Source organism: Bufo gargarizans, chromosome 9 (assembly GCF_014858855.1).
Source record: "Bufo gargarizans isolate SCDJY-AF-19 chromosome 9, ASM1485885v1, whole genome shotgun sequence".
NCBI classification, from domain to species: domain Eukaryota; kingdom Metazoa; phylum Chordata; class Amphibia; order Anura; family Bufonidae; genus Bufo; species Bufo gargarizans.
In genome coordinates this window covers 35,227,700-35,338,660 of record NC_058088.1, presented here as the reverse complement: position 1 = coordinate 35,338,660, position 110,961 = coordinate 35,227,700, and the positions used below count along the sequence as shown (strand labels likewise).

At 42.6% G+C, this 110,961-nt stretch overlaps 1 protein-coding gene across 1 annotated transcript; it reads left to right on the top strand.

Moving 5' to 3' along the window:
- Positions 1–8,422: 8,422 nt before the first annotated feature.
- On the top strand, positions 8,423–88,518 carry LOC122946167 (sodium- and chloride-dependent neutral and basic amino acid transporter B(0+)-like). The gene is made up of 14 exons (XM_044305573.1): positions 8,423–8,581; positions 13,690–13,834; positions 26,923–27,054; positions 32,292–32,453; positions 35,284–35,416; positions 37,482–37,614; positions 37,793–37,933; positions 51,482–51,710; positions 58,343–58,468; positions 63,030–63,148; positions 63,923–64,022; positions 70,884–70,993; positions 86,302–86,469; positions 87,313–88,518. The coding sequence occupies exons 1-14, from the start codon at positions 8,525–8,527 to the stop codon at positions 87,463–87,465; spliced, it is 1,908 nt and encodes a 635-aa protein (XP_044161508.1). The 5' UTR covers positions 8,423–8,524; the 3' UTR covers positions 87,466–88,518.
- Positions 88,519–110,961: the final 22,443 nt, after the last annotated feature.

Here is a 110,961-nt window from a genome sequence, read left to right as displayed (position 1 = left end):
CCTTCTGCTGTAAGATCTTCCGCTTGCGCACAGGGCTCTGTCTGATGCGCCCGTGCGGACTTCTCCATTTGGCTTCATACAGCGAAGTGCGCATGCGCCGGCACTTCGCTCAACCCCTGTATGCGTGAGATCTTACAGCAGGAGGAGGGGGGAGGGAGGGAGAGTGAGAGGCAGCACAGAGGATTAGGAGGCGGCGCAGAAGTCTGGAAAGGTGGCGCTGGGCACGAACGGTGGCGGGTGCGGCTGGCACCTTGCATCCATTAACATCCCCTTGGGCACCTTATTTGTTTGACTGACAGGTTAGTAATAGCTGTTTTTTTAGCTAAATAAGCCTACAGATGACATTTATAAGCCCACATTAGGAATCGTGAAGACGCCCTGAACATCAGCATATTTTTAGCTGACAGGGGTGAAACCTGGGGAAGAAAAATAAACGAACCAGCACCTCCATAATAAGTGAATATGAGAACGCAGGTGCACGCTACCTTGGCTGAAACACAATTGGATTAGTAGAACTACAGGTAACAGCACTCTGCTAGTCAATTGCACAAAGATATAAGCAAACACTGAAAGAATAAATACTTGGTGGTCATACTTACTGCAAATGCAGCTAGAAGCTCTTTGCGAATATAATTGATCAAAAATATTTCAAGCCCATCTACCAGTCGACAAGGTAGCTTCTAATCAGATGGGTCCTACTCTAACATGCCTCTCCTGGGCTTACAGCCTACAACTACAGCTGTAAGCCCAGGAGAGGCATGTTAGAGTAGGACCCATCTGATTAGAAGCTACCTTGTTGACTGGTAGATGGGCCCAAAATATTTTTGATCAATTATATTCGCAAAGAGCTTCTAGCTGCATTTGCAGTAAGTATGACCACCAAGTATTTATTCTTTCAGTGTTTGCTTATATCTTTGTGCAATTGACTAGCAGAGTGCTGTTACCTGTAGTTCTACTAATCCAGGGGTGAAACCTGGTGACAGAATCCCTTTAATTTCCGGTTAGGTCAGATATGAAGCAATTCCTGCCAGGACTAAAGATTCCACAAGTCTCAGTTTACTGATGGTTTTTGGATGCTCATGGCACTGGTGGTCTCGGGGATTCTACAGAAACAGTGTTTTAAATATAGTGTATTGTAAGATAATATTTGTATATAGCATAGTCACAAAGTGGGAGATTTATCAAACTGGTGTAAAGTAGAACTGGCTTAGTTGTCTATAGCAACCAATTAGATTCCACCTTTTATTTTGGACAGCTCCTTTGGAAAATGAAAGGAGGAATCTGATTGGTTACTATGGGCAACTAAGCCAGTTTTACTTTACACCAGTTTGATAACGCTCCCCCAAAATGTGTATGATGGGGGTCTTTTATCAAAGTGGTGTAAAGTAGAACTGGCTTAGTTGCCCATAGAAACCAATCAGATTCCACCATTCATTTTGGACAGCTCATTTGGTAAATGAAAGAAGGAATCTGATTGGTTGCTATGGGCAGCTAAGCCAGTTTTACTTTACACCAGTTTGATAAATAACCCCCAATGTGTTTACATTACTATATTTTCAGCGAGAAGTGCCTTGATGGAATGAATGCCTCATGCTTGTGAGTTGTGTGACATTTGTCTCTTGCTTCATGGAACTTGTAATATAAACAGTTTGGGTTATTGATTTTGATTCTCGTTAGTAAAAGTTTATTAAAATCTGACCACTGTATGGTTACTACATTGTAGTATGTATGACTATGATAAGTAAAAAAAAATCATAAGCATATTATGTGGATTAAAAAGTGAAGGTTCACCTTTACATACCTTCATGTCAGGATATTTGATGGGGTGGGAACACTTCCAAGAACAAAGTTCCTTCAGCTTGAAAATGTTTTCTTTCTGTGGCACAACCTAAGGAACCATCATAAATACAGTATCAGTTGATTCAGCAAGACTCCAAGGTTCTTTTATTCAGGTGATGAGAGAGGTTCCCATTGGACATGATTGGCATCTTCTCTGTCCAAGAGTCTCTACTGTTGCAGTATAATCCCGTAGGATGGCTTGACTCCCCATTCTGATGACCACCAAAACAACTTCTCCCCTACTAGATTTAGTAGCCTTCTCTCCCAGATAAGGCTACTTTCACATTATCGTTTTCAATTCCGCTATTGAGATCCGTCGAAGGATCTCAATAGTGGAAGAAAACGCTTCAGTTGTAGAATTTTAAGGAAATGTTATCATTAGGCCATTGACTATGCCTTACAAGTGTGTGGATCCATGTCATTTGAATCCCTGTGTTGTGTATGAAGGCAGTCTCTGTGTATGTGAATCTAACCCTTGAACTACACACTCCCCTCCTGGTATTATCATACATTTGAACTTCTGATCTTCTGATCTTCAATTTAAAAGAATCAGAAATAAAAATCAGAAACAGAAAATAGAAAAATATTCTATCAACCACCCAAACTTGCACAATGGGCACCAAAATTGATAGCTAGTCACTTTCAGGACCACTGACTTACTGTACAATATCATTTAGTCACCTATTTAATACAAGTCCTTCTTACAATCGTTAACTTGGAATGCATAAGTATACTTAAAAGGATTTTCCAATGGCATATTGCTAGGATACACCACCGATGTCAGATAGGTGCAAACATTGTCGAACTGGGGTGCCTAGTGCCCACTGGTAAAATTTACATTCAAATATTACCTGCTCACAAAGCAGCAGGCATGCTACCAGATGATTGAATATGGGGGTCCCTGCAGAAACTTTGAGAAGGTAGGTCCTGGGGAAAAGAGGACACTGGCAGCTTTCCTTTATACCTAGAAGTCATCTCCGCTCTGATCGTGTCTATAATAATAAACTGGGGAGTTTCTTTAATATTATGGGAGACTAGGGGCCCACCTTGCTAAGGGGCCCACTAAGGGCATTCACCTGTACCCCTGTGGGCCAATCTAAGCCTGGGTGCAAGTTCCAATGCTGGGACCAGCTCCTATCCCCAGAACAGGCCCCCCAAAATGAACCGTGCAAGCCCGACTATCTTCCATTCTCTATGGGAGTTCTCAAAAAAGAGCCACGGTAGTAGTAAATGGAGAGGAGGTGGTGCATGCACAGTGAGCTCTCCATTCACTTCTGTTGGACTTCCTAAAATAGCCAAGCACTCTCACTTTGTTATTTTCAGAACTCCTATAGAAGTGAAAGAATACATGCCACCATGCACGGTGAACACTTCATCACTTTGGTGAGGCCAATTGTAGAGATAGGAGAGGGTCCCAGCGGTGGGACCCTCACCTATCTGACTTTAATGGCATACCCTGGCGATATGCCATCAATGTATGAGATGGGTATAAGGCTACTTTCACACTAGCGTTCGTCGGTCCGCTCGTGAGCTCCGTTTGAAGGGGCTCACGAGCGGACCCGAACGCCTCCGTCCAGCCCTGATGCAGTCTGAATGGAGCGGATCCGCTCAGACTGCATCAGTCTGGCGGCGTTCAGCCTCCGCTCCGCTCGCCTCCGCACGGACAGGCGGACAGCTGAACGCTGCTTGCAGCGTTCGGGTGTCCGCCTGGCCGTGCGGAGGCGTGCGGATCCGTTCAGACTTACAATGTAAGTCAATGGGAACGGATCCGCTTGAAGATGTCACCATATGGCTCAATCTTCAAGCGGATCCGTCCCCCATTGACTTTACATTGAAAGTCTGAACGGATCCGCGCAGGCTACTTGCGCACTTGCGAAATTTTTTAAAGTTATTAATGCAGACGGATCCGTACTGAACGGAGCCTCCGTCTGCATTAATATGATCGGATCCGTTCAGAACGGATCCGATCAAGCGCAAGTGTGAAAGTAGCCTAACTCTTTTTTTTTAAATAAGATGTCCAGAATTAGAAAATCATGGCTACGTAATTCTATAAAAAGTGCTACCCCTGCCCATGGATTGTTTCTTGTTCTCAAGCTCAGTTGGTTCTATTGAAATAAATGGGGCTGAGCATCAATACTGCACCCAACCTGTGAACTGGCATGGTATTGTTCCTGGTCGCTAATAAACACATACACAAGTAAATAGATATTTTACAATATGTCCAAAAATTTTAAAAAAATTTGCTTTCCTTCCTTGTTCAGTCATGGATTGATTTGTAGATAGGAAATTGCAGACTTGCTCTACACAGTCCATTATAAGACACATGGAATATATCCAGAGCATTTAAAAAAATAGGTAGGTATCAGTGTTGGGCGCAAATATTAATCGCGAATATCAGCATTACGAGAATTCGCAAATATTTAGAATATAGTGATATATATTCGCAATTTCGAATATTGTAGATTTTTTTTCATCAGTAACCTCCCTTTTTGCTTGTGGGTCAATGAGAAGGCTGCAATGTCTTTGTCTGAGCTTAGCAACATCCCTAGCTATCAATATGAAAGTTGCCTACCCCTTACTATATAAGAACCTGCCCAGCAGCCATTTCCTACAGTTTTTTTTTAGTTCTGAGATAGACAGCAGTGACATTACTTTGCTCTATGCTTTCCTCTCATTACATTAGATAGTTAGATAGCTTATATATATAATACAGATAGTGGGAGATAGTCAGTGTAGGTTATATCCTGATATAGTGTAGCTGTTGCAGTGCAGGGTGTTAGGTAGTGTGATAGGTTCTGCTGTCCATACGTACATGCAGACCTGCTAAAATGTGAAGTTTCGCGTATTGAACCAAAATATTTGCATCATTAGTGCCGATTAGCGCAATCGCAAATTTATTGGAGCACTCGAACTGCATATAAAGCCATTTTTTATGTTCTGTCGTGCCAACCATTTTCTCCAGCCTCAGGAATCTTCTAGCAGTTTGGAAAATGTAGCAAAAGTGACCCACGCCTGTATTTCGCACGCATTACGCGAATATTACATTGCCGATTTTTCGCAATCAAGAAAATAATCTCAAATTCTCAAATTCGCGGATATATGACGAATATTCGCAAAATATTCGTGAAATATTGCGAATTCGAATGTAGCTCCTGCCGCTCACTAGTCGATATTGCAGAAAATTGGATATATTTTGAACAGAGCTCAAAAACGTGCTTAACTTCTCTGAAAGGAAAGCCACTTCAAGGGAAGGAGAGCTAGCTGTCACAATGAGGCATTTACTCTATAGGACCCCGATGCCTAAATAAAATTCTTGCACCAAATTGTACAAGTTTTGGTTGGTTTACACTTGAACTTTAGAAGTTTAACAAACATTGAAGTTTCCTAAAAGTGAAGTAACTACAAGGAAAATAGAGCTAGATACCACATTTAGGTGCTTACTCATCTGTTACCATATAACCCTAATGGTAGATAATGTAGGGTTACCATACGTGGAGTTATCATACATGGCAAGATGAGAAATTAAAAGAAGAATTCCTGCACATACTCTCTGACTGCACCTAAGTACCAATGACTAGAAGTGGGGTTCTACCATGTCTTCTGTCCCCTAAGTTATAAGTAGTATCAGTATGTGACACCATCACGCCCTACCTGTACTTCTAGAGGAGAGTCTGCGATGCTGATGTGTAGTGGTAAATATTTGATAGTCGTCTCGATCCTGCAATCCGGTGGAAGCGGTCAGACTGTATAGTTGGAAAATGTGCTGCCAGTCGGGGGAAAACAGCTTGACTGCTTGCGCCAGACTGGAGGATCAGGACAGCTATCAAGTATTTACCACTACACATCAACATCGCAGACACTCCTCTAGAAGTACAGGTAGGGCGTGACGGTGTCACATTTAGATACTACTTATAACTTAGAGGACAGCAGACGTGGTAGAATCCCATTTCTAGTCATTGGTACTTAGGTGCAGTCAGAGAGTATGCACAGGAATTCTTCCTTTACTTCTTTACTTTGTCATTGCGGCACTGACCTTCCTTGCAGAATACTCACAACGTTTTTAATTGAGAGCACCAGTAAACTTGTTTTATTTCAATACGGGGAATTGTCAGGTAATAGGTTCAAAAGGTCCTAAAAGGTAGATGGCAGTCCTATTTCTAGTAGCACAGATATTAAAGGTGGTCTCCTTTTCCCTCCGAGAAACTGTACCTCTTCTTTATGCTTGGTATATTTATTGCAGATTTTCCACATTTTATGGTGTTATCATGCTTCAATACAATACACAGCTCAAGGCCAGTGGGGAAGTTTCAGGAAAATAGTGCATTGCAAAGATCAACCAGGACCTTTTATCATGTCCAAGGCCACATTGTGTTCATCAGATACCATCCATCCTACTTTCCAAAAAGTTGGTGTTGCTCACTCCTGATCAGGATTTCCTTACACACTGCAGGGAAAGGATACCAGAATAGCTTGAAAGGATCACGGCCATTGAAAGCTTTCAATAATGTATTCAATTCCTTTTTTCGAAGAGTACTGATTACACAACACCAAATGCCATTGAAGGGAAAATTACAGCTCTCACTTTATGCATTATTGACTCATTGAATTGACTGGATTAGACAAAACTGGAAATCACCTACGGTATTGTTGCATTTTTTTTTTATTTTCTTACTTCCTGAATGTTTAATATTTTCCTTCTTGGAGGGACTCTGAGCACTTTTATAAACTACAGTCTATAGGACCGTCACAATTGCTAAAACTTTTTATTATTTTTTGACGTAAAATAGTCTAAGGCTACTTTCACACTAGCGTTTTTACTGGATCTTGCAGGGTCTATCAAAAACGCTTCCGTTACTGATAATACAACCATCTACATCCATTATGAATGGATCCGGTTGTATTATCTTTAACATACCCAAGACTAATTCGTCATGAACTCCATTAAAAGTCCATGAAGGACGGATCCGTTTTCTATTGTGGCAGATTTTGGCAGAGAAACGGATCCGTCCCCATTGACTTGCACTGGTGGTCCTGCTGTCTTGCTCCGTATCCCAGGACGGAAAGCAAACTACAACATGTTGCTGTTTGCTCTCCGGTATGGGAACGCAACTAAACGGAATGGAATGCATTTTGGAGCATTCCGTCCTGTTCAGTTCAGTTTTGTCCACATTGACAATGAATGGGGACAAAACTGAAGAGTTTTTTTCCCGGTATTAAGCCCCTATGACGGATCCCAATACCGGAAAGCTAAAACGCTAGTGTGAAAGTAGCCTTACAGTATGGCATATGCCATAATTGCACTATAATTTGTAACCAGATTTATTATTTCGCTCATCGCTAATGGCAACAATTGAAGAAACATAGCAAACTAGGAAATTTCCACCAACAACCGATGAAAAGCTAAATCCAAATCTATTCAATATACATATATAGTGAATAAAGGTGGCTTTTACTTCTCTTTAGTTAATGCTATAAGGTTCCCTCATGTAATTTGCTATACCTGGGACACAGCCCCATGCATCCAACACATCAGCGGACTTAAATATGGTAGTGAGCTGTGGTGCAGTGGTGTGCTCCTGTACTGGGACAATCTATTTAAAGTCATTCAATGAAATGACATACTTAGGCTACTTTCACACTACTGGCAAGGACCTCCGGCAGGCTGTTCAGTCGGATCTGTCCTGCCACTAGTGACCATGTGCCTCCAGACTGCAGCTCCATCCCCATTGACTATAATAAGTTCCGGCGAGTCACGGCAGCGCACGGCGAGAGGCTGCCGGAATAAATGTCGGACATGTCGTAGTTTTATTATGGCAGCCTCTCGCCGAGCGCTGTCGTGCATTGCCGAAGCAACCACCATAGTTGTCTGACACCTGTGGGTGAAACATTCAGCTGAGAGCTATTTAAAGTGTTTGACCACCTTAAGTGTTAATCATGATCATATGTCTTCTCTAAGTGGCAAGTCTTGTTCAGGAGTAGAAACAACGGCTGCTTTCATCCAAAACCGTGCCACACCTGTTTAAAGGTTGTGTCTGGTATTGTAGCTCAGCCCCATTGACTTAAAAGTGATTACATTGCAGCAAACTGGTCTCTTTTTGTGAAACTTGGTTATTGGTATTTAACAGTCTATCAGCATCCAATACATGAATTCTTCAGTTGATAATGTCAAAAACATCAGCTTTGAGGCATCTCTGGTGCTCCTTATTTTGAGTATTTTGGAGTGTATCAAATAGAATTGTCTATGGCACCCAAAGAAGCCTAATTTTCCATTATGAGTAGACACATGTTAAACAGCACCATGATACACATGAAGCCACCCGTGAGTTCTCCTGAAACAAACATCAACGGCAATATATTGTTTATGGGATACGGTTTTACAATTACATGTCATTTTTTTGTGCAAAGTCTACTTCAGGAACATGTTAATTATGGTATATCTGCATAATTGAATCTAAGTATTAACTTTTAACTTATGATGTCTTTCATGTGTCCTGCTGTATTAAGTAACAACCGAGGGAGGTGCCAGTTGCCAGTTACACACCTTAGTGAATAGGAAAAAAAAAAACATTGCCAGCTATGTAAGGCTTAAAAGCTCCTCAATTTTTTACATTTCACCAGCACAGCCCAAGAGTGAAAACCCAAGGAACATCTCTACTGGGCAAAGAAGCCTTGAAGTCTAATCATCATGGGTATGAAAGACATTCTGAAACTGAAGAATAAAACATCTTCTGGTGGAAATAAGGTGAGTAGACAAATAACTACTTAAGCTCCTAAAGAGTTTGCAACTTGCATGAAAGGTGTAAATGAATAACTCATGGAAACAAATTCTAGACTGAAAAGGAATAGCTAATTCACAGAAGTACAACAGGTACTCTGCCAAGTAGATACAGGTGAAACTCGAAAAATTAGAATATTGGGCAAAAGTCCATTTATTTCAGTAATGCAAATTAAAAGGAATTGCATTAATGCAGCTTAAAATTAGAATTTTGTGAAAAGGTTCAATTTTCTAGGCTCAAAGTGTCACACTCTAGTCAGCTAATTAATCCATATCCCCTGAGCAAAGGGGACCTCAAAATTGTGACTTTGGGGTTACATAAGCTGTAAGCCATAATCATCCAAATTATAATAAATAAAGGCTTGAAATATCTCGCTTTGCATGTAATGAGTCTGTCTCATATATTAGTTTCACTTTTTAAGTTGCGTTGCTGAAATAAATTAACTTTGCACAATATTCTAATTTTTCGTGTTTCACCTGTATGCCCACTGTTAGGAGAAAATTGTATTTACATCAGCTGAGATACCTTTTATAGGTGATACGAAATGTTGGATATAAATTGACTTCTTTGCCTTTCTGGGCTACTAAAAGATATTATAGAACAAGCTTTTCTAATACATAATCACTTAATATGGTTCTTTATGTAAAAATGTATAGCATTTCCTGCATTTGCAAAATATATGCTGTATAGCAAATTTGGTCCTCGAGTGTACAAAAATTAACTCTTATCATCCAAACCAGAGATACGCATCTGTAGACAGCACTGTGTCAGCATTCTAGCCCCTAATCAGTACTGAAAACAGTACTGATAACAGTACTGATTGACTGTATAAGAAATACTCTAGACACACTTGAGGAGATATTCTCATTGAAGAAACAAAGCAATATAGAGACTTATTTTTCTGGCAATGCAATACCCATCTATAGACAGCACAATTTTGGTGTTCATCTATAGAGAGAAAAAAAAAATGCCCACTTGTGCTTCATCTAAGGCATCCTATCCTACCAACCAGTAGTGATGAGCGGGAGGTGCCATATTCGATTTCGCGATATTTCGCGAATATTCGAATGAATATTCGTGTTATATTCGTCGAAATCGAATATTCGTAATTATTCCAATTATCGCGAATAATATACGAATTTATATGCTAATTGAATTTATAATTCCTATGCTAATTGACTATGGCTAGGCTAATATGTGTATTTTACGAAATTTCGTGATTTGCTCTAACTTCGTCTCTTAGAATATTACGAATATTCTAAAAGACGAAGTTAGAGCAATATTACGAAATCTCGTAAAATACACATATAGATTGTAATTTAGCTAATATAGTGCTATAATCCCTTTTTTTCCTCTAATTTTTTTTTGCCTCTTCTGAACTTAAGTTTTGTAAAATATGTACACTATTAAAAAATATTACTATAGCAGTATATTAGCTTAAATACAATCTATGTGTATTTTACGAAATTTCGTAATATTGCTCTAACTTCGTCTTTTAGAAATTTCGTAATATTCTAAAAGACGAAGTTAGAGCAATATTAAGAACATTTGCAAAAGCCGAAATTGCGATGCGAGTAATATAATACGAAATAAGCGCATGAAGATTTCAACTTAGCAATGCTATATTCCATATTCTAGCCTAGTATGGAATATAGCAGTGCTAAGTTAGCACAGCTATATTCCATATTAGGCTAGAATATGGAATATAGCAGTGCTAAGTTGAAATCTTCATGCGCTTATTTCGTATTATATTACTCGCATCGCAATTTCGGCTTTTGCAAATGTTCTTAATATTGCTCTAACTTCGTCTTTTAGAATATTACGAATATTCTAAAAGACGAAGTTAGAGCAATATTACGAAATTTCTAAAAGACGAAGTTAGAGCAATATTACGAAATTTCGTAAAGACGAAGTTAGAGCAATATTAAGAACATTTGCAAAAGCCGAAATTGCGATGCGAGTAATATAATACGAAATAAGCGCATGAAGATTTCAACTTAGCACTGCTATATTCCATATTCTAGCCTAGTATGGAATATAGCAGTGCTAACTTAGCACAGCTATATTCCATATTAGGCTAGAATATGGAATATAGCAGTGCTAAGTTGAAATCTTCATGCGATTATTTCGTGTTATATTACTCGCATCGCAATTTCAACTATTGCGAAATTTCGTAAAATACACATATAGATTAGATTGTAATTTAGCTAATATGGAATATAGCAGTAAGTTGAAAACGCCACTGACTGGAGCAGCCAGGAAGCCAGGAATCCAAAGGACAGGTAAGAACAACTTTAGAGAAGTGGGAAAGAAAAAAATATAATAATAAAAAAAAAAAGAATATTCGAATTCGCGAATATATAGAACGATATTCTAAATATTCGCGAAATCTCGAAATTGCGATATTCGAGAAAAAAATTCACAATTCGAATATTCGCGCTCAACACTACCAACCAGTACCTTGCTCTATACCTCCAAGTGCAAGAGCCCAAAAACAGTGTTGTCTACAGATCTCTGGTCTTGCTCCTATGAGCAACCTATAGTGTCTAAAGTTCCCATATTAATCTTCCACAGGAATCTGTTTTAGAATCCTTGGGGGAAGGCTGGCAAAGCATTTTCCATCACCTCCAAAATTAAGGAGATATTCTTTAGAAGCAGCGTAAATAAAAGCTAGCATGGCCATTAGGGACTCTGCCTTTTGCTGTTCTGAGTTGATTCACATCAGTTTGCATTTACATAGATCAGAACAGATTTGGATTATAGACCTACACAACAGCTTTAGGAATAATGCTTTCAGCGGTATATAATACAATGACACCTAGGGTCCATATATTGCCACCACATTTAAGTCAATATTATACCTGCAACACCTTGGTGTCCCACAACAAGGTTCCAGTTGAGTTGCAGGAAGTCCAAGTATGGTCATAATGTGAATGCTAACATTCACAAATTCAGCAAATTCAGAAAATGATAATACATTTTATATACACAGAACAGAAATATCCACTTTGTATGTGTTAGAAACAATGTAAATAACCTTAATGCCTTTCAAACTCCATTTACCATTTAGAAGGAATACTTGCTTTTTGTTCCTTGTCCAAGATGTATGTTAATATTTAACTTTGTGTACCATAATTGCTGCCATTAAGTATTATTCCTTACCGCCTCCATTTTCGCCTCCTCATTATATCCTTTAGAGAGTCATTGTTGATAACCTATTGATGGCTATGAGTTTCACAAGTACACCTACAAGTGGGTTAATATGAGCAGGCCGGCATAATGTCGTTTGGATGGAGGACTTTTTCTTGGATATAGCTAGGGGGGCATTGGATTAAGTGTATAGAGAAAGGAAGTGGGACACATATGCTCAGCATGCAAAGCAACTTTTTCAAGTTAGTTAATCCTTGGAAATGGTTTGAAGGTGGGTAGTTAAATCCCAGGTATGGTTTGTCGAGGTTACATTTGATAGTCTGGCTCTTTTTTTTAATTTTTGGTGCCCTACAAGGCAAGTATCAGGCATCCTCAGATGGTTGTAACTCAGTGGGTACGATTGAGGGGGTGCATAATAAGTGCAGGTGGATTTTCCCCAAATTTTTGCAGATCCAGGGATTTCTCCATTTAATTGATTTTACAGCTTGGTCATTTTAAGATGAGAGGTTAAGCCTGCTTTCACATGATCAATGTTTCCATCCAGCTGATGTCCAAGCTTGGAATGGACAGCATTTTAAATTGACTCATTCACAGGGATGATATTTTGCACTGGCCTTTAGTAGATCCAAAGAAAGTTGAAGCTATTTGAAGAGAAGGCAGCTCTCTTGCGAGTGCTGCCTTCTTTGCTCGGTTTACCTGCTTGCCACAGCAATTGCAGTGGGGAACAGATGTAATTACCAGTATGGCGCAACCATTTACTTTTATGGGACGGCTTAGTCTGTTCAAGTGAATACTACAGAACCATCCCATAGAAATGAATGGGGGTCCCATACTTGTAATTACACTGCACACTACTGCAATTGCTGCGGAGAGCAGGTAAACAGAGCAGAGAAGGCAGCACTAGTAAATGAGCGGCCTTCTCTTCAAACAGCTGGTCCAACTGCCGTCACCCCCTCCGATCTCATATTGATCACCTATTCTGAGGATAGGTCATTAATAGTAAAAAGCGTACAACCCCTAAAAATTATTTCTGTGGCCAAGTTTACACAACATATGGTGTTCTGTAGGGTAGTGGAGTGTGTACAGATGCAGTGCTTTGGATATGGCCCATAACAAATAGGGGAGAATCTATCATGAGGGGAATATTTAAAGTCAGTTTTTCTTCAGTCTGTGTTGGTGTACTTTATGCCACATTTATCAAATGTCTCATGTTGTTTGATAAATTTGTCTCATCCTTAAACCTAACACTTTTGTCTAGAAAACCTACTCCACCCTGCTGCTAGAGAGAGATGGCAAATTTTTTAGATACTTTCTCAAAGATAATTCTGAAATGACAATCATTGACAACCACACCCACTTTTTGGCAAGCGAGTTCAAAAAGTCGCAAAAGCCTTATTATTATTTTTGAAGGCAGAATTCTGGAGTCAAATCGTGATAAATCAGAGCCATAGAGTCCGGTGACTATTGGTCATGATAAGATGCAGTGTATAGTATGGTAATTAGTAATTTGAACAAACTAGAAGATAACGTCACCATTTCAGGCTTTGTCCACCTTATTCTATATGACTTGGTTATGCCAATAATACAGATATAGGGGGTCATTTATTATCAAGATATACACCTATATTAGGCTTATTGCTGGCGCAGATTGCAGTGCAGTGGTTAGTTTTGCCAGAATCTGCGCCTTTTCCCCGCTCATGCCAGCTCTAGGAAAATGGGCGTGAAGTATGTGGGAAGGGGACATGCCAGCAGGCTCATTCATCATATTCTACGCCTGTTTTAGGCGTAGAAAATGGTCTAAATGTAAGACAGCAAGGAAGCTGTCTTACATTTAGACGGGTGCTGCTCTGCTACAATCTTATCCTAAAAATGTTGTGCTTAAGACAATTATATGAAGCAATTAATTAGGATATTATTTCTCAAGGACTCTCATGTGGACTCCAATGATGAAAACAAGGAACGTGGAAACTGGTCCCGAAAATCAGACTATTTGTTGTCTATGATCGGCTATGCTGTTGGTTTGGGGAATGTCTGGAGATTTCCTTATCTTGCATACAAGAATGGAGGAGGTAAAGATTTTCCAAATTCTTTTTAAAGAAATGCAGATGTTAATTTGCTATAAAGAAAGACATTTCATACATCACAGAAGCTGGGTCGAATCTATTGTCACTAAGTCTTAGTTCACAGGCACTTGCGTCCATTAATAAATCCACAACAGACATCAACCTTGACCCATGGACTGACTGTATGATGGCGTCTGTTGAGGTTCTGTTACTGCATTCTGCTCTATTCTTCTCAACAAATATAACCAAATCTGCGATAGAGCCCCCGATGTAACATTTGACATAGATATGAAAATAGCCAATATACAGTATATTCAGTATATTGGGCAGACTAGATGGGCTAAATAGTTATCTGCCGACACATTCTATGTTTCTATACAAAACGTAGATGAATCAATCCTTACAAGTTTTGACATTATGTTGAGTACAACATAAATTAAAGTGTTAAAATGTAACTAAGAAAAACATACGTGACTAAAACGTAATATGGCAGACCCATTATTAGATTAACCATTTAACATAGTAACATAGTAACTAGAGATGAGCGAATCAAAGTTGACGAAGTGGAATTCAATCCGAATTTCAGGAAAAATTTGATTTGCACCGAATCTGAATTTCTTCACACTTTGTTGTAACAAATCACATTTTTGTGAGGACATGGAGAAAGAAACTCTGGGAAGGCGGGATCACCCATAATGCCATCCATGCAGCTAATCAACAGCCAGCCAGCCCTGTGATGTCACAGCCCTATAAATAGCATCAGCCATCTTGGATTCTGCCATTTTTTTTCTACCATGGAACTGTATGGTGAACGGACGCCACTGTACGGCATCTGTTAACATTTATGGTATGTATTAAATGGATGGCAGAAATAGGATGTGAACCCAGTGTCAGAATAAGAATGGAGGCCGCCATGTACTGACAGAGCTCTACCTGGTCCTGGTGGTCAGGGATGAGGATTGTGTTTCCCAAGGATCATTTTTCAACAGTGTATTATACAGGGCACCGTATAATACACTAGAATCTATATAATTTAAAGATATTAGCCCTAACCCCGAATAATAATACAATTAGGTGGTCATTTATTATATAGAAATACATCTATGTTAGGCGTATTTCTGACACAGATTATGGCGCAAAGGTTCTTAGCACCGCAATCTTTATATTTTTCCCGCTTATGCCAGGTCTAAAAAAGAATAGCATGGGCAGGGAAAGGGATACAGCTATGGTCATCCAGTTATTGAATACCACCGCCATATATTGATAACACCTCTGTACAGTGACTGGATAATACCGCCATACCGTGACCGGATAAAAGGGTACAAGAGAGCACAGTACAGGGTATAATGCAGGGTACAATGCAGGGTATAAGGGGGCACAGTACGGAATGAGGGGAACAGAACAGGGTGGGGGCCACAGTCACATGACCCTATGACATTAGAAGGTACTTATGGTGAATGCGGTTCATACAGCGGTCAACTGTTGGGCAAGAGGACAGGCCCCAAAAATTAGCCAATTGGCATTTACCTGACAGTAAAGAACTTTGGATTCTGTGGCTGGAGGTACATTAGGCAGTCACAGGATAAAAATGTAACTGTCGGCCAGTATAGGCCCCAAAAATTAGGCAATAGGCATTCACCGGACAGCAAAGAACTTTAGATTCTGTGGCTGGAGGTACATTAGGCGGTCACAGGATAAAAATGTAACTTTCAGCCAGTACAGGCCCAAAAAATTAGACAATAGGCATTCACCTGACAGGAAATAACTTTGGATTCTGTGGCTGGAGGTACATTAGGCAGTCACAGGATAAAAATGTAACTGTCGGCCAGTACAGGCCCCAAAAATTAGGCATTTACCCGACATAAAAGGCCTTTTATGCCGCTGTATATACATAAAGCAAGGACCATTCTTTGTTCTGGGTTGTGGCGGATATGTGTGGGCTGGCATGATGAAATTCAATTACATGTGGTCATCACAGGTGTTGACTTCCTCCGAGATCCATGCCTCATTCATTTTAAAAAATGTGAGGTAGTCCACACTGTCTTGAGCTAGGTGAGTGCGCTTATCGGTCACAATCCCCCCTGCTGCGCTGAACATCCTTTCGGACAGGATACTCAACGAGGGGCAAGCCAAAAGTTCCATGGCCAATTATGCCAGCTCTGCCACAGGTCAAGCCTGCACACACAGTAGTCAAGGGATTCCTCGATTCTCAGAGCGTCCACATCAGCCGTTAACCCGATGTAGTCGAACACCTGTCGGTCTAGGTTTTCCTGAGGCTGGATCCAGAGGGCGGCTGTCGATGAGTTGGCTGCAAGAATGATATCATATCCGAGATCATATCCCCCTTTTTGAAGGCGCAGTGGGATTGGTACCCGCACCTGTTTCGCTGTGGGTGGAAATTTCTCTGCCAGTGCCCGCAACAGCAGAATGCAGCATCTCTCGCAGCAAGGCCTGGAAATGCTGCATTATTCCAGCCCTCTGTGATGCTGGTAACATGTCTGCCATTTTGTGTTTGTACCAGGGGTCTAAGTACGTTGCCACCCAGTACAGGTCCTTTACATTTATGCTTTTTATACGGGGGGTCCCTCGTCAAACGGTGGAGCATGAAGGACCCATTTGCACTAAATTGGAAGCAGTAGAGTGCCCTGGCTCCTGCTCATCGCCCAGGAGAATGTCGTCCTCGGTTTCCTCCCCCCAGCCACGGACAACACCAGAGATTCCCGAAAAGTTTTAAGCTTGCTCTTATTTCTTCTCCTCCTCCCCCCAGCAACCATCCTCCTCTGACTCCTCTTCAGACTCCTGCTGACTTGTCTCAGATGGAGTAGCCCCCCTGGAAATTCATTCAGCATTGCGACTTCCTCATCTTCCAGCTCCTGCTCCTCGATGGCTTGATCAATGACGAGACGCAATGCACGCTCCAGAAAGAAGCCGTAAGGTATGATGTCACTGATTGCGCCTGGGCTGCGACTGACCATTTTAGTGATCTCATCAAATGGCCGCAGAAGTCTGCATGCGTCGCGCATTAGCAGCCACTGGCCTGGTAAAAAGAAACCAAGCTCCCCAGAACCTCTCCTGCCACAGAGTTCGTACAGGTAGTCGTTAACGGCACGGCAGCCTATCAAGCATATACAAGGTGGAGTTCCAGCGCGTCGGACAGTCACGAATCCGACATCTGATAGGCAAGTTGTGTCGCTGCTGAACGTCAGCAAGGCGAGCCATGGCCAGATATTTTCCTGGCCTGCCGCAAGACATCCTGGACCCCGGGGTATTTGGCAACGAATCGCTGCATGATTAAGTTCAGGACGTGTGCCATGCATGGCACGTGTATCATTTTGCCCTGTTTCAGTACACTCAGCAGATTGGCACCATTGTTGCACACCACTTTACCAACTGTCAAATTGAGTGGGGTTATCCACTGATCGGCCTGTGACCGCAGAGCTGAAAGGAGTGCAGGACTGGTGTGGCTCTTGGCTTCCAGGCACAACAGCCACAGCACGGCATGGCAATGTCTCAAAGGAGTCAGCCGAGTAGGAGATGGAGGATGGAGTAGGAGGAGGAGAAAAAGAGGCAGGCCTGCATGCAATCCCTGGCAGTAACACCAAATCCACATGGGTGCCACGTGTTACATGCTTGACGGCCGTCAGAAGGTTCACCCAGTGGGCAGTAAAAGTTATGTACCTTCCCTACCCTGTTTGCTAGACCGCGTGTTTGTGGTCAGATGTATCTTGGCATCGACACTGTCTGCCAGAGATATATTCACTTGCTGCTTAACGTGGCTATATAGTTCAGGGACGCCATTCTGGGAGAAATATTTCCTTCCGGGGGGCCTTCCATTGCGATGTGCCAATTGCCACAAATTTTCTAAAGGCCTCTGAGTCCACCAATTTATATGGCAGTAGTTGGCAGGCTAGCAGTTCCGAGAAGCCAGCGGTCAACTGTTGGGCAAGAGGATTATCTGGTGTCATAATTTTTTTAACGCGCGAACATTTGGGCCATGGAAGCCTGTCTTGTGCCAGATAAAAGCGATGAAAGCACAGTAGAAGGTGGAGTGGAGGACAAATGGGAAGAGAAGGAGAAGAGGCAGGACGTGGAGCCCCGGGAGTGTGGCTTTGTGGGTTCTGACGGTGTTGCTCCCACTGGGCTCGGTAATGGGAGGCCAGGTGCCTTCTTAAGGCGGTCATCCCTAGGTGAGTGTTGGGCTTGCCGCGACTTAAGCATTGACAGCACAGGCTGCAGGTGGCAACACTATTATCAGCAGCTGATACGTCAAAAAAAGCCCACACTGCGGAGCCATGTGCCGGCGTCCTGGGAACGCAAGATGTGACTGTGCATGGTAGATTGCTTGCTCCAGATACATTTGCAGTCTGCTTTTTACCTCCTGTGCACTGCGAGTTCTGCATGCTTCTCCTCCCTATCTGCTGCTCCGTCTCTCCCTCTGAACTCCCCTCCTCTTCCTCTCTTGTGGGCACCCACTAGACGTCAATCGACACGTTATCATCATCACCTTCACCACCACTTACATTAGAGATTTTGGAGTAGGCAGCAACAGCGGCGATCACCCTCCTTGGGCTGACCTGGGTACTGTCGACAGACCGCTGGGTGGCGGCTGTTTCTACCTTCTCTTCCTCATCCGATGCCAAGAATGGCTGCACATCAGTAAGGTCTGGGAATGGATGGGAAAATAATTCCTCTGATTAGAGTGGATGGGCTATGGAGGTGGTTGTGGTGTCTTTGGGAGTGCACACAGCATAGAGTGAGGAGGGTGCAGATACAGAGGATAAGGAGGGTGCAGAAGCGGAAGGCTGAGTGAGCCACTCAACCAATTCTGGTGCGCCCTTTGAAGTTATCTCACGTGCCTTCTACAAATTCCCACTTATGCTCCGACCTGGTGCACCTGCCCGACCCCTATCATCCTTGTGTAACGGTCTGCCTCTTCCTCTGCCTGTCATTTTATAAGAAGAGCAGTATTTGTGGAAGAAGGTATATTACAGCCCTCAATCAGTATTTGTTAGAAAAAGGTATATAGTAATAGCACCCCTCCATCAGTATTTGGTGGAAGTAGGTATATAGCAAGAGAACTCCTTAATCAGTATTTTGTGGTAGAAGGTATATGGCACCCCTCAATCAGTATTTGGCGGAAACAGGCATATAGCACCCCTCAATCAGTATTTGTCAGAAACTGGTATATAGCACCTCCCAATCAGTTTTTGGCAAAAAAAACAGGTATAAAGCACCCCTCAATCAGGATTTTGTGGAAGAAGGTATATATCGCAGCCCTCAAACAGTTTTTTTGGGGGGCATCAGGTATATCACACCCGTTGCAATTATTTACTCCAATAGCATTTGTCTTTCTATCTAGCTGCGGTATCGCAGCAGAACCGCACACAACTGCTGCACAATACAAATAAACTATAATATAATTTCTATGTTAGAAAATATATTATAAGTATATCACACCCCTCTATATCACACCTATCAATAGCACACCTATACCAGTCCTTAAAGGGACTTTTGTGGCCCTATTAGCTAGCATTTGGTGTCCCCAACTGTCCCTGCTGGCAAAACACATAATGTAAAATGGCTGCCAGATCGGGTTCTGTTATAGGGTTGGGGGGGTGTCCATGTGCTGAAACGTCTCAATTGGCTGTCCTGTCCCACCTGATGGATGTGTCATGGGTCAAAGTTTGGCGCTATGCAAAAGAAAATGGCCCGTGCGAATATCGCCATATGTTTGCATGTTTGGCAAACGAGCAAAGTTCACAGTGAAACGACCGCTGGGCAAACCGAAAGGCCATGTCTAGTGCCTGCGCCAGAAACATTTATGCCTCTGCCACTCCCCTGTGCAGAGCCTGGCACGTCTCTGTCTGACATACTGTTTGATCAAATAAATAAATAAAAAGGAAATTAAAACACCCCCAAAAAGTCTTTAATTTTCTCACGTCACCACAAAACGGCTAATAAGCCCATTTTTTACACTAATACACGTCAAAGAAGGCTGACATATAACTGCACCACTGAACGGCAAATAGGCCCTTACTTTTTTCCACTTACACGTATACACGCCACAAAATGCTTTAGAACATATAACTGCACCCCTGAATGGCAAATAGGTCCTTCCTTTTTTCCACCAATGCACGGCAAAATGAGCGTTAGAACATATAACTGCATCGCTGAACCACAAATAGGACTTTTTTTTTGCCACTTATCGTATATACGCCACAAAAGGCTTTAGAACATATAACTGCACAGCTGAATGGAAAATAATATATATTTTGTTGCCACTAATACAGGCCAAAAAGGGCTTTAGAACATATTACTGTACCGCTGAGCGGCAAATAGGCTCTTTCTTTTTTCCACGTATACATGCCACAAAAGGCTTTAGAACAAAAAAAATGCACCACGGAGAGGCAAATAATATATATTTTTTTGCCACTAATACATGCCAGAAAGGGCTTTAGAACATAAAACTGCACCACTGAACTGCAAATAATATATTTTTTTTTTTACCACTAATACACGCCAAAAAGGGTTTTAGGACATATAACTCCACCGCTGAACGGCAAATATATTTTCTTTTGCCACTAACACACGCCAAAATGGGCTGTCATTTTCTCACTTCAGAACACAACGGCAAATACTTTTTTTCGGGCCCTTGGCAAAAAGGGCTTTAGAACATATAACTGTCCCCCTGAACGGCAAATAGGCCCTTACTTTTTTCCACTTATACACTCCACAAAAGGCTTTATAACACATAACTGCACCACTGAACGGCAAATAATATATATTTTTGTGCACCTAATACATGCCAAAAAGGGCTTTAGAACATATAACTGCACCGCTGAACGGCAAATAATATATATTTTTTTGCCACTAATATATGGCAAAAAGTTTTTTCGAATATATAACTGCACTGCTGAACGGCAAATATATATTTTTTGCCACTAATACATGCCAAAAAGGGCTTTACAGCATATAACTGCACCGCTGAACGGAAAATAATATATATTTTTTTTGCCACTAATACATGCCAAAAAGTTTTTTTTAACATATAACTGCACCGCTGAACGGCAAATATATATTTTTTGCCACTAATACACGCCAAAATGGACTTTAGAACATATAAATGCACCACAGAACGGCAAATAATATATATATTTTTTTGCCACTAATACACGCCAAAAAGTGCTTTAGAACATATAACTGCACCGCTGAAAGGCAAATAATATATATTTTTTTGCCACTAATACATGCTAAAAAGGGCTGTAATTTTCTCACTTCATCACACAACGGCTAATAAGCCCCTTTTTACCACTAGCCAAAAAATGCTTTAGAACATATAACTGCACCGGGCAAGGGCAAATAAGACGTAGATATATTTCCTTGTAATAAAGCCTGTTAATGGCTGTATCAGTGAAAATAAAAGAAAAAATTGAGTATATGAGTGGGAAAAATGTTATGGGGAGGGAAAGGAGGGAGGGGACAGGTTTGAGCGCCAGAGGAGAACTAGATATTAGAAAACAGACACCAGGTCGTGGTAACCCGTTACAATGGAAGGTGAAACACAAGGACACTTATCAAGTGTACCGCATGCACAAGAGACAGACAATGGTATAGTGAGGCGCCAAGAACAGGTAACTGGTTACAGCAAGAGTATGTGTAAAGGGATGGAGCAGGTGTATAATGGCTCAGGTGGCGGATAAGCCAGCGGTCAAGTATAAAAAATACACATAAAACATCACAAATGTTAAAAAAGGAAGGTGGTATTACTAATAGAGTCAAGAGACTTACTGCACAGGGGATGGGGGTGAACAGGATAAACTCAAGACACCTAACCTCCTAAGCTCCCCCGCCGAGGTCGCCTGTAAGATGAATGCACATCCCGTCCTCATGATGGAGATGAACTGGAGGACTTCCAAATAAAGGAAGATTTTTTTATTCTTATAATAAAGTAAAAGCTCGACGTGTTTTGGGGATTACAGATAGGTCCCCTTCATCATACCCTTCCTGTAACCAGTGACCTGTTCTTGGCGCCTCACTATACCAATGACTGTATCAAACAGCACTTGCACCCCAATAACAAGAACGGTTGCAGAAATTACAGAGCTGTATAATGTTTATTTGGATCTTCAGTCAGTGCAGCAAGGTATAATAGGATTGTTCCTATTACCCAGGCTGTAACCTTCCCTACTGAACCTTGTTCAACATAAATGATGTGGAAATATTCCTTCCTATCCTTTCCCTGAACTTCTATACAACAAAATAAAAGTTTTAAAGTCTTTTCTACCACTGTCCCTAGCGCCTGCTGACATCTCTCCCTGCACTAAGTGCACTGGAAAATCGCTGAATCCAAGATGGCTGAGGTTATTTATAGAGCTGTGACATCACATGGCTGGCTTGCTGCTGATTGGCTGCATGCATGGCATTGTGGGTGATCCCTCATTCCCAGAGTTCCTTGCTCCATGTCCTAACATGTGCAGCAGCCATCTTAGGAAAAAATGTGATTCGTTACTACGAAGCGTGAGGAAATTCGCATTCGGTACAAATCAAATTTTTCCTGAAATTCGTATCGATTTCCACTTTGTCAACTTCGATTCGCTCATGTCTACTCTGCTCCTCCTTATGATGTGTTTCGCAAGCAATCGATCACCGAGGCAATTGCAAAGAGACAACAGTATACATACAGTATACTCATTCAATGGCGCAGAAGCTGAACGTGCATCTGGCCAAGTTCCTGGTACTACAGTCCCTCCCTTTCCATATTGTTGACTCTGAAGACTTCAGAGAACTTTTGGCTTGTGCCCAGCCAAAGTAGAGAGTCCCAAGCCACCATTACTTCTCTAAAAATGCTGTACCAGCCTTGAAAACGTATTTTGAGCAGATGGTCGGCCAGTACTTGAGCCTTTCGGCTTCTGGTTCAGGTCATGGTGGGTAAATGTGGTTCTAGCACAGCAGAAACGTGGCCAGGTGATGGCAATGCCGCTTCTGCGTTGTAATCATATGATTTCTGCACCAATGTACTCCTTTGCCTTCTCATGCTCCACCTTGTCCTCAGCCTCTAATATAGGACAGAGTGGTCCTTCAATATACCACCTATGCAAAACATGAGATTGTCATGTGGTTCTGCACCTGGTCAGCCTTAGTGCATGGAGTCACACCATTGAGGAACTGCTCCATGTCATTAACCAAGAAATCGAATCCTGGCTGTCTTCTTGCCAACATGGGTCACCGATAACAGGCAGAAAATTCTGTCTGTGCTGTGTCAGGGAGGGCTGAACCATGCACCCTGCATGGGGCACATCTTCAATCTGGTTGTCACCTGGTTCCTAAAGTCTTCCACCCAACTGCAAGAGGTTTGTGCATGCACTTCAGCCACTCTTACCGTGCAAAACCTGCCATCCTTGAGCTGCAAATGATGGTGAGGGAACAGAAGTCATGGCACCTAAATCTCATGTCCACCTGAGCCCTGTGGGGACTGAACTGCCACAGGAGGAGGATAAGGATGAGGAGGAGGACATCAATGCCCATGAATTTTATATAAAACAAGGTGCTTTATCTGCTCAAGTTACAGGAGAGGAGCAGGAGGAGCATGAGGAGCTAGAGGACAACGACAAAGATGACACAGATGACCCCGACAGACTGTGGCTGTATGCGGGTGAGATGGAGGCAGGAAGTCCCTGTAAATCTTGGGTCACTGCACAGTTCAGTCCAAGCCAATAAATTAGAACTGATGCTAACATTCACCTATAAGGTTGAGTTCACACTTATTCAGTTCAGTTGAGTTCACAGTTATTTGGTCAGTTATTTCCATCAGTTTTTGTGAGCCAAATTCAGGAATCAAGCCTACTCTCAGATTAGGTATCATAAATAGATCTACATCTGTTCTGTAGGTTTGACCTGCACCTGCTATTGGCTGACAATAAATGATATAGATAAATAAATTATGAGAATAACTGACCAAATAACTGAAGTGTGAACTGTGTGAATAATGACACACAGTCATTCTACAGCTGACAGAAGTATTTCAAAAGCATATGTTTGCACTGCCACAAGATGGATTAAAAGAACCTTTTTTTTATCCACTACTTTATTGGCGTTGCCTCCATGTCTTTATTTTGTTCCACTAAATAAAGGTGCACAGCTACTGCAGGGGCACATAGCATACATTTTTTTTGCTTTACTGAAGGCTGCTGTATGCTTTTCTTTTGGTTTAACAGAATGGATTCGCTAGGAATGTTGGTCCATATATGTGACCTATCTGTAATTTTAACTGTTTCTCTACCGGGAAGGATTAGCTATGCATGTTGGTGCAATACACACATATGTACACTGAGATACACTCTCCCGCAAATTAAACTGCAGGCCGGGATAGACCTGGTTTAGCATGCTTTGTGACAAATTAATTTGTGATTAACCAAATTTCTCGAAGAAATTTGGTAAAGCGTCCAAATAGAATTTTTAAAAGCGTCACTCACCTCTAATTATTATGCAGCTTGCAAAAAGACACTGAATTAAAATTAATTCACTTAAATGAAGATGTGTTGTAATTCTATTTATAATGGATGGATGTGAGGTGGACCCTCTGACAAAGAAAAATACACAGAGCAGTGATTGTGAACAAACCGTTCATTCCTGCTTATTGCCCACTCACTCAATAGCAGTTACAGGCAACACAGGTGATTTCTCCATGTGGATGAACAATCGTTACTACAATCATTTATCCCACATAGATTCTTTGTTAGTAAGCAGCACATCCCTATTTATAGGGCGATAGCTGCTCACAATAACATTTTTGTGATCAGCTGACACATTTTTTCTACAGACCAATTATCATATGGATGGGCTAATAATTGGCCCATTAATTTACCCATGTAAATTAGTCCCAAGCTGAAAGGACCTCATTCCCTTTAGTTTTGTAATCAGTGGCAGTCCCAGATGCATGTACTGATTGGCCGTTTACTAGCACCTCTCTAAGGTATGGCATTGAATTGTTCTGTTCTTTACCTGTTCCAAGATAAGGTGCTCCTTTAGAGATCAATGAGATCATCATAATTTTACTATTAATATACATTGGGTACATTGCATAGACCTTGAAGAAGTTCCTCTCCTTATCATAGAAAGCGGTTCCTCTATTTAAGAAAAATCTAATTCGGATTTACATGTATTAATTTTGTGCTTATTTTACTTTAATCACAATTCCTTATCATTCTCCATCTACTAAGAGCCATTTATAAAACCGGTATCCTCTCTGGCAGAAGTCCACTTGGGCCTCCTCAGTCACCAAGACCCTTCTGTGATTGCTTTTTTTGCACCCATTATAGACATGTGCCTGGTTAATATTGACACTCAGAACCCTTTTTACTTTTTTAGTGCTTATTCTTATTGGTTGGTTGACTTGAGGATCCACTCTACTTAGCTCTGACTTGATTACAGCTATGCATGGTAATGGGGCACCTATCTCAAGCAGGCATACTTAACTGTGACTACCAGATTTCTTTTATGAGTCACCAATGCATTTAAGATTCCTAAGAGATGTCCTCAATTTGGGCATTGGGTCCTCCGCTAAGGAAGTCTTGGGAGGAAGGTTGGCAGTCACATTAATGCTCTCATGAAGTCACATCTTCCTGTGTATGTTATTATATCTATTATACAGTACATTGACCTGCAATTGTCAATATTGAAGTAGTTATTGTGTGTCTCTTCCATGCATTGATTGATTGATGACATACTTCATTCTGACTGATGTGTCAAGCCCTGGTTAATAACGGATGAACTCCCTGTTTGTTCGGTGCTCAGTTAATCAGTGACGGACTTCACATGTTTACTTAAACTTTCACAACAGTACTACAATGCGCTAATAATAAAGTCTGGAACCAGTAATGCAGATTTATCATTCTGGGAATAATTAGTGCAACGGTCCATAAAGATTCAATATGGCCATTAATCCCTCAGAGGGCAAAGCAATTATAGGGTTATGTCATGCATTCTTGTAGCAGACAGAGGATTTCACAAATAGATACAATGGTTGTCATTGAGAAAAAAAATGTATAGCTAGATTACATTGTGCACATTTTGGGCTTTTGTTTAATATGCACTTACCACTTGGAGGAAACTGTGATGTTTTCTATATTTAAAGTACTGAAAGGAATCAGTAATGCTCATTACACTTGCAACATTACAGCTTTGATTTCGTATTTTTGATGTTTTGTTCACATCACTATCTATATTGAATCTTGAAATATTGCACTTTTTCACTCCAGCTAATCTCATAAAATGAGCAGCCTGTTTTGTATCGTTGACTTAATGGCTTCTGCTGTGCACACTGTGGATAGGGTCAACAATCCTCCCGTTTTCATCAGAGGATAGGATTACAATGAAAGGTAATACTTCTATTACAAAATCTGCCTTCCGAACTGGTTCATCCTCAGCTAACAACTCAGTGAAGGATCAGGTGTCCATAGAAGCCTATGTACAGTGGAGAGGGGTGGCATGAGTAGATGCTGTTCTTGTAAGACAGAGGTAAAGAAATACAAAGACATTGCTGCTGGCTCTAAAAAGTTGGCTGGATTCACGGCTACACTGCTCAGAACTGCTGTATAATGTCCTCCATTCTGCTGATGCATACAAGGGTGTACTAAAAAAAGATGGGAGAGTGTATGGGAGAGATCATAGAAGCTAGTCTCTACCCACTAGCTAAGGGATGACTGAAAATAAGAGATAGAGCATGCAGAGGGGAAATTGTTATGTAACAGTGTACAAACATGACTGCATATTCGCCAATGTAACCTGTGATGACAGGTACACTATAATGAGTGCCTTATATTGATAATCAAAAAAGGTATAGGTTTCCTTGGTAAGATCCAATATTAAAGGCATTTCCAAGTAGTTTTTTTTCCACTCACATCATTTAGCATAATATGTGAAATTGATTGCAATTGGGAAAAATATTATTTCTAGCTGCGTTTATCCAGAAAAATGCTAAATGAAGTTCCATCTGCATGTCTTATATTTTACGATAACACTGGAATATATGCATTTCTTATTACACAAATAAAATAATGTCATATATTAATCTTTTAAAAATGTATATTCTACAGGGGCATTTCTCATACCTTACACGATTATGCTTGCATTCTCTGGCCTCCCACTCTTCTTCTTGGAATGCTCCATGGGACAATTCTCCAGCTTGGGTCCAATTTCTGTTTGGCGGGTTGTGCCAATCTTACAAGGTACCTTAATATGCAATGCAGAATATTAATCCTAAAACTGAAGAATAAATCCACTGCTAGGATACTTGCAAAATGGAAAAAAATAAATCATATTCAGGTTTTTGGCTCCAGAGGCTTAGAGGCTAATCCCTACAGGCTGTAGTGACTGTCATACACTGCTAGAACAGCAATCATAGCACTATTTTTTCTTATGGTAGAAAATGATTGTGATATTGATTTGTTAGTACCATGTGAAAGCAGTGATGTACAATTTTCATTTATGAATATTAATGTTGCCCACACTGTGCAAATAAAATGCAAACTAGCTCTCTGAATAGGAAGAAAGCTGTCTCTGTCGTGTCACCTATTAGAGGTACTGAGACGTTAACAGGAATTGCAACATGACTAAGGATGTTGGCCAAACCAAGAGTTTTCTTTTTCTAATGCTTGGCCTATGAAACCACCAAGACCTACCGCGAATGATAAATTAAAAATATCCTGAGCATAGGTCATCAATATTATTTAATGCCTTTGTCATGCTTCGGTGTGGGAGGGAAATACCACACCGAGCATAGGAGGGAAGGGGGAAACAGGAAATCAGACCTTAGAACTAGGGAAGGAAGATGGACACCTCCTAGTGAAAACCCTAACCAAAATTCCAACTGACTACCAGTATGAACAGACCCCAAAGGTAGGGGAGTTCATACGCTGGAATACCTAGAGTCCTATCTTGCACTATAGGACCCTGGTACTAATGGCAGGGACAAGACTACCTGTTTCTCCAAAAGGAAGGACGCATAGGAGTCTCCTTCAGGCCTAATACAAACAATAGGGAAAGACAACACACAGAACCCAAACAAAATACAAAAGGGAAAAGAAAAGACTTAACTTCAAAAGAGACTATGGAAGCACCAGGAACTCAGCAGAGATCCAACCACAAACAATCCACAGGCACAGAAGCTGTAAACCGCACAGCATAGTGGGAGAAGCAACTATAAATAAGGAACATTAAATGACCACATAAGCAACACCTGGAGGTAAGAGGTGTGGCCATTACCAGAAACAACACAGACACCTATTAATTCCACAAGGAAAACCTGTCAGATCAAACCACGTGTTGCAAGTCTCACAGATCTCCTGTCACTCACTGTCGCCGGGACGTCCGTATGTCTCGGTACGTCCGTGACAGTCTTTTGTCTTAGAAAAAATGAATCAGTGTGTCAATGCTAGTACTTTCTTTTTGAAATCACTGTATAATGTGCTACCATAGGCATAGCACCATAAATATATTTCCGGTGGTGCCAGTACTGCAGCTTAGTCCCACTCACTTACAGTAAATGGGACTTTGCTAAAGTGAGCTGCAGTACAAAGCACAGTCACAGCCATATATACAAGCAGTTCTTGCCTTTACTTTAATTTAGCCCTTTTGTTCTCTGTTACGTACTATTATGGCACAGAGTGCAGGTAGTTAATGCTCAGTGCTGTAATAGTACATCAAAGGGATGGCACCGGCTTAAGAGATCAGCTGTGTGCCATAAATTGTGGGTGCCAATTGTATCAAACAGCTGGCACCATGCTACAGCCACTAGAGATTGAGATGACTCTGAACCTGGCAGATTAATGTCTTTGATGCTGAAGTCAGTAGTAACCACGGCATCTGAGAGGTTAGACAGAAAGAGGAACCTTCTTCTGTCCTCCGATTGGCACCCAGAGAATGCATAGGGGGGCCTTCTGAAGTACTCCAGACCTGCCATATTCCGGTCAGCCACCCCTCTCGCTGGATGTAATAGACTGCCTGTCATAATCACTATGCACTGTATACAGAAGTATCATAGTGTATAGTATAGAAGATCAAATGGTCACAGGTCCAAGATAAAAACACTTGAAAGACGCAAACTGTTGCTCTCTGCCTCACACTGAATCTGCCAGGCAACTGCTCCAACAGCTTGATTTGTAGCCCTTAAGGCAGCACTCCGACAATCTTCATAGAAAAAGTCTCTTTATTCACCCAAGTGGTTGCAACTTTTCAGCTTAACATTAGATCCTTTCTCTGACTTCAGAATGGCTCTAACTCCTTATCTCTGAACTCCCGACAACTCACAAACACTCATTATAGCTAAATTCTTAGGAGTTTGATAAGAATTTAACTTAAAAGTGTATTTATTAGCAGACAGGAATCCAGTGATAAGTTCTATGGAGCCAGCCATCAGAGCAGCTTGGTGATGTATTCACTGTAAAGGAGAATGCAATAGTCTATGGATGCAGAGAAACTAAAAGCTGTAGAGGAGAAGACCAATTGAAAAAAGGATTTTTGGCCCAAAATGAATACAATTCTATGACAAAAAGAAAATGCCTCTAACGGTGTTCATGGCTTTTAAGTACAAAAGTAGCCTGTATTCTTAAGGGGTTAATTCTCAAGTTACAAATCAAACACAGCAGCATGTGCCTCTATTATAACATCAATAGAACCTTTATGAAATTGTGTCAATATCTTGATATGAACAATGGCCGTTATTGACCTCCTCCTGTAAGTATTTGCTCTGTGAGTCTTGTCTCGCTTCCTTGCATTTTGTATTCAATAGAAACATGAGGAAGTTGGCAAAAACATGGTAGCACTGCCCATGGGTTTAATTTTTATAATTAAAGTAATCCACCCTGTATGCTCAAAGCCCTTTTATAGATTGAGAAATAGTCTTTGGATCAACTATTTTGCCACATACATATGGGAAATAAGGAAAGAGTTTATTTACTTCTCTGGTTCACCTCCTTGATTTGAGGTCATTTGGAGGGAAGAGCAGGAAGGAAGGAGTTAAAAGGGAAGCCCCCGCCTATACAATCCCTATTACTATCATATAAGCGAAATTACTATTTATAGAATGCAATGTCCAAATTACTCACATTATGTAATGGGGTATAAGCATATTGGGGGTAAAACTGTTAATTTTCCAGGGTTTCTGGTGGCCACCCGACGGCTTAGGGAGGGTGGACAGGGACTGGTGCCCCCCCCCCTGTTTTCCTCCCTCCCTTTAGTTATATCTCCTCTAGTGCCCGTTCCGTTCGGCATTCAGGGGTTAACATAGGGATCCGGTGGGGAGAGTGGGCGGTCAGCCAGGAGGGCATATATGCCGCTGTCCCGCCTTTCCTCTTCCTCTTTGAGCGGAAGCGCTTTGTCCCTCCCTCCCTCCCTGGTGTGTTGTTAGCGTGGGGCTTTGTTCGGATGGTGTACTCAGAAGTGTTTCTGGGGTACGGTTATGGGGGCAGAGTTCCACTCTGGAGTTGTTTTGAAGTCACAGCTGGCGGCTAGTTATTGCATCGTAAAGGTGCTGGAGGAAAAATGGGCGGATCCGCCCGCTGGGATACCAGCGGCTGGCGGAGAGCACGGCTCAAGGTTATGGTTTTGCCGTTTGAATAAAGCTGTGGCCGATTACCACCCAACAAAATAAAAGGTTAAAAGTTGAACGTTGTCAGTGTCGTTATTGCAGGGGTTAGTTGGGGTGGATATGCGGGGCTAGAGGAAGGCTTGGAGTTCCCCTTCCCATTCCCTATGGTGTCAACAGTCTTAGATTAGTATTACATGTAGAAAAATATATTGACTACTAATGGAGTAATCTTGGATATATTATTAACTAAATTGTTCTTGAACATAATTTGTTTGTAGATAATAATATTTACAAAAAAATGTATTCCACAGCTTTGAGGGAAGGTCCAACATTTCAAGTTCCAAAAGCTTTGCATACTGACTTTATAATCCACTGTTATAAGAGCTGGAGTTATTTTTTTCTGAATCAGTGCACCAAATTGCTTCTTCACACAACCCCTTAGTAAATCTCTTAGTAATGTCTGCAGGTAACCACAAATTTATAATTTAAACCTATGAGGGTATTTAGCCCTTGCATTATAAAAATGGAACCCCAAACACTTTAAAGATATATTTAGTAAATAAAGTTTTTTTAAAATATTTTATTACAAAATTCAAATTAGTGTCCAATGAAACAAATTTCTCTTTAAAGAAACTACCAAGGAAAGGACTCACTGTCAGTTGTACTTCTCCCAACTGCAAAACTGAAAATAAACAATAAAAATCACTAGTCATTGCGAAACTCCTGGTGATATACTGTATATTAATATACACTACCTCTATTACACTTGTAGGAATACAGTGGTGAGAAATATAGTCACTGTCCTGAACCACCACCAGCAAACTCAAAGTCTGCTAACTACAGTAATTTCCTTCCTTACTTTGATTAGTAGACCTAAGGCTACCACTAGGTGTGCACCACAGCATTCTACAAGGCAGTTGGAATTAGTTGCTAGGGACCTAGGTTATGTCTGCAGAGTAAGGCAGCAGAAAACAGGTGCAAATTCACAGGCATCAGACCTTCCAGATTTCAAGGAGAAGCAGGAGAGTAAAACAAGCCATAGTCTAAGCCAGGGGAGTCAGTAGAAGCTTAAACAAAAGTCAATGGGATAATCCAGAAACAAGCTGAAGAGTCAAAACCAGAATAATCAGTAGAAGCCCAATCAGGGGCTAATCTGGAAACAAATCAACGTTTCAAACTCCGGAAAACCAGTAAAAACCTAATCAGTAAACAATGGATAAATTCTGAAACAACGTGTTGACAATAAACAGGAAGCTCCAACAGAAGTGCAGCACACAGAACAAACTGAAGACATAAAAACAAAATCACAGGCACTGAGAAGCAATAAGTGCCTGACTTAAATCCCCCACCTAATTCAGGGATTGGACGCCAAGCCTGGGACCTGACTGGTTTGATGTTCAGGTAGGTCGACCAGCTGGGGCTTGGCTAGTTGGAATGGCAACCCTGCTGGAACATCACAGGAACATAGCTGGGTAAGTTCCTGACACCACTACTCTATTCTAAGCAAAATGACTCCATCTTTGCAGGATTATTGCCAGTAAGTGGAATGCATCCTGACATTATGAATTAATCATTTTTAAGGACCCCCTGTGGGGAGGAATAATATCTTCAGGTTCTTGATGTTATATAGCCTTTGCTGGCACAGAGGGAGATCAGAAAATAAGGTGTTGTCTATCTGACAATAGATTATGTCCGCAACATGTAAATATATTGGGCTTAACCTGTGTCAAAAGAGTATATGACATACTGTACAATTCTACAAATTAAATATATGCATGAATGGAGCCTAATTGTGACATATATTTCGTTATTAGCATCAGTTATTTGTGCCATTATAGGTTATATAGACACAATTATATATAATTTTTTTTCCCCTAGGTGTTGGCATTATGATGGTGCTCATTTCTACATTAGTATCCATCTACTACAATGTCATCATTGCCTACAGCTTGTACTACATGTTTGCTTCATTTCAAAGTATCCTGCCATGGTCAGATTGCTTCAGCTGGTCCGATGAAAAATGCAGCAAAACTATACGAGGTAACCTGTTAGAATGCTGTACACATGTTTGTATCGTTAAGGAGACAATTAAATATAATGATTGTAGAGTGGACTACAGAAGAAAAATAGGCATTACATTGAATTGGAGCATCTTGTCCAGAGGTTCACCTTGTAGTGTTGTGCTAAGGTTGGTACAATATTATAATACAGCTATAGAGAGAAGTGAGCAGCCAGTGTTTACTTCCATCCACATTAAGTGCCGCCTTCGCCAGGAATAAAACAGTGGATTTATATAGGAAGCCAATGGATGCAGACCTAAAACAACAGAGACACCTTCACTGTGCAAAATGTCACAGGACTGCAATGGTTGTAGTGCAAATTTCTTGTACTTCAGAAAAGGGTTTTAGAACCTTCAAGTATATTTGTTAACTGAGACTACTTCATAAAGAAGATTTCTATTAGATCTAATGCGGTTCTGTGGGAGGTTTTGCACTGTAAAAATATCTCTGTTGTTTTGGCTTTGCATTCTCTGGTTTCCTAGACATATTTACCATCATGTACATTGGGTTGCTACTTGCTATATTAAAAGTCGTAAAAGTAATAAATGTTGAAAATGGGAGGCAAATTGTAATGTATTCCTTGCAAGATGGTTAAACAGTACAAAACCCGTATAGATCTTATTCATTTGAAGTATATAAGAAGGTCCAAACTATTACACAATAAATCAGTCCCAAAGGCCCAGCAGAAGACAACCAAATCTGCATCTGACTTTAGAGCCATGCATGTTTATATCAATGTAGCATGTAAAGGTGAACACAGACAATTGATAATGACCTCAAAACCAAAGGCCCATGGTTGGCTGGAAGTAAGAAAAGCGTAGGGACTAATTTCTATAGATTTTTTTGTTATATTTTGACTGTACTATTGATGGGTATGAAAACTCAGTGACTTAAAGGGGTTGTTTGGGCTACAGATATTGATGATCTATTCACAGGGCAGGTCATAAACATCAGATTTGTGGGGTACCAATACCTGTCAAAAAACAATGGAATCCTTTATTGAAAAATAGAATAAAATCCAGGTATTCCAAACACATAGGGGCACATTTATTAAGACTAGTGTTTTAGATGCCGGTTTTAATAAACCCTGAAGCTGGCGGTGGATCCGCCAAAGTTATTAATAGGAGACGGCCTCTTCATAACTTCGGCGGACTCTTCACCAGTTCTAAATGTAAGACAGCTTCCAAGCTGTCTTACTTTTAGACCTTTTTCTACACCTAAAACAGGCATATAAAATGGTAAATAATATTCAAAAATGTTCCCTTATATTTTCTGAAAATGGTAAATGAGACAGGCGTGCCGGCCTATCTCCTTCCCAGCCCAGGCCACGTCCACCTTTTTAGACCTGGCATGAGCGGGGAAAAGTCACAGATAGTGGCACAACTAACAGTATGGTAGCTACATTGACAACCTGCTGTTCATATGGTGCGACCAGGTGGCGGCCATACCGGAGTTCATCCATTTCCTGAACAGTAACACCCTCAATCTTATTTTTACACTTTACCATCATTGGGAACATATTACTTTTTTGGATTTAAATTTACAAATAGACTGGAAGACCCAAAATGTTTTAAGTACAACCCACAGGAAAAGCACAGCGTGCAATACCATACCGCATGCAGATTCACGTCACTCTTTCAGTACTATCAAGTCAGTTCCAATTGGTGAATTTACTCACACCAAAATGAACTTCTCCACTGATGATGGTTTCAAATACTACTTTGGGAACAGTCTGTTCACATTAGGAGCAGGCTGAGCAACCGCGGTTATCCCTCATGGATGCTAAATAGAGCTGAGAACATAGTATAGTAAAAAAAAAAAAACTGAATGGATTTGTTTTATTCCAACAGATGAGTCACTGTACGGGGTAAAACTACTAAACCGGTGGATTTCTCTAGTGATGAGCGGCAGGGGCAATATTCAAATTTGTGATATTTCGTGAATATTAGGGTGAATATTCGCCATATATTTGCAAATTCAAGAATTCGTTATCTCCAGTCATTATTTTCTTGATTGTGAAAATCTGCAATTAAAAAATTCCGCAATAAAAATTTGCATTACGAAAATTCGCAATCAACACTACTCCTAAAGTCAAAGATATTGCAGCCTTCTCATTGGCCCACAAGCTAGAAGCAGTGAGGGATCATGTGTACTGATTTAAAAAAAATCTTGAATATTCGAAATTACGAATATATATCACTATATTCTAAATATTCGCGAAATCTTAAGTAAACCTGGATTTTATGACTATTTTTCAATAAAGGATTCCATTGTTTCATCCGGAGGCCGGAATGAACTTTTCAAATTCTCTCAAATACCTGGCCACCCAAAAGTTAGCTGTTTCAGGTAGACGTGCCGCCAGAGACTATAATGCGTACAGAGCACAACTCCATACACAGCTTAGTGGCCGGCCAGGGTACTGCAGTATGCCGATGCTATAAACTACACAGTTTACGGACCCTTCCTCTTTGTATACTGTGTAATTTTCCGCGTCATGGCTGCCTGAAGAAGCTAATCAGTAGAGGTACCAAATTGGCTGCTAATTGTGGGGGTACCGAAGCAGCGACTGTGCATAAAATTGGCAGGAAATTGACAGGGCCAGGCTAAATGTCCAGCCCTGTCCATCTAGTGGCAGGTTGGTGCCTCTTCACCTTCGGGGCTTTACTCTTACAGGTAAAGATGTCCTGCTAATAAGATGAATCAATACATTAGAATCGATTCGCTCATCTCTACTGTGACTTTAATATGAATCTATACAAGTTATGATTGTCATATATTAATAAAGAATTTTCATATGTGTCTCATTTTAGGCATATGCAGTGTACTAATAAATGACAGCATAAGTACAACAAATCTAACCTGGGTGAAAGAAAATAACCATACATGCATAGTCAACAGCACTGTCCTGGACGATGTGGAATTGCCAAGCAAACAGTACTGGGAGTAAGTGCTTTTATGGCTTATCAATACCAGTTCCCTTTCTGTGTTACACGTCTTTATGTTGGTTCTATGCACCATATATCAAAATACTTGGCCTGTTAAAGTTTTCAGTGGAGCTAAAATCATACAATCAATAGGCCCATGAAGTGCTATGATATAGAACGATTGCCTAAGAAAGAAACTTGACTGTGTCTAAGGAAACAAAAGTAAGATAAAAAAAATTCCAGGAGGTTGTTGTTTAGACTGCATAGTACTTTCCTATGCTGGAAGATATTCCCTTTATGTAAATTAAGCAATAGAGGAAGCTCTAAGACCTGCCATACACCACAAATAGGTGATGGCCAGACTCCTCCATATACATTCCTGCTCTGCTTTACCAAGCGTGCATGTGTTTTGAAGGTGGAGAGAGGAGGAAGTAGTCATCAGAAATTAATGTGTTCGGGCAGCATTTTTTTTATATGCATGGCCAACTTTAATCTTATATAAGTAGGACCTTATACCATATACTGCACATGTAAACAAAGCCAAAGTCTCGATAAGTAAACTATAAGTTCTACTTCCTTTCTCAACTCTTCTGGGTATTCAGTCACAGTGAGTGAAGACCTCACCCATCTCCTCGTCATAATCTCAACGGAGCCAGTGACTGTAAGGCCCCTTGCAGACGAGCGTTCCTCCCGCAGCGAGTCCGCATCGCAGCACGCAGCCTGACCTCCCTTCCCTGCCGGGAGTCACATAGCATTATATTGATTTATGATGCTATGTAAACCTTACAGTTCTGGAATATACTTGATAACACTGGCAGCATTATACCAGTGTAATCCAATACATTCCAGAACTGTAAGGGTTACATAGCATCATAAATCAATATAATGCTATGTGACTCCCGGCAGGGAAGGGAGGTCAGGCCTGGAGCTACGATGCGGACTCTCTGCGGGAGGAACGCTCGTCTGCAAGGGGCCTAAAGTGTGAATTTAAAGGGGTTGTGTCACTTCAGCAAATAGCATATATAATGTAGAGAAACCACTTACTAATGTATTGTTACTATAAATTATGCTTCCTTCCTTCGCTGGCTGGATTGATTCTTCCATCATGTTTTACACTGCTCGTTTCCATGGTTACAACCAACCTGCAATCCAGCAGCAGTGGCCGTGCTTGCACACAATAGGAAAAGGCACCAGCCTATGTGCGCTCCCGTGGTCTCAGCCACCAGAGAGGCAGGAACTTTTTCAATAGTGTGCAAACATGACCACCTCTGCTGTATTGCACGGTGGTCCTAACCATGGAAACAAGCAGCGTATAATGTGATGGAAAAATGGATCAATCCAGCCAGCAAAGGAGGCAATATGGACAATCACAATACATTAGTAAGTGCCTTGTATTAACTTTATTTACATGATAAATGCCATTTGCTGAAGTGACACAAGCCCTTTAAGCATGTTCTCCAGGACTTCAACGATCATTGCTGGGGCGATCATTGAGCTTCCTCTTTCTCAACCAGTGGCCACTCTGTCAGCCTATGTAAAAGAGTCCCTAGGATAAGTAAACTGCCATGTAGACTAGGCGTCCTGAAATATAACCATACCATTATTGTTCTCTAATCCTGAGAAACGTTTATTTTTATGTAAATACATTTTTTGCTGCACTTTGGCTGGATTTTCTCCATTTGTTGCGCCTGGCTTTTCCTGTGTCATCACTACTGGCTCTGAAAGCCCAGGAACTGTCAATCAAACAAGAGGCAGACGCTCTGGATGGCATTATGGTGAAGCAATGGTGCATGAAACCGAGCTGTGCACTTTATTTGTATAAAAAGAAAAAGAAACATTTCTCAGTATTAGAAGACCAGACATGGCGGTATGCTTGTTTTATAATCAATTCTGAAGGTGACAGTCCCCCTATAACAGCTGATTTCACAGTTCTGCAGCCCTCGGTGTTGACATTTCCCCTACATGTCCTGCTTGTTCAGTGTATATAAGTAACTAAAATGCTATTGTTAACTGCAAAAATCCAGAGTCATCTGTACCTAGAAGGACTGAGGACTGGCACATAATTTCATACACCCTTTTTGTAGGAAAGTAGCACTCCGTCAGTCCAGTGGCATGGATGAGACTGGTGAAGTTGTTTGGTACTTGGCTCTGTGCCTACTTTTAGCTTGGATAATTGTTGGAGCATCTCTGTTTAAAGGAATCAAATCATCTGGAAAGGTAATATCAGAATTGCCTCTCAATCTACCAACCACAAAGTTTAGATATTTCATGTTTTTCTAGTATTTTATGATTAAATCCACTGGATTCCCATTGGGTTGAATGAGTTCACATTATGTGTATTTATGTGTGACAATATATTGTGTCTCTTGATGATTATATATGTATATATTTCCAGGTGGTGTACTTTACTGCAACCTTCCCTTATATAGTCCTTACCATCTTGTTGGTTCGAGGAGCAACTCTAGAAGGTGCATTTGAAGGCATCAATTATTATATTGGAACACAGTCAAACATTACAAAGATAATGGAAGCAGAGGCAAGTGCAATAACCTCAACTTATCATCTAATACATGCAGGGTCGGTTCTATAGAATATAGGGCAATGTAGACTAAGAAAAACATGGCTGCATTTTTTGAATTTTTTTTTTTCAGAATTTCAACACAATGTCGCCATATAGTGCTAACATGCTACTACCATGTATAGCCAACTAATAAGCCAAATAATAGTCCCTAAACCATACCACCATACAATGCTGAGTTGATCTACAGGGTGGGCCATTTATATGGAAACACCTTAATAAAAATGGGAATGGTTGGTGATATTAACTTCCTGTTTGTGGCACATTAGTATATGTGAGGGGGAAAACTTTTCAAGATGGGTGGTGACCATGGCGGCCATTTTGAAGTCAGCCATTTTGAATCCAACTTTTGTTTTTTCAATAGGAAGAGGGTCATGTGACACATCAAACTTATTGGGAATTTGACAAGAAAAACAATGGTGTGCTTGATTTTAACGTAACTTTATTCTTTCATGAGTTACTTACAAGTTTCTGACCACTTATAAAATGTGTTCAATGTGCTGCCCATTGTGTTGGATTGTCAATGCAACCCTCTTCTCCCACTCTTCACACACTGATAGCAACACCGCTATCAACAATGCTAGCACAGGCTTCCAGTATCCGTAGTTTCAGGTGCTGCACATCTCGTATCTTCACAGCATATGCATATCCTGTGAAGATACGAGATGTCCATGGTCACCACCCATCTTGAAAAGTTTCCCCCCTCACATATACTAATGTGCCACAAACAGGAAGTTAATATCACCAACCATTCCCATTTTATTAAGGTGTATCCATATAAATGGCCCACCCTGTAGTTTGTATAAAATGGGTTTATACATATGTTCATTGTACCAGTTACATAGTATAGTGATCACAAGCTTATTAAGTAGTATTTGTATATCAGTGTAATTATAAAATAATGGAAATTTATGTTAGGAAGGCTTCCTCAAGAGAGAGAGAGAGAATAGCTACATACTGTTTAGAATGTTAATATGTGATTGTCACAACCAGACAGCTGAGAAGCTCTGACAGAGGCCTTTCAGAACCTCCTCCTTGAATTTCTCTGTTGTGGTATTCAGCTCCTCCTCTCGTCAGTCTCTCTCAGCTGTCATGTGTTAATTGCTTCCCTTTAAATGCCTCCCCAGAATGCTTTTCTGGGCGGCTTATATTACTTCCTGGAGTGTGTGTGCACGCTGATCTGTCCTCCTGTTTGCTTCAAAGCTAAGTGTACCTTTATCTGTTAATATCTGTTTGCTGGATCCCAGGTGACCCTGACTCCCTCCGTGTCTTGTGTAGGGAGCCGGTGGTCGTGTCCCCTCACTATTGTAGGGTGCTCAGGGCTTTATAGTCAAGGTTCGTGGATATGCAAACCTCCACCATTCGGATCTTTGCATAGGCTGAGCAGCCAGGGAAAGTGCCAGGTCTTCTGCAGGGGTCTCCCTTGGTTCCTTAGTTTTTGGATCCAGCGAGTCGTTTATACATGTTGCTTTGCCTTGTTACCTGTACACATTCCGTGACATTATAAGCCGCCAAAACCGTCTTAAGCATGGATCCGGTTTCACTTTTGGCTGAACGCTTCCAGGGTCTTTCATTGGAGGTAGCTGACCTCCGTAAGACTTTTTCTCAGCTTCAAGTGACCGGTTCAGCTTGCGTTCATGGAGCTTGTTCTGAGCCTAAGATCTCGCTCCCGGATACGTTCTCCGGGGGTAGTGAGAATTTTGTGCGTTTTAGAGAGGCTTGCAAACTCCATTTTCGCCTTCTTCCCCATTCTTCTGGTGATGAGGAACGGAGGGTGGGGATCATTATATCGCTGCTCAGGGGTAACGCTCAGTCCTGGGCCTTTTCTCTGCCGGAGGGGGCACGGCCTCTCCGTTCAGTGGATGAATTCTTTTTAGCCCTGGGTCAGATATATGATGATCCGGATCGTATTGCTCTGGCGGAGTCTAGACTACGTCTCCTATGCCAGGGTAAACAATCCGCAGAAATATACTGCTCAGAATTTCGGAGTTGGGCAGCTGATACTGGTTGGAATGATGCTGCACTCCGAAGTCAATTTTGCCATGGTCTTTCAGAGGGATTGAAAGATGCATTTGCCTTTCATGAAAGGCCTATTTCTTTGGACTCTGCTATGTCTCAGGCCGTTCGTATTGACAGGCGTCTTAGAGAGAGAGGAGAGATCTCTCCTTCCTGTCATACTCGGTCCCAGGACTGTGCAGCGGTCCCATTCTCTGCGCAGGGGTCTCAGTCGCTGTCAGCCCCTTCTGAGCAGGAGTCCATGCAGCTGGGGTTGATTGCTTCTGACAATAGAAGATTCAGCCCGCATGGGAGGGTTTGTTTTTGTTGTGGAGGTATTAATCATTTGGCAAATGTTTGTCCCTCTAGGAGATTCAGGCAGTTCTCTGGGTATAATAAAGAAACAAAGAGGAAAAAATCTTTGAAAAATGTTCCGTCTGTTACTATTGGCAGGATTGAGGCGGAGATTGAAGATTTTCCGTTTGCTTGTAGTTCCCGTTTTGTCCTGCCGGCTAGGGTGGCGCTAGAGAGCAAGAACATTTTTTGTGAGATTTTTGTGGATAGTGGAGCAGCGGTCAATCTCATTGATAATCACTTTGCGATAACTCATGGTTTCCAGGTGTGCGCTTTGAGAAAGGATATTCCTGTGTTTGCTATCGATTCCGCTCCACTTTCTCAGAAGTCATTAAAGGGCATAGTTCACAATATCCGTTTAATTGTGAGTGATGCTCATGTTGAGGATGTGTCATGTTTCGTCCTTAGCGGTTTGCCGACTCCTCTAGTGTTGGGGCTACCCTGGCTCACTAAACATAACCCCACCATTGATTGGCAAGCAAGGCAAATAAATGGTTGGAGTGACTTTTGCAGAGAGAATTGCCTCACGACATCTGTTTCTGAGGTTGCTACTAAGACTGTACCATCTTTTCTCTCTGAATTTTCGGATGTTTTCTCTGAGAGTGGAGTTCAGGATTTGCCCCCGCACAGGGAGTACGATTGCCCTATTAATCTCATCCCAGACGCCAAGCTGCCTAAATCTCGTTTATACAATCTTTCCCAACCTGAGAGGATCGCTATGCGTACTTATATCTCTGAGAGTCTGAAAAAGGGACACATACGACCCTCAAAGTCACCTGTTGCCGCTGGTTTTTTCTTTGTTAAGAAAAAAGATGGTTCTTTAAGACCTTGTCTGGATTTCAGGGAGCTGAACAATATCACAATTCGTGACCCTTATCCGCTTCCTCTGATCCCGGACCTATTTAACCAGGTTGTTGGGGCTAAAGTCTTTTCCAAATTAGATTTAAGAGGGGCATACAACCTGGTCAGGGTCAGAGAAGGGGACGAATGGAAGACGGCCTTCAATACCCCTGAGGGCCATTTTGAGAATTTGGTTATGCCTTTTGGTTTGATGAATGCCCCAGCCGTTTTTCAGCATTTCGTGAACAGCATTTTTTATCATTTGATGGGAAAATTTGTATTGGTGTATTTGGATGACATTTTGATTTTTTCTCCCGATTTCAAAACTCATAAGGAACATTTACGTCAGGTCTTGCTCATCCTGCGGGAGAATAAATTATATGCGAAACTGGAAAAATGTGTGTTTGCGGTTCCAGAAATTCAATTTCTGGGGTTTCTTCTCTCCGCTTCTGGTTTTCGCATGGACCCCGAGAAGGTCCGCGCTGTGCTTGAGTGGGAGCTTCCTGAGAATCAAAAGGCGCTGATGCGTTTTTTGGGCTTTGCCAATTATTACAGGAAGTTCATTTTGAATTATTCTTCTATTGTTAAACCACTCACTGATATGACCAGAAAGGGGGTAGATTTTTCTTCTTGGTCAGTAGAGGCGCGTAAGGCTTTTTCTGATATCAAGGAGAGTTTTGCTTCCGCTCCCATCTTGGTGCAACCTGATGTTTCGTTACCCTTCATAGTTGAGGTTGATGCTTCTGAGGTGGGTGTGGGGGCGGTCTTGTCTCAGGGTTCCTCTCCTGCCAATTGGCGACCGTGTGCCTTTTTCTCAAGAAAACTCTCCTCCGCAGAGAGAAATTACGATGTGGGAGATAGGGAACTGTTGGCCATCAAGTTGGCTTTTGAGGAATGGCGCCATTGGCTAGAGGGAGCCAGACACCCTATTACCGTATTTACTGACCATAAAAATCTGGCCTACTTGGAGTCAGCCAAGCGTCTGAACCCGAGACAGGCCAGATGGTCGTTGTTCTTTTCTAGGTTTAATTTTGTTGTCACGTTCCGCCCTGGAGTTAAGAATGTGAAGGCAGATGCCCTGTCACGTTGTTTTCCGGGAGGCAGGAATTTTGAAGACCCGGGTCCCATTTTGGCTGAAGGTGTGGTGGTCTCTGCTCTTTTTCCTGAATTGGAGGCAGAGGTGCAGGCAGCCCAGTCAGAGGCTCCTGATCTTTGTCCTCCTGGGAGGTTGTTTGTGCCTCTCGCTTTAAGACACAAGATTTTTAAAGAACACCACGATACGGTCCTTGCTGGGCACCCGGGGGTAAGAGCCACACTGGATCTCATCGCTCGGAGATTCTGGTGGCCTGCGCTTCGTAAGTCGGTTGAGGGTTTTGTGGCAGCCTGCGAGACTTGCGCTCGTGCCAAAGTCCCTCATTCACGGCCATCAGGTCCTCTCCTTCCCTTACCCATTCCTTCCCGTCCTTGGACACATCTGTCCATGGACTTTTTCACGGACCTGCCTCATTCCTCGGGGAAGACTGTGATTCTGGTGGTGGTGGACCGTTTTAGCAAAATGGTGCATTTCATCCCTTTTCCTGGTTTGCCCAATGCTAAGACGCTGGCGCAGGCATTTGTTGATCACATTGTCAAATTGCACGGTATTCCTTCAGACATAGTCTCTGATAGGGGCACGCAGTTTGTTTCCAGATTCTGGAAGGCTTTCTGTTCTCGCTTGGGGGTTCGGTTGTCATTCTCTTCTGCTTTCCACCCGCAGTCGAATGGCCAGACAGAGCGCGTCAATCAGAATCTGGAGACATATCTGCGCTGTTTTGTGGCGGAGAATCAAGAGGATTGGTGTTCTTTTTTGTCCCTTGCTGAGTTTGCTTTAAATAACCGTCGTCAGGAGTCCTCTGATAAGTCACCATTTTTTGGTGCATATGGGTTTCATCCACAGTTTGGGACTTTCTCGGGAGAGGGGTCTTCTGGTTTACCTGATGAGGACAGATTCTCCTCGTCTTTGTCATCTATTTGGCAAAAGATTCAAGATAATCTAAAGAGCATGAGTGAGAGATATAAGCGTGTGGCTGATAAGAGACGTGTGCTTGGTCCGGACCTGAATGTTGGTGATCTGGTATGGTTGTCTACCAAGAATATCAAATTGAAGGTTCCCTCCTGGAAGTTGGGTCCTAGGTTTATTGGGCCTTACAAAATCCTGTCTGTCATCAATCCTGTTGCATACCGTCTTGATCTTCCTCAGACTTGGAAGATCCATAATGTTTTTCATAAGTCCTTATTGAAACCTTATGTTCAACCCATTGTACCCTCGCCTTTGCCTCCTCCTCCGATTATGGTTGATGGGAATCTTGAATTTCAGGTATCTAGGATTGTGGATTCTGGTCTTGTCCGCGGTTCTCTTCAGTACCTTGTTCAGTGGGAGGGGTATGGTCGGATGTGGGTCCCAGTGACGGACATTAAGGCCTCTCGTCTCATCAGGGCTTTCCATAGGTCCCATCCTGAGAAGGTGGGTTCTGAGTGTCCGGAGTCCACTCGTAGAGGGAGGGGTACTGTCACAACCAGACAGCTGAGAAGCTCTGACAGAGGCCTTTCAGAACCTCCTCCTTGAATTTCTCTGTTGTGGTATTCAGCTCCTCCTCTCGTCAGCCTCTCTCAGCTGTCATGTGTTAATTGCTTCCCTTTAAATGCCTCCCCAGAATGCTTTTCTGGGCGGCTTATATTACTTCCTGGAGTGTGTGTGCACGCTGATCTGTCCTCCTGTTTGCTTCAAAGCTAAGTGTACCTTTATCTGTTAATATCTGTTTGCTGGATCCCAGGTGACCCTGACTCCCTCCGTGTCTTGTGTAGGGAGCCGGTGGTCGTGTCCCCTCACTATTGTAGGGTGCTTAGGGCTTTATAGTCAAGGTTCGTGGATATGCAAACCTCCACCATTCGGATCTTTGCATAGGCTGAGCAGCCAGGGAAAGTGCCAGGTCTTCTGCAGGGGTCTCCCTTGGTTCCTTAGTTTTTGGATCCAGCGACTCGTTTATACATGTTGCTTTGCCTTGTTACCTGTACACATTCCGTGACAGTGATTTACAAAATTGATGGAAATGTCCCTTTAAGAGTGTCACAGCCCTAGATATCAAAAGGTCGAGGTTACACTTTATTTTAATTCCACTAATTAGTCTACATCTTCTATGGCCAGATATAAGCCAATTACACAAATTACACATCCAAATGCTTGTTCAGTAAATTGATATCTCTACTGACTCCCTTATAAACGTACCTAGCCAGAACTACCATTGTGCATCCCCTGCCACAACAGTTGGGATGTTGAAATACAACACTCTAATCTTTTCCCTGAAGGCAGGTGTCAAGAGATTACGAAATGGCTTCCAAACGCATTAGATTATTGAGCTATTAGCAGGTTTAGTTGACTTTACTCTTTTGGGCAGTTACCGTATAGTCTTTTTTCGGCAAAAGGTTCACAAACACTGGGGATTTGCCCCCAAACCAAAGTTAATACTTTGCATGCAGTTAATCATACAGTATGTACAGTGCTGGATAGTAATAACTCTCCAAGTAAAAATCATTCCCACTGTTATAAATATTAGTCACATTTAAGTTCTGATACAAACATTACAATTGCAATGTGAAGTCCATTGTTTTTAGTTATTTTAAATTTTTTAAAACATTTATTGATTCATTACCAACAAGCTAAAATGTGCTTTTTTAGAGCCTATGTGGTGGTGCACAGGATCCCTATAGCTCTGTACTAGTAATCCATAAGTACATTTTATGGCGCCTCCGTGTGGCACTAGAATACTGAGATATTGTCACATCAGTTATGGAACAGTGCAACCCAAAATTCTATCCACACCACTGTCCCTACTTACTTAGATAATCTGCCATAAACAGCTGCCTCCAACTGGGCGATGGTAAATAAACTGCTAAGTGCACGGAACCTGAGAGATGTAGTCAGACAAACCAGGTTAGAAGCAGTTGGGAACAACAAGGGCCAAATTAGAATCCAAACACAGAACCAGGAACAAGCAAAATCTAAACCAGACAGTAATGTCAGGACCAGAACGAGAAACAAACACGTAGTCAATTATCAAACAGGATCAGCACCAGGATAAACATCAATGATTAAATCTGCAGTCAGAGGTAAAGTCAAAAGGCAAATCGAAGGTCATAAATCCAGGAATCCAGGATATAGAGCAAATGACCCATATTAGGTAGGAAGACCAATCACATGCGACTGTTGCCAGCCTGTTTAAATATCCGGCTGTAAGGAAGCTGGGACTCCAGCACCAAGCCTGACTGGCCCAACATCCCTGCTCTCTGATAGAGCTAGCTCTTCTGACATCAGTACACATGGAATGCCAGCGCCGACCAGCCCTACTTATTACCAGAGTCAGATGGGTGAGAGCTGAAACATCTTCAGGTGAAGTTAAACCACCACCACTAGATATACAATTGCAACGTCCAACGTCAAAAAATCTTCATGATGCCAGTTGCAGTAAAGCAACAATGGGACAGAGTCCCTTTAAGGAATGGTGTAGGAATGGCCAAGTGGTATAGGGTGGCCTACAATGTCCCTTTAAGTAATGTTGTGTCACGGTGCTCCTATCTGGATACAACTTGACCCCAGGCATTGTCATCCAAAGCAGAGAATAAGGAGGCAGTTAACTTGGGGATGAAGAATAAATTGAGTCCAGACCTTGTGATGAAGTTCAATAACAGCTTTACTTGGCATAAACGTTTTCTCCAAACAGTTTACAGACTTTCTCTTTGTTCCAGCAGTCTTTAGCATGAAAACTGTGGCAGGCAAACTCTTTCTGCTACATCTGTTGCTCTCTGGCTCTGCTGTACTGACTAGCTGGCAATAGAACGCAGCTTCTGCTGTACCTCACTTTGTAGTAGTCTGGTCTGTCTCTAGATTTGTCCAGGGAAAACTCCTCCTGGCTTCTGAGGCTTTAAACTGTGGCCTCCATGTCCAACAGAGCTGAAGGTGGTCTAGCTGGGTTGTTGGGCGCTGGGGCGCATCCAACGGTGACATGCCTAGCCCTTGCTTTTCTCCCCTAGCAGGGGTTAAGGTAGACTCTCCTCTAGCAGGGGGTAAGCTAAACTGACCTCTTACTAACTAGTCCCCTCCTTAGAGGGAAAGTTAGAATGGAAAGAAGGGTTCCATTCTCTCTAACTGTAGCTCTGCCATGCTTGCTGCCTCCTACTGGTGAACCAGGTAAATTAAATTATAACTTAACAGTTGCAAAATAGGAAATGCACATTGTGAAGGACTTGGAATAAATACATATGATGACATGAGGTTAACCAATAAAGACAGTAGCGGGGTGCAAATGTGGTAATGCCACTCTGGGGGCGCATTACTCAATGACGTCACATACATACTAGTGATGAGCGGCAGGGGCAATATTTGAATTTGCGATATTTCGCGAATATTTGGGAAATTATTCGTGATATATTTGCAAATTTGAGAATTCACAATTATTTTCTTGATTGTGAAAATCGGCAATGTAATATTCGCGTATTGTGCGCAAAATGCATGCATGGGTCACTGTTGCAAAATTTTTCAAGCTGCTAGAAGTTTCCTGAGACTGGAAAAAAAGGGTTGGCACGGCAGAACATTACAATAGCTTTATATTCAGAGAGAGTGCACAATATATTTGCGATTGCGCAAATCTGCAATTAATGATGCGCATATTTTGGCGCAATACGGGCAACTTCACATTTTAGCAGGTCTTACTACATATTACTGATTGGTGCCTTAAGTATTGCTGTGAACTTGTGACATCACAGCACTATGTCTATAGTATGTATGTACGGACAGCAGAACCTATCAGCGACACTATATCACGATCTAACCTACACTGACTATCTCCCACTAACTATCTGTATTAGGCCTCTTTCACACTTGCGTTGTCCGGATCCGGCGTGTACTCCACTTGCCAGAATTACACGCCGGATCCGGAAAAACGCAAGTGAACTGAAAGCATTTGAAGATGGATCCGTCTTCAAAATGCTTTCAGTGTTACTATGGCAGCCAGGACGCTATTAAAGTCCTGGTTGCCATAGTAGTAGTGGGGAGCGGTATACTTACAGTCCGTGCGGCTCCCGGGGCGCTCCAGAATGACGTCAGAGCGCCCCATGCGCTTGGATGACGTTTTATGCTATCACGTGATCCATGCGCTTGGGGCGCCCTGACGTCACTCTGGAGCGCCCCGGGAGCCGCACGGACGGTAAGTATACTGCTCCCCCGCTCCCCACTACACTTTACCATGGCAGCCAGGACTTTAGCGTCCCGGCAGCCATGGTAACCATTGAGAAAAAGCTAAACGTCGGATCCGGCAATGCGCCGAAACGACGTTTAGCTTAAGGCCGGATCCGGCCTTGCGGCAAGTCTTCAGGATTTTTGGCCGGAGCAAAAAGTGCAGCATGCTGCGGTATTTTCTCAGGCCAAAAAACGTTCCGGTCCGGAACTGAAGACATCCTGGTGCATCCTGAACGGATTTCTATCCATTCAGAATGCATTAGGATAAAACTGATCAGGATTCTTCCGGCATAGAGCCCCGACGACGGAACTCTATGCCGGAAGAAAAGAACGCAGGTGTGAAAGAGCCCTTATAGATATATATATATAAGCTAACTAACTATCTAATGTAACTAAAGTAAAGCACAGAGCACAGCAATGTCACTGCTGTCTCTCTCAGAACTCTATAAAACTACAGAAAATGGCTGTTGGGGAGGTTCTTATATAGTAAGGGGCAGGCAACTTTCCTATTGGTTGCTAGGGATGTTGCTAAGTTCAGACAAATACATTGCAGCCTTCTCATTGGCCCACAAGCAAGAAGGGAGGTTACTGCTGAAAAAAAAAATCTAGAGCATTCGTGAATACGAAGATATAGCACTATATTCTAAATGTTTGCCAATTCTCAAAGTGGCGTTATTCGCGATTAAAATTTGCGAATCAAATATTCGCGCCCAACACTAATACATACATCCGATGGACTATTTATTTTTTATAGCTGCACCCATATAATCTTTTTTTTTTTTTTACGTTATTAAAAACACTTGAATGTTGAGGTCACACTAAGCCCTGACACATGCTTTTGTCTATGATATGCAAATTTTGCTAATTATTAACTTGGCAGCTGCCCATGCAATGGAAGATTGACCTGGGTGTGATAGAAAAACAGCACTCTATTCAGATTCCAAATTCCTTACCTATTGAATCAAACAATATATGTGAAATTAAAACAATACTTTGTGGTATGTTACTTATGTCTCGTTTATATGGAAATTGTGTAACACAAGGCACACACTCCTTGAGTTGCAAAATGGATTTAACAATGTCCATAAGGATGTAAAAAAAAATTAAATAGTTTCCCACAAACCCTACTTATACTTTATCCACATTGTAGGAGATAAGTGTCTGATCAGTTGACCACTTGAACCTTTAGCATCATAAGAATAAGGGTCCAATATTACCCTGTTGGAATGAAGCGATGGTTGTACATTTCCGTTGCCACTCCATTCACCTTTGCCGAATTCTGTACTCACCTATCTCCAGCAGTCCAATAGAGAAGGAGTGGTAGTGGACATGCAAAACCAATTCTGCATTCAAACTGAGAGACATAGGAGCCCAGTTCTGATAAAGGGTCCCAATGCATGGATCTGAAACAATCAGACACTTATGCTCTGTCCGTCTTTAAAGTGGTTATCCCATGATTAATGAAAAAAGTGAAAATCAGTCATGAGGTTACCAGGAGACAGGTTGGTTCTGTCCCCCTGGTTAGAGGGTCTCTGCTCAGCAGGCATAGAGCAAGGCCTTGCAGTTGTGAGCATCACCGAATTGTGCCTAGTCCAGGGAGCCTTTATCCCTGGAAGCTGCCAGAGAAGCAACTGGACTGAGAGAATACCACTGAGAGAAAGAGAACACACATATTCATATGGTTGAGAACCACTAAAAAGCAGTTCTTGAACTGAGACAGTAAGGTAAACCCATGTTTATTATCACAATAGACTTTACTGCATGTGGACAGTGTTAATTAGTCCCGGTACAAACCACAATTATGAGATTCTGAGACTACCTGCCCACCTGGATCTAAGCTGTGCACCCTGCAGACTGGGCATTGTAGACAGGGGCATTGCTAGGGTCTCAAAAGATCCGGGGCCCAAGCCCCAATGAATATGGCCCAGTTCTCTAAGTCTCCCCCCCTCCCCCCACACACCTCGTTTTGCTGTACTTGCTATAAAGCAGCACATACCTGTCACATCCAGGGCCTCCCAGGTGACGCCTCCTCGGATGTAGATTTTCTCTGTCATCATCTTCTCCATTCGGTCCGTACAAATTATTTCAGCCGTGCCTCATCTCTGCAGAGTGTGACACACAGACATCTTAGCTTCCTCAGATTTCTATCGTCATCCCCCAACCTGGAGTCCCAACAGTGTTATCCTGTTGCTCGCTGTGCCCCCTAATATCCCAGATACTATCCTGAAGAATAATTAGTGCCCCCATAGTAATACTGCCCTCTATAGTGCCCTCAACCATGATAATGCTTCTCAAGATTGCCCCCATTAGTAGAAGAGACCTCCAGTATTAATAATACCCTCACAGAGCCCCCAATACAAATAAGGCCCCCTATTGTTCTCCCAGTGGTAATAAAGCTCTCTACAGACGCCTCAGTAGTAATAAGGCCACCATAGTGCTCTTAGTAGAAATAAGGCGGATCTATAAGTCCATCCTATAGAGCCCTCAGTAGTAATAAGAACACCTATAATGTCCTCTGAAATTACAGTGCCCCCTGTTGTTATATTCCCGCCTCCACCATACAGTCCCATGTAAATAACATCACATCATCTCTCCTGCCCCCTCCAAAATACAGTCCTATGTAAATAACATCACTCCCCTCCCTTCACCCGCTCCAACATAAAGTCCCATGTAAATAACACTATTTCCCTCCCTCCGCCATACAGTCCCATGTAAATAACATCGCACCATCTCTACAGCCCCCTCCAATATACAGTCCCATGTAAAAAATATCCCCCTCTATCTACAGCCCCCTCCAAAATACAGCCCCATGTAAATAACATCACCTCCTCCACAGCTGCCTTCAACATACAGTCCCAAGTAAATAATATCACCCCCTCCCCAGACGCCTCCAACATGCATTCCTATGTAAACATCACCCCCTCAACATTCAGTCCCATGTAAATAACATCATTCCCCCACCAGCTACCTTCAATATACAGTCCCAAGTAAATAACATTGCCCCCTGAACATTTAATCCGATGTAAATAACATCACTCCCTCCCTTAGATCCCTGTAACATTCAGTCCCATGCAAAAAAAATCACTCCCTCCCACAGCCGCCTCCAGCATACAGTCCCATGTAAATAACATCCCCCTGCCCCAGCCCCCTACAACATACAGTCCCATGTAAATAACATAATCCCCTACCACAGCCGCCTTCAACATACAGTCCCATGAAAATAACATCACCCTGCCCCCTCCAACATACAGTCCTATGTAAATAAAATCATGCCCTCCTACAGCCACTATCAACAAACAGTCCCATGTAAATAACACAACCCCCTGAACGGATCTCACAAACGGAAACCAAAACGCCAGTGTGAAAGTAGCCTAAGAGTGTTTTGCTAAGATTTTTAGGACAGTTGGATTTAAGCCCCGATCAAATTATGAGTGATTTCCTCATCTCTAGATCTTGAGCTATGTCATCATTAGAGATGAGCAAAGTTCTTAAAAATTCGGTTCAGCTACTTCGCCGATTTTTACAAAATTCACTTTGTAATGAATTACCTCATCACAAAGCGTATTTTTGGTAAGTAAAGTAGCAGGTGCAATGACAGGGAACAGCGATTGCGCTGCCCCCCATCATAGAACCCCTCAGATGCCGTGTTCATTGCTGATTGCAGCATATGAGATCAAAATTCAAGCATTTTAGGGGTTGCTCAGTAAGAAAAAAATAAAATTGTACTTACCGCATCCATTTGAGTGCGAAGAGGCCGCCACGGCTATCTTGCTTGAAGATCCAGTGCGAAATCTCGTGCAGCATGGTGATGTCATACTTCACTACTGGTGATTTTATGATTTTTTTTATTTTAATGCCATTTCAGGGAAAATTGATTTGTTACCACGAAGAACTAAAAAATTCGGCTTCACAGCAAATAATTTTTTTTCTGAAATTCAGATTGAAGCCACTTTGTTAACTTTTGATTTGCTCTACACAAGTCATCATGATTCATCATGTCGGATCATTCCCATTTCTAATGTGTCTTAATATTTTATTTATTTCAGGTTTGGAAAGATGCTGCTACTCAGATATTTTTTTCCCTCTCCACGGCCTGGGGTGGACTCATCGCTCTGTCTTCCTACAACAAATTTCATAATAATTGCTACTCAGACGCACTCATAGTCTGTGTAACCAACTGTGTCACCAGTGTGTATGCCGGATTTGCTATATTTTCTATTTTGGGACACATGGCGTATGTGTCTGAGAAACCTGTTTCCGAAGTAGTAGATTCAGGTATTTCCTATTTGAGAAGAACATAATCATTCGCCTTTATTGTACTTAGATCTAACATACAGAAAGTACATCATAACTTGAGCTACAAAGTAAATATGAACACAAACGTGAAAGACGATTTGACCATTTCACTGGCTTGAACCTGACAGAGGGTTATAGATTATGGGGCACTATGACAGGAACCTCAAAAATCCTAAAAGTGTGACAGTGCTATAAACCAGTATAGTCCATCAATTAGCAGATTGAAGGGTCCACAGTGTTCATCTTCATTGTTTACCAGGGACCGGTCTGTACCTTGAATAGCTGTTGTGCTGAGTGTTGCAGCTTATGCAATCAATTGAATGAAACTGAGCTGCAAAGACCTGTGTTTCCATGTATGGCCACCCACTAAGCAATGAAGTTGAATGAGTGACAGTGCACGTTGGAGTGCCGCAACCTTGTCAATCAGCTGATTGGTGGAGTGCCTGGAGTTTTATCCTCAGCGATCTGATATTGATGGCCTAGCGTAAGAATGGATCATCAACAATAAAGTCCCAGAAAACCACATAAAATGGTTGAGACTGTAACAAATATCCAGGAGGACAGGAATGGTCTAAAAGTAAAAAGGTAAAATAAAAAAGTCACCGCTTCAGATCTTTCTACATCCTGTTTCTGCTTCTTTGATCCCCCTTTCCCCCCAGATTGGAAGTGTGACATGCCATCTACATGTGCAGCAAGCCCCGGAGGAGCCAGAGCGTAATATGGGAATGATAGTGGGTCTGGCTGTCCTCACACCTAGAACTTTCATTACACCCTTTCTTCCCTCAAGGCACACCCTAGTTCTGGTTCTCCTGGTAGTTGGGGTGATTTGTATGGGTGCAAGGCAGGGTGTCTGGTAAGCAATGGCCGGCATATGGTGCAGGAGTGAGTAAGCAGGCCAGACGAAAAAGAATAAATGTCTTTCTTTACTGTAGTGCAAAATGGGAGTTGGAGTACAACCAACAATAGGAAAAACACAGTTCCTTCAAAAAGACAATTCCACAATCTCCCCAGATGGTTTTGTATGGATTTGAGCAAGGATGTAAATCATTGTACTCTTTCCTCTCTATCTTTATCAAGTCTCTTTCTTTCTTCAGAATCTATGGCTGGCCATATCATATTTGCAATTGTGCCTGAGGCAATCGCAACTGAGGCATACAGGTTTTAGAGATATAACTGGTCAAGTCATGTCCAAGTGTGAAGGGTGTCTTAACAGTCTTAAATGTATTTCCCTCACTGCAGTAAAGTCTAAAAAGCTTAGGAAGCAGGATGCTCTAATGCTCGGCCATGCAGATTTATGAACCGTCTTATCTCTTTCTCTCTTACTTTCTTGAGTACTGTTGAAAATTGGTGAGGTCTTTCATTCAGTAGGCAATCCTCAGAGAAGATGATTCTCTAACACCTTGGTCCAATCATGTGAGGAGGAAGCCAGGGCCGGCCTTTGGGGTGTGCGGGCTGTGTGGCCGCACAGGGCGCCATAGCAACAGGGGCGCCGGGCGGCAGACAGCTCGCAATGTAATATGGGCAGGCGAGGCGGCACTTATGTTTTCCCACGGGGCGGGCCCCCCGCCCCCTCCATCTCCCCCTCCCCTGTATTCAGCAGGGGGCGCCCGGCGCCCGTTGCGGTTTAAAAAAAAAAAAACTTGCTTATATAAGTTTGGGCGGCTGGCGGCGCCCCTCATTCTGCGCCGCCTGAGTGGCTGAGGCTGAGTGCTTGCCGCTCTAAAGAATCCTGCCTGCGCTTGCTGTGTGCTGTTAATGTAGCGTGGCCGAGCTCTGTTCGATCCGCGGTACAGGAGCTTTTGTTTCCTGTACCCGGCCGGACTGACAGGAAGTGCTCACTTAGTGTGCACTTCCTGTCAGTCCGGCCGGGTACAGGAAACAAATGCTCCTGTACCGCGGATCGAACAGAGCTCGGCCACGCTACACTAGAGGTGGGAGTAGAGGTGGGAGTAGAATGAGTCTGAGAGTGAAAAGGGGGAGGGGGGGGAGGAAATAATGAGTGATGGGGGGGGGAATAATTAATGATGGGGGGGGAATAATTAATGATGGGGGGGGGAATAATGAGAGTGATGGGGGGGAGAATAATGAGAGTGATGGGGGGGAGAATAATGAGAGTGATGGGGGGGAGAATAATGAGAGTGATGGGGGGGAGAATAATGAGAGTGATGGGGGGGGAGAATAATGAGAGTGATGGGGGGAGAATAATGAGAGTGATGGGGGGGGAGAATAATGAGAGTGATGGGGGGGAGAATAATGAGAGTGATGGGGGGAGAATAATGAGAGTGATGGGGGGAGAATAATGAGAGTGATGGGGGGGAGAATAATGAGAGTGATGGGGGGGAATAATGAGAGTGATGGGGGGGAGAATAATGAGAGTGATGGGGGGGGGAGAATAATGAGAGTGATGGGGGGGAGAATAATGAGAGTGATGGGGGGAGAATAATGAGAGTGATGGGGGGGAGAATAATGAGAGTGATGGGGGGAGAATAATGAGAGTGATGGGGGGGAGAATAATGAGAGTGATGGGGGGGAGAATAATGAGAGTGATGGGGGGGAGAATAATGAGAGTGATGGGGGGGGAGAATAATGAGAGTGATGGGGGGAGAATAATGAGAGTGATGGGGGGAGAATAATGAGAGTGATGGGGGGGGAAATAATAAGAGTGATGGGGGGGAAATAATGAGAGTGATGGGGGGGGAAATAATGAGAGTGATGGGGGGGGAAATAATGAGAGTGATGGGGGGGGGAATAATGAGAGTGATGGGGGGGGAATAATGAGAGTGATGGGGGGGAAATAATGAGAGTGATGGGGGGGAATAATGAGAGTGATGGGGGGAGAATAATGAGAGTGATGGGGGGGAGAATAATGAGAGTGATGGGGGGGGAATAATGAGAGTGATGGGGGGGGGAGAATAATGAGAGTGATGGGGGGGGAATAATGAGAGTGATGGGGGGGGAGAATAATGAGAGTGATGGGGGGGGAATAATGAGAGTGATGGGGGGAGAATAATGAGAGTGATGGGGGGAGAATAATGAGAGTGATGGGGGGGAAATAATGAGAGTGATGGGGGGGGGAAATAATGAGAGTGATGGGGGGGGAAATAATGAGAGTGATGGGGGGGGGAATAATGAGAGTGACGAGGGAAGGGGGGGGGAGAGAGTGACAATGGAGTCCCCAGAGCCAGACTGCAGCCAGAGTCCAGATCATCTTATTGTCCTGGTGGTAAGTAGACAATGCAATATGTTTATTATTTAATTGTTTAGTTATTAATACTACATTGGAAACTAATTTTCTCAGCTGGACACCGGCCGACACTGCGCATGCGCTGGGAGCCTCACCAGCGGTTAGGGTAGGGAAAAAGCACTGGCCCGTACGTAAATTTTTCCCTTCCCTAACCGCTGGTGAGGCTCCCAGTGCATGCGCAGTGTCGGCCGGTGTTCAGCTGAAAACATCCATCCGATCACTGCGCCTACGCATTGGCCCATAGTTTTTCCCTACCCTAACCGCCGGCGAGGCTCCTGGCGCATGCGCATTCTGCTGTGAAATTTCCCTAACCTGTCGTTGTGCGCCTGCGCGGCGCTGCACACCTCCTCACGTCATGTCCGGTGCGACCGGAAGTGACGAGGGTAGGGAAATCTCACGAACTAGGGAAGTATAACATTACACCGGCCTTTGGGGTGTGAGGGCTGGTAACTACTTGGTTGGATAGTCAGCCAGCCTATGCCATGATGCCAGCAACAAGCAGTTTTTTTTTTTTTTTTGGGGGGGGGGGGGGGCGCCACAAGGTTAGCTCGCACAGGGCGCCTGAACACCTAAGGCCGGCCCTGGAGGAAGCACATGGAGTTGCTTCCTTACTCTTCTATTGCTGACTCACAACTCACTCTAACTAGCCTGTGCTAGCGGAAGATCTAGAATCAATACCCAAGCTTCCTGAAGGGGGCTGTGTCAGCGTTGGTTAACTCCTTCACTTTTGCACATCAATGCCTCATTCACATGTGAGTGTTTTGGTCAGTGATTTTCATCAGTGATTGTGAGCCAAAACCTGAATTGAACATTTCAGACATCCAATATACCTAGAATTCCTATCTATTAATGTCATTACCCTGGGTATAAGTAAAAGTGTAAATCTGAGTATATGAAATGGGAAGACAGAATGTTCTGTTACTGGAATGTGACCGGCTCAACAAGTGTACTTGTTGCACATCCCCCACTTTGTTTCTGCGTATGATTTGTCATTGATAAGCTTAAGAAAAGCTCATCTCAACCCCATAGGAACTGTAAATGCAGCACTGTTATTTTCAAACCCATATTGAAGACTGCATAATTAATTAGACAGAGGTTTCTCATTTAGGACCCTCACCAATTAGCCAGAGTGGAGCGTGGGTGCAGAGATCATCTCCTGCTCTGGAGGACTCAACATTTTTATGCTCTGTGCAGAAATTCTATTGGTTTCAATAGGAACTGTGTAATTCTTCATTACACCTGTGGTGTCAAGCAGGCAAATTAGACACTTGCCACTGATCTCCATGACAAATTACAGCTGGCTGCACAGGAATCAGCAGTGAGAACCCTTCTAGAAAATTGTCAGAAACTGACAGCCAATACAGTTAATACAGGGTGGGCCACAAAAAAGCAGCTCAAGAACTAATACTTACTGCAGTTTAAATAGGTTTTCCACTTTTGACAATGTCTTTCTCTTAGGCTACATTCACACAAACGTATTTAGTTTTCTTGTCCGTTCCGTTTTTTTTTTTTGCGGATAGGATGCGGAGTCTGCAAAAAACGCGAACAGCACCGTAGCCCCGCAAAAAAAAAGAACATGTCCTATTCTTGTCCGTTTTGCGGACAAGGATAGGCATTGTTACAATGGATAAACAAAAAAAACTGATGGCATACGGATGTCATCCGTTTTTTTTTGCGGATCCGCAAAACACATATGGCCATGTGAAGGTAGCCTTATGGTAGATTGGGTTAAATGGGAAAATCTTAAATTACCCTGCAATGCTGCTACTATGTTAATAGTAAGCTGTAGTCACTATCCATCTGTTCCTTGATCAGCTCATCCTTTGGGGAAGCAAGCTCTAGATAGAGGTAGAGGAATCCATTACACTTAAAGGGGTTGTCTCTCTTCAGCAAATGGCATTTATCATGTAAGGCACTTACTAATGCATTGTAATTGTCCATATTGCTTCCTTTGCTGGATGGATTCATTTTTCCATTGCATTACACATTGCTCATTTCCATGGCTATGACCACTCTGCAATCCATCACTGGTGGTCGTGCTTGCACACTATAGGAAAAAGCGTTAACCTCTCTGGTGGCCGTGACCGTGCCTTTAATGTAGAAGGCTGTGAGTTCAAATCCCAGCAGAAACATTTTAGAAAGAGAGGGTAATTAGAGTTAAATACTGTACACAGGGTGTCCCCAAGCATACTGACAATGCTTCATGGTCATAGCACTAATTCCATATATGGACATATCCATACTGGAGTCAGAGCAGGGACTCTTAAGCCAGGAAGAGTCCAGACTCTTCGGGATTTCCCACTGATTAGCGATTTGCGACTAGACCTGAGTGGGCCCCGCCAAGAGCAGTGGCCCCGGCACTTGCCTTGCTTTGCTGGGTGCTGACGCAGGCCCTGGAAGTGAGACTCAGATTTCTACACATATTCATAAGCATTGATATAATTTACTTTTAAGAATTTATCTAAACCCTTTTTAAAACGGTCCACTGTTCCTGCTGTGACCACGTCCTGAGGAAATCTATTCCACAGATTCAAAGTTCTTACAGTAAAGAAGTTTTGATGCTTCTGGAGAATGAACTTTTTCTTCTCCAGTGAGAGGCAGTGCCCCCTTGTCTTTTCAGGGCATTTGACATGGAACAGTTTTTCACCAATTTTTTGTATGGCCCATTTATATATTTGTATAGGTTAATCATGTCCCCCCTTAGACGTCTCTTCTCAAGACTAAATAAATGTGATTCTTTTAATCTTTCTTCATAACTAAGACCCTCCATGCCCCTTATCAGTTTAGTCGCTCTCCTCTGTACTCTTTCCACCTCCATGGCGTCCTTTCTATGACTGGTACCCAGAACTGAACTGCATATTCCAGATGAGGCCGCACCAACACTTTGTAAAGTTGTATTAACTTTCTCTACATGATAAATGCCACTTGCTAAACTGAGACAACCCCTTTAGGTCAAAAGGGCAATTGGTATCTTACTTTATTTCTAAAAGAGCCCATACACCTTCAAAAGCCTTCAATGCTCACTCAGTCTCAGTTCAAGCTAGCTTTTGTGTTGTTGATGTGTTGTTAATGGGAAGAGGGGAGAAAGCCATTGCCAGAAAAATCTGATACAGCTTAATTCCCAGGAGAACAAAAGGATTGAAAAAGGGGAAAATTTGAATTTGCATGTTCCTTCTCTTCCCCAACATTTTCTGTTGGGGGAGAGTTTGGAGATCCCTATACACATTCGATTGTCTGGCCGATCTGGCCAAAAACTGTGAGTTCTGCCAATAATACACTAATGTATATGGGGATCATTTTAAAGAGGTGTGTCTGTGTCTGGGTCTTTTTGTAACATACATTCACATTTGTTTCCATTGTGATTTAGGCTTTGGGTTGGCATTTATTGCATATCCAGAAGCTTTAACTCAACTTCCAATTTCCCCTCTTTGGTCGTTCCTGTTCTTCTTTATGCTTCTAACTTTGGGTCTGGACTCTCAATTTGCAATAGTAGGTAAGAATATAAATTATTTTTCATGTTCATATTGTTCAAATACCATTGCATTATGATTACCAAGCGGTTGGCAGTGGGGTGTCACCCTATTAGGATTTGTGCTTAATGTACTAAACAGGAAACAGGAAAAATACTGAATTGTTATTAATTATTGCATCAGCTGTCAATAGTCAATATCTATATGTCCACCCTAAAGGTACAATATTTGAGGTCATAGACCCCTCTTCAGCCCGCAGAGTGACTTTCTTGTTTCTACTGATGCTATCTTCAAAAGTTGCCTTCAATATCTGTCTCTGGCTGTCATATATATACCCAAGATATAGATGTGTCTGTTATGTTGGCAGCTTATGCCCGCCACTGAAATTCTGCTTCAGGTGGTCACGATTCCAGTGCCTGGGGACCAGTGATCTGTGTACCTATTGGGAATATTCTTCATTGACACTCACTTCATTCTGCAATATTGGAAGGGTTTAATCTTTAAGCACCAAAAAACAACTATATCATAAATATCTCGCATGGAGTTATTCGTATTGTCACCTACACAGCTCAGAGAGCAACCACACAGAGAATAATTCTAATTAAATATTCTTTATTGGATATCCAACACAATAGATGGTATATCAGTTTAAAAAAACATATACAAAAGACAGTGCATACTGGGAACACAACGGTGTTACAATAAATGTATAAAAACAGAGTAAGCTCCAAACCAATAAGGGACTAGTATCCCCCCATACACAATGAGGCAGTGTCAGCTAGGTGGGGCGCATATGGCAATAGTGGCATCCAGAGCATACATGAACACTCCAAGCATTTAAAGGCGGTTTCAGACCAGGGTCAGTAGGTATATTTTTTGCACTTGCACTTTCAACAGTGTCTTTTTCCCCCCTCTCTTCTTTTGCAGTCTCCGCTTGATGTGGGCGGCAACCAGGCTTACACTCCTTTAAATGCTTGGAGTGTTCATGTATGCTCTGGATGCCACTATTGCCATATGCGCCCCACCTAGCTGACACTGCCTCATTGTGTATGGGGGGATACTAGTCCCTTATTGGTTTGGAGCTTACTCTGTTTTTATACATTTATTGTAACACCGTTGTGTTCCCAGTATGCACTGTCTTTTGTATATGTTTTTTTAAACTGATATACCATCTATTGTGTTGGATATCCAATAAAGAATATTTAATTAGAATTATTCTCTGTGTGGTTGCTCTCTGAGCTGTGTAGGTGACACAACAAAGGGTTTAATCTTTGTTTGACTCTATGTGAAGCCACTAGGCTGTTAAAATGTGTTAATCAGCTTCTGCTATATATGCTGTACTGTTTGTTTCATTCTCTGCCTGAGCAATAAGTTAATCTAGATTGCTAATCCCTGTGTAAGGTGGGCTGTTCCGTTTGGCTGCCAGTGTACCGAACTCTGCTTGATTCCTGACTCAGACCCTCTGCAGCCTGAACTGACCGCTTCCTGGTTATCATATTGACCCTTGGTGCCTGCCCAGGCCTCAGACTTATTTCACAGATTTGCACAAACTCTGCTTGCCCTGCCCTTGACCTGTTTCTGACTATGAGTTTTGCTTGATCACTCGGTGCCCAACACTGGTGTCTCTGACATCTGTGGGTCAGTTGACAACCACACTGGGACTACTCCATGAGGTAGTTGCCTGGTGACCTCCCTGCAATGAAATCTAGATCTCTGTATAGGAGTGAATGGGTGAGTACCAGGGAACTGCCAGGATTAGTGATGGACGAACATCGGCCTGGACGGTTCGCGGGCCCCAATGACTTTAATGGCAGATGAACTTAAAAAACCTTCAGGTCATATTTGCAGCCACCAAATACTTACTAAAAGTGCACAAATAGTCCCACAACATGGACAGTGACATAATAGAGGGGGATCATAGACAAAAATTCCCACAAAAAATATGCATTTTAATCAGGTGTGCCCTGCTGGAGCCTAGAAAAATGTTATTTTAGGCCACGGGAGTACAGGCCCCAAAAATTAGGCATTCGCCTGACAGAAAAAGCCTTTTATGCCGCTGTATATACATAAGACAAGGACCATTCTTTGGTCTGGCTGATGGCGGTTATGTGTGGGCTGGCATGATGAAATTCAATTACACGTGATCGTCACAGGTGTTGAATTCCTCAGAGATCCATTCTCATTCATTTTTAGAAATGTGAGGTAGTCCGCACTGTTGTGAGCTAGGCGAGTGCGCTTATCGGTTATGATCCCCCCTGCTGCGCTGAATGTCCTTTTGGACAGGACACTTGACAGGGGTTCCTCGCTTCTCAGAGCGTCCACATCCGCCGTTAACCCGATGTAGTCGGACACCTGTCGGTCTAGGCATTCCCTAAGGCTGGATCCGGAGGGCGGATCTCTGAGGAATGATCTCATATCCAAAGTGACCAACACATCTTCAAACAGCCCTCTTCTTGCAGGCGCAGTAGGATTGGTACCCGCACCTGTTTCGCTGTGGGTGGAAATTCCTCTGCCAGCACCCGCAACAGCAGAATGCAGCATCTCTTGCAGCAAGGCCTAGAAATGCTGCATTCTGCTAGCCCTCTGTGATGCTGGTAACATGTTTGCCATTTTGTTTTTGTATCAGGGGTCTAAGTACATTGCCACCCAGTACTGGTCCTTGCCCTTTATGCTTTTTATACAGGGGTCCCTCTTCAAACACTGGAGCATGAATAAGGTTTTGGTTGTAACAGATTGCTTTGTATGTGACCCGTTATGCAATCCATTTTTCTGTTCCGTTTTTTTTTCTGACCATGCTCAAATGAAATTTGAAAAGAAAAAAACGGATCCAAAACAATGAATTACGGAACCTTACAGAAAGCAAACAAATGCATTGTGTCTGTTTTTTTAAACGGATTCATTTTGTCAGTCCGTTAAAAAGACAGAAAATATGCTTTTCATAAGTGTCCGTTGACTAATTATTTACTTTCCGTTATTTTGAACGGATTACAAATATAATGGAAAGCCTAGCGGTGATATGAACAAAGCCTTAGGCTCCGGCCTGGTGCACCTGCCTGACCCCTACCACCTGCCTCTTCCTCTGCCTGTCATTTTCAAAATGACCCTGTGCCTAAGTCCCTAGAGAAGAGCTGTATTTGTGGAAGCAGGTATATCGCAGGCCTTAATCAATATTTGGTGGAAACAGGTATATCAAACCCCTTAATCGTTATTTTGCGGAAGCAGGTATATCGCAGGCCTCAATCAATATTTGGTGGAAACAGGTATCTCAAACCCCTTAATCAGTATTTTGTGGAAGCAGGTATATCATAGCCCTCAATGAGTATTTGGTGGAAGCTGGTATATAAAACCCCTTAATCAGTATTTTGTGCAAGCAGGTATATCACACCCCTCAATTATTTTTTCGCCACAACAGTTATATCACACCACCCTGTTTATTTGGGGCAACAGGTATATTGCAGCTTTCAATAAGTATTTTGTGGAAGTAAGTATATCACACCCCTCAATCTGTTTTTTGGGGGGGCAACAGGTCTATCACACCCGTTGCAAATAGTTGTTCCAATAGCTCTTGTCCCTCTATATAGCTGCGGTATCGCAGCAGAACCGCACACAACTGCTGCACAATACAAATGCACTGTAATATACTTTCTATGCTAGAAAGTATATTATAAGTATATCACACCCCTCAGTATATCACACCTATCGATTGCACACCTATACCAGTCCTTAAAAGGACTTTTGTGGCCCTATTAGCTAGCATTTGGTGTCCCTTACAGCCTGTCCCTGCTCCACAAAGCAACCTCTCCCTACAGTGGCAAAACACAGAATGTAAAATGGCTGCCAGATCGGGTACTGTTATAGGGTTGGGGTGTGTCAATGTGCTGAAATGTCTTAATTGGCTGTCCTGACCCACCTGGTGGATGTGTCATGGGTCAAAGTTCAGCGCAATGCAAAAGAATATGGCGCCGGCAGACATCGCCACATGTTCGCATGTGCGGCGAATCGCAAACGCACAAATTTCACAGTGAAACGACCGCCGGGCGTAAAGCAAGGCCATCTCTAGCCAGGATAATGCCCTTAGTTTTAGCCAAAAACCTAAGCCAAACCATCTGGTTGATTTTCAACCCCCACTGCCCATAACAATGTCTTAGACATTGAGGTGCTTTATTCTCTCTCTCTCTCTCTCTCTATATATATATATATATATATATATATATATATATACGTCTATACCCCTTGCATAACACATCAGTATAGAGGAACTTTCCTAATGACATATGGATTTATGTGGGTTATATTAAACTCAGGGGGTGCTGTATAAATCTGTATGCAGAGAGCTGCCCGTAGTGGCAGTTGTAGGTAGTCTGTATTACAGTATCAAAGGGGTGGGGGGAAGTTCAGAGTCAAGAAGATACCCCCGTACCAAAACAGCTGAGTATCTTGCCTATCTGTGTAATCTGCTCACATGTATCTATACCATATCACATAATTTTATTTACTGTAAATCCATTCATTTTGTGCCTTTTCTAGGAATAAATGATAACTATAACTAGCTAGATTCCGTAACACCAGTAACTTCTCTTACAGAAACTATCACAACATCCATACTAGATGCGTTTCCTGAGTTGATGAAAAAACATCGGATCCCTATCACCATTTGCTGTTGCTGTGTTCTGTTTCTTCTTGGGCTCCTTTGTGTTACTCAGGTATTGCTTCAAGAGGAGGAGACAATGGGAATTGTGCAAGCACAAATTTCCTAGCATGCATATTTAACATGATTGAAGGGCTTACTAAAGGATTAAAGAGTATCAGAGTTTTCAAAAAAGTTTGCTTAATAGATGTGTTTCTTTGAACAATCATAACTGTGAAGGAACAGTTATGTTTGGACTTCTCAGTTTTTTGCAGCCATATTATTCCCTGTTTCAGCTGCACAGCTAGATGCATTTCACTCAGAAGCAGGGTGCGTCTCCCTTCTATGGAAGTCTGCCAGCACTGTGGCATCCTTTTCCTTACTTCCCACTACGTTTGTTTTCAGCTCCTGAGCTCATAGAACAGATGAGGAGGGATATATCAAACTTACAGAAAGGAAGGAGGCTCCTGTGATCTTCAGAACCAGTATAGAAGCAGTTATTTTATCAGGTTCACAATTTCAGCTAGCTCGACCCGACACCACTTCCTCTCTGTCATCTTCTGAGTCTCTATCACCAGGGATGGATCTTGCCTGACAAAAGGCATTGAACTTCAACGTAGGTGTAAGTGAGACCCCTAGTAACTATGACTTTACTGCTTTTTTTAGGTGGATGCAGGCATATTTGTTTAATTAAATTATTTAGAAATTTGCTAGTTACATCATTCTTTATTAAATGAAATTAAATTGTGTGCAGTGACTCTTTAAGCCATACACACTATAATAATATTCTCTGACCCCACAGATTCTTGTACAGAATGCAATATATTTATATATTTTTTGTTTCTTGTAGGCCGGAATTTATTGGGTAAATCTGATTGACTACTTCTGTAGTGGATGGGCCATTCTTTTTGCTGCAGTGCTTGAGCTAATTGGCGTTTGCTGGATATATGGTATGGTCTTCAATGATCGGTTGTTATAGTTAACTATACAAATTTGGTATTGCAGTAATTTAAACCCACATTTTTTTTTCCTTTTTTCCAATACAAGACATTGTAAATTAAATGATGCCATTAAAAAATACAATTTATCCAGCCAGAAAATAAGCCACCATATGCCTATATGAACAGAAAAATAAATAAGTTATGGTTATTGGAATGTGGGGGTTGGATGAAAATGGTCCTGGTACTTAAGGGGTTAAAAAGAATTCCCAGCTGCTCACATTGCTGCATTGATTTGTGATTATAAACCTTATCAATGCATTTCCTATAGACAGCGATTTTACAGCAATATATTGTAGTGAGACAAAACATGCACATGACCGTGTGCCCCCCGTGGCCATATTGCGGCCCGCATACAGCAGGTCTGCAAAACACGGGCACCGGCCGTATGCATTCCACATCACGGACCGCGGACCCATTCACTTGAATGGGTCCACAATCACGAAGATGCGGAACGGAGTCACTACGGAGCGCTTCCATGGCGTTTGTGGCCGTGCCTCCGCACCGCAAAAAAGTTGCGCATGCAATAATTTTTTGCGGTGCGGACCGTCGGATGCAGATCGCGAACCCCATTTAAGTAAATGGGTCCGCGATCCGCATGCGGCTGCCCCACGATCTGCGCCCGTGCATTGCAGACCGCAATTTGCGGTCCGCAGCACGGGCACGGAGCCCTTACGTTCGTGTGCATGTAGTCTAAAAAGTCATATAGGAAAGATAGCTTTACCTCGCCATCTGCTGGCCACTTGTGCTTATACATTAGGCTCCATAGATCATTTTTTTTAATAATATACGGTACTTAATAGTTCATTACAGAGATTATATATTAATTTAATTTTAAATCTATAATCTTCCTATCTATCTACTGTGGTGCTGAAAAGTTTGTGAACCCTTTGGAATTTTCTATATTTCCACATATATTTTACCAAAAACTACATCAGATTTTCAAACAAGTTCTAAAAGTATATAAAGATTAACCAAATCAAACAAATGAGCCATAAAGATTAAACTTTGTCACTTTTGTATTGAGGAAAATGATCCAATATCACATGTAGCAGTATGTGAAACTTTAGGATTAGCTGATAATTTGAAGGTAAAATTAGAGTCAGGTGCTTTCAGCAAATGGGATAACAATCAGGTGTGAGTGGGTGACCTGTTTTATTTAGGCCCCTTTCACACGAGCGAGTTTTCCGCGGGTGCAATGTGTGACGTGAACGCATTGCACCCGCACTGAATCTTGACCCATTCATTTCTATGGGGCTGTGCAAATGAGCGGTGATTTTCACGCATCACTTGTGCGTTGCGTGAAAATCGCAGCATGCTCTATATTGTGCTTTTTTCACGCAACGCAGGTCCCATAGAATTGAATGAGGCTGCGTGAAAATCGCAAACATCCGCAAGCAACTGAGGATGCGGTGCGAGTTTCACGCACGGTTGTTAGGAGACTATCGGAATGGGGACCCGATCATTATTATTTTCCCTTATAACATGGTTATAAGGGAAAATAATAGCATTCTGAATACAGAATGCTAAGTAAAATATGGCTGGAGGGGTTAAAAAAATAAAAAATAATTTAACTCACCTTAATTCACTTGTTTGCGCAGCCAACATCTCTTCTGTCTTCATCTGTGAGGAAAAAAACCTGTCGTGACGTCACGGCGCTCATCACATGGTCCGTCAAATGATCCATCACCATGGTAATGGTTCATGTGATGGACCATGTGATGAGCGCAGTGACGTCATCAAAGGTCCTTTTCCTCACAGATGAAGACAGAAGAGATGCCGGCTGCGCGAACAAGTGGATTAAGGTGAGTCAAATTATTTTTTTATTTTTTTTAACCCCTCCAGCCCTATTGTACTATGCATTCTGTTTTAAGAATGTTATTATTTTCCCTTATAACTATGTTATAAGGGAAAATAATACAATCTACACAACACCTAACCCAAACCCGAACTTCTGTGAAGAAGTCCGGGTTCGGGTTAGGGTACCAAAGGTTAGGTTACCAACATGCCGATTTTTCTCACGCGCGTGCAAAACGCATTACACTGTTTTGCACTCGCGCGGAAAAATCTTGCATTTTCCCGAACCGCACCCACATCTTATACAGCCCAAAAACATGACACCCATCTGAAAGAGGCATCTATCAAAGTCTGACCTTTATGGAAGTATATTGTGGCATGAGCAAAGGAGATTTCTAAGGACCTAAGAAAACGTTGATTGTCGATTCTCATCAGGCTGGAAAAGGTAACAAAACCATCTCTAAAGAGTTTGGACTACACCAATCCACAGTAAGACAGATTGTGTCTGTGTTCAAATGAAGGAAATTCAAGACCATTATTACCTTCCCGAGATGTGGTCAACCAAAAAATATCACGCCAAGAGTAAAGTCTGTGAGATCACAAAGGAACACAAGGTAAACTCTAAGCAACAGAGGTCCGTTCTTACATTAGCTAATGTTGATGTTCATAAGTCTACCATCAGGAAGACCCTAAACAACAATGGTGTATGGCAACATTGCAAGGAGAATGCCACTGATCTCCAAACAAAAACATTGTTACCCATCTACATTTTGCTAAAGATAACCTGGACAAGCCCGAACGTTATTGGAACAATGTTTTGTGGACGGATGAGACCAAAATAGATCTTTTCTGTTTAAATAAGAAGCATTATGTTTGGAGAAATGAAAACACCTACAGTAGAATAAAAACCTCATCCCATTTGTGAAACATGGTGGTGGTATTATCATGGTTTGGATCTGTTTTCATGCATCTGGGCTGGAACGGCTTGCCATTATTTATGGAACAATGAATTCTAAATCATACCAATGCATTCTAAAGAAAAATGTTAGGACATCTGTCTGTGAGCTGAATCTATGATGGAGGTCATGCAGCAAGACAACGACCCTAAACACACATGTTATTTTAACAAACCATGGTTAAAGAAGAAAGTTAAATTTTTGGAATGGCCAAGTTAAAATCCTGACTTAATCCAATAAAAATGTTCTGGAAGGACCTGGAGTGAGCATTGCCTTGTAGGACCCACCAACATAACAGTAGTGATGGTCGAACATCGGCCGGGGCAATTCGCGAACGCGATCGTGCAAACGCGATCAAATGTCAGCGAACCGCAAGTTTGTGGCGGGCCCCATTCACTTTAATGGCAGGCGAACCGGATAAACCTTCAGCTCATATTTGCAGCCACCAAATACTTACTAGAAGTGCACAAATAGTCCCACAGCATGGACAGTTACATACTAGAGGGGGATCAATGACAATAATTCCCTAAAAAATATGCATTTTAATTACGGTTATTGGCAATTTTTATGCATCTTAAAGGGAAATTTTAAAAAATGTGCCCTGCTGGAGCCTAGAAACATTTTATTTAAGGCCATGGGAGTACGGGCCCTAAAAATTAGACATTCACCTGACATAAAAGAAAATGTGATTATGTGGCTCGAGGTACATTATGCGGTCACTGAATAACAATTTTACTGTAGCCCACTGGAGTACAGGCCCCAAACATGAGGCACTCACCGTATAGAAAAGATCAAGTGATTATGTAGCTGGAGGTATATTAGACGGTCATTGGATATCAATTTTACTGCAGGCCAGTACAAATACATGTCAAATACATATGTTTGATTTTAATGGAGGGTCCTGGGAAGGATGGGATTCGGTAAGAGATTCATAAGTATGGTAAGGCTCCTCTACAACTCCCCTATAGCCAAGTTGAATCTTAATGGTAGTCTCACCTTGAGCTTTACGTTAACTAGAGGCAGTCAAGGTTGTCCACTTTCTCAGCTCCTCTTTGACATCTATATTGAGCCTCTGGCATTAAGTATTAGGCAAGATACTAGGATTGAGGGTTTTGGAGTGCTGGGACTAGAGGATTCTCTATATGCGGACGATGTTCTTTTTTTTATAAATCGTACTAATATAATCCTCCCAAGAACTGTAAAGTTAATTCCTTTGGTGAAGTCTCTGGTTTTGATGTTAACTGGTCAAAGACCTCCCTTATGTTACTGGATAATTTTGAATATCTGAGTGAGAGTCCCTTCTCGATGTTAAAGGTGGTTGATTCATTTGAGTATCTTGGCATGACAATATCCCGTAGGATTGAAGATTTTACCCAACTTAATCTGATCCCAGTGATAAGTAAATTGAGATAAAAAATTACAATATCGCATCAACTACCTTTAACTAGAGCCGATATAATCTCCCTGGTTAAGATGGTAATTTTGCCTCAACTTCTTTATATCATTAGAAACTCTCCAATTTGGATTGAGGATAAGTTCTTTAAGCTTATTGAGAGCCTGACCAATGACCTTTTGTGGGGAAGAAAGAGATTGAGGTTAAAGCTGGACTATTTTTTAAGCTGTTGGAGCAGGGAGGGCTGAATCTTCACTATTTCAAGGGCTATTTTATAGCCGGGCAGTTATGGTTATTTTGTGAATTGGAGAAAAGTGCTTTGTGTAAGACTTTAGTGGAACAATCCCTATTTGATAATATATTCATTTTGTTGGAATTTTGGTGTTTAATTAAGGCTGAACAAGAAAATAGAGCGACTGGAAGGCTATTCTGTAGATCTTGGACCACTATTAGAAGATAGATGGGGATAAATCTCTCTTGTGCACCCCTCTTTGGCACAATTTTGTGGTGATAAGTTTTGGCAGTATAGTAATATTAAGTATATTTCACAAGTTGTGAGAAATGGAGAGGTACTTTCCTTTTCTGATTTAGCACAATTGGGGAATTCCGGTAATTTAAGTTGGTTTAGATACTTTCAATTACGTTTAGCACTTTTTAGTATAAAAGAAGCTCCATTGTTGGAGATTGATACTTCTCAGGCCAGAAGATTTCCCAATTATATGAATTATCAGTTAAGGCACTATTTAATCGGGCTGTTTCCCCGGGCCAGAGGGCCTGGGAAAATGACTGTCCTATGGTTTTGTCACAGGAATGAGGAAAAATATTTACTTATTTAAGATTAGTATCACACAACGTGAATTACATATTGGTGCAATTTAATATTTTGCACAGAGTCTCTATTACCCCGAGTTGGCTTAACAAATGCAATTTAAGGGTACTTTAACACTTGTGTTGTGAAGATCTGGCAGGCAGTTCCGTCTTATATCTATCTATCTATCTATCTACACTCCTAAACACTGAAATTGCAACACGAAGAAAGACAAGCTGTAAGGTTATGAAAATTGAGGAGGTAGCAGGTGTCACTGAGATCTGCAGATGATTAAATTGTCAAGCACCTAGCTCCAATCTGTGGCATGTGGGAAGGGCATAAAGTCCAGATTGAAAGAAATGTTATTTTTATTTTTTGCCAAAACCTCAAAAATTGGATTCAGTCATGTGAAATGATTGCTCGATGCCTCCTGTTCATTGATGGTTCCAGTTATCTCCACTTGTCGCAAACTGACAAACTGAGACCAACAAAATCATTGAACTGAGAGAACTTGGTTTTATCACTCCAGCAGATCATTATGCACCTAATCTGAGGTGTCAGTACTGTTCAACATTGCGTGTCTGGGTGGATGGCAGAACAATGACAAACGGTAATGACAGTAAGAAGTGCACAGAGGCGAGCCATCACGTCTTATTAAAAGAATGGTGCGTAGTGACCCATTCTGTACTGCAAGTGAAATTGGATGTCACATTCCAAGACTAGGGTGGCAAACAATGTCTACACAAACCATCAGAAGGTGTTTTCATGACATTGGGATATGAGCCAGATGTCCAGCAACATATATTCCATTGACCTCACACCACAGCTCTCAAAGGCTGTCATAGACCATAGCAAGACGGCAATGGAGGATGGAATGGAGGTCTATCCTGTTCAGTGATGAGTTCATCTTTTGTCTTGGACACAATTATAGCTGGAGATTGGTCTGGAGACCATGTGGGCAAAACCATGAAGCGGCCTTTATAAGGGAATGTCACACTGGTCCTACTCCTGTGATTATGATGTGAGGTGGGATAATGTACGATAGCCAGACCACTGTAGTCTACATTTTAGGTTGTGGAACCAGTGGTACGGCTATTTCTCCAAAATGTCTCAAGTGCCATTTTTAACAGCGCAATGCTATATCACATTTTGCTTGTGCTACTTTGAGCACCCTGCATTGCCTAAATGTGTTACCATGGCCTGTAGCTTCTCCAGACTGACCACTGAGCACATCTGGGATGATATCAGCCGGGCAGTTGCAAAATGAGCTGCTAGCACTGGATCTTGATAATTTGCAAGCCTAAGTGCATTCAGCATAGCAGAACATTCTTCAGACAATTGTTAATAATCTCATTGATAGCATGCTAAGAAATGTAAGTGTGTGTATGTCTGTGCGTGGCACTCATACTTGATGCTGAACAAATCAAGATATTTTGAAAATGTTTGGGGTAATTTATCAAACTTATAAAGTAGAACTGGTAAAGTAAATATAGTAGAACTGGCTTAGTTGCCTATAGTTACCGAGTATATTAGGTAAAGTAGAACTAGCTTAGTTGCCCATAGCAACCAAACAGATTCCACCTTTTATTTTTGACAGCTCCTTTGAAAAATGAAAGGTGGAATTTGATTGTCAGTTCTAGTTTACAGTCAGTTCTACTTTACACCAGTTTGATAAATGGCCCAATTTTTAACCTTTGTATATCATGAACATGCCTATTGATCCTGTGATTTCCATAATCCATGACATTTTCTTTTTGGTGCTGGAATTTCAATGTTGAGGAGTGTATCTAACTATCTCCAATCTATCTATCTAACAATGTGATATGTTTTCATGCCAAGTTCATGATCTTTTACTGTAGGTGGCAATAATTTTATTAAGGACATTGAAATGATGATTGGAAAAAAGCACTGGAGCTTCTGGTTGTGGTGGAGAGGTTGCTGGATGTTTGTTTCACCAGCTTTATTAGTGGTAAGTAAAAGATATTTCTGAAAGGATTACCGTATATACTCGAGTATAAGCCGACCCGAGTATAAGCCGAGGCCCCTAATTTTACCCCAAAAAATTGGAAAAATTAGTGACTCGAGTATAAGACTAGGGTGGGAAATGCAGCTATAATGCAGAGTGTATGTGTATATAATGCACACACTCTACATTATATACACACATCTGCAAGAGGGTGACTCAGATTGATGGGAGTCTGACTCTGACTCCCTGTATTTAATGCAAAGTGTGTGCATTATATACACACACACTCTGCATTAAATACAGGGAGCCATCCACAGATCTCCCCCCTAAACAGTGCCATCCACAGATCTCCCCCCTAAACAGTGCCATCCACAGATCCCCCCTCCTCTAAACAGTGCCAGGATGGCACTGTTTAGGGGAGGGGGGATCTGTGGATGGCACTGTAGGGGGATCTGTGGATGGCACTGCCATCCACAGATCCCCCTACAGTGCCATCCACAGATCCCCCTCCCCGACGCTCACAGCAGTATATTTAAAAAGTAGTATTTATCAGTATTCTTTATTTATCAGTATTCTTTGGATATCTTACTTTATCGTTGCTCCGGTAATAGCAGGCAGTGCGGGGAGCGGCGCTCACTCACTGACGTCACGCGCCTGCTCCCACTAGGCGGCGCAGGCGCGTGACGTCAGTGAGTGAGCGCCGCCCCCCGCACTGACTGCTATTACCGGAGCAAAGACAAAGTAAGATAGACTCGAGTATAAGACGAGGGGGCTTTTTGAGCACAAAAATATGTGCCGAAAAACTCGTCTTATACTCGAGTATATACGGTATATATTCTGCTTTTGAGATTATTCCAGCCTACATTGTCCTACTAGGGATATGAAAATATATGTTATAATTCTTTATCATTTAATATTACAGTAGCAATGTTATAATATATTTCTGCTGGATGATTCTGAAATATTACCTATGAATAGACAAACACTGAATTATAAAATAAGCTATTATTAAAGTCAATGTGTCATTAGAAAATTACCTATTGTTTAAAATGTGTTTTTATGTTAAACATATTTTTTGTGAGTTTTTTTACTTTTTTTTTATTGATTTATCATAAGTTAGTGACCATTAGTGATCAAGAAGTTACCTGTATTATAAATGGCACATGGTATACATTCTCTGGCTCTTCTTAATATCATATCTCTATCAGCGGACAGTAATAGTTTCATTAAAATTGTACGCGGCGGCCTCCCTGGGGTAGGCTTTCCTCCTGGCATTCGGTGGGCTCTTTCTATTTGGAACATAGGAGAGAAATTATCGCTGCCTAGACTGTGCATGACCACGTCTTTGAGTTGCTCCTCTAACTGCCGGCCTTCAGCCCCCTCTGGAAAACCAATTATACGGACATTGTTCCGCCTTGACTTATTCTCAAGATCCTCTTGCTTATGTTGTAGCACTTGATTTTCTGAGGCGAGAAGCAAAGTTTTAGATTTTAAGGTGGCTATATCGGTTTGCAGGGAAACAAGAGTTTTTTCCACATTGAGGACTCGGTCACGGATCTTTACTAAGTCTTCTCTAATTAAAGAGATATCGCTCTGCACTGAACTCAATTGCGTGGACATCCCCTGCACCAGAGAGCCGTTATTTTCCACGGCACAAAGGATTTTATCCAAAACAGATGGATCATATTCTGTTCGCATTTGTACAGGGAGACCTTCCTCTACCGCTTCATGATCTGCCTCCATTGATCCGTCCTCAGAGGGTTCCTCAAACTGGGGTGTTTTAGCATTTTTCTTCACGTTAGCAGAGAGTTTGGTTTTAGCTGGATTTTTTTCATTGAGGAAGGGTGATTTCAAAAACGTATCGATCTTATTCTCTGGTGTTTTAGACCCCAGTTTAGTTACCGAGGAGTCCACTGATCGTCGCTTTGGGGCCATTCTCTTCCCTTTTTTCCCCCTCGTTTTCTCCCTTTTTTGTTAATTTTTAATTTTTAAATTTCTTTATGTTCCCTTTTTTTTATTTTTTTTTTTTTCCCCCTTTTATTCCCTTTCCCCCACCCCCGACTCTCCGCACCTCACCCTTTCCTTCCTTTTTCCAACTTGTACTCTCCTTTATATCTCCTTATTTCTTCTTTCTCGCATTATTTTCCCCCTTTTAACCCCTTCCTCTCCCCCTCTCCCCCTCTCCTATTCCTCTTTTCCTCCCCCACCCCTCTATCCCCCCCCTACCTGCCCCCACAAAAAGAAAACAGGAAAAATCTGGCAAAAATACGTCCTCCCAGCAAACACAGGAACCAGCAATATAGAAAAAATAAAGTCAACGAGGGCTGTATTCTCACGTGTCCAAGAGTGACAGGGAGTCCAAGTTGCAGGGAAACAGCTGAGGAGAAGCAGCAGGCAGAGCAGTAAAGCCGCCGGATCCAGAGGCAGAGACGGGACGGGAGACGAACCAGCCAGTGAGGGAGGGAGACAGGAGGTCCCCGGAATAGCGAAGCAGCCGAGGTCAGACGTAGAGCAGGAGAGAGGACCGACAGCAGGAGGAGAGCGGCAGGTCCCGTACAGAGCGTCCAGCATCCGCCGCAACAGCAGCCAGGCACCCACGAGCGGCAGGCAAAGCGATCCAGGAGCCAACCCACCCACAGCACAGAGACGGCGCTCAGCACATCGGCGCTTCGGCCTCAGCAGCGCGGCATCAGCTATTCAGCTGTTCGGATGTGCCGGGAGCTTGGAGGGGGGAGGCCAGCGAGGGAGAGCGAGACGTGCTGTGTTCACGTCATCACGCCGGGGTTGATATACACCCATTGAATATCATGGTACACAAAAAAGAAAAAATGTAGCAGCACTACAAAAAATGGTGATTTCCTTACTGTGGTGGTGCTCGCCGTGTCAGAAGCCAGTCCTATGCCTCTCCAAATCCAGGTAAAGTTGAAATAAAAACAGCAGCACTCTCCAGCCTTGATCCTTTATACTTTATTTTCACCAAGACAAATGCGACGTTTCGATCAGTGTGATCTTTCTCAAGCAATCTCGCTTGATTGCTTGAGAAAGATCACACTGATCGAAACGTCGCATTTGTCTTGGTGAAAATAAAGTATAAAGGATCAAGGCTGGAGAGTGCTGCTGTTTTTATTTCAACTTTACCCATTGAATATCAGGGTTCTAGGTTGCTCTTTTTTCCTGACTTTGCGCGTCAGACTCAGGAAAAAAGACGTAATTTTATAGAGATAAAGAAGCGCTTGGCGCTAAAAGATATCAAATATTCTCTACAGTATCCAGCGAAATTAAGAGTGATCTATAATGGGATTTCCCTGTTTTTTGAGACTCCACAACAAGCGTCAGACTGGATTGATCAAACGGGCATTTGAAATTGTGTATTATCATGTTCGAAGGGATGGCTGGGAGGCGGGGCCAGGTTGGGGGAGAATGGCCGGAGGTTAGAGGTTCGCTGACTAGATCGGGCGGATCAATGGAGAGGGGGGATGGGAGGGGGGGGTGGGAACCCACCTTGCAGGTCGGGGGTTTTCTTTTTTTTTTTCTTTTTTTTTTTTGTTTGTTTGATTGATGTCTATTAGAATTGTATCTTGGAATGTCAGAGGGCTCGGGGAAAGGGTTAAAAGGCAAGCTATTATGGATGCAGTAAAAAGATACCTTCCAGCAATCATTTGTATAGTAGAAACTCATCTCACTAAAGAAACCCTGCGCCGTCTGGCAACGGGATGGCACTCTCAATCTTATCACTCCACCTTCAGCGGATCTTCCAGGGGCGTTTCAGTCCTGATTCATAATTCTGTAGATTTCATCCTTATAAAATCCCATATAGATGATCAGGGTAGATTTATTTTCCTACACGGTAAGCTGTATGGCCACAGTTATATCCTGGCTTTCTTCTATATACCCCCTCCATTTTCAATGTACCCATTGACTCAGCTATTGCTCTTTGCTGAAAATAGATCAGAATGTCGGTTAATCCTGATGGGGGACTTTAATGCGGTTATGGACCCCAACAAGGATAGATTCACTTTAGATGCAGATCGGGGGAGGAACCCTTGTAACTCCTTGTTGTTGTTGCCCCAGTTTTGTTTAGAGGTAGGAGTGGTAGATATATGGGAACATCTCGGCGGAGGAAAGAGAGTATACTCTTGTGTCAGTAGGGGGGGGGAGAGCAATGTCTTGGATTGATCTAGCACTCACCAACGAGAGCAATTTGAGTAATATCAGTAAGATACGATACGGAGTAAGAACTGTTTCGGACCACTCACCCGTGCTAATTGAGGTTCGCACTGGGGAGAATAAGGATAGAAGGGGGCTAGGATTCAAGCTGAACCCATATTGGCTTGCCATTATGGAGAATCCTCAGTGTATTAAACTACTGATATCCTCCTTTTGGGAGGTGAACTCTCCCTCTGCTAACATCAACATAGTATGGGATGCCCTGAAAGCATATCTAAGAGGGGTCTTTATAAGTGAGATTGCTGCAGCAAGGAGAACATTTAGGGGTAAAGAGGAGGAATTGGTCAAGATCGCTGTATCTACAACTGAGCGTTTTACCAGCCAACCCACGGAATACAACAGGGAAGAGATGCAGAAGGCTAGTTGCTGCTTGGAGAAGTATTTAGTAGAGAAAGCAAATCATAGAGTATTCTTTAAGGGGCTCAAATATTTTTCGGAGTCTGGACGCCCTGGTAAGCTCTTAGCAAGAATAATCACACAACAAGATAGGAAAAATCAATCCATTACTTCAATCCGTAACTTAGAGGGGGAAACCATAACAAATCCAGAGGGGATCAGGGATACCTTTCTACAATATTTTGCTCAGATATACAGATCCTCTCCCGGTATGTCATCCGAACTGGCGATGCGGTTCTTGGAGAGGATTCCCCTTTCTACTCTGAATGAAGCTCAAATAGAATTTCTGGAAGAGGAGTTGTCTCTCTCTGAGCTGAAGGAGGCTCTTGGGTCTATCTCGGGGAGCTCATCGCCAGGACTGGATGGCCTTCCATATGAAGTTTATCGTAGGTATGGTGAGACGATCCTCCCCCAGCTGCTAGAGGTGTTTTCCCAAGCAATACAGGGAGGGGGTTTACCATGCTCTATGATGGAGGCTCTTATTGTTTTAATTCCAAAAAAGGATAAAGACCCGGCAGAATTGAGCTCCTATAGACCAATTTCTTTATTAAATACCGATGTTAAGTTATTATCAAAAATTTTGGCTAGGAGGCTCTCGCGGGTTATATCCACCATTATCCACTCAGATCAAAATGGTTTTATGCCAAGAAGGGGCACCCATCACAACCTACATAGGCTATTCATGAACATTCAGTCCCCGGGGAGCGGCGCCCGCTCCATCCTGTCGTTGGATGCTACTAAAGCCTTCGACAGGGTGGAGTGGACCTTTCTCTGGGAAGTGATGAAAAAAATGGGCTTTGGCCCAAGATTCTTGGCGATGGTACAGCTCCTATATAACTCCCCAGTTGCTAGGATAAGGATCAATGATATGACAACAGAGAGTTTTACATTAGGAAGAGGCACCCGTTATGGCTGTCCTCTTTCCCCCCTGTTATTTAATATTTACATTGAACCCTTAGCGGCTAGTATTAGGCAGGATCCGAGGGTGGCTGGTTTTGGCACAATGGGGAATTATGATCGAGTATCACTTTATGCAGACGACATTTTGATTTTTATGCATCAAACAGACACTACTCTTCCTTGTATAATGGACCTGGTTGGTCTCTTTTCCGGTCCTTCCGGTCTGGAGATCAACTGGGAGAAGACCGTCCTTCTCCCTATAGACGAACTGCGGGGTGAATGGGATAACCAGCTAACGATCTCAGATTCAATAAAGTACCTGGGGATAACAGTTTCTGCCAAACCCCAGGAATACCTACAGCTTAATCTGCTTCCCCTGTTGATAAAGCTGAGGGCTAAAATTAAGATATGGCAAAAAATCCTGTCAGCGAGAGCTGACAGAATTTCATTAATAAAAATGGTAGTGCTGCCCCAGGTTCTTTATATCCTGCGCAACTCGCCTGTATGGATTGTAGATAAGTACTTCAGATTGATAGAGCGGATGCTTAATGATTTAATATGGGGGAGGAAGCGTGTGAGATTGAAGGTACTCTATTTTTCTATGCCCTATAATCGGGGAGGTCTTAACCTCCCCTATTTTAGGGGCTATTTTGTGGCCTCTCAACTCTGCTTGTTTAATGAGTGGGAAAATAGCCAGTTCTGCAGTAAGGTGGTGAAAGATTCAGGCTTTGCAGATTTTTTTTCAGTACTTGAGTCTGACTATTTATCAAATGCACTAAATGGGTATACACTTTTCTGCAGAATGGCTATAAAGTCTTGGCGAAATATAAGGATCTGGTGTGGTGTTAGGGCATCACTCATCTGCACTCCATTATGGCATAACCCAAAGCTTTTGAATTTAAACGATTTGAGTTGCAGCCAGTATTGGAGGACCAAGAATGTTCAGTACCTGCATCAAGTGGTCAGTGGTGGACACATTTTGCCCCTTGCGGAATTAAAGCAAGGGGCAAATTTAGGTGAGGTGGCTTGGTATGCATATTTTCAATTAAGGTCAGCACTTTCTAGCACTGCGAATCGCTATCTCCTTATTATAGATACTCCTGAATTTTTACATGATTTAATTTGTAAGAAAATTGTCACGAGAATTAAAGTATCTCACTGCTATAGACACTTAATGAAAAAGTTTTTTTCAGATGTTTTTTCACCAGGACAGAGAGCCTGGTCATCTTTGCTTTCAGAGACGGGCTCTCCAAACTGGGAGAATATAGGGGAAAGTTTAAAATTGGTCTCGCATAATTTTAATCACACTGTTGTACAATTTAATATTTTGCACAAAATATATGTGACACCTATATGGTTACCGTATTTTTCGCCGTATAAGACGCACCGGCGTATAAGACGCACCTAGGTTTTTGGGGAGGAAAATAAGAAAAAAAATATTTTTAACCAAAAGGTGTGCTGTGGGTTTGGAACTAGGTGGTCTGTGGATGGCACTATTACTGGGGATCTGTGGATGACGGACACTGTTATGGGGGGATCTGTGGATGACGGACACTGTTATGGGGGGATCTGTGGATGACGGACACTGTTATGGGGGGATCTGTGGATGACGGACACTGTTATGGGGGCAACTGTGGATGACGGACACTGTTATGGGGGAACTGTGGATGACAGACACTGTTATGGGGGGATCTGTGGCTGGCACTGTTACAGGGGGGGGATCTGTGGATGGCACTGTTATACATGTGTCATCCACAGACCCTCCCAGCCCATAACTGTGCCATCCACAGATCCCCCGCCGCTCCAGTATACTAATATAATATGTCTGATTTAATTCATGGTTATTAAATATGCATCTTTATTCCTAATAGTACCTTAAATCCTAAGCGCTTCAGTACAATGCCGGGCAGCCGGCGCTGCGCGTCACTCACTGACGTCACTTGCCTGCGCCGCCTGCTTCATTCATAAAGTAGGCGGCGCAGGCACGTGACATCAGGGAGTTACGCTGCCGCCCGCCCGGCCTGCATTGTACGGATGCGCTTAGGATTTAAGGTACTATTAGGCATAAAGGGGCATATTTAATAACCATTAATTGAATATGACATATTTTATTAGTACACCGGAGCGGCGGGGCGGGCCTTTAGTACAGTGACTGCACCGCCCCGCCGCTATTGCCGGCCCCAGCTCCTCCTCCCAGTCCCTCCCAGAGTCCCCGCTCGCTTTAAATCGCTGCCAGCGATGTAAAACTGACTGCATTCGCCGTATAAGACGCAGGGGCATTTTCCCCCCATTTTGGGGGAAGAAAAAGTGCGTCTTATACGGCGAAAAATACGGTATATAGGAGAGGACTTAGAACCTCCTCTGACTGCCCACGCTGTGGTGAATCCGAGGCAGATCATTTACATCTGTTCTGGGACTGCCCAATGGTGAGCAGGTACTGGAGATCGGTTCAAACCAATCTGGCTTGTAAACTCAACATTGTTGTTCCTTTTACTCCCAGGATATGGGTCCTGGGAGATTTATCAGAGGTTAATTACCAACCTACAAATGGTCGATTGTTGATTAAGGTGATGTTTCTGGCTAGGCTTCTCATCTCCAGAGCATGGTTTTGCTCTTCCGCTCCAGACTGTAATAATTGGCTGGGTTTGGTTGAGAAGGTGAAAAGCTACGAGAAGATTTTGTATAAACAAAGAGGATCCTACTTAAATTGGAATAAACTGTGGAAAGATTGGGACATGATTAATTAATTAGAAGTTTCTTCCTTTTTTTTTTTTTTTTTGGTCTGCAAGGTGGGGGGGGGAGGGGGGATGGTGGGGGGGCTCTAGGGAAGATCCAATTAGTCCGGCTTCTTTTTGTATGCAATGTATTGGTGCAGAACGTGAAGTCATAATGGAATTTTGGAGTATCTCTAGAAATGTTGGAGGTTGTGTCACGGACGGTGTACAGGAAACAAGGCAAAGCAACATGTATAAACGACTCGCTGGATCCAAAAACTAAGGAACCAAGGGAGACCCCTGCAGAAGACCTGGCACTTTCCCTGGCTGCTCAGCCTATGCAAAGATCCGAATGGTGGAGGTTTGCATATCCACGAACCTTGACTATAAAGCCCTGAGCACCCTACAATAGTGAGGGGACACGACCACCGGCTCCCTACACAAGATACGGAGGGAGTCAGGGTCACCTGGGATCCAGCAAACAGAAAATAACAGATAAAGGTACAACACTTAGCTTTGAAGCAAACAGGAGGACAGAGTCAGCGTGCACACACACTCCAGGAAGTAGTATAAGCCGCCCAGAAAAGCCTTCTGGGGAAGAATTTAAAGGGAAGCAATTAGTCCAACACATGACAGCTGAGAGAGGCTAACGAGAGGAGGAGCTGAATACCACAACACAGAAACTCAAGGAGGAGGTTCTGAAAGGCCTCTGTCAGAGCTTCTCAGCTGTCTGGTTGTGACACTCTGTCAGAGCTTCTCAGCTGTCTGGTTGTGACAGTACCCCTCCCTCTACGAGTGGACTCCGGACACTCAGAACCCACCTTCTCAGGATGGGACCTATGGAAAGCCCTGATGAGACGAGAGGCCTTAATGTCCGTCACTGGGACCCACATCCTCTCCTCAGGACCATACCCCTCCCACTGAACAAGGTACTGAAGAGAACCGCGGACAAGACGAGAATCCACAATCCTAGAGACCTGAAATTCAAGATTCCCATCAACCATAATCGGAGGAGGAGGCAAAGGCGAGGGTACAATGGGTTGAACATAAGGTTTCAATAAGGACTTATGAAAAACATTATGGATCTTCCAAGTCTGAGGAAGATCAAGACGGTATGCAACAGGATTAATGAGAGACAGGATTTTGTAAGGCCCAATAAACCTAGGACCCAACTTCCAGGAGGGAACCTTCAATTTGATATTCTTGGTAGACAACCACACCAGATCACCAACATTCAGGTCCGGACCAAGCACACGTCTCTTATCAGCCACACGCTTATATCTCTCACTCATGCTCTTTAGATTATCTTGAATCTTTTGCCAAATAGATGACAAAGACGAGGAGAATCTGTCCTCATCAGGTAAACCAGAAGACCCCTCTCCCGAGAAAGTCCCAAACTGTGGATGAAACCCATATGCACCAAAAAATGGTGACTTATCAGAGGACTCCTGACGACGGTTATTTAAAGCAAACTCAGCAAGGGACAAAAAAGAACACCAATCCTCTTGATTCTCCGCCACAAAACAGCGCAAATATGTCTCCAGATTCTGATTGACGCGCTCTGTCTGGCCATTCGACTGCGGGTGGAAAGCAGAAGAGAATGACAACCGAACCCCCAAGCGAGAACAGAAAGCCTTCCAGAATCTGGAAACAAACTGCGTGCCCCTATCAGAGACTATGTCTGAAGGAATACCGTGCAATTTGACAATGTGATCAACAAATGCCTGCGCCAGCGTCTTAGCATTGGGCAAACCAGGAAAAGGGATGAAATGCACCATTTTGCTAAAACGGTCCACCACCACCAGAATCACAGTCTTCCCCGAGGAACGAGGCAGGTCCGTTATGAAGTCCATGGACAGATGTGTCCAAGGACGGGAAGGAATGGGTAAGGGAAGGAGAGGACCTGATGGCCGTGAATGAGGGACTTTGGCACGAGCGCAAGTCACGCAGGCTGCCACAAAACCCTCAACCGACTTACGAAGCGCAGGCCACCAGAATCTCCGAGCGATGAGATCCAGTGTGGCTCTTACCCCCGGGTGCCCAGCAAGGACCGTATCGTGGTGTTCTTTAAAAATCTTGTGTCTTAAAGCGAGAGGCACAAACAACCTCCCAGGAGGACAAAGATCAGGAGCCTCTGACTGGGCTGCCTGCACCTCTGCCTCCAATTCAGGAAAAAGAGCAGAGACCACCACACCTTCAGCCAAAATGGGACCCGGGTCTTCAAAATTCCCGCCTCCCGGAAAACAACGTGACAGGACATCTGCCTTCACATTCTTAACTCCAGGGCGGAACGTGATAACAAAATTAAACCTAGAAAAGAACAACGACCATCTGGCCTGTCTCGGGTTCAGACGCTTGGCTGACTCCAAGTAGGCCAGATTTTTATGGTCAGTAAATACGGTAATAGGGTGTCTGGCTCCCTCTAGCCAATGGCGCCATTCCTCAAAAGCCAACTTGATGGCCAACAATTCCCTATCTCCCACATCGTAATTTCTCTCTGCGGAGGAGAGTTTTCTTGAGAAAAAGGCACACGGTCGCCAATTGTCAGGAGAGGAACCCTGAGACAAGACCGCCCCCACACCCACCTCAGAAGCATCAACCTCAACTATGAAGGGTAAAGAAACATCAGGTTGCACCAAGATGGGAGCGGAAGCAAAACTCTCCTTGATATCAGAAAAAGCCTTACGCGCCTCTACTGACCAAGAAGAAAAATCTACCCCCTTTCTGGTCATATCAGTGAGTGGTTTAACAATAGAAGAATAATTCAAAATGAACTTCCTGTAATAATTGGCAAAGCCCAAAAAACGCATCAGCGCCTTTTGATTCTCAGGAAGCTCCCACTCAAGCACAGCGCGGACCTTCTCGGGGTCCATGCGAAAACCAGAAGCGGAGAGAAGAAACCCCAGAAATTGAATTTCTGGAACCGCAAACACACATTTTTCCAGTTTCGCATATAATTTATTCTCCCGCAGGATGAGCAAGACCTGACGTAAATGTTCCTTATGAGTTTTGAAATCGGGAGAAAAAATCAAAATGTCATCCAAATACACCAATACAAATTTTCCCATCAAATGATAAAAAATGCTGTTCACGAAATGCTGAAAAACGGCTGGGGCATTCATCAAACAAAAAGGCATAACCAAATTTTCAAAATGGCCCTCAGGGGTATTGAAGGCCGTCTTCCATTCGTCCCCTTCTCTGACCCTGACCAGGTTGTATGCCCCTCTTAAATCTAATTTGGAAAAGACTTTAGCCCCAACAACCTGGTTAAATAGGTCCGGGATCAGAGGAAGCAGATAAGGGTCACGAATTGTGATATTGTTCAGCTCCCTGAAATCCAGACAAGGTCTTAAAGAACCATCTTTTTTCTTAACAAAGAAAAAACCAGCGGCAACAGGTGACTTCGAGGGTCGTATGTGTCCCTTTCTCAGACTCTCAGAGATATAAGCACGCATAGCGATCCTCTCAGGTTGGGAAAGATTGTATAAACGAGATTTAGGCAGCTTGGCGTCTGGGATGAGATTAATAGGGCAATCGTACTCCCTGTGCGGGGGCAAATCCTGAACTCCACTCTCAGAGAAGACATCCGAAAATTCAGAGAGAAAAGATGGTACAGTCTTAGTAGCAACCTCAGAAACAGATGTCGTGAGGCAATTCTCTCTGCAAAAAGTCACTCCAACCATTTATTTGCCTCGCTTGCCAATCAATGGTGGGGTTATGCTTAGTGAGCCAGGGCAGCCCCAACACCAGAGGGGTGGGTAAACCGCTAAGGACGAAACATGACACATCCTCAACATGAGCATCACTCACAATTAAACGGATATTGTGAACTATGCCCTTTAATGATTTTTGAGAAAGTGGAGCGGAATCGATAGCAAAAACAGGAATATCCTTTCCCAAAGTGCGCACCTGGAAACCATGAGTTATCGCAAATTGATTATCAATGAGATTAACCGCTGCTCCACTATCCACAAAAATCTCACAAAAAATGTTCTTGCTCTCTAGCGCCACCCTAGCCGGCAGGACAAAACGGGAACTACAAGCAAATGGAAAACCTTCAATTTCCGCCTCAACCCTGCCAATAGTAACAGACGGAACATTTTTAAAATATTTTTTCCTGTTTGTTTCTTTATTACTCCCAGAAAACTGCCTGAATCTCCTAGAGGGACAAATATTTGCCAAATGATTTATACCTCCACAACAAAAACAAACCCTCCCATGCGGGCTGAATCTTCTATTGTCAGAAGCAATCAACCCCAGCTGCATGGGCTCCTGCTCAGAAGGGGCTGACGGCGACTGAGACCCCTGCGCACAGAACGGGACCGTTGCACTGTCCTGGGACTGAGTATGACAGGAAGGGGACATCTCTCCTCTCTCTCTAAGACGCCTGTCAATACGAACGGCCTGAGACATAGCAGAGTCCAAAGAACTAGGCCTCTCATGAAAGGCAAATGCATCTTTCAATCCCTCTGAAAGACCATGGCAAAATTGACTTCGGAGCGCAGCATCATTCCAACCAGTATCAACTGCCCATCTCCGAAATTCTGAGCAGTATATTTCTGCGGATTGTTTACCCTGGCATAATAGACGTAGTTTAGACTCAGCCAGAGCAATACGATCCGGATCATCATATATCTGACCCAGGGCTAAAAAGAATTCATCCACTGAACGGAGAGGCCGTGCCCCCTCCGGCAGCGAAAAGGCCCAGGACTGAGCGTTACCTCTGAGCAGCGATATAATGATCCCCACCCTCCGTTCCTCATCACCAGAGGAGTGGGGAAGAAGGCGAAAATGGAGTTTGCAAGCCTCTCTAAAACGCACAAAATTCTCACTACCCCCGGAGAACGTATCCGGGAGCGAGATCTTAGGCTCAGAACAAACTCCATGAACGCAAGCTGAACCGGTCACTTGAAGCTGAGAAAAAGTCTTACGGAGATCAGCTACCTCCAATGAAAGACCCTGAAGGCGTTCAGCCAAAAGTGAAACCGGATCCATGCTTGAGACGGTTATGGCGGCTTATAATGTCACGGACGGTGTACAGGAAACAAGGCAAAGCAACATGTATAAACGACTCGCTGGATCCAAAAACTAAGGAACCAAGGGAGACCCCTGCAGAAGACCTGGCACTTTCCCTGGCTTCTCAGCCTATGCAAAGATCAGAATGGTGGAGGTTTGCATATCCACGAACCTTGACTATAAAGCCCTGAGCACCCTACAATAGTGAGGGGACACGACCACCGGCTCCCTACACAAGATACGGAGGGAGTCAGGGTCACCTGGGATCCAGCAAACAGAAAATAACAGATAAAGGTACAACACTTAGCTTTGAAGCAAACAGGAGGACAGAGTCAGCGTGCACACACACTCCAGGAAGTAGTATAAGCCGCCCAGAAAAGCCTTCTGGGGAAGAATTTAAAGGGAAGCAATTAGTCCAACACATGACAGCTGAGAGAGGCTAACGAGAGGAGGAGCTGAATACCACAACACAGAAACTCAAGGAGGAGGTTCTGAAAGGCCTCTGTCAGAGCTTCTCAGCTGTCTGGTTGTGACACTCTGTCAGAGCTTCTCAGCTGTCTGGTTGTGACAGGTTGGCAGGACTCACCGGCATCAGATATTGGTTAACTTTTGACCTACCTAAAATACTGAGTAATACATGGGTGAGGGTTCAGGGCTCGGGATCTTGGGGGGTCCGGGCATCGGGCGCGACCCGGGATGCGGCTTCTCCTGTCGGACATGAGTTTTAACTACGGGCAGTGATCTGACACATGTGTGGGTTGGGTCCTAACATCTGTCTTCTCTTAATGAACTGGAGTCGGTGTTGGGTTCTGCTCTCTTAATGAGACAGTGCTGGTTGGTTCTGTTTTTCTCTTCAATTTCTAGAGATTGTTGAGCGACATTTGACTCGAGTCCTCTTTCCACGAGACACCGTGGCAAACTTATGCGAGTTTTGCTTAAACAGGGCATCAATATTCAACTTAATCACACGGGGATGAGGCAGTAAAACGCGTGAGTGGGCTTTATACCACTGTGATAGAAGACTGCTGGACCCCCCTCTGTTTTCCTTCGGTTCTACGGAAGTGTGCGATTAAAGATCGCTGTGAGTTCGCCCTGTACGGTGTATGTGAGCACCAGATGATTCGCCACACGACTGTTGATCCTGTTGGTGGTGCTTACTTGTGTTCGAGGGAGGCCGTATGGGGTGCGTGTTCGCTGCTTGGCGGGCCGCCCGGGCTGCGGGCCTCTGTTCCCTCCCCGTATAGAGATAATAATATTAAATAAGATGTCTTTGTCTATCTGCATTAATAAAGCTTTTGATGCCGGGTGGGTCCTGCTTTCTTCCCAGGAAGTGATACCTCTATTTGATTTAGTTAATATGCATATAACTATGGGCACTTGCATGAAATTATATCTAATTATTGTTAAAAAACTAGAACTGACGGACTTTTGGATTTTATAGTACTGTAAACGGAATATCGGTATGTAGTTTTTGTATGATAATAAAAAAATATTATAATAAAAAAAAAAAAATGGCACATGGTAGGTTGGTGGTGATTTTAAAGATTTTGCTTTCGAACCCAGAAGCTCCATGTTAAGTTCCATGTTAGGTCTCTATTTGATGGCTCAGCTGTCATAAGGATGACATCTTTTATTAATACAGTACATGTTTGGCTCAGTCAGTCCATGAAGGAGGAAGGAGAATAGACCTTTGGTGTTGCTTCTGCTATGAGTTGTCCTAACAAATTAATTCACAGGGAAAACTCAGCATGGCCAGCTCATCATCTCAACTAGTCCTTCAAACCAGTAAATCTAGAAAGATACAGCATGTTAGACCCACTACATGTTAGATCACCACTGAATCCTGCAGAAAACAATTATATTCTCCAACATAAATAAGTTATATACACAAACCACTTTAGCCTTTGAGCTTAGCATAAGGGAGTAGATGAACATGCTTTAGGGTTTACAAACATTTATATCCTACATAATAGGTCATTGTAGTTATACATCTTACAATTTGAAGTAGTCATCGTTTGTAAAACTGATGTTCCATAAATGTTCTTCTGTGTTTTACAGGCTATTCTTTTGTGGTCATTGATTACTTTTGAACCTCCATCATATGGGAACATCAGGTATCCTACCTGGGGGATAGCTCTGGGTTGGTGTATGATAATATTCTGCCTTCTATGGATTCCAATTGTAGCTGTAATAAAAGTTGTTCAAGCAAAAGGAAACTTTTTGCAAGTAAGTAAAGCATACATTGTATATACGGTAGGAGATGACAGAGATAGAAACTGATCTAGGCCTGGTGAGCTTTCTGCTACTAAGAGGCAAACTCAGGTTCACAAAGATGTAACCCAGTAAACACTGTCAGGGAACGGAGTCTGGCAAAACCTTGAGCGTAGACGGGGATTTAGACTGCAGTAGAAGAAATATTACAGCCAGCTAGTACTGAGACTACAAGTTTAGATGAAGTGTTCTCATCTTTCCCATAGTCACTGTTAAAGTATTGTGCCTAGGGCTTGCCCTGCATGAACCATTTGCAGTCTGGTTGACCAGTAAAATCCATTGGTTGAAACAACCATATCTGTCCTTTCCATGTTCCCTCGTGACTGCCCATTTCCAGCTCTTATAACATGACCACAAAAGTGTGCATAAGTCCTAGGATGCACATTCATACCCCCTCACAACAACTCCTGGGGAGCTCCTGGGCAGAGTTTTTAACATTGAATTGTGAACACTGTACTCCACAGTCCCGTTAAGTTCACCTTTTTACTTACTTTAAAACCAAAGATGTACGTAACAAAGAAGTTGACCATGGGATTGTTAAGAGGTCCTTGTAGACAGTTGGCCCAGCATTGACTGGTTCCATCCACTCTGTAGAATCTACAGATTAACTGCACTGTTAGCAGGCAAGCGGGTGGGACTCAAACTGATCTTTCTGTCCTGGGTGCAAAACCTGATCCATAATGAGAAGCCCCATTTTAATATTTGCTATGGGGACCCTTTCATCTTTGTACACTATTGTGTAAAATATGTCATAAATCCTCTTTTTATCACATATTAACCATTTAAATATAATCTAAGACCTGCAGACCAGCTAACAACTGGGGACCGGCACTGGCCCAGTATCGTGGAGAACGTTACGAACATATTGCTGACAACACTGAACACAAAGATGCTAATGAGATAGCAACGGTGACATCGAAGACAGGATATGATAATGTCACTTATTTTTGATGAAACTTACCTACTGCTGGCCACTCTCAGAGAAAGTATGGATGAAGAGAGCACTTTCTTATTTCTAGTCCCTCTACAAAAAATTGTGTACAGTATATACATAATGGACACCTATTTAATTTTGTATATAAAACAGTTTGAGATGAATTAATCTGATTGCAGAAAACGTCACATAAATGAAGTAGGACTACATTACAACAGTTAAAAGAAATTTGCTTCCTAGTCGAAAAATCAAAGACAAAAAATTGATTTCCATCTAAGAAATAATGCAAATAGAATATTTTCTACATACAGGGACACTGGCCATCCATAACATTTGTACTGTTTGCCAATGTGTTAAAGTGAAAATAATGTTAAAGGGGTTATCTCACTATAAGGCTTCTTTCACACGACCATATGTGTCCCATGTGGGTCAGCCGCATGCGGATCGCCGACCCATTCACTTGAATGAGGCCTAAAAGTGAAGCTTTACTCAGCAATCAACTGATCTGGGCCCAGCTTCTGCCCCTGGCAATCAGCTAAAATTACCAGCTAGCCATACATTTCCCCTGGGGCATCATACATTGTGTGTATTGGGTCTTTTAAATTTAAAGTAGTATTACAAATACATTGGGTTCTTTCAAATGTGTCTTTTTGATACAGGGTTTTGCTGCTGTTTTTGCTGCCTGTATCTGACCTCTAAAGCAATTTAAAGTGTTATCCTGAAAGTGATTGACATAATGAAACCAAGACACTTACCTATTCACTGGTGCTCAGTTCCATCGTACCTGCTGGTTCCGGACCCCTGTGAAAGTGTTACATCAAAGGGTGTACACAAATCTCATAGGGAGCCATAGTGAAGCATAATATGGACCCCCCGCCCTACCTAGTTTCCCAGTACTCATGTGTCAAACAATTCAAGAATTCAAAGCACAATGTCCTGGATTTGAGACCACTTTTTACAATTCTGCACTACACTAATTTCACGGTTTATTGCTCGGTCATACAACTTACCACCCAAATGAATTTTACCTCCTTTTCTTCTCACTAATAGAGCTTTCATTTGGTGGTATTTTATTGCTGCTGACATTTTTAAATTTTTTGTTATTAATCGAAATTGACAGAAATTTTAGCAAAAAAATGAAATTTTCACTTTCAGTTGTAAAATTTTTCAAATAAAACTACTTTTCTATATACATTTTTCTCTAAATTTATTGTTCTACATGTCTTTGATAAAAAAATGCAATAAGTGTATATTTATTGGTTTGCGCAAAAGTTATAGCGTTTACAAACTATGGTACAAAAATGAGAATTTCCGCATTTTAAAGCAGCTCTGACTTTCTGAGCACCTGTCATGTTTACTGAGGTTCTACAATGCCCAGACAGTAGAAACACCCCACAAATGACCCCATTTCGGAAAGTAGACACCCTAAGGTATTCGCTGATGGGCACAATGAGTTCATGGAAGTTTTTATTTTTTGTCACATGTTAGCGGAAAATGATTTCTTTTTTCTTTTTTTCTTACAAAGTCTCATATTCCACTAACTTGTGACAAACAATACAATTTCACATGAACTCGCCATGCCCCTCACGAAATACCTTGGGGTGTCTTCTTTCCAAAAGTGTGGCGATACCACATGTGTGACACTTTTTTGCAGCCTAGATGCGCAAAGGGGCCCAAATTCTAAAGAGCACCTTTAGGATTTCACAGGGCATTTTTTACGCATTTGGATTCCAAATTACTTCTCACGCTTTAGGTCCCTAAAATGCCAGGGCAGTATATATACCCCACAAGTGACCCCATTGTGTAAAGAAGACACCCCAAGGTATTCCGTGAGGGGCATGGCGAGTTCCTAGATTTATTTATTTTTGGCACAAGTTAGCGGAAAATGATTTATTTATTTATTTTTATTTTTTCTTACAAAGTCTCATATTCCATTAACTTGTGACAAAAAATAAAATTTTACATGAACTCGCCATGCCCCTCACAAAATACCTTGGGGTGTCTTCTTTCCAAAATGGGGTCAGCGATATAGCACAGGGCAAGGGAGAGCATTGGAGCATAAAATATCAGGGGGGCTGCCTCTGTGAAAATGGGGATATGTCGGGGTTCAGCTGTGAACCCAGACAACCCCTTTAAGGATGAATAACATATTCCCTGTTTGTGTTCCCTGTAGGCATAGCTTTTTCATTTTTTCTTCTAAATTTTTGTTTTTATTTTGCAGGATTAGTTGTAGGTTTTTAAGAACCATTTTGGGGTATATACAGTGTATTAAATAACTTTTATTACTTCATTTTTAGGGGGAATGACAGTAATATTAATGTTATTTTGTGGAATTTATTTACGACGTTCACTGTGGTGAATAACATAACTTTATTATGTGAGCTCCCCAACTGCCTCTTCTCCTCCTCCAGACTGAACAACTGCCTCTTCTCTTCCTCCAGACTGAACAACTGTCTCTTCTATTCCTCCAGACTGAAGGGGAGGGGGCTGCTTTAGCTCAGGGATGGCCAACCTGTGGATCTCCAGCTGTTGCAAAACTATAACTCCCAGCATGCCCAGACAGCCTACAGCTTTCAGCCTACAGCAAGGCATGGTGGGAATTGTAGTTTTACAACAGCTGGAGAGCCGCAGGTTGGCCAGCCCTGCTTTAGCTGCTCATATCTCTGGATTGGTAGCAACTTCTTCTTTGAAAGCTTGCATTCCAAACAGTTGTATGTCTTGCATTAACCTGTTGGGGACATATGACGTACCAGTACGGCATGATGTCCCGGTACTTAAGGACACATGACGTATCGGTATGTCGGGCGGTGATCGGAACTGGGTGCCTGCTCAAATCATTGAGCAGGCACCCTGGAACAATGTGCAATTCAGACCTGCGGTTTGTGCCGTTAACGCAGGCTCTTCCGGTGAAGAGCCTGTGAGATCCAGGCCCCTGGATCTCACAGGCAGGAAGCTGTATGAGTAATATACACTGTATTACTCATACAGCCAATACATTCCAATACAGAAGTAATGGAATGCATTGCAAAGGGGATCAGACCCCCAAAAGTTGAAGTCCCAAAGTGGGACAAAAAATAAAGTGAAAAAAGAAGTTGAAAAAATAAAGTTTTCCCCCCCAAAAAATTTGCAAAAAAGTAAACCCCTAACCCCTCAGATGAACACCGTAAAAAATAAAAAATAAAAACTGTGCTAAATAAAAAAAAACATTGTCACCTACATCACAAAAAGTACAAAAGCAAGCGACCAAAAAGGCGTATGCCCACCAAAATAGTACCAATCTAACGGTCACCTCATCCCGCAAACAATGAGCCCCTACCTAAGACAATCGCCCAAAAAATAAAAAAAACTATGGCTCAGAATATGGAGACACTAAAACATCATTTTTTTGTTTTAAAAAAGCTGTTATTGTGTAAAACTTACATAAATAAATAAAAAGTATACATATTAGGTATCTCCGCGTCCGTAATAACCTGCTCTATAAAAATATCACATGACCTATCCCCTCAGGTGAACACCGTAAAAAATACAAAAATTAAAACGTTGTAAAAAAAGCTATTTTCTGTCACCTTACATCACAAAAAGTGTAATAGCAAGTGATCAAAAAGTCATGAGACTCTAGCTAAGATAATTGCCCAAAAACTGAAAAAAAACGATGGCTCTCAGAATATGGAGGCACTAAAACATGATTTTTTTTGTTTAAAAAATGAAATCATTGCGTAAAACATACATAAATGAAAAAAATTGTTAACATATTAGGTATCACCGCATCCGTAATAACATTCTCTATAAAAATATCACATGACCTACCCCCTCGGGTGAATACCGTAAAAAAAATTGTAAAAAAAGCAATTTTTTGTCACCTTACATCAGAAAAAGTGTAATAGCAAGCGATCAAAAAGTCATACGCACGCCAACATAGTGGCAATCAAGCCATCATCTCATCCAGCAAAAATCATACCCTACCCAAGATAATCGCTCAAAAACTGAAAAAACTATGGCTGTCAGATTATGGAAACACTAAAACATGATTTTTTTTGTTTAAAAAATGAAATCATTGTGTAAAACTTACATAAATAAAAAAAGTATACATATTAGTTATCCCCGTGACCATAGTAACATGTTTTATAAAAATATTACATGACCTAACCCCTCAGGTGAATACCATAAAAAATAAAAATAAAAACGGTGTAAAAAAAGCCATTTTTTGGCACCTTACATCAAAAAAAGCGTAATAGCACGCGATCAAAAAGTCATACGCACCCCAAAATAGTGACAATCAAACCTTTATCTCATCCTGCAAAAATCATACCCTACCCAAGATAATCGTCCAAAAACTGAAAAAACTATGGCTCTCAGACTATGGAAACACTAAAACATTATTTTTTTTGTTTCAAAAATGAAATCATTGTGTAAAACTTACATAAATAAAAAAAAGTATATATATTAGGTATCGCCACGTCTGTAATAACATGCTCTATAAAGATATCACATTACCTTACCTAAACCCTTAGGTGAATACCATAAAAAAAAAAGTGTAAAAAAGCCTTTTTTTGTCACCTTGCATCACAAAAAGTGTAATAGCAAGCGATCAAAAAGTCATACGCACCCCAAAATAGTGCCAATCAAACTTTTATCTCATCCTGCAAAAATCATACCCTACCCAAGATAATCGCCCAAAAACTGAAAAAAACTATGGCTCTCAGACTATGGAGACACTAAAACATGATTATTTTTGTTTCAAAAATTAAATCATTGTGTAAAACTTACATAAATAAACAAACAGAATACATATTAAGTTTTGCCGCGTCCATGACAACCTGCTCTATAAAAATACCACATGATCTAACCTGTCAGATGACTGTTGTAAATAACAAAAAAAAAACTATGCCAAAACAGCTATTTCTTGTTACCTTGCCTCACAAATAGTGTAATATAGAGCAACAAAAATCATATGTAAACTAAACTAGTACTAACAAAACTGCCACCCTATCCCGTAGTTTCTAAAATAGAGTCACTTTTTTGGAGTTTCTACTGAAAAAGTGAAATTTTTAAATTGTATCTCTATTTTCCATTAATTCTTGTGGAACACCTAAAGGGTTAACAAAGTTTGTAAAATGAGTTTTGAATACCTTGAGGGGTGTAGTTTCTAAAATGAGGTCACTGTTTTGGAGTTTATCTTCTAGGGGTGCCTTTCGGGGGGCCTCAAATGGGACATGTTGTCAAAAAACGAGTCTAGCAAAATCTGCCTTCCAAAAACCGTACGGCATTCCTTTCCTTCTGTGCCCTGCCGTGTGCCCGTACAGCAGTTTACAACCACATATGGGGTGTTTCTGTAAACTACAGAATCAGGGTCATAAATATTGAGTTTTGTTTGGCTGTTAACCCTTGCTTTGTAACTGGAAAAAAAATTGCCAAAAAAGTGAAATTTTGAAATTGTATCTCTATTTTCCATTAATTCTTGTGGAACAGCTAAAGGGTTAACAAAGTTAGTACAATAAGTTTTAAATACCTTCAGGGGTGTAGTTTCTGAAGCCTCACAAAGTGACTTCAGACCTGTTTTTTTTTTTTTAATTTCTGAAAAATTTCAAGATTTGCTTCTAAACTTCTAAGCCTTGTAACATACCCAAAAAATATAATGTCATTCCCAAAATGATCCAAACATGAAGTAGACATATGGGGAATATAAAGTAGTAACTATTTTTGTAGGTATTGCTATGTATTATAGAAGTAGAGAAATTTAAACTTAAAAATGTGCAAATTTTATTTAACATTTTTTCGTAAATTTGGTATTTTTTTTATAAATAACAATGAATTTTTTTTACTCCATTTTATCAGTGTAATGAAGTACAATATGTGACGAAAAAACTATCTCAGAATTGCCTGGATAAGTAAAAGCGTTTTAAAGTTATCACCACTAGAGTTGAGCGAACACCTGGATGTTCGGGTTCGAGAAGTTCGGCCGAACATCCCGGAAATGTTCGGGTTCGGGATCCGAACCCGATCCGAACTTCGTCCCGAACCCGAACCCCATTGAAGTCAATGGGGACCCGAACTTTTCGGCACTAAAAAGGCTGTAAAACAGCCCAGGAAAGAGCTAGAGGGCTGCAAAAGGCAGCAACATGTAGGTAAATCCCCTGCAAACAAATGTGGATAGGGAAATGAATTAAAATAAAAATTAAATAAATAAAAATTAACCAAAATCAATTGGAGAGAGGTTCCATAGCAGAGAATCTGGCTTCCCGTCACCCACCACTGGAACAGTCCATTCTCAGATATTTAGGCCCCGGCACCCAGGCAGAGGAGAGAGGTCCCGTAACAGAGAATCTGTCTTCATGTCAGCAGAGAATTAGTCTGCATGTCATAGCAGAGAATGAGGCTTCACGTCAGCCACCACTGCAACAGTCCATTGGCATATATTTAGGCCCAGCACCCAGGCAGAGGAGGGAGGTCCCGTAACAGAGAATCTGTCTTCATGTCAGCAGAGAATTAGTCTGCATGTCATAGCAGAGAATGAGGCTTCACGTCAGCCACCACTGCAACAGTCCATTGGCATATATTTAGGCCCAGCACACACACAGGCAGAGGAGAGAGGTCCCGTAACAGAGAATCTGGCTTCATGTCAGCAGAGAATCAGTCTGCATGTCATAGCAGAGAATGAGGCTTCACGTCAGCCACCACTGCAACAGTCCATTGGCATATATTTAGGCCCAGCACACACACAGGCAGAGGAGAGAGGTCCCGTAACAGAGAATCTGGCTTCATGTCAGCAGAGAATCAGTCTGCATGTCATAGCAGAGAATGAGGCTTCACGTCAGCCACCACTGCAACAGTCCATTGGCATATATTTAGGCCCAGCACCCAGGCAGAGGAGGGAGGTCCCGTAACAGAGAATCTGTCTTCATGTCAGCAGAGAATTAGTCTGCATGTCATAGCAGAGAATGAGGCTTCACGTCACCCACCACTGCAACAGTCCATTGGCATATATTTAGGCCTAGCACACAGGCAGAGCAGAGAGGTCCCGTAACAGACAATCTGGCTTCATGACAGCAGAGAATCAGTCTGCATGTCATAGCAGAGAATGAGGCTTCACGTCACCCACCACTGCAACAGTCCATTGGCATATATTTAGGCCTAGCACACAGGCAGAGCAGAGAGGTCCCGTAACAGACAATCTGGCTTCATGTCAGCAGAGAATCAGTCTGCATGTCATAGCAGAGAATGAGGCTTCACGTCACCCACCACTGCAACAGTCCATTGGCATATATTTAGGCCTAGCACACAGGCAGAGCAGAGAGGTCCCGTAACAGACAATCTGGCTTCATGACAGCAGAGAATCAGTCTGCATGTCATAGCAGAGAATGAGGCTTCACGTCACCCACCACTGCAACAGTCCATTGGCATATATTTAGGCCTAGCACACAGGCAGAGCAGAGAGGTCCCGTAACAGACAATCTGGCTTCATGTCAGCAGAGAATCAGTCTGCATGTCATAGCAGAGAATGAGGCTTCACGTCACCCACCACTGCAACAGTCCATTGGCATATATTTAGGCCTAGCACACAGGCAGAGCAGAGAGGTCCCGTAACAGACGATCTGGCTTCATGTCAGCAGAGAATCAGTCTGCATGTCATAGCAGAGAATCAGGCTTCACGTCAGCCACCACTGCAACAGTCCATGGTCATAAATTTAGGCCCAGCACCCAGGCAGAGGAGAGAGGTCCCGTAACAGACAATCTGGCTTCATGTCAGCAGAGAATTAGTCTGCATGTCATAGCAGAGAATCAGGCTTCATGTCAGCCACCACTGCAACAGTCCATTGGCATATATTTAGGCCTAGCACACAGGCAGAGGAGAGGTTCATTCAACTTTGGGTAGCATCGCAATATAATGGTAAAATGAAAATAAAAATAGGATTGAATGAGGAAGTGCCCTGGAGTCCAATAATATATGGTTATGGGGAGGTAGTTAATGTCTAATCTGGACAAGGGACGGACAGGTCCTGTGGGATCCATGCCTGGTTCATTTTTATGAACGTCAGCTTGTCCACATTGGCTGTAGACAGGCGGCTGCGTTTGTCTGTAATGACGCCCCCTGCCGTGCTGAATACACGTTCAGACAAAACGCTGGCTGCCGGGCAGGCCAGCACCTCCAAGGCATAAAAGGCTAGCTCTGGCCACGTGGACAATTTAGAGACCCAGAAGTTGAATGGGGCCGAACCATCAGTCAGTACGTGGAGGGGTGTGCACACGTACTGTTCCACCATGTTAGTGAAATGTTGCCTCCTGCTAACACGTTGCGTATCAGGTGGTGGTGCAGTTAGCTGTGGCGTGTTGACAAAAGTTTTCCACATCTCTGCCATGCTAACCCTGCCCTCAGAGGAGCTGGCCGTGACACAGCTGCCTTGGCGACCTCTTGCTCCTCCTCTGCCTTGGCCTTGGGCTTCCACTTGTTCCCCTGTGACATTTGGGAATGCTCTCAGTAGCGCGTCTACCAACGTGCGCTTGTACTCGCGCATCTTCCTATCACGCTCCAGTGCAGGAAGTAAGGTGGGCACATTGTCTTTGTAGCGTGGATCCAGCAGGGTGGCAACCCAGTAGTCCGCACAGGTTAAAATGTGGGCAACTCTGCTGTCGTTGCGCAGGCACTGCAGCATGTAGTCGCTCATGTGTGCCAGGCTGCCCAGGGGTAAGGACAAGCTGTCCTCTGTGGGAGGCGTATCGTCATCGTCCTGCCTTTCCCCCCAGCCACGCACCAGTGATGGACCCGAGCTGCGTTGGGTGCCACCCCGCTGTGACCATGCTTCATCCTCATCCTCCTCCACCTCCTCCTCATCCTCGTCCTCCTCGTCCTCCAGTAGTGGGCCCTGGCTGGCCACATTTGTACCTGGCCTCTGCTGTTGCAAAAAACCTCCCTCTGAGTCACTTCGAAGAGACTGGCCTGAAAGTGCTAAAAATGACCCCTCTTCCTCATCCTCCTCCTCCTCCTCCTGGGCCACCTCCTGTTCCATCATCGCCCTAAGTGTTTTCTCAAGGAGACATAGAAGTGGTATTGTAACGCTGATAACGGTGTCATCGCCACTGGCCATGTTGGTGGAGTACTCGAAACAGCGCAACAGGGCACACAGGTCTCGCATGGAGGCCCAGTCATTGGTGGTGAAGTGGTGCTGTTCTGTAGTGCGACTGACCCGTGCGTGCTGCAGCTGAAACTCCACTATGGCCTGCTGCTGCTCGCACAGTCTGTCCAGCATGTGCAAGGTGGAGTTCCACCTGGTGGGCACGTCGCATATGAGGCGGTGAGCGGGAAGGCCGAAGTTACGCTGTAGCGCAGACAGGCGAGCAGCGGCAGGATGTGAACGCCGGAAGCGCGAACAGACGGCCCGCACTTTATGCAGCAGCTCTGACATGTCGGGGTAGTTGTGACTGAACTTCTGCACCACCAAATTCAGCACATGCGCCAAGCAAGGGATGTGCGTCAAATTGGCTAGTCCCAGAGCTGCAACGAGATTTCGCCCATTATCACACACCACCAGGCCGGGCTTGAGGCTCACCGGCAGCAACCACTCGTCGGTCTGTTGTTCAATACCCCGCCACAACTCCTGTGCGGTGTGGGGCCTGTCCCCCAAACATATGAGTTTCAGAATGGCCTGCTGACGTTTACCCCGGGCTGTGCTGAAGTTGGTGGTGAAGGTGTGTGGCTGACTGGATGAGCAGGTGGAAGAAGAGGAGGAGGAAGCCGAGAAGGAGGAGGTGGCAACAGGAGGCAAAGAATGTTGCCCTGCGATCCTTGGCGGCGGCAGGACGTGCGCCAAACAGCTCTCCGCCTGGGGCCCAGCTGCCACTACATTTACCCAGTGTGCAGTTAGGGAGATATAGCGTCCCTGGCCGTGCTTACTGGTCCACGTATCTGTGGTTAGGTGGACCTTGCTACAGATGGCGTTGCGCAGTGCACACTTGATTTTATGGGATACTTGGTTGTGCAGGGAAGGCACGGCTCTCTTGGAGAAGTAGTGCCGGCTGGGAACAACATACTGTGGGACAGCAAGCGACATGAGCTGTTTGAAGCTGTCTGTGTCCACCAGCCTAAATGACAGCATTTCATAGGCCAGTAGTTTAGAAATGCTGGCATTCAGGGCCAGGGATCGAGGGTGGCTAGGTGGGAATTTACGCTTTCTATCAAATGTTTGTGAGATGGAGAGCTGAACGCTGGCGTGTGACATGGTTGAGACGCTTGGTGACGGAGGTGGTGGTGGTGGTGTTGGTGGTACATCCCCTGTTTGCTGGGCGGCAGGTGCCAACGTTCCTCCAGAGGCGGAGGAAGAGGCCGAGGCGGCAGCAGCAGAATAGGCCGAGGCGGCAGCAGCAGAAGAGGTAGCAGGGGGAGCCTGAGTGACTTCCTTGGTTTTAAGGTGTTTACTCCACTGCAGTTCATGCTTTGCATGCAGGTGCCTGGTCATGCAGGTTGTGCTCAGGTTCAGAACGTTAATGCCTCGCTTCAGGCTCTGATGGCACAGCGTGCAAACCACTCGGGTCTTGTCGTCAGCACATTGTTTGAAGAAGTGCCATGCCAGGGAACTCCTTGAAGCTGCCTTTGGGGTGCTCGGTCCCAGATGGCGGCGGTCAGTAGCAGGCGGAGTCTCTTGGCGGCGGGTGTTCTGCTTTTGCCCACTGCTCCCTCTTTTGCTACGCTGTTGGCTCGGTCTCACCACTGCCTCTTCCTCCGAACTGTGAAAGTCAGTGGCACGACCTTCATTCCATGTGGGGTCTAGGACCTCATCGTCCCCTGCATCGTCTTCCACCCAGTCTTGATCCCTGACCTCCTGTTCAGTCTGCACACTGCAGAAAGACGCAGCAGTTGGCACCTGTGTTTCGTCATCATCAGAGACATGCTGAGGTGGTATTCCCATGTCCTCATCATCAGGAAACATAAGTGGTTGTGCGTCAGTGCATTCTATGTCTTTCACCGCTGGGGAAGGGCTAGGTGGATGCCCTTGGGAAACCCTGCCAGCGGAGTCTTCAAACAGCATAAGAGACTGCTGCATAACTTGAGGCTGAGACAGTTTCCCTGGTATGCATGGGGGTGATGTGACAGACTGATGGGGTTGGTTTTCAGGCGCCATCTGTGCGCTTTCTGCAGAAGACTGGGTGGGAGATAATGTGAACGTGCTGGATCCACTGTTGGCCACCCAATTGACTAATGCCTGTACCTGCTCAGGCCTTACCATCCTTAGAACGGCATTGGGCCCCACCATATATCGCTGTAAATTCTGGCGGCTACTGGGACCTGAGGTAGTTGGTACACTAGGACGTGTGGATGTGGCAGAACGGCCACGTCCTCTCCCAGCACCAGAGGGTCCACTAACACCACCACGACCATGTCCACGTCCGCGTCCCTTACTAGATGTTTTTCTCATTGTTATGGTTCACCACAACAACAAATATATTATTTGGCCCAATGTATTGTATTCAAATTCAGCGGGATATAAATTTGAGGCCTAGTATTTAGGCGCTGGGTGACCGGTATGGATTTAGTGACAGAATTAGACTTGGAAATGCACAGAAGCGTGTGTGTGAAGTTATTCTGAATGACCCTATGTGCACCTTCAATATTATATACCCTTTTAGGGATAGATTTCAAATAGCTCTGATATAGCAGAAACCACTAAATTATGAAATTGCTAAATTGGGAATTGTACTTCAACCCAGAACAAAAAATGTGCTTTGACGGACACTAAATATCTTGCCCAGCAACAACAGTACAGCGGTGGGTAACGAGAGATTTAGAGGGATTTAAATTTGAGGCCTAGTATTTAGGCGCTGGGTCACCGGTATGGATTTAGTGACAGAATTAGACTTGGAAATGCACAGAAGCGTGTGTGTGAAGTTATTCTGAATGACCCTATGTGCACCTTCAATATTATATACCCTTTTAGGGATAGATTTCAAATAGCTCTGATATAGCAGAAACCACTAAATTATGAAATTGCTAAATTGGGAATTGTACTTCAACCCAGAAAAAAAATGTGCTTTGACGGACACTAAATATCTTGCCCAGCAACAACAGTACAGCGGTGGGTAACGAGAGATTTAGAGGGATTTAAATTTGAGGCCTAGTATTTAGGCGCTGGGTGACAGGTATGGGTTTAGTGACAGAATTAGACTTGAAAATACACAGTAGCGGGTGTGTGTGAAGTTATTCTGAATGACCCAATGTGCACCTTCAATATTATATACCCTTTTTGGGATAGATTTCAAATAGCTCTGATATAGCAGGAACCACTAAATTATGAAATTGCTAAATTGGGAATTGTACTTCAACCCAGAACAAAAAATGTGCTTTGACGGACACTAAATATCTTGCCCAGCAACAACAGTACAGCGGTGGGTAACGAGAGATTTAGAGGGATTTAAATTTGAGGCCTAGTATTTAGGCGCTGGGTCACCGGTATGGATTTAGTGACAGAATTAGACTTGGAAATGCACAGAAGCGTGTGTGTGAAGTTATTCTGAATGACCCTTTGTGCACCTTCAATATTATATACCCTTTTAGGGATAGATTTCAAATAGCTCTGATATAGCAGAAACCACTAAATTATGAAATTGCTAAATTGGGAATTGTACTTCAACCCAGAACAAAAAATGTGCTTTGACGGACACTAAAGATCTTGCCCAGCAACAACAGTACAGCGGTGGGTAACGAGAGATTTAGAGGGATTTAAATTTGAGGCCTAGTATTTAGGCGCTGGGTCACCGGTATGGATTTAGTGACAGAATTAGACTTGGAAATGCACAGAAGCGTGTGTGTGAAGTTATTCTGAATGACCCTATGTGCACCTTCAATATTATATACCCTTTTAGGGATAGATTTCAAATAGCTCTGATATAGCAGAAACCACTAAATTATGAAATTGCTAAATTGGGAATTGTACTTCAACCCAGAACAAAAAATGTGCTTTGACGGACACTAAATATCTTGCCCAGCAACAACAGTACAGCGGTGGGTAACGAGAGATTTAGAGGGAATTAAATTTGAGGCCTAGTATTTAGGCGCTGGGTCACCGGTATGGATTTAGTGACAGAATTAGACTTGGAAATACACAGTAGCGGGTGTGTGTGAAGTTATTCTGAATGACCCTATGTGCACCTTCAATATTATATACCCTTTTAGGGATAGATTTCAAATAGCTCTGATATAGCAGAAACCACTAAATTATGAAATTGCTAAATTGGGAATTGTACTTCAACCCAGAACAAAAAATGTGCTTTGACGGACACTAAATATCTTGCCCAGCAACAACAGTACAGCGGTGGGTAACGAGAGATTTAGAGGGATTTAAATTTGAGGCCTAGTATTTAGGCGCTGGGTGACAGGTATGGGTTTAGTGACAGAATTAGACTTGAAAATACACAGTAGCGGGTGTGTGTGAAGTTATTCTGAATGACCCAATGTGCACCTTCAATATTATATACCCTTTTTGGGATAGATTTCAAATAGCTCTGATATAGCAGGAACCACTAAATTATGAAATTGCTAAATTGGGAATTGTACTTCAACCCAGAACAAAAAATGTGCTTTGACGGACACTAAATATCTTGCCCAGCAACAACAGTACAGCGGTGGGTAACGAGAGATTTAGAGGGATTTAAATTTGAGGCCTAGTATTTAGGCGCTGGGTCACCGGTATGGATTTAGTGACAGAATTAGACTTGGAAATGCACAGAAGCGTGTGTGTGAAGTTATTCTGAATGACCCTATGTGCACCTTCAATATTATATACCCTTTTAGGGATAGATTTCAAATAGCTCTGATATAGCAGAAACCACTAAATTATGAAATTGCTAAATTGGGAATTGTACTTCAACCCAGAACAAAAAATGTGCTTTGACGGACACTAAATATCTTGCCCAGCAACAACAGTACAGCGGTGGGTAACGAGAGATTTAGAGGGATTTAAATTTGAGGCCTAGTATTTAGGCGCTGGGTCACCGGTATGGATTTAGTGACAGAATTAGACTTGGAAATGCACAGAAGCGTGTGTGTGAAGTTATTCTGAATGACCCTATGTGCACCTTCAATATTATATACCCTTTTAGGGATAGATTTCAAATAGCTCTGATATAGCAGAAACCACTAAATTATGAAATTGCTAAATTGGGAATTGTACTTCAACCCAGAACAAAAAATGTGCTTTGACGGACACTAAATATCTTGCCCAGCAACAACAGTACAGTGGTGGGTAACGAGAGATTTAGAGGGATTTAAATTTGAGGCCTAGTATTTAGGCGCTGGGTCACCGGTATGGATTTAGTGACAGAATTAGACTTGGAAATGCACAGAAGCGTGTGTGTGAAGTTATTCTGAATGACCCTATGTGCACCTTCAATATTATATACCCTTTTAGGGATAGATTTCAAATAGCTCTGATATAGCAGAAACCACTAAATTATGAAATTGCTAAATTGGGAATTGTACTTCAACCCAGAACAAAAAATGTGCTTTGACGGACACTAAATATCTTGCCCAGCAACAACAGTACACCGGTGGGTAACGAGAGATTTAGAGGGAATTAAATTTGAGGCCTAGTATTTAGGCGCTGGGTCACCGGTATGGATTTAGTGACAGAATTAGACTTGGAAATACACAGTAGCGGGTGTGTGTGAAGTTATTCTGAATGACCCTATGTGCACCTTCAATATTATATACCCTTTTAGGGATAGATTTCAAATAGCTCTGATATAGCAGAAACCACTAAATTATGAAATTGCTAAATTGGGAATTGTACTTCAACCCAGAACAAAAAATGTGCTTTGACGGACACTAAATATCTTGCCCAGCAACAACAGTACAGCGGTGGGTAACGAGAGATTTAGAGGGAATTAAATTTGAGGCCTAGTATTTAGGCGCTGGGTCACCGGTATGGATTTAGTGACAGAATTAGACTTGGAAATGCACAGAAGCGTGTGTGTGAAGTTATTCTGAATGACCCTATGTGCACCTTCAATATTATATACCCTTTTTGGGATAGATTTCAAATAGCTCTGATATAGCAGGAACCACTAAATTATGAAATTGCTAAATTGGGAATTGTACTTCAACCCAGAACAAAAAATGTGCTTTGACGGGCACTAAATAACTTTCCCAGCTACAACAGGACAACGGTAACGAGAGATTTAGAGGGATTTAAATTTGAGGCCTAGTATTTAGGCGCTGGGTGACAGGTATGGGTTTAGTGACAGAATTAGACTTGGAAATACACAGTAGCGGGTGTGTGTGAAGTTATTCTGAATGACCCTATGTGCACCTTCAATATTATATACCCTTTTAGGGATAGATTTCAAATAGCTCTGATATAGCAGAAACCACTAAATTATGAAATTGCTAAATTGGGAATTGTACTTCAACCCAGAACAAAAAATGTGCTTTGACGGACACTAAATATCTTGCCCAGCAACAACAGTACAGCGGTGGGTAACGAGAGATTTAGAGGGAATTAAATTTGAGGCCTAGTATTTAGGCGCTGGGTCACCGGTATGGATTTAGTGACAGAATTAGACTTGGAAATACACAGTAGCGGGTGTGTGTGAAGTTATTCTGAATGACCCTATGTGCACCTTCAATATTATATACCCTTTTTGGGATAGATTTCAAATAGCTCTGATATAGCAGGAACCACTAAATTATGAAATTGCTAAATTGGGAATTGTACTTCAACCCAGAACAAAAAATGTGCTTTGACGGGCACTAAATAACTTTCCCAGCTACAACAGGACAACGGTAACGAGAGATTTAGAGGGATTTAAATTTGAGGCCTAGTATTTAGGCGCTGGGTGACAGGTATGGGTTTAGTGACAGAATTAGACTTGGAAATACACAGTAGCGGGTGTGTGTGAAGTTATTCTGAATGACCCTATGTGCACCTTCAATATTATATACCCTTTTTGGGATAGATTTCAAATAGCTCTGATATAGCAGAAACCACTAAATTATGAAATTGCTAAATTGGGAATTGTACTTCAACCCAGAACAAAAAATGTGCTTTGACGGACACTAAATATCTTGCCCAGCAACAACAGTACAGCGGTGGGTAACGAGAGATTTAGAGGGAATTAAATTTGAGGCCTAGTATTTAGGCGCTGGGTCACCGGTATGGATTTAGTGACAGAATTAGACTTGGAAATACACAGTAGCGGGTGTGTGTGAAGTTACTCTGAATGACCCTATGTGCACCTTCAATATTATATACCCTTTTTGGGATAGATTTCAAAGAGCTCTGATATAGCAGGAACCACTAAATTATGAAATTGCTAAATTGAGAATTGTATTTCAACCCAGAACAAGAAATGTGCTTGAACGGACACTAAATAACTCGCCCAGCTACAGCACTAGGGACAGATTTAGCTGGATATAAATTTGAGGCCTAGTATTTAGGCGCTGGGTGACAGGTATGGGTTTAGTGACAGAATTAGACTTGGAAATACACAGTAGCGGGTGTGTGTGAAGTTATTCTGAATGACCCTATGTGCACCTTCAATATTATATACCCTTTTAGGGATAGATTTCAAATAGCTCTGATATAGCAGAAACCACTAAATTATGAAATTGCTAAATTGGGAATTGTACTTCAACCCAGAACAAAAAATGTGCTTTGACGGACACTAAATATCTTGCCCAGCAACAACAGTACAGCGGTGGGTAACGAGAGATTTAGAGGGAATTAAATTTGAGGCCTAGTATTTAGGCGCTGGGTCACCGGTATGGATTTAGTGACAGAATTAGACTTGGAAATACACAGTAGCGGGTGTGTGTGAAGTTATTCTGAATGACCCTATGTGCACCTTCAATATTATATACCCTTTTTGGGATAGATTTCAAATAGCTCTGATATAGCAGGAACCACTAAATTATGAAATTGCTAAATTGGGAATTGTACTTCAACCCAGAACAAAAAATGTGCTTTGACGGGCACTAAATAACTTTCCCAGCTACAACAGGACAACGGTAACGAGAGATTTAGAGGGATTTAAATTTGAGGCCTAGTATTTAGGCGCTGGGTGACAGGTATGGGTTTAGTGACAGAATTAGACTTGGAAATACACAGTAGCGGGTGTGTGTGAAGTTATTCTGAATGACCCTATGTGCACCTTCAATATTATATACCCTTTTTGGGATAGATTTCAAATAGCTCTGATATAGCAGAAACCACTAAATTATGAAATTGCTAAATTGGGAATTGTACTTCAACCCAGAACAAAAAATGTGCTTTGACGGACACTAAATATCTTGCCCAGCAACAACAGTACAGCGGTGGGTAACGAGAGATTTAGAGGGAATTAAATTTGAGGCCTAGTATTTAGGCGCTGGGTCACCGGTATGGATTTAGTGACAGAATTAGACTTGGAAATACACAGTAGCGGGTGTGTGTGAAGTTACTCTGAATGACCCTATGTGCACCTTCAATATTATATACCCTTTTTGGGATAGATTTCAAAGAGCTCTGATATAGCAGGAACCACTAAATTATGAAATTGCTAAATTGGGAATTGTATTTCAACCCAGAACAAGAAATGTGCTTGAACGGACACTAAATAACTCGCCCAGCTACAGCACTAGGGACAGATTTAGCTGGATATAAATTTGAGGCCTAGTATTTAGGCGCTGGGTGACCGGTATGGATTTAGTGACAGAATTAGACTGGGATATGGCCAAAAAATGAACAGACTATTGCTGGTTAAATGCACTTGGTGTGACAGCTTCACCCTGATGTAGGCTTTAGCCAAAAAACAACCACACCATTGAGGGTTAAATGCACTTGGTGACAGGCGCAGCTTGCCCCTGATTTTGTATATGGCCAAAAAATGAACAGACTATTGCTGGTTAAATGCACTTGGTGTGACAGCTTCACCCTGATGTAGGCTTTAGCCAAAAAACAACCACACCATTGAGGGTTAAATGCACTTGGTGACAGGCGCAGCTTGCCCCTGATTTTGTATATGGCCAAAAAATGAACAGACTATTGCTGGTTAAATGCACTTGGTGTGACAGCTTCACCCTGATGTAGGCTTTAGCCAAAAAACAACCACACCATTGAGGGTTAAATGCACTTGGTGACAGGCGCAGCTTGCCCCTGATTTTGTATATGGCCAAAAAATGAACAGACTATTGCTGGTTAAATGCACTTGGTGTGACAGCTTCACCCTGATGTAGGCTTTAGCCAAAAAACAACCACACCATTGAGGGTTAAATGCACTTGGTCGCAGCTTGTGCTGGCGCACCACAAGACACAAAATGGCCGCCGATCACCCCAGAAAAATGAGACTGACAAACGGTCTGTGCAGCCTAAAAACAGTGAGCAATTGAGGATCAGCAGCTCAATGATCCACAGCTGCAGATCGATCAGTTAATCAAGTCCTTTGGAGGAGTTAATCTGCCTAATCTCGCCCTACTGTCGCAGCCGCAACCTCTCCCTACGCTAATCAGAGCAGAGTGACGGGCGGCGCTATGTGACTCCAGCTTAAATAGAGGCTGGGTCACATGGTGCTCTGGCCAATCACAGCCATGCCAATAGTAGGCATGGCTGTGATGGCCTCTTGGGGCAAGTAGTATGACGCTTGTTGATTGGCTGCTTTGCAGCCTTTCAAAAAGCGCCAAGAAAGCGTCACAAAAGCGCGAAGAAAGCGACGAACACCGAACCCGAACCCGGACTTTTACGAAAATGTCCGGGTTCGGGTCCGTGTCACGGACACCCCAAAATTCGGTACGAACCCGAACTATACAGTTCGAGTTCGCTCATCCCTAGTCATGAACACAGGGGCCCAGCCACCAAAGTACCTTAAGCATAACCATTACTATTGATGTGCGACAGGGTCAATATTCTAATTCGCTATATATTTTGCAGGTATTTTTGGTAGAATATTCGTCAAATATTCATATATATATTTTATTTTCTTAAGTGCAAAAAATCAGCCAGGTAATATTCACGTAATGCACTTGCGTATTAGGTGGGTGGCTCACCGTGGCTCCTTTTTTCAAACTGCACAAAGTTTCCTGAGACTAAGAAAAATGACTGGGACAGAGTCATGATCACTGTAAGTATTTTTACATTAACACTTTGATTACATTTCTCATGCATGTCACAACAATCCATTTATATTCAAATAAAGTGTCATAAAATATTCTCGATCGCACAAATCTGCAATAATGTTGCGATTATCTGTGTGCACTTCATACAACTTCATCTTTTATCATGTCTGAGTAGATATTACTGATTGGTGCAATAAGTATTGTTGTGACATTACAGCACTTTTTCTGTAGCATGTATGTATGTATGGACAGCAGAGAAATATCAATCACATGCACATTGCACATCCATTTTCCTGCCACACACTATATATCATACACTATATACCACACACACACACATATAGTCTATAGATTACAGTTTATGTCTTGTTGGTCAGGAGAAGCTTTCTTTGTCTGACTGCCAGTATTTGCTAATTCATTTAGCGTTACCCAGGGTGCACCATGGCGAGGCGGACCAGCTGTACACCCTGTACCGTACTGTTCCTTCACTATACAGGTACCGTATTTTTCGCCCTATAAGACACACTTTATTTCTCCCACTCACTACTTCACGTGCCTGCTCCTGCCACGTTATGAATTAAGCAGGCAGAGCAGGCGCGTCACGTAGTGAGTGATGTTACTCTACCTCCCTGCCTGCTACATGAGTTTCAAAGTGAGTACTACAGGATTGCCATACTTTAACAAGCCTCACATGTCTACACTTTACATATAAAGACTGCTCTGAGCGGGGCCGGGTGTAATAGAGTACAGTGACTGCACCATGTCCCGCCGCGATTCCAATCTCACTTGCCGGCCTCCAGCACCTGTATTGGTGGTCATTATTTACACAGGGACACTGTTATGGGAGGGATCTGTGGATGATGCTGTATATGTGTCATCCACAGATCCCCCCATAGCAGTGTCATCCACAGACCACCATTAGTTCCTAACCAACCAAAAGCATACCTTTTAGGCTAAAAATATTTGTTTCCTATTTTAACCCTCCAAAACCTAGTTGCGTCTTTTGGGCAGGTGCGTCTTATATGGAGAAAAATATGGTACATCTCTGTTCAGATGGCCAATACACTATTGCTCAGACCCCACACACATACAATTTGAATACCATCTGATCTTGTAACGGTAACATTAAATCTAATATTTCCCTTTTAAACATTTAAATACTTTTTGCTGTGTTGTTGAGGACATTATTTTCAATACTTGTATTAAAAAAATTGGGATTATATGCTTGCATCTTTATCCTGCAGCGCATGTTGAAGCAGGGATATGACCGGACCAGGGTCCAAACTGGAAAAAGGAAAATAGTTATGGGGCTTCTGAAACTGCTCAAAAAGAAGTTTAGGCGGAGTCACACGGAAATGGCTATAGTAAAAAAATGGACTGATCTTAAGAGGAGGCACAAATTTCTTAATTTCTTAAATCAACTACACAGGATCAGGACAGACACAAGTAGGTAAACGCTATAGTATATGGTCTACACATACAGTGAGGAACAGAAGTATTTTAACACCCTGCGATTTTGCAAGTTCTCTTACTTAGAAATCATGGAAGGGTCGGAAATTCACATTGTAGGTGCATTCCCACTCTGAGAGACAGAATAAAATTAAAAATTTCAGGAAATTACATTCTATGATTTTTTCAGAATTTATTTGTCTTGCACTGCTGAACATAGGTATTTGAACACCTGAGAAACAGCAACAATTCTGTTTGTTACTGTGCCTTTAAAAAGTCTACCTCTACTCCACTCATTATTCTCACTTAGTAGCGCCTGTCTGAGCTCTTTAAAGACACCTGTCCAACCCACAGTTAGTCAGACGCCAACTACTACCATGGGCAAGACCAAAGAGTTGTCAAAAGACACCAGAGACAAAATTGTGGACCTCCACTAGGCTGCAAAGGGCTACGGGGCAATTGCCAAGCAGCTTGGTAAAAAAAAAAAATCAACTGTTGGAGCAATTGTTAGAAAACAGAAGAGGCTAAAGACGACTGTCAGTTTCCATCGGACTGGGGCTCCATGCAAGATCTCACCACGTGGGGTATCACTGATGATAGGAAAGGTGAGGAATCAGCCCAGAACTACAAGGGAGTAGCTGGTAAATGACATGAAGAGAGCTGGGACCACAGTTTCCAAGGTCACTGTTGGTAGAACACTACGCCGTCATGGTTTCAAATCATGCATTGAACGGAAGGTTCCCCTGCTCAAGTCATCACATGTCCAGGCCCGTCTAAAGTTTGCTAATGACCATCATGATGATCCAGAGGAGGCATAGGAGAAATTCATGTGGTCAGATGAGACCAAAGTAGAAGTTTTTGGTCTAAAATTCACTCGTCGTGTTTTGAGGAAAAAGAGCACCATCCCTACTGTGAAGCATGAGGGTGGTAACATCATGCTATGGGGTGCTTTTCTGTGAAGGAGACAGGACAACTGTACTGTATTAAGGAGAGGATGAATGGGGCCATTTATTGTGAGATTTTGAGCAACAATCTCCTTCCCTCAGTCAGAGCATTGAAAATGGGTCGTGGCTGGGTCTTCCAAGATGACAACGACCCAAAGCACACAGCCAGGAGTGGCTCCATAAGAAGGATACCAAGGTTCTGGAGTGGCCTAGCCAGTCTCCAGACCTAAATCCAATAGAATATCTTTGGAGGGAGCTGAAACTCTGTGTTGCTCTGCGACAGCCCCAAAACCTGACAGATCTAGAGGAGATCTGTGTGGAGGAGTGGGCCAAAATCCCTGATGCAGTGTGTGCAAGTGTGGTCAAGAACTACAGGAAACGTTTGACCTCTGTAATTGCAAACAAAGGCTTCTGTACCAAATATTAACACTGATTTTCTCAGGTGTTCAAATACTTATGTTCAGCAGTGCAAGACAAATAAATTATTTTAAAATCATACAAAAAATCATACTGAGACATGGCTGGATGATAACTATGACTGGGCAGTCAATGTACAAGGTTACAGTCTGTTTAGAAAGGATCATCAAAACCGGAGAGGGGGAGGGGTCTGCCTTTATGTAAAGTCCTGTCTAAAGCCCACAGTCCGAGAAGATATAAGTGAGGGACATGAACATGTGGGGTCACTATGGGTTGAAATACATGGAGGCAATAATAATAATAAATTACTAATAGGAGTTTATTATAAACCACCTAATATACCAAGGTCCACAGAAAATCTACTACTAAACGAGATAGACGAGGCAGCAAATCATAATGAGGTGGTCATTATGGGGGACTTCAACTACCCAGAAATAGACTGGGAAACTGAAAGCTGTACATCTCATAAAGGAAGCAGGTTCTTGGCAATAACCAAAGACCATTACCTTACCCAACTGGTTCAGGACCCGACTAGAGGGACGGCCATACTGGACTTAGTATCAACCAATAGACCTGACAGAACAACAGATGTTCAGGTCGGGGGACACCTGGGAAATAGTGACCATAAAGTCATAACCTTCCAATTATCCTTCAAACAAGCATTTCTATAGGAAGGAACAAAAATACAAAACTTCAAAAAAAGCTAAATTTTGCCAACTAAGAGAGGCAATAGGCCTAACTAACTGGGACAAAGTCCTCAAAAATAAAGATACCACCACAAAATGGGATATTTTTTAACGTATCCTGAAATCTAATTGTGAGAGGTACATACCCTAAAGAAATAAAGGATAAGGAACAATATGGATAAGGAAATAAAGGATAAGGAACAATATGGATAAATAGAACTGTAAAGAAAGCAATAAATGACAAAAATAAAGCATTTAAATCACTAAAACAGGAGGGTAGCGAGGAAGCACTGAAAAACTATAAGGAAAAAAATAGAATATGTAAAAAACAAATAAAAGTAGCCAAACTAGAGACCGAGAGATTAATTGCCAGAGAGCAAAACTAACCCTAAAATGTTTTTCAATTAAATAAATAGTAAAAAGTATAAATCTGAAGGTGTCGGCCCCCTACAGAGCAATGAAGGGGAAGTTGCAGAGAGCGACGAGGAGAAAGCAAAGCTATTAAATATTTTTTTATCCACTGTATTCACTGAGGAAAATAAACTGTCAGATGAAATGCAGAATGTAAAAGTAAATTCCCTAATTAAAGTGACCTGTCTGACCCAGGAAGAAGTACAACAGCGACTTAAAAAGATTAAAATAGACAAATCACCAGGACCAGATGGCATACACCCCAGTATCCTTAGAGAATTGAGTAAAGTCATAGCAGACCCTTATTTCAGATTTTTACAGACTCTATACTGATAGGGAGTGTTAACAGGATTGGCACATAGCAAATGTGGTGCCAATATTCAAAAAGGGTTCAAAAACAGACCCCGGAAATTATAGGCTGGTAAGTTTAACATCTGTTGTGGGTAAACTATTTGAAGGTTTTCTAAGAGATGCTATCTTGGAGGATCTCAATAAAAACAAGCAAATAAAATCATATCAGCATTGCTTCAT

What these genes read in the sequence shown, in the direction of transcription:
- LOC122946167 (XM_044305573.1), top strand. Translation starts at nt 8,525, where the DNA reads ATGGGTATGAAAGACATTCTGAAACTGAAGAATAAAACATCTTCTGGT. An exon ending in CCAAGCAAACAGTACTGGGA is followed by an intron (nt 35,417 to 37,481) that starts GTAAGTGCTTTT and finishes CCCTTTTTGTAG; the next exon opens with GAAAGTAGCACTCCGTCAGT. An exon ending in TTTCACCAGCTTTATTAGTG is followed by an intron (nt 70,994 to 86,301) that starts GTAAGTAAAAGA and finishes TGTGTTTTACAG; the next exon opens with GCTATTCTTTTGTGGTCATT.